We start from the raw sequence: 126323 nt of genomic DNA on the forward strand, positions 1-126323 counted from the left end.
TGTACAAGGCATGAACATGCCAGAATACACGGATATACATAAGCATTACATCAAACACCTTGTTTCGAAGTTTGTCCGTAACATTCTCCCCTACTTATCCCTTCGACGTCCTCGTCGAAGCCTTTGTCGACACTGCAACTCCTCACCTTTGCTAAGTCTTCAATCTTCTGCTCCAGCTGCAATGCGCCTCCTGGCTCCCAGCTGCTCTCCGCTGCTGTTTTTTTTGAGTAGTCGAACCTTTGATCCGCCATGCTGCTACAACTCACCAATGACTTTGACTCTGTTGTGGGGTTGGCTGAGTTGTGTTGATCCTTGTTGATTCCTGCGGATCCGCTAGATGAAGGAAAAGACCATCCTTACTGCGCCAGTCTCTCAGAAATTCCTCATGCTGCTTGAACTGGGTGGATGCTTGTTGGAGCTTTAACGAGCATCATCTCGCAAACTTCTAAAGTTTCGGGTCCTTCCTCCACAAAATCTGCTCATTGACTCTTCTTTCTGTTAGTTGTCACATCCAAGTAGGTTCGCATCACTTCCGCTTTCGATTGGCATTTCGTTGGGAAATGAGGCGGACAATCTACTCTCAGTAGCACTGATCACCGTTGGTGAGGATTTGACAACAGTTGTCTTTCATTATCTTCGAAGGGTCTTTGAACTTGTGCAGAGCTCCTCTGCTAGATAGATAAGAGAATTGGGGTACTCGGTTTCGCCCATTCTCTTAAGAGTTGAGAAGGCAAAGGTTACTTGACTTCGCCCGCCTCCTCGAGGTTGTACTTCATGTATCGAGCTGGTTACTAGCCTTCGCCTGCTCTTTGCTCACACTTCTGAAGCACTTGAAGTGTTTGCACTCCTTGCGTTGAGTTAGCTACTGTGATTCACCTTCTCAATGCCATCGAACTTCTGGAATGCGGGAAGTTTTCACCCCAACTTGGAGTAATTCTCTGATAGATGAGGTCGCCTCTGGGATTGTACCGTCTTCTCCATCAACCCTGCCGCCTACTCCACTGAGTAGCAAAGGTACAGCACCGCGTACTGCCTGCTTCGTTCCTTGGTCGTGCACTCTTGCATGACCTGAAGTCCTTCACTTACGGCTATCTTGATTTGAAACTTGTTGACACCGGTCTTACGAAGTTTCTTGGCCTCTGCCCTTCAGTCTTGTCTCAGTACTTGGAGATTGCCTCTGCATGCTCCACCTCCTCGGCCCCTTTCACGACCAAGCGCTCTCCCTCCGTGAGAGCAAGGGATCAATGCCTTTCGCGGAAGTCCCGCCTCTGCGGTACCATAGCGCTGCCATGCTCATGGCCCTACTATCCGTCGCCTCGCATCTGCATCCCTTTTCTTCACAATCAGTAGATATGCCTCTATGGCACTCCTCTGAGTCCACCTCCATTCTAACTGATGCTTGATTTTGGGTAGCTAAGTCCCTCTGGACTCGTCGTCGCTTCCTCGCCCCTTTCGACCCCCTGCTTCAACACCTCTGTGTTCTCCAAGCAGCTCCCTTTGGTCGATGGAAAAACAGACTGCAACTCCCATGCGCGGCCTCTACCATCACGTTGTAGGGTTTGCACCGATTCTGCTCTCCTTAGCTTCCTTGGTAGCAACGTTCGCTTACTCGACCTTGTCCTCTGACTAGCCGGGCTCCCTTAAGCGAATGTGAGCTCTGGAGCAATCCAACTCTCCAGCTGCTTCGATCATACCGCTGTATGATCAAGTCCCTCCCATGGGACTCACTAGTACTTGCACTCGAACTTTTCCCTTGGTGGAACACAGCCCCCATATGCTGATGACCAAGGCTTTCATCCGATGCAAAATTCGATGCACGCACGGAAGACCCGCCTCTGCGGTACCATGGCCTTCACTCCTTGAATCCATAGCCCTTCTTGCCGTCGTGTTGTTCACCGAAGTGGAGCTCCCAATAGCTCCCGATCATACCTCCATATGATCTAGTCCCTCCCGGGACTGAGTCGTGTGTATCGCATTGCCACGAACTGTTCCACCACGATCCGCTGCACCATGTCGCCTCCTGGTGACATCTCCATTGCATTCTGATCCTTGTGGAATAAACTCGAATTGTGAACCCTCCATGTGTGGCCTCTGCCAATACATCGCAGGGTCTCCTCCACCTTCGATTTTGTTCGCTCCTTTGGCAATCGACCTTCATCCACCCACTCTTGGGTCACACCTAGATGAAGCACTGCTCTAGGACAGTCCGTCGCCTAGTAGCTCCCGAAGTCCACCGACTTCACTGTAATTTGTGCACCATTGTCTGGATCCTGGGCCTCTGCCCCTACCAGCACAATCTCCGCTGCGCACTGCTTCCTTCATGGCAACTTGAATGGCAACACTGTGGCATATTCTTCAAGAGTACCCGCCTCTGCGTCCTCTTGCCCCGTGCTAAGGCCTTCTGAACCCAACTTCGCCTCTGCAAATTAAGTCACCTTAGTTCCTCCATCAAATGCTCCTCCAAGATAAGGTGCATGTGCCCCGAAGCTCCCTTCGTCTTTGGCACCATGCAAGATGAGTCTGCTCCGACAGAATGAATGACCCATGGAACAACATGATCTTGCTCTTGCCTCTGCAAGAGTTTATGTCCTTGACCTTTGTCCAAGGAAAGCACTGTGCCCCTGCTCCATGTTCCATCTTCTATGCTGGCTCCCTTCTTGCGGCTTGGGTACTTCGCCAAGTTACACCCAAGTTGCTCCGCTCCTCGTTTTTGCATTGAGTTGATGGTGGCACTCGCGCCCACCATTCCACGGGTCAGCCCTCCCTTGAGTCCGATCTCCATATCGACTCCAAGTGTGCCTTCATTTGTGTTGCTCTGGGTCGCTCCCCCACTTGATCTCGCAATGCATCCACCAATGCATTCTCTCAAGCGAGATCATGCGACGACTCCTCGCCGCTTGCTCAGTCCATCGAGCTTCGTGGGGTTGTTGGTTGTTGAGGTACTCCTCCTCAACTTGTGAGGTCCGTCTCACATGATTCTCCCTCTGGAGAGCCGGGACTTATCCCTCCTGGATAACTGTCCCGTTGGAGCAACATCTCTCTTCGTTTCGGAGACCATCATCCCCTTGGACTACTCTGATCTGCTGAACAAACTGCGCATAGTTCTGCCTCTTGCAAACACACTTGCTAGATTGCGACTCCCCGTCAATATAGCCCCCGCTGCACCCCTCAAGGCCTAGCAACATGCTGAACTAGTTGCACCCTTCAGCCTCCTACGGACGTATCCTTCACATGCTGAAGAGAGAGTTTCAATGCTCCATGGCGCCGAGTTTCGGTCGCCTTGGGATGGCCACGAACATTCCGTCGTCCGCATACAAGCCCATGCACGAGTACCAAATTCTTCGAGCTAGCAATTCCCCTCACCTCTGTGAGCTTTGCATAGCTCTCTTGGTCGTTGAGCAACTCATTCCACCTTGCATAGTCTCATTCTTGCCAAGCACCTCGCTTGCCTAGAGCACCATCAAGTATAGTTGTCAACATTGAGCCGTAGCTCAAACTCAGCCATCCCAACCTTTGTGCGCTCCAAATTCTTCCAAGCTTGCCTGTTCTCGTGGTGCCTCTTGCGCGAAGGGTTGGCCATTCCTCTGAATGCCAATCTCATATGCCCGCTCCTCTAAGCGACTCTTTTCCCTACATCTCCATGCCCGTTTTCCCTCAAACGGTCGCGCGTGTGCTGACTGCCCTCAACGCAGCCCCGCTAGGTCCCCCACGTTTGCATGTCAAGTGTTTCTATGAGTGCTTGTCCCGCTCTGATACCATAAGACACGGACTTAGCTGGTTTTGCCTAAGTCGTGCGGCACCCTTGCGTGTCCGTCCGCAAAGGTCAGCCTCCCCGAAGCCTCCCATTGTCCCTTAGGACCACCAGAAGAGAGAACGGGTTAGAGAGAACACCTTAATCGGGATCCACAAGCAAACATCTTCGAAAAACACTTCATAGACAATGCAAATTACAAACAGACTTTACAAGCTTTGAACAGTGGCACAACAAAGGGTAAAATGGTCCATTACAGACCGAAAAGCTCTCGCACGTGTCCACATGACACAACCTTTATTTACAAGCCTAAAGAGGCCACCAACCCAACTAAAGTGGGACTATTAAGCCTTCGGCCGCCCCTTTACATTCTGTACAAGGCATGAACATGCCAGAATACACGGACATACATAAGCATTACATCAAACACCTTGTTTCGAAGTTTGTCCGTGACAATTGGGCGGTACTGTTGGGAAATCATGGGGGGCGACATCATATGCGCAGCGGAAGAACAAGAAAACAAAAATCCCCGATTCCCAAAAAGATGTTCGTCGTCGTGCGAAGATTAGTGTGCAAAATCCGCAAAACACAAAACTGCGTATAGAGATTGTGTTACCTAGGGAGATCGTATATCCCTGTTTCCTTGCAGATCCTCAGGAGAGGGTGAAGGAGGTCAAGCGTCCTCCTCTCTAGCGGTGATCCACACAGCAGGGTTGCGACGACGCTCCTCAAAACTCCAGGCCTACTCTGAGGTGGAGAGGGAGAGGAGAATAGGAAGGGCAAGCAAAGACTCTAGCCTATGAGGCTGTGAATCCCTCCTATTTATAGAGATCCCGTGTCAAAACCCTAATGGGTCCTTTCCCTAGTGAGTATTGGATCTGCATCCAATAAGACAAGGGTTCCGTCAGATATCTCATATCCGAACCTCTACTCATCGCAATGCCTACCATATGTGTGTGACCCTCTAGGCCCAATATCGAGCTGGCCGTGAGTCATACCTGTCAGAACTCCTTCTAACTAAGTGAATTATTATCTCTGTAATAATTCACTCGACTCATCGACTACGGAAGTACTAGGCCACTACGCCGTAGTCCCCAGACGATACAGGGGAATCCAATCCATTGGACCTGTCTGTCCTCAGTTACCATGTACCTATAGTCCCTCATCCATCTAATATCCCAGAGACCATATATCGAGCATGGTGCTGTCAGACCCATACGGTTTCTACTCGAGTCTCGCTCTAATCGGATTCTCCCGGAGAACTCTTTCTCTCTCAACCCGAATGACCCTGGCCAGGGATTTGTCTGAGCAAGAACACATGGGATATTCCTCTCATGATACCGAGAGTGGATGATCCTCTATCGACACTCAATAGCCCTCGTAAGGTCGACTACCACTCCCAATGACCAGCTGTACTAGATCTGGGAACAGCCAAACCTATAAGTCTGGTATCAAAGAGTGGAGCACTCATACAGGACATCCTTGGTGTCTCAAGTCTAAGAACCAGATACACCACTAGGACTACGGAATCGTTGTCTGACAATAAGGCATCATCAACCATCCAGCATTCCGTAAGCGGATCAATCAGTGAACTCATTCTCCAATGAGCACCTGTACTGTATCCCTAGTGTCCCTACACGAGCAGCTATGAGACCAGCTGCATCCATCATATGGACGGGTATACAGCACACCAGTCTATCCGGTTATCACGATATCCCTCTCGAGTAACCTATGACCGGGATTATTTAGGATATGTGTTAAAGGTGAATCGATCTCATTATCGTGATCTCATCACGATCCGATTCCCATTGCACAAATCCAAGGACATCACAATACATATGCATTTATGCAATAGTTATAAAGTGATATATGCCAAAAATATAATAAGCAAAAAGATTCTGTATCAAGTCACACGTGCCATCACTCACGTGATTGGCTTGCTGGGCACTTATGACTAGCAATCTCCCACTTGACCTAAAGCCAATCACCTATGTGTTTGATCCCCATCAGACCCCTGTGACGCTCAAAGACAATCTGAGACAATGGCTTTGTTAGTGGATCTGCAATGTTATCTTCGGATGGAACTCTTTCCACTGCTACATCTCCTCGGGTCACGATCTCTCTGATAAGGTGGAACCTCCTCAGAACATGCTTAGATTTCTGATGAGACCTAGGTTCCTTCGCTTGAGCAATTGCCCCGTTGTTGTCGCAATATAGGGAAATCGGCTCCTCACTATCCGGCACGACTCCCAAATCTGTGATGAACTTCTTCAACCAGACTCCCTCCTTTGCTGCATCTGATGCAGCAATGTACTCCGCCTCTGTGGTCGAGTCAGCAGTGGTATCTTGCTTGGAACTCTTCCAGCACACTGCTCCTCCATTCAAGGTGTACACATACCCTGAATTCGACTTGCTATCATCGACATCAGACTGAAAACTTGAGTCAGTGTAGCCTTCAACCTTAAGGCTATTACCTCCATATACTAGTAAAAGATCCTTAGTCCTTCTCAAGTACTTAAGGATACACTTTACTGCTTTCCAGTGCTCCAAGCCTGGATCCGTCTGATACCTGCTCGTGACACTCAGAGCATGCGCTATATCAGGCCTAGTACATAGCATGGCATACATGATAGACCCTATTGCTGAGGCATAAGGTATCATATCCATGTTCGCCCTTTCTTATGGAGTCTTTGGGGACATACTCGTAGAAAGCGATATCCCATGTCTCATCGGTATGAGACCTCTTTTGGAATTTTCCATGCCAAACCTTTTGACAATAGTTTCTATGTACCTGGACTGGGACAAGCCAAGCATCCTTTTGGATCTATCTCTATAGATTCTAATCCCCAAGATATAAGATGCTTCTCCTAAGTCCTTCATGGAGAAGTGTCTAGATAACCAAGCCTTTATTGTGGATAGCATTCCTATGTCATTCCCAATGATGAGGATGTCATCCACATATAACACCAAAAAGCTAATAGCGCTCCCACTTACCTTTCTGTATACACAAGGCTCATCTTCGTTCTTAACGAAGTCATAAGATCTGATTGCCTCATCAAATCTTATGTTCCAACTTCGGGAAGCTTGCTTTAGTCCATAAATGGATCTAAGCAACCTACACACCTTATCTGGGCAGTTCTTGGACACGAATCCCTCAGATTGCATCATATACACTTCCTCCTCGAGGTTCCCATTGAGGAATGCGGTTTTCACATCCATCTGCCAGATCTCATAATCATAGTGCGCTACAATAGCCAATAGAATTCTGATGGATTTTAGCATTGCTACGGGTGAGAAAGTTTCGTCGTAGTCAACACCTTGCCTTTGACGATACCCCTTAGCCACTAGCCTTGCTTTATAGGTCTCTACCTTTCCATCTACTCCGATCTTTTTCTTAAAGATCCACTTGCAACCGATGGGTACAATACCTTCGGGTGCATCAACTAGGTTCCAAACCTTATTGGAGTACATAGAATCCATCTCAGAATTCATGGCTTCTTTCCACTTCCCGGAGTCTATACTCATAATAGCCTCCTCGTAGGTCTGAGGATCAATATCCTCTACATCCTCTGCTCTAATATGTCCCACATATCTCTCAGGAGGATGGGATACTCTATCAGACCTGCGTAAAGTTGAAACTTGTGTATTAGATACCTGAACAGACTCGGGCTGTAGAGTGGTGCTTGAGCTTGGTTCTCCAACCTCGCTCAATTCTATCATTCTCCCACTGTCTCCGTCAAGAATGTGTTCCTTCTCAAGGAACACTGCTCTCTTAGCTACAAAGACCTTTTGGTCCTCGAGATGATAGAAGTAATACCCACAAGTTTCCTTGGGGTATCCCACAAATTTACATCGCCCTGTCCTTGATTCTAACTTGTCGGGGTTGTGTCTTTTAACATGGGCAGAGCAGCCCCAAATATTAACTACTTTAAGATCAGGCTTCTTCCCTTTCCATATCTCATATGGTGTAGACACCACCGACTTAGTTGGAACTCTGTTCAGAAGGTAAGCTGCGGTTTCTAGGGCATATCCCCAGAATGAGATGGGTAGGTCAGCGAAACTCATCATGGACCGTACCATATCTAATAATGTACGATTTCTCCTTTCAGAGACACCATTGAGCTGAGGTGTATAAGGAGGTGTCCATTGGGATAATATCCCATGGTCCTTGAGGAAGTGAGTAAACTCTGTACTTAAGTACTCACCTCCTCGATCTGATCGAAGAGTTTTGATACTCTTTCCAGTCTGGTTTTCCACCTCATTCTTATACTCTCTGAATTTCTCAAAGGCCTTGGACTTGTACTTCATTAAGTACACATATCCATACCTTGAGAAATCATCAGTAAATGTAATGAAGTAGGAGTAACCTCCAATGGCATGAGTTGACATGGGTCCACATACATCACTATGTATGAGTTCCAACAACTCAGTGGCTCTCTCTCCAGTTCCACTAAATGGAGAGTTGGTCAGTTTTCCACGAATGCAAGGCTCACAAGTTGCATATGACACATAGTCGAATGGATCTAGATATCCATCATTTAGCAACTTTTGAATCCTTCTTTCATGGATGTGACCTAGCCTACAATGCCACAGGTATGCACTGTTCAACTCATCTCGTTTCCTTTTGGACATATTTATATTCATGATATGTGGAGTGGTGTCTAACATAAATAAACCATTATGCAATGTTCCTTTCGTGATGATCTTATCATCTAATAATATCGAACAACCATTGTTCTCAAAAACAAATTTATATCCACTAACTGTTAAACATGAAATGGAGATAATGTTTTTGATAATAGAAGGAACAAAATAACATGCATCTAATGCAATAAAAGCTCCACTAGGCAGATGTAGGGCGACCTCGCCAACAGCTAAAACAGCAACTTTTGCTCCATTACCCATCTTGAGGTCCATCTCGCCTCTCTCTAGTCTCCTAGGCCTTGCCAGAACCTGCAACAAATTACATATATGATAAGCACTACCGGTATCTAATACCCATGTGTTATCATAAGAGTCTGACAAATGGAGACCGATCATGAATGTACCTGAAGCTTCATCAAGCTTTTGTTTCGCCCTTTCTGCAAGGTACTCTTTGCAGTTTCTCTTCCAGTGCCCATCTTTACCACAGTGGAAGCACTGGCCTTTGTCCTTTGTTGGGTCTTTCTTAGCAACCTTTGCTTTACCTTGTTTGCCCTTGCCCTTTCCCTTCTTAAGGGACCTTTCTGCTTTCCTTTTCTTTCTGGTCTCACCAGTGTAGAGAACTGGCTTCTCTTTCTTAATAGTACTCTCTGCCTCCCTCAACATATTGAGGAGCTCTGGGAGAGTCACCTCAAGCTTGTGGGAGAGTCACCTCAAGCTTGTTCATATTAAAATTCATTATGAACTGTGAAAAGGAATCTGGTAGGGACTGGAGCACAATGTCCACACACAAGTTATCCTCTAGGACCATTCCTAGACCTGTGAGTTTCTCTATCCACTCAATCATCTTTAGGACATGGTTCTGAACCGGTGTCCCCTCAGTCATCCTAGCGCGGAAAAGGCTCTTGGATATCTCATATCGTTGAGTCCTTCCCTGTTCCTCAAACAATTTACGGACATGTAGGAGAATGGATCTGGCATCCATCTTTTCATGTTGTCTCTGTAACTCTGGAGTCATAGAGCCCAACATATAGCACTGAGCAAGAGTGGAGTCATCAATGTACTTCACGTAGCGAGCGATCTCATCCTCGCTTGCCCCTTCTTCGGGCGTAGGCATCACTGTATCAAGGACGTACACGATTTTCTCCGCTGTGAGAACAATTCTCAAGTTACGGAGCCAATCCGTATAATTTGGACCAGTGAGGCGGTTGACATCAAGTATGCCACGTAAGGGATTTGAAAGCGACATTTTCTAAAAATAAAGATGTAGCAGAAATGAATAACATGCAGATTTTGCAAGAAATAAACTATCAAGATATGGACTTCTATCTTAATATGCTCCCACTATTTTACTATCGAGTCACGCGACACTCTCAGCACGTGAAACGGAAGTCTCCGGCAGACTTCTAGTGGGGATCAGGATCCAATCAGCATCTTAGTGTAACTTCGAGGGACTCGACCAATCACACTAAGCCTAAAAGGTAGGCAACTCTTACCAATCACAACTCCTTGTAATTCCCGTCCTGTTCGACCTCCGAATCACCATGGCCTCGAGGGACTCGACCAACCATGATGCTCGGTTAAGTCAACACCTTCGTTACAAGATGAGTCTGATTTGATGATATACCCTCGAGGGACTCGACCAAGCATATCATGCCCTCAGGTCACCGGTGACATCTCTATGTCGTAAGCAAGATAGCGAATCGCGATATAGGTGAGTCTCGAGGGACTCGACCAACTCAACCTACACCGGGATTCGGTTCCTACTCATAACGATGGAAGGCCACGTGGGTCAATCTAATTGCCTCACGTTTACCGACTTAATATTATCGAGAGATGTTTCTATGATTTGGTCTCCTATTATGACATGTCACACATGTACATATTTAATATATATCTACATCGCATGCAAATATATATACATATCTAGTATGTGTATAAGCAATCACACCAGATGATCATGGACCACAACCTAATATGATTAGGCCCGAGCCAGTAGGCCTAATCACTCACATCAAGATCTATGTGTGCAACGGTGCATCTCCATGCCTTGTGATCGTCCATCTCGTCCTCGTTGGTTCCGTCGACATCTTGATGCATCTTCATGCATCACGATCGTCCGTCTCGTGGGTCCCGCTATGGCTTCCACGCTCCCGCTGCGCCTCCTCATGTGATTACAACTTAATCATAGGCACGCAGGCCCGACAATAAACGAGAAATATAATGGAGGTTCGCAGACCTCAATAATAATAATCACAAGTACACACATCACACGGTCCATGATCATCCGTCCACTCATCATACATCACATGTATAAATAATCGTCATTATGTAGGACTACTAGATAATAAAAATAATAATCAACTAAACCTTTTAATTAATTAATATTTTCTGAAATCAGGGATATATAGGGAATTTCTCAATTCCTAAGGGTATTTTCATAATTTGGACAAAAGACAGAAACTGGAATTTCTCAAATTCCGAGGGGCAAAACTATCTTTTGCGCAGAAAACCCTAATACCCTTTCCCCTTTTCGCTGCTGCGCCGCCGCCGCCGCCACCCTGCTGGCGGCGGCCTGTGCGGCGAGGGCGAGGGCACTGCCCTCGCCTGCAGGTGGCACGCCCGCTGGGGTCGCTGCCGCTGCAGGTGGGCGCCCCCGCGGGCGCCGCCGCCTTCGCGGGCGGTTCTGCCCGTGAGTCAGCGCCCGCAGGTGGTGCTGTCTCGCTGGCGGCCGCCCCTGCGGGGTTTTTGCCCGTGGGAGCAGCGGCCACAGGCGCCGCTGCCCTGCGGTGCCTCAGCCCGCGCTGCTGCCCCGCGGCGCCTCTGCCCGCGGGCTTAGTGGCCGCAGGCGCTTCTACCGAGCGGGCTCCCAGCCCCGCCGGCCGCAAGCCTGCTGCAAGCAGATCGCCGGCCGGCTACTGCAGGCACAGCGCTTGCGCATGCGCCGGCGCTGTGCTGCCTGGCTGCGGCTGCGGCTGGCTGCAGGCATGCAGATCGAGGGCAGCAACTGTTGCTGCCCTTCCTTGCTTTTGCGTCAACGATTTTGACGTCAATATTCTTCCTAAACACAACACACGCAGTTTAAAAACCAATCATTCGCACGAACAACCTGGCTCTGATACCACTGTTGGGAAATCATGGGGGGCGACATCATATGCGCAGCGGAAGAACAAGAAAACAAAAATCCCCGATTCCCAAAAAGATGTTCGTCGTCGTGCGAAGATTGGTGCGCAAAATCCGCAAAACACAAAACTGCGTATAGAGATTGTGTTACCTAGGGAGATCGTATATCCCTGTTTCCTTGCAGATCCTCGGGAGAGGGTGAAGGAGGTCAAGCGTCCTCCTCTCTAGCGGTGATCCACACAGCAGGGTTGCGACGACGCTCCTCAAAACTCCAGGCCTACTCTGAGGTGGAGAGGGAGAGGAGAATAGGAAGGGCAAGCAAAGACTCTAGCCTATGAGGCTGTGAATCCCTCCTATTTATAGAGATCCCGTGTCAAAACCCTAATGGGTCCTTTCCCTAGTGGGTATTGGATCTGCATCCAATAAGACAAGGGCTCCGTCGGATATCTCATATCCGAACCTCTACTCATCGCAATGCCTACCATATGTGTGTGACCCTCTAGGCCCAATATCGAGCTGGCCGTGAGTCATACCTGTCAGAACTCCTTCTAACTAAGTGAATTATTATCTCTGTAATAATTCACTCGACTCATCGACTACGGAAGTACTAGGCCACTACGCCGTAGTCCCCAGACGATACAGGGGAATCCAATCCATTGGACCTGTCTGTCCTCAGTTACCATGTACCTATAGTCCCTCATCCATCTAATATCCCAGAGACCGTATATCGAGCATGGTGCTGTCAGACCCATACGGTTTCTACTCGAGTCTCGCTCTAATCGGATTCTCCCGGAGAACTCTTTCTCTCTCAACCCGAATGACCCTGGCCAGGGATTTGTCTGAGCAAGAACACATGGGATATTCCTCTCATGATACCGAGAGTGGATGATCCTCTATCGACACTCAATAGCCCTCGTAAGGTCGACTACCACTCCCAATGACCAGCTGTACTAGATCTGGGAACAGCCAAACCTATAAGTCTGGTATCAAAGAGTGGAGCACTCATACAGGACATCCTTGGTGTCTCAAGTCTAAGAACCAGATACACCACTAGGACTACGGAATCGTTGTCTGACAATAAGGCATCATCAACCATCCAGCATTCCGTAAGCGGATCAATCAGTGAACTCATTCTCCAATGAGCACCTGTACTGTATCCCTAGTGTCCCTACACGAGCAGCTATGAGACCAGCTGCATCCATCATATGAACGGGTATACAGCACACCAGTCTATCCGGTTATCACGATGACCCTCTCGAGTAACCTATGACCGGGATTATTTAGGATATGTGTTAAAGGTGAATCGATCTCATTATCGTGATCTCATCACGATCCGATTCCCATTGCACAAATCCAAGGACATCACAATACATATGCATTTATGCAATAGTTATAAAGTGATATATGCCAAAAATATAATAAGCAAAAAGATTCTGTATCAAGTCACACGTGCCATCACTCACGTGATTGGCTTGCTGGGCACTTATGACTAGCAGGTACCACCACCCAATCTGGCAGTACCACCGTCTGACACAGTCTCGGAGACTATGCCACGACGGTGCCACCTGTTGGGTCACTGTGTGAGTCTTGCACTTAGCCCAACACAGCCCAAACTTGGGCCCAATTGACCCCTAATTGAGTTGGCCCAATTTCAACCCAATTATATGCTAACTACGAATTTTAAGATATTTACTAAGCTAAATAAGTCCGTAAGTCTAGGTTTCTTCTGACGAACTTCCGGTGATCTTCCGACAAACTTCCGACGATTTCTCGGCAATGTTCCAATGGGCTCCCAGCATGCTCCTGGACTTCACGATGATCTTCTTGGCAAGTTCCGACAAGCTTCTTTGGCAAGCTCTTGGACTTCTCGGTCAATTTCAGTAGAACTTCCGACAAACGTCCGGACTTCCGATGAACTCTCGCACTCCCAACGAAATCTCATTCTTGACTTTGGGACTTAATTTTGCTTTATGCATTGCTATCATAGTTAATCTTGCATAATTAAAACCCACTTCGATCTAGACAATTATTACAAAGCTTGAATCAAGTGTTGTCTAGCATGTCATTGGTTTATCGATGCTTCGTCTGATTATTTGGCGCATCGTCATCTTTTGGGGCCTATTGAACAATCGGTCAGTTGACCTCTGCAACTCAAATTTTCTTAGCGTAATTTTCGCTCTTCTTGGCTCGATGCCCGAACCCATGGCTCGAAGCCTTTTGTCGATACGTCAATCGATCTTTCGGCTCAACATCCAATCTTTTAATATATTTTTCTCTAGCCTAACATGATTCTTCATGCTTTAGTTGTCTCTCCCTGATTGAAGCTTCCTGCGTCACTCAAAACATAGATCAAATAAATACTATCAATTGATTTCATCATCAAAATCCGAGATTCAACAATCTCCCCCTTTTTGATGATGGCAACCAATTGATGACGGAGTTAACCTTAACTCTCCCTATCAATATGCCATATTGATAGAACCTTGAATTCAAATTAAATTCAAGTCAAAGCAATATTTCATCATGAATATTTATAATATGTGATCATAAAATCATGAATATTTACAACACATTATATGCATATCATCAACACAACTTCTCCCCCTTTGTCATCAACAAAAACGAGAAGTACAAAACTATACAAGCTTTTGATATATAATTTCAAATCATTACATTTAACACCATGCAAGCTAGCAAGTTTTAGAGATATGCAGAGTTTAGCATGTTTGCTTTTCTTTACAATGTTAAGCTAGCAAGTTTTAAAAAAAAAGAATACAAGATAGCATTTTTGCCTTTTGTTGAAATGTGCAAGCTAACAATTCTTGCTTTCTTTTGCAATATACAAGTTGTAAGTTTTGCTTCTGGAGATAGGTAAGCTAGTAATTTTTTATGATGTTCAAGATAGCAAATTCTTTTTCTCTTTTGAGAAGTGCAAGCTAGCAATTTTGCTTCTACTTGGGATGTGCAAGCTAGTAATTCTTGCTTCTCTTTTGAGTTGAGCAAGCTAGCAAGTTTTAGATATGCAAGCTAGTAAGATAGCAAGTTTTACATTAAACAATCTAACAAATTTTGCAACATGCAAGCTTGCAAATTTTATATCATTTTAGAACATGCAAGCTAGTTCTTTCTCCCCCTTTGTTATTGTCAAAATGAGGGAAGAAAATAATTTTATAATTTTTTTTTCCTTTACAATAATTTTTAAATCATGACAAAGGTAAAGTATCAATCTTATTTCAATATATTTGTGTATCATTATAGTTTCAAATTAAAATATGCATAATTTCATAACCTTAAATTTTATCCTTACTTCATTCATGATACCAAAAATAAATCATCACTATAGGCATATCATACATGATACTCAAGCATTCATGATACATCATTTTAGCAACAAATCATAGTATTTCATGCATAAATCCAAATCATAAATATTTTAAATTATGATGGTATCAAAATATCAAATTACATTATATCCTACCATGCATGATCATAACTTCTCATTTGTATGCATCAACATAAATTCATGAGTATTTCATATATAATTTCATATCATCACATGAAAAATATCAAGAGAATTTTGGTGATGAGATATACTTCATGAATACAAGGAATTATAAAAATCATATCATAAAAGATAAGATCATGTGAATACCAAAAAATATGAATCATATAGAAAATTTTCTCTTAAACAAAATGCAAGAATCATATGAAAATAAAGAGTAAGAAATCTTGATTCATAAAAGAAAATCTCAAGTTAAGAAATCGAGAAATCAATATCATGAATTGGATTATTTTCCACTTTAGTAAATAGCAAAAAGAAACATAAGAAATCAAATAAAAGATATTGATTCATAAAAGATTTCATATTATAAGTCTCGAGAAATTATGATTTCAATAAAACTAATTCAAATTCAAATCATTTTTAAAGTCCAAGAGATTCACAAAAGCATAATACATATGGATTCATAAATCTTTTATCGAAAAATCAAAGAGTTGTTTCATTTTAAGTTGTTTGTTTCATACAAGCATACCTTTATCTTTTTTATGCCAAATGCATCATCGTTTAAGACCGAAAAATAAATTTCATCATCATGACAAAAAATATGACACATTAAACATATGGCTTCTTTAAACAAGAGATTTGATTTATCATTTTAATTCCAATGATAATATATTTTTCTTTTTATGTATTTTATTTTATATTTCATATAAATATGCTCAAAGTTTTTCATATGTAAACCATCCATCTTATTTAAAACCAAAAAAGCAACTTTCATTACGACAAAAATTAATAAGCCATAAATCACAAAATTCATCATGCATAACTTCAAAATCTCATGCATAGTATAAAATCATCAAGCATGATATCAAAACTTTAATATTTTCATTACATCTTACAGCTTTATGTTATTAAAACATCAAGTATAATTTCATTGAGCATTTTCAATCAAAGTCGAAAATCATCAATTTAGATAAACATTATTTATTAAAAAAAACATACATAGGATCAATCATTAGATTTAAATCTAACATTTTATTGTATTTTCATAAAACATGCAATTGTCATTATCATTTTCAAAATTAGCTAGAAAAAGAAAAGCATAATCCCCATTTATTTATTTATTTATTTATTTATTTTATATATTTTATATACTAATTTAAAAACAACATATGAAATGCATCATATTTTTAAAAACTAATTTATATCCATAAACTATCAAATATGAAATATAAATAATATTTTTGATAATAGAAGGAACGAAATAGCATGCATCCAACGCAATAATAGCTCCACTAGGTAGATGTATGGTGACCTCGCCAATAGCTACTACATTAATGTTTGCTTTATTGCCCATTTTGAGGTTTATCTTGTCTCTCACCAATCTCCTAGATCTTGTCAAAATCTGCAACGAATTACAAATATGATAAGTACTATCGGTATTCAATACCCATGTGTTATCATAAGAGCCTGACAAATGGAGACTGATCATGAATGTACTTGAAGCTTCTCCAAGCTTCTGTTTTACCCTCTTTATAAGGTACTCTTTACAGTTCCTCTTCCAGTGCCCATCTTTGCCTCAATAGAAGCATTGACCTTTGTCCTTTGTCAGGTCTTTCTTAGCAATCTTTGCTTTACTTGGTCTACTCTTGCACTTGCCCTTTTTAAGGGACTTTTTCACCTTCCTTTTCTATATGGTCTCACCAGCGTAGAGAACTGGCTTCTCTTTCTTGATAGTGCTCTCTGCCTCCCTCAAAATATTAAGGAGCTCAGGGAGAGTTACCTCAAGCTTGTTCATATTAAAATTCATTATGAACTGTGAAAAGGAATCTGGTAAGGACTAAAGCACAAGATCCACACATTGGTTATCCTCTAGGATCATTCCTAGATCTATGAGTTTCTCTATCCACTCAATCATCTTTAAGACATGGTTCTGAACCGGTGTTCCTCAAACAGTTTGCAGACATATAGGAGAATGGATCTAGCATCAATCTTTTCATGTTGTCTTTGTAACTTAGGAATCATGGAGCCCAATATGTAACACTGAGCAAGAGTGGAGTCATCTATGTACTTCACGTAACGAGCGATCTCTTCCTCACTTGCCGCTTCCTCGGGCGTAAGCACCACTGTATCAAGGACATACGTAATTTTCTCCATCATGAGAACAATTCTCAAGTTTCGAAGCCAATCCATATAAATCGGACCAGTGAGACAGTTTGTCATTAAGTATGCCACGTAAGGGATTTGAAAGTGATATTTTTTTAAAATAAAGATATAGTAAAAATAAATAACACTCATATTTTAAAAAAATAAATAATCAAAATATGGACTTCTATCTTAATTTGCTCTCACTATTTTTCTAGCGAGTCACACGACACCCTCAGCATATAAAACGGAAGTCTTCGGTAGACTTCTAGTGGGGATTGAGATCCAATCAGCGTCTTAGTGTAACTTCGAGGGACTCAACCAATCACACAAAGCCCAAAAGGTAGGCAACTCTTATCAATCACAACTCCTTATGATTCCCATCTTATTTGGCCTCTAAACCACCATAGTCTCGAGCGACTTGATCAACCATGATGTTCGGTTAAGTCAATACTATCATTATAAGATGAGTCTGATTCGATGATATACCCTTGAGGGACTCGACCTAACATACCATGTCCTCATGTCACCGGTGACATCTCTATGTCGTAGGCAAGATAGCAAATCGCGATATAGGAGAGCTTCAATGGACTCGACCAACTCAACTTATGTCGGGAATCGGTCCCTACCTATAATGATGGAAGGTCGTGTGGGTCAATCTAATTGTCTCATGTTTACCGACTTAATATTATCGAGAGATGGGATTTTGATTTGGTTTCCTAATATGACGTGTCACAAACATACATATTTAATATACATCTACATCATATGTAAATTATATATACATATCTAGTAGGTGTATAAACAATCACACATCACATGAGCAATCACACCAGATGATCATGAACTATACCCTAATATGATCAGGCCTAAGCCAATAGGCCCAATCACTCACATCAAGATTTATGTATGCAGCGGCGAATCCTCATGCCCTGCGATTGTCTATCTCATCCTCATCGATTCCGTCAGCATCTCAGCATATCTCTATGCATCGCGATCGTCCGTCTCAACCTCGTGGGTTCCACTATCGCCTTCACACTCCCGCTGCGCCTCCTCTATGATTACAACTTAATCATAGGTACAAAGGCCTAACAATAAACGAGAATAAAATTATAGGCTCACAGGCCCCAATAATAATAATAATCACAATCACACGTACACACACATCACATAGTCTATGATCATCCATTCACATCATACATCACATGTATACATCACCATCTAGGACTACTAGATAATAATAATAGTTAATTAAACCTTTTAATTAACTAATATTTTTCTAAAATTCGAGACATGTAGGAATTTTTTTGAATTATGAGGGGTATTTTGGTAATTTAGATAAAAGGATACAACTTAAAATTTCTTAAATTCCTAGGGGTAAAAATATCTTTTGCCCAAAAACCCTACTTCCCCCACCTTGCCTTTCCTGCGCTACGATCGCCGCCACCTTGCCAGCGGCAGTCACTGCATTAGGGAGCACCGCCTCTTCCAGCGGGCGCCCCCGTGGGCAGTTTTGCCTGCGAGCGCAGTGCCCACATGCTCCACTACGGGTGCCACCTGGCTCTGATACCACTATAGGAAAATCTATGGGCGACATCACATGTAAATATCATTATATAACAAGCAATATAAAGTGATAAAATACTAAATAATATAATAAACAAAAAGAATATGTATTATATTGTACGTGTCATCACTCATATGATTGGCTTGCATGGCACCTATGACTAGCATGATTTTATTTATTATGTAAGAAATTATCATTATTTTCATAATGCATAAGTTTTATGATGAATCGATATATTATCATTTTTATTAAATTATTGACATTTGTATATGTTTTACAAATATTGAAGATTAGTTTTATGATTTTTCAAAGATTCCTACCGGCATGTGTAGGTGCTAATATATTTTTATCTTATATTTATTTTCAAAGTAATCTACTATTTTGTAATATATTTGAAGCTGGGTGGAAAAGACCTATGACTCTACCAAGAAGTTGTGGTTCTTTTTTTTATTAATAAAATATTTACTATTGTAAATAAATGGATTTGAATTCAAGGATGAAGAAAAAAAGAAAGAAAGGAGTGTAATTTGTAAATTATAAATAATAAAATACTAATTTATTATTTTTTTATAAATCTGGGATGTGACAATGATAGAATCTTAGAATAACTTATCATAAGTCTTCTATAAGTCAATTTTAATTAAAATAAAAAGTTTCTTACTCATAGAGTAATATGATGACTATCAAAAAGTCTAATAAATATATTACCATATTAAGTCTAACTGCTAATGTGTGTTATAGCAATTGTATGTCATCAATGTCATAACATTATTAGACCTTCCTAATGAAGTCTAAAATAATCTCTTGTAATTTGTTTTATCAATAAAATCTTATCATCACATTCAACCATAATATATACATATATAAATGTGAATAGGATAGTAGATACAAATAACTTTAAATACATAAGTAAGAATATCAATTATAATGTCCACTCAAACATATATCACCATATCTTGTATATATTGCTCACAAACTTATATCATAATAACATATTCTTTCAAACAATTTAGGTTATAAGCTCTAAGTAAATAAATCAACAATCAATATAGTGTAAATCAAGTTCTTAATTGACATTAATTATTTCTATATTTTTTTTCTCTAACCATCATCTACTTTATACTATAATGAGTATAGCTATAATAGTACTTGTCATTCTTAGAAAAAAAAACTACTATGATATGTTAGAAAGTAATTTCAGTGACTTGACAATTAAGTCTAACGACATCAAATTCAGATAAAATTTCATAGTCATAAATCTTATGCAATGGCCTCAAAGTATATTACAAAATTAACTTCTATTGTTAATAATGTAATAATATATTACTTTATATTTTTCCCTATAAATTGTCTCTCAAGTGATATAGATATAAATTGTAAGGTGAACTTCTTGTTATTAATATAATTTACAAAATCAACACTTGAAAAATATCATTATTTTTCAAGTTAATCTAATTTCATATTTACGAGCATATAATCTTTCATTCCTTTCAAATATTTTATTACTTTTTTTACGGTCTTTTAGTATTTTCATTCTTAAGTAAATCTACTATCTATCTAATATTTTAATTATAAAATTGATATCTTATCTAGTAAAAGCTTAAGAATAATAGACTTCCAACTGCACACATAAAGAATATTTTTTTATCTAATTCATTTCTAAGTCATTTTAAAATACTTATTTTGACTAAAACTTTTACTTTTATTATTTACTTAATAAAGTTATGTATTAAATCTTTCCAAGACTTGGTCAATATATTCTTTCTGAGATAGTCCTAGTAATCTTTGAGATCTCTCCCTGAATATCTCAATGCTAAAAAACATAAAATTTCTCATTCATAGCAATTATCTTAAAATTATTAGTGAAAAATTTTTTAGTTCAGTACAATAAACCAAGATCACTAGTAAGCAAAATATTATCTATATATATGACCAATATAATAAACCTGCTTTCACTGATCTTCATATATAAATATTAATCAAAAATATTTTTCTTAAATCTAAATAAAGTAATGATAAAAAAGAAACTTTATCTATAATTTATCTAGAGGCTTATTTAAGGTTATAAATGATTTTTTTAATTTTTTATTTTATTTATATTCTCTATGAATCATTTAGGTTAACCCATATAAATCTATATCCCTATTCATAAAAGTTATTTTTATATCCATATGATATCACTCAAAATCATAATGAGTCATTAATGGCATGACGATTCTTAATGAGTACATTTTAAAAACTAGAGAAAATATCTCATTATGATCAATGCATTCTTTATGACTAAAACATTTGACCACAAGTCTGGTCGTTATATCATTCTATATTACTCTTTGAATCATGTTTATACAATATAATTTTTTATAGTTATTGAATAATTTGATGAGTTCTTTTTTTTTATTACATCGTATTACTTTTTATAATCGTTACTTTCTATAACTTATGAAAACAATAAGGGATCATTTTGATTTCTATATCATAATATAATTCTTTTATATATACCACATAATAAAAATGGTAGATCTCTCTTCCCTCTGAAATATTCTCAAAGTTATCGATTATGATTATTCTACAAGTTCATCAACGATATCAATATTATGTGAGAGTTTACTAATATTATTTTATTATTCACCATTATCAAATTATTTAATCTCTTGAATATAAAAGATAAAAGAGTATTAACCTAAATCTTCTTTATATCAAAATTAATCTTTTAAGAATTTTCACTTCCATTAATTTGCTATTTATTAAGAATCTTATAGTATCATATTCAACTATCCTCGTACTATGATTAGAACAATAAAATATATAACCTTTTGAATTTTTTTAAATAATCAATAAAATATCTAGAATAGTCCTTGAACCTAATTTATTTTTATATGAATTAAATATTATTATTTTAGTAGGACAATCCCAAATGTTTATATATCTCAAATTAGATTTTTTACTAATTCATAACTTAAAAGAGTTGATGTAATTAACTTACTATGAACCCTATTTAAGATATATATAATCATCCTAAGAGCTTCTCCTCATATTGATTCAGGTACAAAAGAATGACTTATCAAGCTCCCATAATAGTATGATTTTATCTTTCAGCAATCTTATTCTATTGTGACACATCTGATAAAATATACTAAACACAAATACCTTGTTTTTCTAGGAATCTAGCAAAAGAACCAAAATTATGATCGGTTTCATCGTAACTATCATAAAATTTATTACCCTTGTCAAATTTGATAATTTTAAACGTTTATATCTAATTGTCTCTCGACTTCATTTATATATACCTAAAGGTGTCAACAAACTAAGACCTTAGATAGTTATATCTTAACAAGTAATCTATAAAGATAATAAAATATCTTTCTCCACTAAAATAAGGAACATAAAGTGACATGTAGTTATAATTATATATAATCTCAAGGAGTTCATTAAATTATATTTCATTCAAATATTTGATTATTGGATCGTTGTAAACTCAAGATTCATATTAATTCTATATAGACTATTATACATAATTTAAAAGTTAATTCTTATTGAATCATAAATATACTAAGTTTATAACCATCAAAAAAGAAACAATATCCTGATAATTTCATATAATGAACCTAAATTTCTAGAATTATTGGAACATAACATGTATTCTCGAGATTTATCAAATGATTCATCTATAGGCATAAGCAATAAGTACTATCACTTTTGTTTTAAAAAGATTTCTTGTAACGATAAATATTTTATTCTCTTTTTTGGTTTTCATGATAAATTGAATCTCTATTATTGGTAACATATGTTGAAGTGTCAGAATCAATCCATAAGTATTAGAAAAGAACTTTTGTAATGTTTGATTTAAAACATACAAAGATTATACTTATATATTTTCCTTTCAAACCAAATCTTATAGTTTTTCTTCACATGACCTTCCTTGTCACAGAAGTAGTATTTTACTATGAAAACTTTTCTTTTATATTTAAGTAAAATATTAACATATATAGTATTTATATAAAAATATTTAGGGATGATTGCTACCATTCTTATGGAATAATATTGATATATTTGAGTATACAACCCTAAACTATAAGAATATCCAAAACAGCATAATCCTAACCCATCATATAATTATTTGAAGTAGATTCGAATATCTTACTCTCATTTGAAATTATATGTGCTATTATGAATATTATTTTTTTAATATCATTTAGGATTAATTCCTTAATGTAATTTTATAAACTATTAGTCTAGACTACTTTAACAACTACAAGACCAATGTAATAATTTAAAATATCTTATAAAATGATAAGACTTTTATTATGATTTAGATCCCATAAGCCTACAATCCCAAGCCACTTTGGTAGCTACTATTCAAATAAAAATTAAAACTATGAGTTACAAATAATATTAATCAAATTTCTTCAATATAATTTATATCGAAATAGTTTAATAAAAATAATAGTTGTAATAATATTGAATATTAATCAGCATAAAAAAACATAAATCATGCCTTTACATAAAAAATTAATATTCTTTAATAATTTTAAACATATACATGTGAATAACCAAATAAATATCAAAGAAAAATAATTAATTTTTTATTTATCTCATATAAAATATTATCAATATATTATATGTGAAAACTATACAAGAAAATCATAATTTATATTTTTTTAAATTTCGTATGTAAATTTATACTAGTCAATCCTATTTAATTAAGTAAACTCAAAATTAGACTATCCAATTTAACTCATATATTTGGGTCAACCATTCATCGAATTAGACTATTAAAATTGATCAATATTTAATTTTCTTCAAATTTGATTAAAACTTAATTGATCGAATCTAAATCTAATCACGCAATCAAAATACAATCATGATTAAGTCCGATCAAAATATTTAATTAAAATAAATTTAATTAGTCAATTTTATAATTGAGGATATAAAATTTTAATTTTTGAAGGGTAAAACTATGATTCTCATAAGATATATAAAGAAATTTTTTTTATTTTTGAAGGGCATAAAAGGATAAATAAATTTTGGGGTGCAGATTGAATTTTTTTTATTTATTTTGAGGAGTAAAAATATTTTTTTGAAAATAAATCTATTTCTCATTCTTTTCCACGATTGGGGAATGTGCGGTCACCCTGATTGAGAGTAAAAACTATATGTGTGAGTGAGTAAAAACTACACACATATATGTGTGAGTAAAAACTACACACATACATGCTGCTCACCACCCACGATCGGATGGTTGTCCATACACAATTCGAACGACGACCTCGTCGATCGTCATATCATGTCGTAATGCCTACACAGTTGTTATCATCATGCGCAAGGGTAGAACATCTCGATAACGATACATGCACCACTGATTGAGAGTTGTGCACACATAGCGATCAACAATCTCATGATCATCGTAGCTTGCGACTGTGCTAGTACATTATTCAACAAACATTGCCACAATGGTACTGTTGTACTCGCCTCACGGACAAATGGCATTGTTATAATAATCGCACGCAGCGTCGTTGCACAATCGCCACAGAGTTGTGATACAAGGATGAAAGATCAACTGTGATCATACATGATTAGAAGGCATCTTCCCGACTAATGTACATTACCCAAATATCTTACCAACCATTATACCACCAAGACCCCACCTACAGGAATCATGATAACTGCAAATCAACTCAGATGTCGAGCACCTGCTCTTGCTGCCATTGCGCGTGCATCTATTACAAATGAGCCCACAGAGTCCTTTGCCATGTCGCCCTTTAAAGTGATGGTTGTCATCATTATAAACTGGCCCATGGTGGCGCTTCAAGATTCCCACACGGTGGCATCGACGGTAGCTGCTGCGTAGGGCGATCGGGAACCAATGAGGCTGAAGGAGTCGAACGCGCAAGTCTTCCACAGAGAGAACCGTCGAAGGTGTTCGGATTCCGAGAAAGAAAATTGATGCTGTCACCTGCAAGTGTGGTTACCGCATGCCAATCGGACGCTGGTAGCGCCAAAAAAAATATTTTTGGACATTGTGTCCAGTATGTTTTGTTTTCTTAACCTTCTGTATATATGTATGTATATATATGCATACATATACATATATATTCATCTTGGACCATTAGGTGGAAAAGAAAAAAAGGAACTTATAATGGATTCATCAGAAAGCATTAATCTTATTAAGACCATCGCTAAAAGAAAATTTAATTTCTATCACAGAAAAATTCTAACATTGCAGACGTCGTACTTACCCTATAATTCTATAATGAAATCATCAACGACGTTATTCTATCACTTATATCTTGGAATTATAATATTTGTCAATTAAAATATTCTGTAAAATACTGAGTGTGACGGAAGCACCTCTCTTCAAATCATCAGATCATGGCTGCGGATGTCCAACCTGACCTACGACGGAGACGACCGTTAGGCCAGCATGTTCAAAAGCAGATGACACATGGCATTTCCTGATTCGAGATCAATTCGCCGTCAGATCCACCGGTCGGCGTATTTGGGGCAGCACACGTGCCTAAATCCCGCCTCGCGGAACAAGCTATTACAAGGAATCCGCAGGACAAGACAAAACGGAATATCACTAAAATCAATAATTGGACGGTCCAGAACGAAAGAAAGACGTAGCACACAGGGGAATAACATAGGACCGCGAGGCAACGCAAACGCTCCTTCTTTATTGCAGGAGAAGACCGAGAGCGATCCCATGGTCTTTCTTCTCCTTTTTTTTCCTCTCTGCCGTGTCCGAATATTTCGATCCGTTGGCGTTGGAGAAACGACACGGCGCTTTCACTAGCCACCCCCATGTGAGCCGCTCTCGGGAACAGCGCGACCTCATCGACCAAACCAGCTCGCGGAGGAGCCACAGGGGGCGGGGAGTTTTGACTCACCGTGGAGCGTTCCTTGTTTTGGAGCACAAAGCAGAGAGATTTGGGCGCCAGCGGTGGATTGTGGAGCTCCTGCATGTAATAAGCTTTCGGGAAAGAAAAGCTGGTTAGTTTTCTTGGAGTCGTGGGTCTCCTCAAAATGTGATTTTTGTGACATACGAAACCTTGATCTTTGCTTACTTGATGGAAGCATTTGTGTTGGGTGAGGCTGGAGGCTGGTGTCCGGTGTCCGGAGCTTGTGATTTTGGTTTTGCTCCCAAAGTGCGATTTTTGATGGTAAAGGTGTGTTTTTTCCTGGAAAAGTCCTACTAGATTTGTGGTCCTTGGTTTGGTTATGGAAGGAAGCTGGAATTTGGTGCGGGTGATCAATTAGCGTTAAGTTCGTCTCAGCGATGGCCAGTGATTAATTAGCTGTCCTTTTCTTGCCATCTTTTTGTTCTTCGTCCTCTTGGTCATTTAGATTCTTCTCGGTGTCGTTTCTTCTCTTTGGTTTGTTTTGGCTACCAGAGAGAGGGTAGTGATCATTGAGAAGCTCTGCTATCGGTCGTAAGTGTTGGTGGGCATGTGATTTTGAGGGAAAAGATGGGACATTTAAGCAGTTTGGGCATCGGTTTAAGCCTTGTTTCAGGCTGCCTGTTCCTGGCTCTTGTTGCAGAGGTATACTACATGTTTTGGTGGAAGAAGAGAGCCCGCAGAGACATTGAGGACAACTACGGAAGCCCGGCCAAAGAGCTTCTTCATCTCTTCTGCTGGAACCAGCCATCTTCCCTGAGTTCCACAGCCCTCAACCCCCAGGAGATCTCCGCTTCGGTGGATGTCGCTACATGTTCTGATGGCAAAGATCTTCTGCTGAAGCCATTCGAAGGAGAGGACACCATAGAGGCAGAGCTCATGCGGCTGCACAGCCTTGCAGGCCCTCCGAGGTTCCTCTTCACCATCAAAGAGGAAACAATGGAGGATTTGGAGTCGGAGGATGGGTGGTGCGCAGAGGGAAGGAACAGGAGAGGTTCCAGAGGGAAGAGCTTGAGCGATTTGTTTCTCTCTTCGGATACCCCATTCTTGACACCTCTCTCTTCCCCTTCTTTATTCACCCCGCCTCTGACTCCTCTAGATTGCTACAGACAAAGTGGATTCAACCCCCTCTTTGAATCCTCCAAGGAAGAAGATTTCGTCAGGATGTGGTCGTCACCACCTCCGACATTCAAGTTTCTGAAGGATGCCGAGGAAAAGCTACACAGGAAGAAGCTGACGGAAGAAGCAAGGCAGGCTCACAGAAGTGCTTCTCATCCTTCTACCTCACATTCCAGAGGCCCAGAAGAGAAGGATGCAACTTTCATCACCATAGTCATAGAAAAGAATAGAGACAGAGGGCAGCAGCACCATTCAAGTGCCTCGCAGGTGATCCCATTACCTTCTTCTCCTTCAAGCGTCGGACCACTGCACAAGAAGTGAATGCGCAGTATCATCCATATCACTTCTTTCTGTAATCTAGATTCTCTACGCCGACTCCGCATCGTTGCCTTCGCTTTAAAAACCCTTGGGCTTGATGAGGGAGCTGTGGTATGTATGATTGCTGAAGTCATCAGACACATCTCTTTAGCTGTTCTCCATTTGCTGGTGATACGTAGGATTAGCCTGCTGCCATGGCAAGGCATCAGAAAGTTGCATCTTCTCCATGACTGCCTGAGCTTGTAATTATTACTCCCGTAGTAGGTGTGGTGTGGCCTTCCTGTTCCTTCCTTCACATCCGGGTAAAACCAATGCTACCAGTTGTCTCTTGGATTGTTGTACCTTTAAAAGATGGAAGAAGACTGTTGCTTTGGTCTTGGTACAGAGTGAAGGTGGGAATGGCTTGGATGGAGCAAGTGATAACAGGAGCTCAACATCCTTCCTCCTTGTGGTAGTAGGTGGAACACACTTTGTTCTCCTTTTTACTTCCTATGATGTGATGACAGGCTCTCGACCTTTGGCAGCAGCACAGCTGTGATGATTACGAAGAAGATGCCATGCCAACGCAAGATTTGCAAGCACACTTGTCTTCTTTGTACTCTCGAGTCAAAGATTTCAATGCTTGGTGTGATTCTGCTCGACAGATCACCAGTGAGTGAGTGAGTGGTACACTGCTGTGTGTGTTGCAGCTCTTCCTCACTGCCTGTTTAACCTAAAGCTTCATCAAGAGACATGCCTTCTTCTTGTTGCAAGTTAAACATTTGCAACACGCATGACAGGAATCAAGAAGCTGGAGACCACTTTGCAAACACCTTTCCTTGTTGGGTTCATCCTTCAAGCTTTGACAAAAGTTTAAGTTGAATGTTGCCTACTATAATTGTCTCCCATCAACTCAGCATGTGGTCCATTGTGCCAAAACTTATCACTTCAATCAAATCACTCCTCTTGTCCATAGGTTTTCCTTTCTTCAAAATTTCCTGTTTTTTTTCTTTTTCGTTTGCCATGTAATATTTAAAGACTCAAATCTTTCTGTTCCATTGTAAAGACGAAGGCTTCTATTTTTTCCTTGCCTAAAAGGAAAAAAAAAAAAGTAAAAATTGCCACTAAAATTTTATATCCGGCGAGTGTTGAGAAAAGCTCCATAGTGCTAACTTTTCTGAAATATAAATGTTGCCTCTTATTATCGTCTTTCCCTTAAAAATAAAAAAATGACAATCTTAGTTCGACGTATTATCGTGGTATAGCAAACTAGGTTACATGTGTCAAGTGTCGATCATATCACCTTCAAAACAATATCCATGTCAAGTTTTAATTAGTCGAGAGTGTCGATCATATCACCTTCAAAACAATATCCTTGATTATATTTATCTTTGCATTCACCTCATTAATTTGTACTTTGAGATAAAATTAAAATATAAAAAAGAAATTTTAGAAAACCCAAAGCCTCTGCAACCAAAGCTTAAATTTTCATAATTTTCTTTATAATTTGGGTCCATTTATTATTTTTAATTATTATTACTATTATTATTATTATTATTATTATTATTATTATTATTATTATTAAGTTCCAATATAAAAACATATAAATCTCATCACTCCACAAGATAAATTATTCAAGCACCTCAAAATTTGGGTCTTTCTTTTCACCTCAACATATTTGTTTGATCATCATGTAAGTCATTCATTAGCGAGGGTTAAATCCCGTGAAACCATTGATAGAAGTTCCATCCATATCACTTCATCAAGATAATTTACCAAAAGATTCTCTTTTTAGGTTGGAAAAAATTAATATTTTAACATATGAACAATTCCTCCCTATCTCGTTCATTTACAATAAGATAATTTCTTTATACATTTTGAAGAGACATGTAGTTCATCAATCAAAGTCTCATGTGGTTCATCGATGAATTGTATCTTTAGTCTCCAAGGCATAGTAATTATGCAAATATGTTGGTCCATATAGGAGGACTCATCTTTTTCTTTTCAAAAGCATACAATGAGGTGATAAAAAGGAAGCCATGTCTTATCTTTCCAAAGCGTGCTTCTCACTTGGTTTAAGTATTCGTTAGAATGCTTTAATAGAATAAAGATAATAATTTTTTGCACATATAATATTTATTTATCGTCTGTTCATTTCATTTTGGATGAGCTCACACGATCTTACCCTTTAGCGGTCAGCCCACATTGAACATTTATAAGAAATCAATGTAAGATTAAATATGCTTATTAAGTATTAAATATTTAAAAAGTTTATTTGATAAAATCTTTTTACACAAAAAAATATTGATCCGATAATAAAATTACTCGAGGGTTCAAAAATATTGATTATTGATCGCTGATAGTATTATCATGGATTAGGTCTCATCTGTCGTCACTATTTATCTTTCCAAAAAAGATTTAACAAGACTTTGATACTAAATTATCAAGTCAAACGATCGATATAAGTCGATCGGCACTGAAAATATTATATTCTTCTTCATGTGAAAATATTGTATCAAAATTTAGATACAAATTCACTTATATAAATTTTGAAGAAAAAAAAATTTTCACATTTTGTATTAATTCCCAACATATGAGATATTTATAAAAAAAAACAAATCCTATTTTTGTGTGGTAATTCGGCTAATGCTAAATACAAATCAAAGGGAAGCATCTCCAAACCCAACTGAACAAAACCCTCCTGTTGTTGAGATACCGCTACTAATGCTGCTGCAATGCGTACACAAATCCGGTCCTATCCGAACAATTACCACCACCTCTCCATCATAAATGTGGAAGATGATTGGAGTGCAGACCACTTCCATGCAAAGGAGAGTGCGATCTCGACATGTCAAGCCGCCATTGGTCCTACCGTGACGACGACGACGACGTAAACGAGTGGTATTGCCCATCCTTCTCCCCGGAGCTTGACGGCGACAACTGTGTGAGGCAAAGACAACGGGTCCTACTGCGCCTTCCTTTTACGTGGCTCACCATGACCTTGGTTGGAAGAAGCTTTTGGTCACACCACGCATCATGTTCTTGAAGCTCGTAATGCCCACCCACCTCTCCGACACTCGATCGATTTCTTCCTTAATTAGAGATCACAAGTAGGATGAGCTGTGGTTCTTTCAATCTCTCTGCTGCAGCAGCATCCAAAGCAGGCAGGCAGGCAAGCACGGTTGAAGCTGCCTGTCACTTGGTATGCATCCGAGCTAAGCATTCAAGCAAATTGCAGCATGTGCTTATCAAGAGGCTATGTGATTGATGTCTTATCAAAGGATTAAAGCCTACAAGCAGATTGATCGACCAGTAAACACTCAGAACACATAATAAGCCATGGAAAATGATCTACTTGCCTTGACCTCGATAGACAAGAACAAGTGAATCCATAGGTAGATTTGAGGAGATATGCTTGCTGAATATATGGATCATCTTTTCTATTATTGGTCACAGCATATATATATATGCATTGGATGCAGTTAGTTTTCTTGATGTTTCCTTTATTGCCAGTCTGTGTCTGATACAGTCACTAGGTTTCTTTTTCTCACATGGATGTGCATCGATCACATAGGTTTTTAAGCTTCTTCATGTACTATTTGATCCCCAAAGGAAACACAGATTTGGCCTATAGCAGCATGTATATAAAATTGATACTGTGCTCAGGTACCATACACAACACGGCATTTGGAAAGACACATCCATTTAGCTACATGCAAGATCACAACTGTAGAGAGAGAGAGAGAGAGAGAGAGAGAGAGGCCATCTCGTCATTTTACACCACTATGGCCTAACTTTTCCATTGGTTCATGTAGATGTAGATGGAGAATATTTTGGCTACCAAGAGTAGTTGGAATCTTAGCATGTCCCTTCCAAATTATCATGCCATTAGGGTTTCCACCCTCTTCTTCTTTCCTGTTTCTGAACTAAACCACTAGCTAGCCTTAAGAGTCCAGTGCTCCTCTCATCAACACTTAGATCCTTCAAGGCTAAGAAACTCCCTCTTCACCCACATCTGTTCAGCCAACCCTACCACATATAATATAAGAGCCCTCCCTTTCCTCTCTCTCTCTCTCTCTCTCTTTCTCTCTGCTGCTACTTATGGATATTTGATTATCCACCTTCTCTCAAACCGTATCATCATAGGGAAAGAAGAAGGAGGAGGAGGAGGAAGAGAAGAAGAAGAAGGAGAAGAAGAAGAAGAAGAAGAAGAAGAAGAAGAAGAAGAAGAAACAAAGAAAAAGAAGAAGAAACAAACATGGTTTTTTCGTCGGTTCCAGCCTATATGGATCCACCCAACTGGAATCAGGTGAGTGCTCACTACCTTCCTCTTCTTCCCTTCCTTCTAAGCTTTCTTTGGCTTCTTCATCAAAAACGAAATCTGAAAGCAGAAGATATTCGCATCCTTTTCCTTATCTCATCTTGAATATACCACATCTTGAATTTTTTGGTCTCTCGCTCTCTCCCTCTCTCTCTCTCTCTCACTCCATGCCATGTTCATAGCAACAGCCGCTTCAGCTTCCGGCCGCTGCAGGTGGAGGCAGTGAGGCTCCTCAGCTCCTTCCGGGATTGGCAGCTGCACAGCGACCAGAAGGCGGTACGGTAGCTGCAGGCTTGGCCAGACCGATCTCCATGGCAGAACGAGCCCGCCTCGCGAAGATCCCGCAGCCGGAACAACCGCTCAAGTGCCCGCGGTGCGACTCCACGAACACCAAGTTCTGCTACTTCAACAACTACTCTCTCTCGCAGCCTCGCCACTTCTGCAAGACCTGTCGACGCTACTGGACCCGAGGCGGCGCCCTCCGAAACGTTCCCGTGGGTGGAGGCTGCCGTCGCAACAAGCGGAGTAAATCCTCGGGAAGCTCCTCCAAGTCGACCACCGGTGACCGCCAGGCAGGCAACTCATCTTCGTCTTCAACTGCCACGGGACGCGGCGGCGCTCTCCCACCTAACATACCCCAGCCGGGCCAGTTGCCTTTCCTTGCCTCCATGCACACTTTCGCTGACTACGGTGCCTCAAATCCCAGCTTAAACTTCACGGGCATCCCAACCATCGATGCGGACGAGTACCAGATGGGAAGCATCTCGGGCGTCGGGATCGAGCAGTGGAAGCTGCCGCAGATCCAGCCATTCCCTTTCTTGGGGATTTTGGAGCCACCACAGCAGCCGCCTGCGGTGCAATCATTGTCCGAGCTATACCACTTCACCGGAGAAGGCGGAGGCGACAGCACTATGAACCGAGTCCTTCCGAAGCTTCCTGCCTCTTCCCTAATCACGCAGCTGGCTTCCGTGAAGATGGAAGACAACTCTCAGGGACTCAATCTACCAAGGCAGTATTCAGGTCTCACTGCAAACGACCAATATTGGAGCAGTGCCGGTGAAGCTGGCAGCACCAGCGGCGGAGGTTGGACGACAGATTTCTTCAACTCTTCCTCATCCGGCAACATCTTGTAACTCTCAGTTCATGGCCCGAGCTTTTGCTGTGACCGCATCGCTCGGAGGATGAACTACGTACTGAAGTAGTCAAGGAAGAAGAAGAAGATCTCGATTACCATCTTCCCCTCAGAAAAATGAGGTCAGTGTCTCATCTTGGATCTACTTTTGTGTTTGTTGCTTCCCATCTTAACTTCAGTGGATGTCTAAATCGAGCTGCCGCACAAACTCATGGAGGATCAGATCTCTGACATGAGGTTGGTTGTTAGTAATGAACTATAATGCTCTTCATTGGATTGAGTCGAATCTTATCTACACATCATTACTCTCAGTACTGCCATCTGATATGAACTTGTTCTTTTGTTTCCTTCCTGAAGAGTAGACAACATATAGAAATTGGAACCAAATTCTCAGTGTGCGTGCTGAAGTATTTGGTACCTCGGCTTATCATATTTGCTGCTCTCAATTCTTCCTACAGTAGCTGTAATCAGCGTCAGAAGCAACCTGACACTTGCATCAGATAATAGCGTGCCTTTAGATTTCCCCCTGATAGTTTTATGTCCTCTGGCTGTAGCTATAGGATCATTCAATGTGGCTTTAGGGATCAATATGAATATTGCTGTTGCAGCAGCTCTCTCTCTCTCTCTCTCTCTCTCTCTCTCTCTCTCTCTCGAGCTGCAACTAGGTATGGAAGCTATCATATTGCTAGTATAAAGCCTTCTGAATACCTGATAGACGAAGCATGTAGAGCATAATCCTTCTGGATCTTGCATCAACACCATGCTCCTACATCGAAGGATGCACTTCTGGGAAACGAAAGTGCAGTGTGCCAATATCTGCAGTGGCAGTCAAAGATTTGGCCATCATGCATGTCGAGGTGTCTTTTGGATTTCTAGAACTTTGGAGCCTATCCTTGACTGCTGCAGCATCTTTTTTGGTCTTTTGCCCCCCCTCCAAATTATATCAATCATGTAATCCATCTGTCAGATGATTGCATTGCATTGCATTGCATTGCATACATATCCTGTCACACATCAGCCTACGACATATTCTACTGGAATGGGGAATCCGGAGAGAGAGCAATCACCACATTGTATTTGCATGCATTGGGAATACAAACTCCCATCCGAGAATTGTATGTAGTCCACATATTATTTTCTCATTTTGCACACAGTGTTTGCAAAGCATGTGAGAGACAAGGAGACAAACACTTTATTTGGGCATATGCTGCCAGATTTGGTCATTAGTTATGCATCGAATCGAATGAACTGCATAATCATTCTGTCCTCAATGTGCACACAATCTAATACTGCACACATATTCATGTAACTTCCATGCAACTTCCGAAAGACTAGAGAGAGAGAGAGTGTTTGTGTGTCGCCAAAATCCATGCAGCCACCAAGAACTGGATGGTTAGAACAACCGAAGACCAAAGGGCAAGTCATGAAAGGACAAACATGCACTGAAACAGTGTAAAAGAGGAGGAGGAGGAGGAGGAGATGAAGGGGAAAAAGGAAAAGGTGAAGGCCACAGAAAACCCATCTCTTTCTTTACGTGTCTCTGTCGAAGGGAATCTGAGTTTTCGTCTGCTTTCAACAAGTCCAATGCAGTCTGTCTCGAGGGAATAAAGCAGCCAACCCAGTCCATGTAAATTCTGAGCAAAGTGGGAGAGATGGCCCTTCTTGGTTTATCCTGAGCAGGTGACTGCATAATGAACGAAATGGAAGCTGAAATGAATCAGTAGGGGTGATAGATAGATAGATGGATGGAGAGAGAGAGAGAGAGAGAGAGATGCAGCTTTATCTTTTGAGTAAAGGGTGGGGGTCTCCTAAGAATCTTTTATGTTGGGGCCTCCTTCAAATGACAAGTAAAGGAGGAAAGGGTAAATGCCGTGGGCGTAAGATTCCATGTCGGCTCACGTTGCCTCACATGAGCCCAATCATGGATATAGGTGTGTGCCAAACTGTTTGACACCTCATGGTATCAGATTCGAAGATGCTGCAGCATGTAAGTTATTGTATGATAATGCCTGTGGTAAGGAAGGCCTTCCTGTCCATTTCAGTGTCCAGAGAGAGAGAGAGAGAGAGAGAGAGGGAATGATACATGAGATCATCATCTTACAAAAAGTCATGCTTATCTTCTACCATGAGATTGCAGGTTGTTCTTCTTTGCTGCAAGAGTCTGATCTCATTGTTCTCCATTGCTTCAAGAGTCTGATCTCTTTGACGGCTGCATCCACTAAATACATGTACGGAATTAATAGTTCTTTAAATCAAAAAAATAATCGTGGACTGCATAAACTAATCGTCAGTGTTGAGGTTGATGAGCTTTTTTATTTCAATCAGATTGTTTGCAGAATCGGATTACTTCGAGTTCAATTAATAAATTCAATCTTGAAAAATAAACCCTTGGAGTTAAGAATTTGTCTATTTGATAAATATCCAATCTATCTCAATTTTTGCCAGGAGAGATAATAAAAGTCAAACTTATGATATCTATCATTTTATGTTTTAATTAGGAATGGAAAGTCGAACTTATGTAAATCTTAATTTAGCATTTAGTATCACTCGGCATAAAGGTGATACATAGAGTGTGGCAATTATTCTCGTATCATATCTATCATTTTATGTTTTTATTAGGAATGGAGAGTCGAACTATGTAAATCATAATTTAACATTTAGTATCACTTGGTATAAATGTGATACTTAAGAGTGTGACGATTATTCTTGTATGATATTTATCATTTTATGTTTTTATTAGGAATGGAGAGTCGAACTATGTAAATCATAATTTAGCATTTAGTATCACTTGGTATAAAGGTTATATGTGGCAATTATTCTCGCATGATATCTATCATTTTATGTTTTTATTAGAAATGGAGAGTCAAATTATGTAAATCTTAATTTAGCATTTAGTATCACTTGGTATAAAGGTGATACTTAGTATGGCAATTGATGAACAAGCTTTGATGTGCACAGGTTGTGGACTTTAACAGATAATATGATCATAAAAAGATGGTTTACTTGACATAACTAATACTGTAAAGTAGACAAAAATAACTTTTTTATGGGCACATTATTAATACTCTTTCTATGGATGCATAAGACGACCATCAAACAAAAATTTTGCTGGGCATGTTGTGAGTCCCAGTGATTGATGCATCAGATATCTGACACGAGATTCCCAGCGCACGGGGAAGATGGATTCTACGTCGACGGCCATGCACGTGTGTGCTCTGGGAACATCGGAGACGCTCGATAGATCGGAGGCGATAGGATGCGCAGGTGGGGTGTCAATCATTTGCAGCGTGGAAACGTCTTTCCTGAAGTGGACATGCGGTTTTGTGCTACTAATTGCAGAGTTGCTCACGGGTGTGCCACTCGCTGCTGTTCTCCACCATGGCTTCCTCGGTCGCATTACAATCGTCGACCAGTGTTCGCTAAAGAAGAAGAGTGGGTGCAGCAGTTTCTCGTAATGGGAATGGAATCGATCCGGGATGATTAGGTTTCGATTTTTTTTTTCTTTTATTTTAGAAAATCAAAATACATTTGTTTCGATTTCAAATCATTTAAATATATTTAAAAATAAATATAAAACACATATATAAAATAATAAATAATAATGAAATTTAAATTAATGAAAGTGGGTTTGAATCTTAAGAGAGGTTTTTTTTTTTGTTTGATTAAAGATTTTATTTTATTTCATTTTTTTCGAAAGTTGTATTTAGTGACATTTAATAATTTTATTTCTTTATTTCAACTTTGCCCGTCACAGAGTTATACATCTATTTTTAAAATTTTAAAAATAAAATTATAATTATTTTCATATTTTAAATTATTTTTTTAATTTAAAAAATAAATAATAATAATAATAATAATAACAATAATAATGATTCGAATCGCAATTCTGATTTGGAGAAACCGAAACCGCGATCACGTCTTTCGAGTTACTTCATATTTCCCTTAAGAGTGACTTGTTTCATTGTCCGTAAGCAGACAACCCCCTTTTTGATTTCCGCAGCGGACTCTTTAGGACGTAATATACTTCATATGATTTTATGCAGACATCCATTTGCTGTGAGACGAATAATTTCAACGGACAAACTATCCCATATAAACACGCTCTTAGATAATTAGCTGATCGGGGGGAGACCATAAAGATATCGATATTATTCGACTTAAATATTTATTGTAAGGTTGTTACTTTTGACAAATTCCTGAAAAATCAAACACCAAATAAACCCAATCACCTAAAAGATTCTGCGGGTCAAAATTACTTGCTGAATTATCAAAAGTCTAAAGCCTTCATTGAAATTAATCCTCCAACGATTGCAGGGGATAACATTATTTCTTCTTATCACTCACTCCAGCAGACCTGAAGAACATGTAAACACCACGTGAGAAATTAGAATATGACTAATAATTATTGCTTGTAAGCATACATATTCTATTACAACCATACTGTCAACTCATTGCGTATAAGATGAAAATTAAGGTATTTATCGAAGAACAATCTAACAACAGGACCCACAATCACATATAGGAACTGCTGCTCATATATATATATATATATATATATATATATATATATATATATATATATATATATATATATATATATATACTTTTTCCTTTCTTTTTGGAACACCTTATGCTCGTTGGTTTTTTTGAGAATAAGGGCACAAGTTACATATGAAATAAGCTCCTTTGCAAAAGTTGTCTATGAAAATACTAAAGTTTAAACCTAAACAACTGCAAACTAAAAACATATGCAATTATGAAAAGAATTACAATAGGAATGCAAGGATCATAAAGGACGGAAAAGAAAATCAACTATATGCCTACTGGAACAAAGTTATGAACCGAAACCATCTATGTATACATGTAATGATCCAAAGGAATTGAAGCCATCCAAGTCAGTCTGGTTAACAACTTATCTAGTGACATTCCGTACAAGCTTTTGACTTCTGAAACTGAACATTGCTGGAAACTTGCATATGCAAAACTCCCCCTTTATTATTTAACCAATCATTCTTCAGAAAAAAGAAATTTAACCAATCCCTCAGTCATAGACCTCGTTGATATGGACACAAGGAAGCTCAAGACAGTCATGTTCAGTCTAGTCCGAATTTAGTTTCAAGCCTCCATACATATGATCAATCTTCAATACTTGTATATGAGCAGTCATGAGACAGAGGACATGAGGCTGTTAAATAGCAAGGCAACAATGGCACCAAAGTTTCATGAGATGATGAGGCATAGAGGCAACAGATGCGGGGAAGAGGAATAAGCACATAAGGACAAGGTCATTGCACACCATCCGACATTTAAGCCGAGCCCGAGCCTGATCAAAGTTTGGACAATACAGCTTGTTATTGTTCTTGTTGTCATCATTGTTGTTTTAAGCTCATCGAGCACGAAATCAACCGAGCTTGAGGCATCCATGAACATCTTGATCCAACTATCAAGCTAGCAATTGAGCCCTGGAAAAACATATTTAATCCGTTTTTGCTCATCCACCCAGTTCCAAGATTACTGCAACTGCAAACCAGTTGAAAAGGATGCCAACCATGTCTTGCAGAACTGAACAATAATTAGGCAATCTTGCCCCAAGTCTAATCCTAGAAAGACATCATAATCTTTGAAAATTCAAGGGATCGCATAAAACCTGTAAATCTCAGCAGATCTGGGAAATTCTGGATTTTGAGCTGTTGAAATCAATTAATTACAACTGATCCAAAAATCCAATCCGAATGAATCAATCCAAAATTTAGTTCTCAATAGATAATTCCATTTTGCAAATCTTTGATCCAAACATCAAAGAGCAGCTAGTCTGACTGAATCCTCTGTATGTGCTAGAATATCTTAACCATCGTACATAGACAATCTTTCAACTTAAATCAGTGGCCAAATCTCTACCAGAGATGCACTCAGTATCCTTCATGCAATTAACGAACATATGAGCTGCCAGTCTAAGATCACTAAGTACCTTAAAGACAGTTGAAGTTTTCTTTAAAGAGTTGTAACATACTCAACAAGTGAATTATCATATGCCAACCACAAACATGTAGTGCTGCATGTTTGGACAGATAATTTGTTTACTTTTTACATATAAATTGACAACAATAGAGATCCAAACAAAATATTTACAATGATGCAGAACAAGTCATGCATCCATATCATTGTTTGCAACGCATTGCAGCATTGGGGGGTGAGCAACAGTTACATTTTAATCCAATTGCCTTTTCCATCTTTAGCAATTGCAGTGAAAATGCACTAATAAAATTTCAAACTGTCAAAGTGAGAGGACCTATCAAACAACCAATGGATGAATGTTCCATAATGTGAAATGGATTGAAAGGTGATGAACAGATAGATATTACATGAGGAACTATCAACAAAACTTCATCAATCACCAATGAACTTGGTAAAATCATCATCACAAAATTTCCTACAGTTTTATTTACTGCCCTATTATAATAACAAGTGACATTTTGAAAACGATTAATCAGTTTCAACTTTAGAACTAATAGCTTACGAATCAGTCAAACTAATTAGATTTAGACCTCGTGTTACACTTTGTAAATGTAAAATTAATTTGTGCCAGTATCAGATAGAAACCAGTAGCATATGGATTTAAATTACAAAAAGCCGCTTACCTCATCTTCCGAAGAACATTAGCCATCTCCTCTCTCTTCTTTTTGGCTCTCTTGTGGGTGCCCAGCTTTCTTTTCGCAACTTTCAGTGCACGCTTATCCTTTCCAACTTTCAGGAGCTCAGTAATCCTCTTCTCATAAGGAGCAAAACCAGCTACTTCCCTGATCAAGTTCCTTACGAAATGAACCCTCTTGCTAGTTTTCTGACATTTGATTGTCCAAAGATTATAAATTATACAGCATAAAACCTCCAACTAATAGAATTTTAAAGCTTATGGAAGAAAAATGAAATAAACATAAACATAAGCTTTCTCCCATTGAATATATTCAGAAAACACCATATCTGTCACAAGATCTGACTTCTGCAGAAAATCAACATACAGTCAAAAGAAAACAACTATATTTATGAATGAGAAGAAAAAGCATAGGCATTCCAGTTGATTGGGCATGCATGCATTGCAAAATGAAACTTATCTAAGTAAATAAAAAGATATTAATGTTTAAGCTAAACATGTTCCTCATGTATAACTACTTGAAACTATGAAATTAAGGAGATAAACATTCACCATTTTGAGGTATAACTACATGTTCCTCTCAAGTTGCTCTAGAAGCAGAAGGGATGTACGATGTCAGAGAAGACCAACCACCCATGACAATAAACTCAGATAGGGTTAACCCTAAGCAAAGTATATAGCAAATTATTCCTGCACAAATCATATAGAATCTTAATTGTTTCCATGATACCGACTCAGCAACAAGAACGAGAGATAACTCTCTCCAACTTGAGTAATTGAATGTTATGCTCATCAAATAAAACACAGAAATCAATCAGCATGCACTCCTTATTTCACTAAAAGCATACTTTGACCTGATCATAAATTAGCCACCTGACCGTAATACCCCGATAACCATTTAATAACAGTGAAAAAACAAATATCTGCATTTTTCAGCTAAAATAAGAAATTACTAGCCAAAATGGATCTAAACCATCAATTTTCAAAAACTTCGGATTCATACCCCTTTTCTGCTGCAAGGACGAGGAGGCAACTCCCTCTTGGTAACAATGTGCCCTTTGTTGAGCCCGACAAAGAGACCGGTGTTCGGCTGAGAAGGGGTCATCACTAGGCCCGGATGAAGCACACCGTCCGCTTCCTACTAAGAACAAAGGAAAAGAGACGAATCAGCCAAGCTCTCCAACGAATCAAGGAACCACAACATTGTCATCTAAAAAAACGCAAGAACAATCGATCGAAGCACTTGCAGATCAAAACCGCTAACGATGAAGAAGTATGAGTACATATTCATCGCATCTACGAGTGGAAGAAGAACGAAAATGAAGATCATAGATTCGATAAATGAATGAGATGACTTGCAACCATATGCACATCCAATTCAACGAGACAAGTGTGGCTGGAAGCCGATCTATACTTACCCCCTACTCCGACAGCAAGAAACCCTAGCGGCAGACGACGTCTGGAACCCCAACGGCGGAAACGAACCAACCTTTAAATAGCAAAACAGGGGTTCCAGTGCGTCTTATTTACTAAACTACCCTTCAACGACCATGGACGTCTGATCGACCATATCAGCCGATGCACGGCTGCGATTGCCTGTCGGGAGGGGGTTCCGGACGTAAGGTCGGCCCAATATTGTATTGTGGGCCAAAAGATCTCAAAATGGGCCAAAGAAAATGCTGCACTTGGGCCACATTGAAGAGACTCCGTTCAAGTGTTGGACAATCTTAAAGCATGCGTTGGAAATATGAGATTGTTAGAGTGATGATTTCAATTAATGTGTATAAATTGAATGTATACTTACATTCGTAGGGTCTGGAAAGCATGAATATAATAATATTATTTGTGTAAGATCTAATGAAACGTATACACATTAATTGAAATTACTATGTATCCGATCTATTGAAATGACATGGTGAGAATTCTGAATGCACACTGTAGAGATCCAAAGCTGGAAACAGCAGACCGTGCACACTTTACCTTCTGCATGAATGAGCTTATGTGCCTAATGAGCTGATGAGAAATCTTAGGGGGAAACATCTCTGCATCTGTTTGCAGGAAGTGGGAAACAGAGCCCAAATCTGTATCACTCAAGAGCACGATAATTATAGCTTGAAGGAGCTCCACGGAGTAGAAGAGAATTGAATGATCCTTGCTCATCATCCAGAAATCTAATCCAAGAAAGAAAAGAGAGGAAAAAAGATGCTTGTAGGGTTCATCTTGTATGTATATATATATATATATCTTGGATATGTAACATAGCATCATCATCGCTCTGCGGTGGCAGCGTCTCCTCTAGCCTTCTTAGCCACCGGAGCAATTTCCTCGAACACCTGCAGGCTCAAGTCGCCGAGGCCATCACCGGCTTGGCCCTGAGTTCGACTGCTCTTCACCTTCCGCTTCGAGCACAGCATGGAAGAAGGCTTCCTTGGGGCCGGCGGGCACTCGAGTGGCAACGGAATTCTATGTCTTGGAGATGTCGGCGTGTGGTAACCTTCGTCATCGTCATTTGAAGAAGCAGCAGCAGCAGCGCCATCATCACCTTTGCTTTGGTTTACTTCTTCTTCTTGCTCCAACTTTCCCGTCAACTTCACCTCCGCTTTGTTCCTACTCTCCTCAGATGAAACAGCAGAAGAAGAAGAAGAAGAAGAAAAAGAAGGTATCAGAGGCGTAGGACATGTTTCTCCTCCTTCGGATTCCATCTCTTCCTCTGCTTCTAAGGCTTAGACTGAAGTACATGCGATCCCAAACACAAAGAGCTGTACGTCGCAATAGAAGAGAGGGGAGAAAGAAAGTTCACAGGGAACGAAGCGACCAGAGAGAGAGAGAGAGAGTGGGAAACTTGGTACTTGGAAAGGAAAGCTTGCTGCAGAAACCAACCAAAGAGTTGAAAGTACGTTGTGGTCTCTGACGTTTGGTTGTTTGGAAAAGAGGTGTTTGTGGAAAGGTTTGCTGATCCACAAATGCCCTTGTTGATGGTGATAGGAAGAGGGGATAGAGATATCAAACAGAGGAAGAGTAGGACAAGCTTTCAATCTTCTATATTTCTTTCAAGAAAAACTCTTTTACAATTTCAGAAACTCTATTACACTAATGACCCAACATATGGGGTTTATATAGTCCCCAAAGATACATTATATTAATTATATTCAAGATGAATCATTCTCTTTCAAGAAACCCTTTCAAGAACCAATAACCAATTTGACTTATCCTTCTATAGACTTCTAATCCATTTTTTCTTCTTGATGTAATGATTCTCCCACTTGATGCAATGAACCTTGTTATGATACTTGAACAAGTTTAATTCCAACATTCTCCCCTCTTAAACTTGTTCCATCTAGCATGCCAAGTTTTTCTTCGAAGTTGTTGAATATATACCTCTTCTTCAAGAACTCCATTAAGAAATACTGATTTGACATCCATTTGTAAAATCTTCCATTTCATTTGAGCTGCTAGAGAGATAAGTAATCTTGCTGTCTCCAATCGAGCAACTGGCGTAAATACTTCTTCATAATCAATCCCATATTGTTGTTTATATCCCTTCGCAACCAATCTGGCCTTGTATTTCTCCACCTCTCCTTTTGCATTTCTTTTTGTTTTTGAAGATCCACCTAACACCGATAGCTTGGTGGTCTTCTGGAAGTGTAGTAAGCTCCCATGTATTATGGCATGAATTTCTTCATTCATAGCTTGTCGCCATTTTTCATCTCTATAAGCTTCTTCGAAGGTTAATGGATCATATCCTGCAAAAAGACAAAATAAAGAAAGTTCATCATTGTTAGTATCAATCCTTCGAGTCACATCATATAGGTCCTGAATAGGTCTTGTCCTTCTTATAATTGGACTTCTTGAATCATGTAACCTAGCTGATCTAGGTGATGATTCCGGTATAGCAACTTCGGTGCTTGCTTGTATTATATCATCTTCTTCTGAAACTACAGCTTTCTTATGCTGCTCATCACTTTTCCAGTTCCAAATCTGTTGTTCATCAAACTTAACATCTCTTGACATCACAACTTTATTTGTGATAGGATTGTAGAGTTTGTAACCACTAGAATTCTCTGGATAACCTAACAAAATACATTTCTGGCTTTTATCCTCCAATTTCGTTCTCTTTTCTTCTGGTATCTTGGCAAATGCAACACTTCCAAAAATCCTTAAGTGATCAACTCTTGGTTTTTGTAAGCTCCATGTTTCTTCTGGTGTAACATTACCAATTCGCTTTGTTGGAAACCTGTTAAGCAAATAAACTGCACAAGCAACAGCATCACCCCAAAATTCTTTCGGAATTTTTCTTTCCTTTAACATGCATCGGACCATATTAAGGATAGTCCTATTTTTTCTTTCCGAGACGCCATTTTGTTGATGTGTGTATGGCATGGTGAATTGATGTAGAATTCCATTATTTCTACAAAAACTTTCAAATTCATTTGATATATATTCACCACCTCTATCTGTTCTTAAACATTTAATCTTACAACAACTTTGTCTTTCAACCAAATCCTTAAATTCTTTGAATTTGCTTAAAACTTCTTTCTTTTCTTTTAACATGTAAACCCAAGTTTTTCCACTATGATCATCAGTGAAGGTAAGAAAATACTTGCTTCCTCCAAGTGATACTGGATTGATAGGGCCACAAACATCTGAGTGTACCAGATCAAGTCGATTCCATGCTCTTTTTGTCCTTCTCACTTTGAAAGGCTTTCTTTCTTGCTTACCCATAACACATACTTCACACAATTTTGCCGGGCGATCAATTTTTGGCATTCCTGTCACCATATTATACTTTTCTATAAGTTTCAAAGCCTCGAAATTTAAATGAGCATATCTAAGATGCCAAAGTGTAGAAATATCCTCAATATCAGCTTTAAAACAATTTGATTGATCAAAAATACTCAAATGTAGAGGAAACATTCTATTCCTTGCCATTTTCACATGTGATATCAGTGTTTTATTCTTGTCATGAATTGAGAGAGTCATATCTTTCATCTCAATTTCATAACCTTTTTCAAGTAATTGTCCCAAGCTTAGAATATTATTTTTCATATCAGGAACATAATAAACATCTGAAATGCATACTTCCTTGCCATTATTAAGTTCAAGGAGAATTTTACCTTTGCCTCTTACTGGTCTTTGAGACAAATCACCAAATGTAATGTTCCCGGAATAACTTGTATCTATTTCTGAAAATAGATCTTTGATACCACACATGTGATTTGAGGCTCCTGTATCTAGATACCATGTCATAGACTGATCATTTTTCAAATTTTCATAACTCATTAGCAAAACTTGATTTTCCTTCTTTTCTTCCTCAACAAAATTTGCCTTATCACCTTGATTATTAGGATTATAATAACATTCATAAGAGTAATGTCCATACCTTTTGCAAACATAGCATTGTATTTCAGACCTTTTAGAGTTTCTGCCACGTCCACGGCCTCGGTCACGTCCTCGACCATAACCTCGGCCTCTTTGGCTATAATTTTCTCCAACATCTTCACTGTTTGGAGATTCTTGATTGGTCTGATTTTTGTCTCCTCTTCCTCTTTGTCCTCGTCCTCTTCCTCTTTGAGAATTTGATTCTCTTTTATTTTCAAGAGTAAACTTAGCTTGTAGTGCTTGCTCCATAGTTTTCTCTTCTCCTCTTTTTGTAATCCTTTGTTCATGAACTTGAAGGGAACCCATAAGTTCTTCTAAAGACATTTTTTCCAAATCTTTAGATTCTTCAATCGCAACAGCAATAAAATCAAATTTCGGATCTAGAGATCTCAATATTTTTTCTATTACTCTCTGATCATTTACTTGTTCACCATTTCGTCTCATTTGATGAACAATAGAAATGATTTTTGAGAAGTAATCAAAAATGGTTTCAGAAGTACCTTGTTGTAATTTCTCAAACTCGGCTCGTAAAACTTGTAGACGAAGTTTCTTTACCTTATCAACACCACCGAATGCTTTTTGAAGCATTTCCCAAGCCTCCTTTGAAGTATTTGCTGGAGCGATGATCTCGAACATTGTATCATCAAGGCCTTGGTAGATTGTGAATAAAGCCTTTTTCTCCTTCTTCCTTCTTTCTTTGAGTTGTTTTCTTCCTTCTGCATTCATTGCTCCTTCTTCTGCTGGACTTGGTTCAGCAAATCCATCTTCTACAAACTCCCATACATCTTGGGAGCCTAGAAGAACCTTCATTTGGATGCACCATATGTCATAATTTTCTTTTGTCAATCTGGGGATCTGGAGTTGGATGGCACTTGAGGAAGAAGTCATAGTTTAACCTATGCTCTGATACCAAATGTTGATGGTGATAGGAAGAGGGGATAGAGATATCAAATAGAGGAAGAGTAGGACAAGCTTTCAATCTTCTATATTTCTTTCAAGAAAAACTCTTTTACAATTTCAGAAACTCTATTACACTAATGACCCAACATATGGGGTTTATATAGTCCCCAAAGATACATTATATTAATTATATTCAAGATGAATCATTCTCTTTCAAGAAACCCTTTCAAGAACCAATAACCAATTTGACTTATCCTTCTATAGACTTCTAATCCATTTTTTCTTCTTGATGTAATGATTCTCCCACTTGATGCAATGAACCTTGTTATGATACTTGAACAAGTTTAATTCCAACACTTTGCACCCACAAAAAATAGTGAGCTAATGACTCATGGCTGTTGGCTTTATCTCTTTGTTTGATTAAATGCAAGATGGATTCATACAAGTATGGCAAGTATTTTTGAACTTTTGAAATCAATGTCCACTAAAGAATAGGAAATTTTGGTATACAAAGATTTCTTTATAAAGAAACAAATCAAGTTTTGATTATGTTATAGTATATATCTTTTTATCTCGATGTGTTTGATTTAAAATTTATTAAAAATATTATAATATGATCAAATTTGATATTTTGATAAATAATATCGAATCATATTAATCTTACATCTGATTTTTATTTTTTATTTATTCATGTTTAATTACTGATAATAGGGATTATTATTAGCTGTTGTTTTTAGTTAGAGATGGGATGCTTTGTAATAATTGCATCTGTCTTGTTTCAACTCCCAAGTCAACATCTTCCCCATATGTATCTCCCATTAAGACCTATCAAAAACTACATCTACCTCAGAAATCAGCAGTTTCCATGTTCAAACATTCTTTGATCTTGGTCTGATGCCAAGGATTCAGAGGGGGAGAAGAAGATCTCTGCACATGCTTCTCGCCAGGATTGAGATGAGGAATTGCTGTTACTTTACAAGGCAAAGCACAGAGAACAAGTCCCCCACAGCATCACTACATGGAGACATCATTGCAGCTCATGCCTTCCCCATTCCCCTCATGATGATGCTCCCATCTTAAGCTATCATCATCTCTGGCAGTCATGGCTTTGCAGTTCAAATGCAAACAATGGTGGGACTTATCCTGGTTAATTTCTCTAGACACAATCATAGGTGTTCTTGGTGGGTTTTCAGCATGGATGATTCTCATCACAGGCTTCTTCTTTCCCCTCTCTTCATGAACTCTAATCCTTCGATTAGGATGCTTCTACTTTTGACAACATGGTTTTGTTGTTCATGAACTCAAACAAGGCTGCATGCAGACTGAAGAGCAAAGCAAACGAAAGGCATCTTTGTATTGTATTATTGTGAACAAAGAAGGGAACATATCCCACAGGCATCCAGTGGAAGCATCAACCAAAAAGGAGGTGATGAAAGCTGGGCAGGAGAATGATGACAACTGAAGGAGAATAACCTAGTTTTTGACAATTTGAAATCAATACTATAGCAATTATCATTGATTGAGGATCATATCACAGACCAGTAAGGTGTAAAGGGTTGGCAGTGAACAAGACACACTGTTCCCTGTTTAAGAAGGGAATGCTTTTTCTGTAATGGGGATAGGATGCTGCATCACAACAAACAAAAAGGACTGTTTCATGTTATGGCGTGCACCAGAGAATGATGAACTTGTTTACACTGTGTTTGATCCAATTAAGATAGAAGAAGTCACCTGGCAATGCTTGTGTTTGATGGCTATCACAAACTATTTCACCATCACCTATTTCTACTTCTGATATGACAACTGCAGATGATTGAAACACAAGATTAGATAGCAAAAAACATACAAATAAAATGTCAATCCATCCTAGTTTGTCTTCTGTTTCAATGTTTTATTATGACTATGACTGTTCATTATTTCTTTAGTATTTAATCGCATGCGAATGAGCTATTCATAATATATATTACATGGACAAGATTTTAAATAAATGATAACAATAATTTCATCAATGTAAGTGAGTAATATCGAAGCAAAAACATGAAAATTAGACAACATCTTAAAAGAATTACATGGACCAATTGGTCACACTAATTATTTGAAATAATTACTCTTGTTGACAACCATACAGATGAAGTGTTCTCACTATAGTTGTCTGGATCTGCTCAAAGCAGCTTTCGTAACTTCACAGCACCTAATACTTGACTATACATGGCATTGAGTCTCCTCAAAATCTCAACTGGAATGGCATGAGCACAACCTGAGAGCTGTTTTTGGTGGATCTCTAAGACTTGTTTATACTTTGTACTCATGTTTGCGTACAAGATCTCCATATTCGTCCTTCTAAAGATATGATGATGATGGAGATATCATCATGATATCGTCGTCTGTCACCTTGTGGGATCTCAAGCAGATCATGGAAATCCATACCTGGAACAACATATGTGGAGATGTTAATTGGCTTAAATTAAGCATCCAAACAATGTCAATTGTGTTGTTGAGAATTTGGAATTTACCGGCACGCTTAGCTGCACGGATGAGTACTTCTTCCGCAAGATGTTGAGCAGGATCACCTTCAGGTGTTGCTGCGATGAACATTTCAACTTGAGCAACTGCTTCTTCGTTAGTGAAGTATTGGTAGAGCCCATCAGATGATAGTATCAGAAATCTATCTTTTGGGCCGAGCTTGTGGTGATACAGAGATGGGTTGCATGTGATGTATGGTGAGGTCCCAACGTAATCGATTCTGAACATCTCTAGAAGAGCATTGTTCCATTTGGGCTGCAAAGCGAAATCAAGATATCATAATTGAATGAAAAGCAATCGCATTCTACTAGTCACAAATTTTCATCAAGATGCAAAAAATCCTTGCAACTCAGTGGATAGAATAACAACCGAAGTTATGTTAACGTGATTCTCCATACTCAGCACAATCTTAGAAAGTCAACATCTCCGTGACCACAAGGCTGTTCAATGATTTCGCAAAGCTTATATCAATATTTAAAAGGCAAATGGTTGTCAAAAAGTTGATTCAAACTTGTACTCCAAGATTTTAGAAGGCATGTGATTTTTTTACAAGGCAAGCAACCTGACATCGATATACTTTTTTGATCCAGAAAATGACCCAAACTTTTTGAAGTTGTAAGAAATTAATTTTCTTAAAAAGCCTATATAGTTAATGCATCAATTTATCAGAAAGTTTAAAAGAACATGAAGGAGAAGAAAAAAGAAAGAAAGTAAAAAAAGGAAACACCTAAAGAAAGAAATAAAAGTTATAAAGGCTTTGCAGATGGTGCCAGCATAATTGACTCAACTAGGGTTATCTGGAAACAATCACAGAAACTTAATCACGGTCGGGCAGCACTTGGTAAAACCTAAGAAATCATCAGTGTCAAAAATAATAATCTAATGTTATGGACTTACACCACATTGCAATACAGATTTTTGTATACGATATGAATCCCTTACAGTGTCAGGTTGCATAAGTCATCATAAAAGAACACCCACCATCCCAACTTATATTCATAATAAGCGACATTTAGATCAAACTCCACATGGCAGACGACACATTTTTGGCAGATAATCATATGTTCCACACAACTACACACCTTTTTCAGCGGATTATGGATCCACACCACATTGTGTTGAAGATCTTTGTACATAACATTAACCCCTTTCATTGCCATATAGACAGTTAGCACACGCCACCATTCCCCAAACTAATTTTGCATCCGATGATTTTGCTTATAATTAATTGCCAATTTGATTCTAATAACTTTAGTTTTCTTGAGTTGTGGTAACATTTAGACTATATCGAACAAGGTAGGGGCCCATCATCATCTTAAATTACAGCTCACAAATAAATGAATGGAATAAAGGTTACAAGCATTAAGATCAGATGTCAGAACGTTAGGCAGCAGTTAGGAATATTGAATACATACTTGTTTCAGGAAGCCAGCACCAAAAGCTCTTGTGACCTTCAGTGAGCCCTTAACGCGATCATTTGAAATGGCAGAAGCATCATCGGGGTGCTCATTCCTAATTCTTCGAACTTCCTGAATAGCAAAGCAAACCAAATCATACAATTCAGGTTAGTCTCAGGAAAGGAGAGACCACATAAAATTGCAGCACAAAGGATGCCAAATAAATGCCGGTATCAGCTGCTTACCTCTTCAATTGAAGTGCTATGATCAGAAGTCAGCTGCAAGGCTGATAAATTTGACAGTTCATTGGATGGATGGCCATCACTGAGACCTTCAAGATCAAAGAGTGTTTCTTCATTAATTCTTTCAAGATCCTGCCTAGCCTTACCTATCGAGGTCCACAAATCACGTTCTTCCTTCCGTGCCAGAATTGCACGGCTATCACCCACACTCATCAGATATACATCTTCCCCCTTCATTAGCATCACCAAGACGCACGAACCCATGAGCGCAAGCTCAGGATTCTCGGAACCAATCTTGTCTGCAATGTCCAAAAAGGAGTCTTCTGTGTTCCTGAGAGATCGAGAGAGAGCTTTCAACACTTGTGAGTGGTTCACAGCGTGATCGGGACTCGCCCTGCTTAGTTGCTCCTTCAACCTCCTGTCAAACTCCAACCTTTCCTTCTCAAACTCGCACCTCTGTCTCCGGTGTTTCTCCTCCCACTTCTTGGCAGCACCTCTTAGCTTCCTCCTGTGATGTCTGCCTTCTTTACAGCAGCGAGTGTTTGATGTCCAATTCGCTGCAACAGTGGGATTAAATTCGTCGGCGGCCGCAAGAGCGACCGAATCATCAAAAGCCTCATGGCAAAAGGTGTCATCTTTGTCGTCCCAAAGAAGTCCTTTGAGCTCTCGCTGTACAGCCGAGTAGAGATTGGAAAGGAGGTAATCTGTGGCGTCGGGGCCATTGAAGCCGTCGTAGATGCCGACGAAGACCCAACCATGGTCCTCCGAGACGACGACTTGGACGCGGTCCTCCCCGGCTTTCCCCTGCGCCCAATGGAGACTGCCGCTTAAGGAGTCGAGCGAATCCGACCACTGTGTCGCCTCCACAATGCTACGACCGCTGCACCCGCGCGGATTCGTTATTCCGCCGCCGGCCGAGTGGGAATATTTCGACCCCTTTACGGGCGCGACGATGGATCCGTGGCCGTAGGCGGTGGTGGACATGGTCCTCGCGATGGCCTTGGTAAGCCCACGAAAGATAGAGCGCGCGGCGGCCCGGCCGGATTTCGGGAGGCGGCGCGAGAGGCTGCGCCGGAGTTGGTCGGAGAAGAACGGGGCCTTCTCGAAGGGGGCAGAGAAGAGAGCGGATTGGTTCTCGATCGGCCCGGACATGAAACCCCTCTCGATGGGGCCCGACATGAACCCCCGGTCGGCGGCGGCAAGCGGGCCAGAGAGCGGCCCGGAGAAGCGCGGGACAGGCTGGAGTGCGACAGAGGAGAAAGAGGTGGAGCTCTCGAAGGCGGAAGCCGCGGTAGGGCCGGCGAAGTCGAGGAGGGACGTCGACAGCGGGGTGGAGGCGTTGGCGCTCACCGCGGCCCCGGAGATGGACCGAAAGGTGGTGGTCTCCTCCAAGTTGTGGACCTTGGCGACGGCGGTGGCGGAGGGGCGACCGGAGACGCCGCAGGCAGCGTCAGGCCTGAGGTAGCAGAAGGAGTGGCCTAGCCCCTCGTCGCACGGGTCCCAAGACACAGCGGCTGAGCCATGGCGGCGTCCGCCACCGGAGTAGCAGTGGGCGAGCCCCGCGAGCCCGTTGCCCATCGAAGGCGAAGCCGAAGCTGGAGATAGACAAAGGTGAGTCCTTTTCTACGTGAAGTAAAGGAGAGAGAATGGAAGCCCTAATGGCAAAGGGAAAGATAAGTGGAAGGAGTGGGGAAAGGAGAAAGGAAAGGAAACAGAGAGAAAATAGGTGGAAGGAGGGGGCGTTGACCTTCGAGAGTGAGACAGGTGGTTGAAAAAACTCTCGGGCCGGGTGGTGGTGGTGGTGGCGGGGGAGGGGGGGGGGTAGGGGGTGATCGTAATAATGGCGTTGACCACGGGCGTGTGTTTTGAGAACCAAAGTCCGCGGCTATTAGTCTTTGGATTAGAGTAATCTAAACAAGATCACGGAGATCCATCGAGGGTCCATTTCGGCTGCTTCCCGCGGGACTCAACTCGACAGCCGCCATCCGACGCGACGAGGCTTCGTATTCAGGCGAGCCGCGTGATCAAAAGTCAATGCAACACGTGTTCGGTGAACTATAGACCCTTCCTTCACTCCCGGAGCACCAAAAGCCTCTTTGTCAAACCAGACATCGACACGTCGCCTGGTTCCCAGTTTAGTGGACACGTAGAGTGTCGTCCATCGTCAGTATTGCTGCCTTGCGTTGAAGCTGAACCAGCTGATGTTCTATGCCTTCTCCGACTCATTATTTGAGCCTACCACGAGCGGCCATCCGAATATTATATATTATGAGTCTTATTTCTTTATATAACTAAAATTATATATATATATATATATATTCAAAAAATATTTCTTTGGGCTTCTTTCTTAAGTCAGTAGTATTATCATCAAAATGATGAAAAATTAAATCTAAAACATTAAGGAGATGATAGTCACGGATCTCAAATTAAGAATATTTGCACCTAAAACAATATACTGACTGTGGTATACGTATTCGTTTTATCTTTATCAATTGAAAAAAGGGAATTATATTTTTCTACATAAATTAATTAAATTATTAGAAAGAAATAAGTTTGATTGGGGTTTGCCAAGTTTAGTAGAGAGAGAGAGAGAGAGAGATGATACAGCGGCACCATGAAATGATGGTGGGATGCAATGAATCATTGCTGGCCTTTCATCCCGATGGAGAGATGAAGGTGTATCATCTCTTCGTGGGGAAAGGAGGAGGTGGGTGGGGGACTCACATCAGCGTCACTCTTCTTGGAAGTATTTGATCAGTGCCATTAATGCAGTCGAGTCGTCATGATCGCAGACTTTGGTATGTATTCATTAATTTCTTCTCCTGTGTGGGAATTCTGCATGAGGTCGAATGTCAAAGAGCCTACTGAATTCAGCAATGTGGTTCTTAATTTCATATTTGTTCTCACATAATTTCATTTCATGGTGATCTTCAAGCTGGTAAGACTTACGATAGCCTCCCTTTTTTTTTAATTTTTTTTTAATCATTTAATTTCAGAATTATATAATATGTGTATTAGATATTTATATTAGTAAGGATTAGTAATTATGTATATCGATATTATATGAGTGAGAGTTCATAATGTTATCACGTCGATACATCCATGCCAATATATCCATTCTCAATAGATCATCATGTATCTGAGTTTAAATAAATATTAAAAAATTTAAAAATACTTGATAAAGGTCAAACATATTTATATATTTATATATATATATATGTATGTATATATGTGTGTATGTATAAATATTTTAATATTGCATGATATTGACCTGAATGTATTCAACCTAGAATAGGTTCTTCAATTTTATAAAATTCACAAGATGGACAAAAGAAAATTTTAATACTAGCACGCGTTGACAACTTTGTAATTTTGAGTGAATAATATCTCAAGCAGATATTTATCGATTTCTCCGTAGGAATAATCTCCATGTACACAAATTCAAATGACTCGTCGGTGGCAGAATATCATATTATTTAATGTTCCACGGAGACTAAAATATGTCAGTTTACAACGTGAAACGTTTTGCCAAGTGAGATTAAGGACAGGACAGGGGACAGGGGACAGGGGACAGGGGTGGGTGAGACAAAGAATCCCGGCATGAGACACTTTTGACTTTTATGTGAATCTGAACAACGTCCAATAATCATATTGTTTGTCAACGGTAGCTGCTGAGGTTGAATTTTGTTCGAGTCAAAAGGCAACGAGAAAAACGGGGAAAAGTCTTTTCTCTTTTACTGCTTCCAATCTTTGAATGTTCAAACCACGTGGATTTCTTTCCTTGTTTCTTTGCTTTGTTTTGTAATATATATATATATATATAAAACATTTCATGTAATAAATAAAATAGTGTATTGCATCTTGTGGATCTTTCGTCGCACCCAGTCAGGCAGGTAGTAGTGGGTGGAAACATGATGATGACATCCAACACCCAGCTGAGTGAGAGAGAGTGGTGGTGACCCACCACCAACATCAACAAGAGTCGAAAGGAGCCAATGAATGGAAAACCTAAATCTGTTGTTGTAAGATCAAGAAAAAGGAGGGCAATTGTGAAACGCATTGTGAGAGGCTTTTCAACTCCACGTTATAAGCATTTAGGTCCAAGTGGAATAAGTCCATCGGCCCACCGCCACCTTTCCATTCCACTGCCCTGACTGACCTCTCCTTACTTTACACGCCCACCAACAGAAGGAGACAATCTTCACACGTGCCTGCCTGTGGATGGTCGTCCACTTGGAGATCAGCATCGCAAGACCACCAATAACAGTAGCCAAAGTCTGCTTTTGACAAGTAACAAGCTCTTCTACCCATCCATCCATCCATCCATCCATCCATCTCAATGGTCATCATCAAGAAGGAAGGGCTTGGGCTTCCTAAAACCAACCACTCCTTGAGAACATCCTCACTTCCAATCGCCCGACTCCTCTGCTCTAAGCATTCTCATCAGTTAGCAGCCAAATGTTTTGTCATTAATTACATAAACAAAAACTGAAAAAAATGGGGAAAACTTTGAATAACCTCACATGCCCATACAGTGATTTTGCTTCTTACCCTCCTCCTCCACGTGAGGTGAGTATCCTAAAGCTAGACAAAACAAGGATGACATCCAAGTGTTCAAAGAATAAGATCAAGCTACAACAGAGAAAGACAAAAGGTTTTGCTGTCCCACATGTTGGATGACTCCAGATTTGCACTCTATGCAAATATTTGCATATTAAGTGAATAAGAATTCGAGTAATGTACAAGCCTCTGCTGACGCTGAGCACCAATACGGCTTCCAGGCTTCGGTACCAGAGGTTGTGGATGCAAGTCCTAGTGTCAGTCAGCGCCCGGGAAACAATGACGAGGTTCCCTTCAATCAACAAATCAACTATACAAAATCTAGTAATCCCAGGCTGTAAAGATTAGCAACTACGCGCTCAAAATAATGGAGGCTGCCAACTTGGAATGTCGTTGTGCTTTCTTAAGAATCCAATGAAAGAATGGATGATGCACCAATTTCAATATCAGGTGAATCATTTCAAATGTTTAGCCAAAATTTCCTGAACCGATACTATCGAGCCGAGGAAGACTTTGAAACTTCTGTTTTGTTTAAGCGGCACATGCAGTCAGGGCACGGGAATGTGTATAATGAGTCACTTGGTCTTTTCATCTCCATTCCCTTCGCATCACTGTGAGCTCGCATATTTAGTAATTGCCGCTTCAAGGACTTCCATCTGTTCAGCAAGTAGGTAGAAGGTATTACATCATATAAGGTGCAAAAGTTTATGGAGGGAATGTTACGAATGATAAACAGATGTGCAAGGAACGAAACTAAGTCAAAAGATAACGAGGATTAAAAACGGTCATCATGGTTGCCTTTCTAAGTCATTATCGGAAGTCGAAGATGAATAAAAGCACCGTATGAATATTTTAAACAATTGAGTGCTACTTGAAACTTCTCCCAAAAAAAAGCCTGGCAAAGAACCTTTCTTTTTATAATCCCAAATACTATCATTAGGTAGAAAACTTTCACAAGCAAAACGAATCCCAAATGTGGGTGTGGCTACAGGCTACAGGATATTAGACTGCCGGATCTCAATGGAAAGGCATGAAACACCTGGTTTCCAGACTCTAGGTAGAAGCTGGCTACAGGCTACAAAATTTATGCTGCCATTTAACTTTTAAATGGAACAAAACACCTGATTGTCAGAATCTACGATACAAACTTGCTCTTGATACCCCTACACCATCTGGACACAAGAAAGGGTGTTGCAATGCACATGCATTTGTTGTATTGTCTCTTTGTGTGTCCATCAAGTTTCTACAGTCATATCATAACTACCTGAGTTGAAAATGACAAATACTAAGAGCGGACTTGATAAAATCTAATGAAACAATGTTAGGAAGATGAACAGACATACCCTATATTTGGATTGTCAAACAATAATGCTAGCTTCCTCTTGTCAGGTTTGATAGTCTTAGAGTGCCCACCATACAAGTATCTCCTGTGGCCAATCAGAAAATGAGGGAAGTTTCCACCTTGAGTAGTCACAAATACTTCACTGTGAAGGCACACGCTGTAGTCTATTGCAGCCATCCTGGAGGAATAGTTCTGCAAGCATTGTCAATTTAAAGCAAACTATGGTGAAAAGAATAGATAAAACTACATACGATCTTAGAGAACAAGGAACAGAATCTAAACACCTTGAATGGAGCAAGTTCCTCTGTTGATGCTAATGTTTCTTTAGTTTGCAGAAGGGGGAACATTTCAAGAAGCGGAACCATAGTCTTCTCGGCTTTGTAAATTTTTCCAGAAGCCAAATAAATTGCAGTATTGTTACCGAAGCCCATGCCGCGGAGCATCAAACCAACCTGATGACATATATGAAGTGATAATTGGAAGATAGTCAAGCATATTATAATGCTTAGGATGACCAAATAAAACTACATCTTTGAGCATCTTTGCTAATTCATGGAGAAAAGAAAATAACAAATTGAAGTTTGTGAAAGCAGTAAGTGATTTTAGCCGCTTAATGTTCATGAAGCAGACTAAAAACCAATCCATCTAATATTACTTTTAAAACTAGAATTACTTTAGGCTCACATATCCATGTCAACCTGAAGACTGAAGCTTTGCCCATGGCACAAGGCATGATAGCCAGCTGTCTATGCATAATGTTTAGCATGTCATGGAATGCCATTCCAACTCCATTATATTTGCTTGTATCTCCAACCTACTACCGTAATAGAATCCTGCAGGAACCTACGTTGTTTATGCAAATAATTATCTAGAAGTAAAATCATAAACTTCACTTGTTAGAATATTTATGCAGAAGATAAGGTTGACTAGTTAAATCCTCATTGATATATGTTTCAAGTTCTGCATGATAGACTATATAAAGTCTTGTTCTTCAACTACCAAACTAATGGATGAGTAGAATTTTGACTAGAAAGACGAGGAATTTAATCAATTGCTTCTAAAGATGGTAATTATTCAGAAAATGATGTCTTCCATCGAAGTTTGTGAAAAAACCAGAAAAGATCTTAAGTGGCAAGAGTAAAAGGTGTGCTGAAAAGACTTCATCATGCAATGAACACTCTTGCAGTCAATTCCAATGATCTAACCATGAGAGGCCATATAATCAAAAGATCTCGCCATATTATCAAATCAATAATGCAGCAAGAACCGGAGAATAGTTGTTGTCCATTTCAGGCTATGTCCCTGACAGTAGTATATTTTGACCAATATGACATCTCAAAAGAATGACATGAAAAAAGCAATGATTAACAAATAGCAACTAGGTATATCCCAATATTAGTATAGAAATATTGAAAGTTCTCCCATAAAGAAATTGGATCTCAAATACATGTGCCTTATGCGGTTCAACAATTCAGGTCATACACACCTGATCTGTAGCCAAGGGAGCTCTAGAGGCAATGACAAGAATCATAGTTACATAGCCAGAATGAGAGGAAATATAGAGAGGAAACCAACAAGATGAAAATCTACGATGAAATAAGTAAGCCATTACTGTTTCATGTTTGTATGAGCCATGTGATGTATCAATTTGATCACCTACAATAATCATCATAAAACTAGTCTTGTGCATATAAATTCTTTAATTTTAGTGAGTTTTTTCGTATTTCCTTCCTAAGTTAGGTTCATGCCATTCAGTGAACCTTAATGGCAGTAATGTTTTTATAGGATACTAAACGACCATCAACCAGATCATTCAAATGTCAAAAGTAACCAGCCCTTGACTTAATTAGAAAGAAAGCTATACCTCTAAAGGTGTTAACGGACATTTTCCATTTATCCTAATTGTCCCAGGTCGAATGACACGACCACGTTTAGTGAATTTTCCTCTCCAACCTCTCTCTCTTGCAGCATTCATCTCCTGTTTCTCTTCTTCACCACCATCAAATACACAACAAGAGAAGGCAACCATATCCTGGAAAAGAGGTAAAATACACCAATCATATCAACTGAATGACATAAGATTCAGCAAAAACAAAGCTATTTTGAATTCATGTTTACCTCTTCAAAACGAAGATGCACTGCAATATATTTCCCATCATTATCTTTACTGTGTTCTTTCATTCGAGAGACCAAGTTTTCAGCCAAAGTTGCTATAGGATTTGAAAACTGTAATGCTTCAAAATTTGCCAAGCATCTTAGGCGCTGTACCGTGGAAGGAGCATCAAATGACAACCGATTTGCAAAAGGAGATATCCTGATAAACCTGATCCATATTAAAGACAAAATTGTTAAGTGATAACAGAATTATCATGGTTGTATGTCATAACAGCAGAACTACATGTATCTTTATGCATTATAAGAATTCAAATTATAACAGTATTAGCTTTCATGCAGGCAATACATATTGCAACTTATGTCATCAATACTGCCATCTATGCAATCATCAGGGTTCTTTTAGATATTAGATATTTATTAAGTAAACTAGTAAATAGAAACCAAGGTTTTGCATACAGATCTGACCATCTGACCAGTGTGTACAACCACTATGTACCAATGCAACCAACGATAAATACTGAAATATATGGCTAAATACTGATCAACATTTATGTTTTTCAGTGATATCGGGAAGTACAAGTTGGTGTAACTTTCAAATATAACAATACCCATAGATCCAAATATCGATTAATACACATTGCACTGATCAGCATTTAATCTTCTTCAGGTGATCCCGAGTGGTATGGACTGGTATACCAGAAATGTAGCAGTCCAATACCAAACCAAATTTAGTCCTTGTGTTTGATTTCAGTCTAGAATCAAGATGTTTCAGTTTTGACCTCGAAGTGAACTACTTGTTGATCTCATAAAATCCTCCAAACTTCAAAAGGAATACGATTAAGACCTATACTCTTACCATTTTCATCCTCTTTATGGCTTTTTCTAATGCCTCATTTACCCTAATGTTTCGACAAATTTATGGTTTTAAATTTGAATATTATTTTATACTCCAAAATTGTGATGTCTAAAAATGTTTTCTATATAACTTATAGAATAACTCCTCTGTCTTTAATAATATTACAAGCCCCTGTATCTTGGTAACAAGCACAAGGATAGAAAAAACAATATTAAACAAATACAAATGTAAACATTAGATAGCATAACTTAAAATATCATACTTATAAAAAATAAAACGACCAACTTGCTACTATCACATAACTTTCCTAAAACTGAAAATGCAGCAAGACATTATACAACTGAGTTATAAAGAATATATGAACAAATCAAATATGATAAAGAACACTAACAAAGAAAATACAAAATAAAGGGGGAAAACCACAATAGAATGCAAATGTCTAGGTAATCCTTCGAACTGTAAATTACGAGAAAATGATAAAAATAATAAAGTACTAACTTTTCCTCTACCAACTTAGGAAGAACAGCATCCTTATAGTACTGAATAGAGGACCAAGCTTTTATCTTGAAGTTAAACACATTGCTCAAGTTGTGACCAAATCGCTCCATTATATATTCAGGAACCTGATGAACTACCTGCACCTCACTTTTCAAAGTATTGACGAAGTGATCCTCATCGTAGATGTCATTGAATTTGCTGAACCATTGTCAAATATGTCAGACAAAACATCTTAAATCTTTTGACAAATGAATGAGGCACAGACAAGCAGTTTCAATGATAGCCTGATTATTCATGTAACTAATACATGAATATACAAAACTTCTAGATCAAGCAATATTTAAAAGGACAAGAAACATGATTAGAATACAAAACAAAGGCAAGAAAGTACGTCATAATAGAACAGTTAAAAGAACTACATAGGTTTAGGCAAATATATGTGAGGATGCTGGAATATTTATAACAGGACTCTGTTTCTGGAACAAAATGTTAGAGGTTTAGAATGAAACAATGCACCAATCCTCAAATCTGACCCTGTTCCTCTTCCCTATGCAAATCACTTAGCATAAAAAATTGCACTTGAATGTTGACAACAACCAAAATCATCTGGATCATGTTTTTGCAATCTTGTAGTACAGTAGCCCATTAATACCTTTCTGGCTGTGTACGTGCCATGCCATGCTAGCTGGCACAAGCCAAAAATTGGTTTGGTCATGTGTCAATAGCATGGTACATGTCGAACCCCTGTCTATCAACATGACAGTCCATAATCTGGATAAGCAAAATTTAATTTTTTTTCATAATCAGTGATTTAAAAAGCGCTAGGCGCTAAAAGGCACTAAGGTCCAAAAACGCCCGAGGCGCTCACCCGAGCGAAACGAGACGCTAAAATATAAAAATATATAATATAATTAAAAAATATAATTATTTAAATAAAAAATATTATTAAATTAAGAAAATTGGGTACAAAATCACAATGTCATATTAATAAAAAGTCTCAAAAATCAAAACAATAAAATTTTACATCAAATCTATTTAGTTGCTCTGTACACTTGCCATTTATTCTAAAACCTAACAATAATTTTAAATAAATAAAAATTAATAGTATTAAAATCAAAATAACATATTATTAATCTAATAAATAAAATACTAATATTAGTATACAGTTAGCAGTATACTGTTAATATAATGTTAATTATATAGTGAGAAGAGTGTGAGAAGACCGAGGCTGCTGAGGCAACGATAGCGGTAGCAAGCGACAGCTGTAGCTGGAGCGAGAGCGGCAAGCGACAGCAGCAGCGGCGAGCGGTGGCGACAGCGGGAGCGGCAATAGCAGCGGCGAGCGAGATTGTGGCAGCAGCGAGTAGCGACAGTAGCGGCGAGCAGCGACAGTGGCGGCGGCAGCAGAGAGTAGCGACAACGGAGAAGAAATCTCGATGACAAAATCGCAAGTGTTAGGGTTAGGGAAGTCGGGGAAATCGCGAGAGGGAGCCTGATATCGGTGATTTAGTTGGTTCGATTGAACCAACTAAAGCATCGGAGACCAACCAGACCTAAAAATCTAGTTCGATTGCCTGGTTTAACCTAGGCGCTCGCTCGAAGTGCCCAACGCCTGGGCTCGGGCGAGCGCCCAGGCGACGCCTCTTTGAAGCGCACCGCCTGGAAATGAAGCGAGGTGCTCGGGCCTCACCTCGCCTCGCCTCGCCCGAGCGCCTAGGTGAGCACCCGAGCGCCGATTGTAATCACTGTTCATAATTTGGAATCAACCTTATAATTAGTTACCAATAAAGAACTAAGACGAGCCATTAACACAGTTGTACAATGCTGCTTAAGGTGCCCATGCATCTTTCCTAAAACTATACCAAACTGAAAAAGCTTGCCACCAATATATCTGCAATGAAGAATGAAAAATGTTGACCAAATGCCTAGAATCTAGAACCTATGTCCATAATTATGGATCCTTGGGCAATTTATGAAGTTGATATTTGTTCAATGTTCTAGTAGCCAATATAACTTGCAGCTTGATTGCGACAGGAATCATAGCCAAAACATTCTGCACCAACAAACTAAACTGAGGACCTATTGTCAAGAATGCCAAGAGAAAAAAATGAGATTGACTGAACCCTCCACAAAACCACTTCGTATGGGAAAATTTTGTAAGGACACATGTTAACATGTTAATAAAGATGGTTGAATTCTCAGCCCAAAGTCAAGCCCCTTCACTAGCTTTTGGTCTTAAATACCACATGAAGATCTTTTTATGACTGGTTTCTATATACTTAATTCAGTAGTTCTGAGCCATTTGTTTGATACCAAATTGTTAATGTCTACATCATTTATATACACAAATACAATGGACCTTTTGGGTTTTCCTCCTAGATTCTAGATATAGACATATTAACGCCTTACATCATTTATTTACAAAATACAAGATCTTTTAGTTTTTCCTCCTCGATCACAAATACATAGTGTCACTTTGAAATAAAAACATGTATGGGATTGACATTTCTCAAAGAAGATGATGTTATCAAAACCAGCAGGACAATAGGCATGTCCAAAAAGCTAAAGTGAAAGAAACATGTAGCCATATCAGGACAAGATAAACACTAGGTAGCAGTATTTAACTACCAGAAAGAGAATCCCAAATAGAAGCATCACAAGTATGCATGAATAACAGAAACTTATTATTTGTAACTTAGTTAACAAATCCAACAACGAATTAAATTTGGTAGCACACAGCGACAAACATCCATTATCAAACCAAGCAGTAAACCATTCAATAAATGCCAATCATACTTGTGATTCATTGTCATCCACCTACCTGTGTGTCAATATTGTTATATCTTTTTCGATCTAAGGTTAGATAAAGGAAGGTCGCATCTGATAACTTATAACTAGTATAAAATTGTCAGATCTCATATGAACATGGGTTCACTCGATGGTGGTAAAAGATGTACGGAGCCAACCTCAAATAGTTGGGTTCTTGTGTCTTGGTCAGAAAAAAAAAAAGCCAAGATTCAGGGTAAAGATGTATACAGTGGATCCATTTGTGGCAAAAATGCAACCTTTACATCCAGGATAGCCAAGTTGTTAAAACAAAATAGGATGGAGGGTGTTTATGAAAGAATGAAAACTCTTTTCTCAGAATAATGAATGGTCATAAATGTAATGACAAACGAAAACTATGAGACAGAGATATTGGTGATAACCTAGGATCTCTCCAAATGCTGTGATAGTGGAAATAAGGAATAACAAGTGTTGCATTCAGATATCCTGCTACCGCAACCGCATTGCATATCTGCAAAAGATTATAAAAAGGTATAAATAGGAGCCAAAAACTGCAAAATGACATAACCAGGAACGGAAGATAAGAAAAATAGAGTATTCATCATGGAGAAGAAGGGACCAACAGAAGTCCTCTGTTGATTCAAGCCACCATTTGCCTCAACATATATGTAGCCATTTGAATCAGGCAAAGCTGCATAAAATAAACAAAAGATGTCTTCAGTAAAGTAACCAATTATACATAAATCAGGAAAAATGTTGTTAAAGATTGTAAAAATCAACCAAGATCTTGAGGAAAGAAAAAACTGATTGCTATACAAGTCAAGACTTCCGATAATCAATCAGATGAATACCATGAAGGAAGAGATTAATTGAAGGTGACATATAAATTAAGCTGAAAGTTTATTCATAGCATTTATAAAGTTAACTCATAATGTTCACAATCTCTACGTATGGGTTTTAACTAAGTTTAGTTTCTTTTCCAGTTCTAAATCAAATAATTAATTTTTGAAGCAATAGTAAGATTTTATTTAAGTGCTTATTGAGTGACACATGTACAAGTTCATTGGGGACACACTTGTCAAGAATTGTATGCCCCTAATTAACACTTCTTAACATAGTTAACATAGCATGATAATGCTAAGCTGGGATTACAAGTATATTTTTCTGTTCTTAAATAAGTCATAAGTTTGTGGTTATAATCAGTTCAATTACTTTTATGGCTCATACAATAGGGCATTCCACAGTATAATCCTCTTTCTAGTGCATGTGTTCCAGAAAGAATACCTCAAGACGTCCAAGAAAATGATATACTTCCAAGTGGTTTTGTAGTTTCACCTTTTCTTTACCAATAGATCTTAAAAGAATATCATGATTATCTCTCAAATTAGATCTTGGCATTAAAGGATAAAGGAACTCCATTAAGTATTTTAATATTAATCTAAAAGTTAAGATCAAAGGATCATTTTAAAAAACAATTCTTAGTAATTACTACATAATATTTCAAGATAAAGTACTGAATCAGGAGCATCAATGAGTTATAAAATTTGTTATGCTATTCTTTGAAAGCACAAGTGAATTTTCTTTAACGAGTTAGATATTATTCTCCAGGAAAAAAAGAGCAATAGAAAGATTCAATGAGTAACTGTACCATCATTAGATGTGTGTATACAGGGTCGCCACCCGCCACCTTTGAAAGAGTGCTTCCACACAGTTGCTAACTACAAAAATATACAATATTTTTTAGTCACTAGCTGAAATTTTTTACCAAGAGTTACTTCATCAACAAGGGGATATAGTTTCAATAAAAATCATAATCCATACTAGTATTAATAAATGAAAATGAAAAAAATTAAATTGTCAGAATGAACATTATTTGGTGGGAGAGACATGAGAATAATTATCAACTTTGTATTAACAGGTGCAGCTAAATCCAACACAAGTACATCTGACTTCCAATTGCTTCCAATGCCTAAAAAGTATTTTGAAGTGCATCCGGGATATAACATTATCCTTATTCTCCTAGCGCATCACTTTCAATCGGTTCCAATTTAGAAATATACGTTTTGGAACATGCCCTTCATTTGCAAATGTCTTGGATTATTTTCATGTAGACCATTGGATGCCTAAACACATGTTGTTTTTCATTTTGCTGGCATCATGTGTTTTTCTGACAGAGTTAGCATTATTTATAATCTTTAGCTCAATTACTTCTCTCCAGTATATTAGTAACTAAAAAAAATTGACACCATTCAACAATTTTGGCATCGAACTATGATGAGCTAAAATGGTAGACAGGAGCCCAACCTTCAGTTAAAAGGACAGAGAAAGAAAGTCATGTTTAGTTTTGAAGATATGCAATGAGATAAACTAAACTTTTTCAATTCTGGTATGTGAACATGCATACAAAAGAAAGAAACTATCAACACTATTTTATTTCAGATGCAGAGAAGTCTAACTAGAGTTCTTTTGTTCTTGCATCTTACCTATTGTGTGTGTGTCCCTGTTGTGGTGAGATGACAGGTGTGGAGAAAGGAGATCACGGAATCCTAGATCAGCCTATGTTGTATACATCATCAACATTAACTGCTATTTCATGCCTACTGTCGTGATAACATCATCTTCAAGTGAAAACTTCTAGCTCCTAGTTTTACAGCTGCATAAGGACACCATATGATTCTTTTACTGGTGATCCCTAGTCGACTTTAATAGCCATAAGTACCACAACACATGGATCCTACCATAAGCATAATGAATGGCAGAACAAAAATCTAATAGAGCTGAACCTGGCACAGTAGAGATAGATAAAGAAGAGAGAGAGAGAGAGAAATCAATGCTTGATGAATTAGGTTTTATCAGGAAACATCTAGAGTAGCTGCATTGTCATTTTACAATCTGGACAAGAGTTCCAACTCAATTATGGGCATTGAAGATGCGATGAAGCAATTGTACCGGCGAGGTTATGATCGTTCCATATCAGTTCATGCTTAGGCATCTCTTAGGTTCGCAGGAAAGATGCAAAATCTGACAACACCACGAATCTAAATGATCCAAAATAGAAACCGCAGCGTTATAACTCCCGAGAAGAGACAAACCCAAAGAAAATACAAGAAGAAAAAGGGGCGCGGATCCAAATCAATTCAGAGCAGGAGAATCAGAAGAGCGTTAACTAGGCTTCAATGACTGACCCCGTCGGAGGAGTTATCGGCATCCATGGCGGGGCGGAGGCGCTCGTAAAGCTTGGGGCTCCGGTAGACAGAGCCGGGGGCGGAGCGGGAGATGATGCGGGGCACGCTGTCGATGGGCACGGTGCCCATGTAGAAGAGCATTGCGGCGACGTACAATAGCGGCGCAAAGAGGAAGATGGCCTGACGCCGGAGGAGGAAGGAGAGGAGCATCCACGCCATCCGCTGCGCAATGGTGCGCGGCGCCCCCTGCGCCGCCCTACCCCCGCCTCCGCCCTTCCCCGCCCTCCGGTGGATCCTCGGCGACCTCCGCGGTGACGCCGGCGGAGACGGCGTCCCCCCTCCGCCGCCGCCCCCGCCCCCGCCCCCGCCGCTCCCCAGGCGGTTGTAGGCGTGATACTGCATAGCATCGACGGACGAGGGTCGCTCCGCTCCGATTCGCTCGCCCTCTCTCGATCGATGGTTCGACTCGGGGGGATGGATTTGTGGGGCGGGGGAGCCTCGTGGCTCCCGCGGTTGTTGTATTCTTTTCTTGGGAGCAGAGAAAGCGAGGAGAGGGTGGTGAGACGGGGGACGGGGCGAGAGGGCGGCGGTGACTGCACCCGTGAAGGCGGTGTTGGGACCCCACGCAGGTGTCGAGGCGACACACGTGACTTCATTGGTGGAGAGGCGGTCAACCCACCCCTCCATATATTGAGAAACCCTCGTGTATCGGGTTACTTTCATATCAACGTTTTCAGGTTAACTATAAAAATATATTAAAATTATTATAGATAAATCATTATTCTTTTGATGCTTATTATGTAAACTATTTTTTTTTTGCATAAAAAAACTAGTTACTACAATCTTACAAGAATTTTGTACTCTTCGATTTAATTTTTAATACAATATTTTTTCCCCCTCTAAAAAATAAATAAATAAATTATTTGATATTAATTACAATGCTAACTAATTCTTTTCATTTTATATTATTTTCAGGATTCTGCCTATTTGGATATATATATATATATATATATATATATATATATATATATATATACATACATATATATATATATATACATATATATATATATATATATATATATATATATATATATATATATATATATATATATAACTATAAGTCTTTCCCTTCTTCGGGCCATCTTGAAAGCTGTCTCATATGAAAACATTAAATAATTAAGAATATATTCCTAGTGACGTGAATGTTATCATCAAGAAGCCGAGAACGAAATGTCATCATCACATTTTGTGCCCAATAAAAGGAGTCTTTGGCCTCGTGAAGTACACATGTTCGTGACATCTTCTTATTTAGTACCTATTTTTTAGATTAAACCATCAGCTCGTTACCCGACAACATTCAAAACATGTCGTAGCAATCACAAGCTTCCTTTTTTTTATTTTAACAAGAAGACAATCCCCAACTTCATTCTTACCGTTATGATAAAAAAAATTAATTATAAATTTTAAAAAAATTAATTATAAATTATATTCTCATTCTCTAAGATATAAAAAAATATTTTAAATCCAATGCAAAAGATTCTTTTTGAACTACTCGAACTCATATTTGGGGTTTTCGGATTAGTAACTTGAGTATATGAGGGATTGAATCGGGAAACCTCTCTTGATCTCGGTCTTCGAGTAAGTAATACCTCAGAAGCATAACATTTTCATATCATAGACACTTTGAACAATCCTGTGCACACGAGTCCGGACCACGTCGAGCTTACCAAGACATCAATAGTATTTTCTCCTAATATTTTGGCACTAGAAGGAGAGTCTAATATCGTAAAAATATTTGCCTACCAACCCTATCAGCAAACACTCGAGCGAAGAGACCCTGTCCCCGACCCACAATACTTTCACTCAAGGGGGGCAACAGACACCCTTTCCACGTGTGGATGCATTCATCTCGATTGGCTCAAACGTCAACACGATATGAGCACTTGTTCAATGATCCAAGCCTCTCAATGCCGGAGACAACCCCGAGCTACCTGCTCATTCTTACTGAAGTGTTCTTAAACTTCACTTAGCAAGTGCAGATGCTAATGGGCATGATGCAAATTATTATTTCGTGTGTGCCCTAGTTAGCCCAATAGGCAACACCACCATCTCAATCGCGATCATTAGCTCAATCATCGTGAGCATTGATAACCAATAAGAGATCCCCACAAGATAAAAAGGGATAGTGAAATGATACCATGCCCCTGCTCGTGAATAAGATATTCTTGTTCGATCGACAATCCTTCCCAATATCAAAAGCCAAGGATATCGATTGTGATAGCCTGCTTAACTACCATAAACCCCAAGCTAACGGCAACTAGAACTATGGAGGTGGCGGCAATGGAAAGTCTATCACCCTCGGCCAGCTCTTCAAGCACGTCGATGATGCTCACAGTGGCGATGTTGTTGAGAATGATGGCTACGCCTCCTTGGAGCACCACGTCCTCGAGGCCTTCTGCCTTCATCCCTTTCATCCTCATCTTCACCAATCTCTCATATAATATGAACAAGCATCGAAAACTATCACTCTTGTGCAAGAACGTTTTCACCATCGACCCTGCCATTGCCTCGAGTTGCTAGAGGTGATATCCAGGATCGAGATACTATTGAATTCCATCTTTGGAGAGGCAAGGGAAGGGAAGACCTTCATAGTGCTAGGGGTGAATGGCTCCGACGAGTCCACCCTGATCGATGCTCTCATGAACCACATCATGAGGGAGAGCTTGTAGGATCCCATCGCCCCTCAACAATGAGAAGCTCGAGGGGTGACATCTCGAGGTGATCTCCCCTTACATTATGCAGGACGACCTCCTGCACCCCATGCTCACTGTGGAAGAGACATTGATATTCTCCGTGGAGTTTCGGCTATTGCTATTAGGAAAACCCTACCCCATGTGAAAAAAAATCTATCACGATAGAGGGAGGACCCAAAACCCCCTATGATTGAGGGAGCTTTAAAGCCCACCTCAGTAAGAGGACCCGAAATATGCCATGACGGAAGGACTCGAAATCCACTATGATAGAGGGAGGACTTGAAGCCCACCATGATGAGAGGAACCAAAATTCATCATGGTAGAGGGAGGATTTGAAGCCCATCACAGCGAGAGAACCCAAAATCCGTCATAGTGGAGGGAGGACCCGAAATCCACCACGGCAAAGGGAGGACTTGAAGCTCGCTATAATGAGAGGACCAAAAATCTGCTACGACAAAGGGAGGACCTAAAATTTGCTACAGTAAAGGGAGGACTTGAAGTCCACCATGGCAGGAGGACTCGAAATCTATCACATCGGAGAGAGGACTTGAAGCCTGTCATGGTGGGAGGAACCAAAACTTGCCACGGTGAGAGGACCCAAAATCCACTTCGATGGACAAAAGATTTGAAGACCGTCATAACAGGAGGACCTGAAATTCACCATAGTGGAAGAACATGCAATCTGCCATGATGGAGGGAGGACTTGAAGCCCGCCACGATGGAGGGAGGACGTAAAGCCTGCCATAGCAGGAGGACTCGAAATTTGTCACAACAAAGGGAGGACTTGAAGCCCGCAACTTTGAGGGGACCCAAAATCCATCACGACAAAGGGAGGATATGAAATCTACCATGGTCGAAGGAGGACCCAAAATCTGCCACAACGAAGGGAGGACTTGAAGCCCACCATGGCGAGAGGACTCGAAATCCACCATAATAAAAGGAGGACCTAAAATCAGCCACGATGGAGAGAGGACTTGAAGCCTGCCATGACGGGAGGACCCAAAATCTACCATGACTTGAAGCCTACCACAACAGAAGGACCTAAAATTTGTCACGACGGAGGGAGGACCCAAATGCGCCCAAGACGCGTGAGTCGAGATTACTTGACTTACATGAAGGTAAATCCGCTATGACGAAGGCGTAAAGCTAAATGTTCCTAAGACACATGAGTTGGGAAAACCCAACCTATATGTAAAGGTAAATCGGCTGTGGCAGAGGCGCAAGACCAAATGTGCCCGAGACACATGTCGTGTGAAGGTAAATCATCTACAGGGGAGGTGCAAGGCCAAATGCGCCTGAGACGCGAGTTAGAAAAACCCAACTCGTGTGAATAGAAATCCGCTACAGCGGAAGTGTAAAGCCAAATGCGCCCAAGATGCATGAGTCGGAAAACCTGACCTACGTGAAGAAGAATCCACTACAGTGGAGGCGCAAAGCCAAATGCGCCTAAGACGTGTGAGTCAGGAAAACTCGAACCACATGAAGGTAAATCCATTACGACGAAGGCACAAGGTCAAAAGCGCCTAAGACGCGTGAGTTGAGAAAACCCAACTCGCGTGAAAAAAATCCACTACAGCGGAGGAGTAAGACCAAATGAGCCCGAGACAGACATGTGTGTTGGAAAAACTTGACTCGCATGAAGAGAAATATAATACGACGGAGGCGTAAGGCCAAATACGATTGAGACACGTGAGTCGGGAAACACAACCCACACTAATGTATATTTGCCACAACAGAGGTGCAAGGCCAAATGTGCCTCGAGACGTGCAAGTCGAGAAAACATAACTCACGTGAAGATAAATCCGCTACAGCGGAGGCGCAAGACCAAATGTGCCCAAGATGCGTAAGTTAGAAAAACTCGGCCCGCATGAAGAGAAATCCACTACGACGGATATGTAAGGCCAAATGTGCATGAGATTCGTGAATCAAGAAAACTTGACCCATATGAAGAGAAATTTGCCATGACAGAGGCATGACCAAATGCGCCCTGGATACATGAGTCGAGAAAACTGGACCTGCGTGAAGGTAAATCCACTATGACGAAGACGCAAGGCCAAATGTGCTCGAGACACATGAGTTGGGAAAACCCAACCCACGTGAAGAGAAATTTGCTACGATAGAGGCACAATGCCGAATGCGCCAGTGACGTATGAGTCGGGAAAACCCGACCCGCATGAAGAAAAATCCACTATGATGAAGGCGTAAGGACATATGCACGTGAGACATGAGTCGAAAAAACTTGACTTGCGTGAAGAAAAATATGTTACGATAAAGGCATAAGGCCAAATGCACCAGAGACGTGTGAGTCGAGAAACACAACCCACGCCAAGGTATTTCTGCCACGATGATGGTGCAAGGCCAAATGCATCCCGAGATGCATGAGTATGAAAAACTTGACTCATGTGAAGAGAAATCCACTACGACGGAGGCACAAGGCCAATGTGCTTGAGATATGCATGAGTCGAGAAATTCGACCCACGCCAAGAAAAACCCACTATGACAAACACGAGCCCAAATGTGCCCGAGACACTTGAATTGGGAAAATCCGACTTGTAAGACAAGATCCTGAATGCTCCCATGTCAAATGAACTAAATGATACGCTTCAAACTCCTCCCATAAGAGCCCTGAAACACAGCTTTGAAGGAGGCAAATGATAAAGAATACAATGTCGACTGACACGTGATTGCCATATGAGATCCAAATCACCCTCCACCCATCTACCAATTCAAAGTAGACAAACACAAGCTTCCTTCTCTTCCATTACGACAAGAAAGACAATCACAAACTTCCTTCTTATCCATTATGATAAGAAAGACAATAACAAGTTTTCTTTTCATCTTTAATGACAAAAAATACAATTATAAACTTCCTTCTCATCTATTATCACGAGAAAGACAATTATAAACTCCCTTCTCCTAAGATATAAAAAAAATCTTAAACCCAATGTAAAGAACTCCTTTTGAACTATTAGAACCTAAGAATCTCGGATTACTAACTTGAGTGTCGAAAGAATCAAGTCGAAAAACCTCTCCCGACCTTCATCTTCTTGCAGGTGACACATTAGGAGTATAATAATTTTATCTCGATGACACTTTAGACAATCCTGCGCACACGGGTCCGAATCACGTCGACCTGACCAAAATGTCAATGACATTTTCTCTTAACAGATGACCACCTTAAAACAAACAAAACTTTATTATCATAAAACATCAACTTAAATCAAGTGCATTATACTGAAATTATGCTGCTCTTTCGAGTTAAAATTTCTTGATGTAGAAAGTCATGATTCAGAAAGAATCCCTCAAAAGAACAGATGCTCATATGCGTAAAATAGCCGCAAAACGTTAGTCAGATTAATTTGGAGTGCCAGGTTGACAAAACGGCGCAGGCACCATGTCACAAGTTCTTCATTCCTGCTAACTCCATCTGTGTTTTCACCAAGAGAATTGGAAGATATCCTACCCTCCTTTCAAGAGATGAAACACATATCAGGTGTGTATTTTCCATATGCCTAACCCATAACCCAGTCGAATCAGAATAAGCTCAAAAAGCATGTGAATGATACTAGTCAAGCGCACTTTGGATCCTGGAATCTCAGACCAGTTAACAGAGACCTCGATCATTGGTATGCTGAGATGCTTGCATAAGTAGACCAGCTCAACATCAAAGCACCACCTGCATGAGATGAAAATGCATTTCATACAAATACCATATACTCTCTTTGTACACTGCTCAACTGAATGAAATTTATCAATTTCATGAAGTAAGAAGGGCAAACAAACTCAAACAGTATATAATATGATGAATCACCAAATAATAGAAAAATGAAAGTTTCATCATAACAACTGTGAGATAGTTAGATCAAAGGTTGACATTTCATGGCATAGGAGCATATGCCGATACCTATATGCCACCGTAGAATGTCATGCCATAGCTGTGTAAGGCACTTGCCCTGGACGACTGGCAAAACATTCCATGCTAATAAGCATCAAACATAACTCTAAAGAATTCAGTCAAGGCAGAAATAGATTTTCAGATTGACTCAGCCAACATATCCCTCTAATGGCTTCATTCATGCCATGCCTTGTAATCTAAAATAAAGAGCCATATAAATATAAACTCGATCTAAAACATTTGGGAAACCTGGAAACCAAAATAGATGCAAGTTGATAGAACTCAGCACGGTCAGAAGTTCTCTTGTTATTTGTCCAGGTTGCTCAATCACCAGAAACCCCTAGGTTATAGAGACCATGGTGATTAAGTCATCAATATCAAGTACATATTGAACAAGGTTATATCCCGAGTTATCTTATCAAGAAAAATGATTATACACAATTGAATGCTTAGCAATCACTTCCAAGATGAAACTGATCAAAATATTTGTGAACTCCCAAAGACATTTTAAGCAATGAGTTTCCTCTGTAATATGATTGTAAAGCCGGATTGGACAATCACGGACATAGTACTGCTGTAATCCAGTTTAAATGTTTAACCAACAAAAGCAGTCATGGACACCATGTCTGTTGGTGATCAGTATACTTCTCATAACTTCAGGGTTATACTGTTATCTAACTTCTGATTGATTTTCACCACTCTTCTAATCCTTTATGGGTTTTGAATTCTCGTCCAATTAGCAAAAATTTGGTATATGTTATCTGCAGCTCAATGCTACCAACTTTTCAAAAAAAAAGAACCGCATTAAAAAAAGTCTACTGAATATCAACAAAAGCAAGAACACTTCTAGGAATTAAGTACCTTTTTAGTCTCATATTTGTGAACAATCTCCTGGCAGCAGTTCGTGTGAACATCTTAAAGCCACACTGCAACAGACATAAGGATCTACGTAAAATAGGAAAGACCACTAACAAAATTTTCTCATGTTTATAGAAGGGTCCACGATGTCAGCAGTCATAGCATTAACATCATTTTAGGCAGAAAATCCTTGTGTGTGTTGAGGTTGATGTAAAGAAAAGTACCTGAGTATCACGGATTCCAGGACCGGCAGTCAACAGAACAACTAGATGGAAGCCCTTCATGAGAAGATTCCTGTACCACTTCCTCTAGAACAATATAGAACGGTCAGCTGAGGAAAAGAAAAGGAAAGGTTAACAAAAAATTAAGAGGAAAAGGAAATGAACCGTGGCAAGAGCCTGTTTCTCCAGATGAGCGCGAGAACCAAATGCAGCAACTTCAATATCAGATAACTTCAAACTCTGATCATTGGGATTCAATTCTTTAACCTTCTCGGCTAATTTGCAAATCTAACAATAAAAATAAAAGCTGTCGTCATTCCCATGGTAAGTGAAAATATCATCCAGTGATGATACTTCACCCTAGTGCTTAGACAACCTGACATTCGAGCTTTTCCAGGTCAGTTATTTTGGTTGCTCCATCAGCATCGAGCATAAGGAGTAATTCACCACGTGAATGCAGCATTCCCTGTTTAACAATGCTTTCACAGAGTTGTGAAGCAGCAACTGGTCAGTGTTGAAAAAGGTACAACAACTTAGCTACCTAGCATCACAAATGATTATCACAAAATGCTCAAACATCATGAATTATATATCCATGACTACAAGGACAATACTAGAAGTCAAAAACAAAATTGTTCACTACCACGAGCAAAAGAGACAAGCAGGACATATATGACTCACCTTTCTTATAGCTTCACCTTTTCCATGATTTCTCCCAAGAATTAAAACCCTTACATTTTCAATCTTGTATTTCCTAACAAAATCAAAAGCTACATTTGATGTCCGATCACTGCTCCCATCATCAACAATCAACACCTGTGAAGAAGCAGATTCAAGGAAACAGAATCGATGGACCCATCATCCTTTTTCAGAAAAGCCGTTCAAGTGACTTATGAGAAGTGAAGAGTGACTAAAAGCAATAGGGTGATGCATAAGACAGCCTAGGAACAGAAGATACACATATTATCACCGATATAGTACTCTGATCATGCGAAGTTGAGTAATTACTTTAGCATTGCACTTCATGCAACACATGCCATCACAAGGAACAAAAAAATAAAATATCACCTTGACACACTGATCAAACTATGTTATACAATTTAACTTAGCACAACCGATAAGAGCATATCTTCGGCATTGCATTTGTTTTTTCAAAACAAAAAGGCATAAGCACTTCACTATGGTGCATCTCTTGAACTTAATCTTTGCTAAAACTGATCCAAAACCAACTTAATCATTGCATTCTATCCTGTTATTCTTTTTCCAGTAACCTTATTCATTCTTTTTCTCCTTCCTTAATTAATTAAGTGTATATTGTCCACATCTGACAAATGGCTGCGTAAGCAACAGTTGAGATTACTTCTAAAAGTTCTATCCCTTCGGGATGCTTTCTATATAAAAATACGTTGCTTTTGAGGGGTTAACATGTCAGCTACATTGGTATTGTTTAATGTTCTAAGCTCAAGGTGCAACTTCAGTATCCAAATATCTGCTTTAAATTCTGCTTTACAGGAGCATCACAGCCTCTAATCGAAAATGTTTGTGGTTTCCATGCAGCTACCTCTAAATTAATGGTATCCCAAGATTATTACCTGATCTATCAACAAAGAAAAGTAAACATGAAGAACGTAACTATTCTGCCAAAATGTTTAGATATAATTATTAGCTTCTCAATCTTCCATGGTGCTGCTATTCTAGGTAGACAATTAGACATTTTTTAGTGATGAAGGTTACTTTATGTTATATGGTCAAGTGCTAGATAAATCTACCATGAAGTTGATTTGAGATTAAGAAGATTAACAGGGTCTAAAGTCTTACCATGAAAGATTAGAAAATCTACCAGCTTCTGTAAAATAGCAAACTACAGCATGCATTCCAAAAATAAAAGATTTGACTATAATGAAATCCCCTTCCCCCTTTCTATAACCAGTCAAACGTTAAAATTATTAAAATCATTGCTTGTTTCCCTGGATGAATGTTTGCTAAAATAAATGATATAAACAAGGCATAGTTCTTGGTACTGGAAAAGTTTTGGCTTAGCCAGCGATATGTAATTCTACAAAATGCAAATACCAGAAAGAAAGATTAATAAGGTGAAACTTATAAGAGTATATGTTCCCAACATATCAATTAATGGTATACAACAACAACAATAAGGCCGTAAGTCCCAACTATTTAAGGTTGGCATATCAATTAGTGGTATATTTAGGGAAAATGTTAGTGGCATATAGATATCAAGATCACTGACTGTGAAGCAAATGACATGACAGAACCATTATTGTCCTTTTGCATACCTCATACGAAAAGGACTTGTCTGAGGCTGAACGTTTTTGGAGATAGCTACAAAACAGTTATAGAAGTACATAAGCAGCAAAATTATCAGAGGTAGATGACATTATTTAACCAAAGAATCATTGAAAACCAAGCTTTAATGATGATCTCATAAGGTCCTTTGCTGGAAGTGTTGTTTCAATATATTACCATAACGATTAACGTGATATTTCCATTGAATTAATGAAAAAATTGTGTAACTGATGAAGATTTAGAAAATTTTCAGCAGCTTAGCCAATGTGCACCGAACAAGACATTCGTCCACTTACTTAATGGTCTCAGCGAAAGCTCCAGGAAGCCTATGCTCCTCGTTGAATGCAGGAATAATCAGAGATATGTACTTTTCAGCTTGATCAAATATAGAGGGACAAGGGACCTGCCATAGACAATTGAAGGTCAGGATTTCTGTATAACTATTTGAAGCAGCCATCATAAGATACCAATAGTAACAATGAGGTCCCCAACTGGAAGTTAGCAGATCATCTGGAGATTACTATTTTCTGTAGCAAAGTAATACTCCCTAGATAGGAAAAATTCATCATCAATAACTATACATCAAGACATATGAAACAATAGAAAAATTTGATGCTGTGTGGTTGGTAAAACTAAGGCCACAAGCCAACAACATCGTAAAATATCACAATTATCACAGATATATTTCTTATATCAACCTTGTGCTCATTTTATCATTCTCCTCATTTAACTCTCTGTGTTTCCAGTCAAAATTTACAAATCAATTTCATGCATATTCATGCATTTTTAACAAATTATCAAGGATTAATAACAGATATAAGCAAATAACCATATTTATGTGTTCAGTAACTCGCAACATCTTGTTTCCCTTGTTCTTTTCCTTTTTCTGCTTATTGTCTCTCTTCTTCAGCATACATGGCATCAAAGTGTAATGCTTCCATTTAATTATTACCCTTCCATGTTGCAAATTCAAATGTATAACAAGAACAATACGGTGACAAAGAAATAGTCAGTCAATGTAAAAATTGAAATGAAACTAGAAACCCATATTCAAAATATAGCAGGTAGTTCTGCAAGCAGTCCGCTAAAAAACTAGACAGTACAAAGCCAAGGTGACAAAGTTTGATGGTATAGCAAAGCTTCATTGTAACAACACAATAAAACAAGACACCATGTTCTCAGGAAAGGAAGCACTTTGAAAGATTATCAAATAATGAGAAACGCATGAAAAGCTACACAGTGCCAAATTAAAGCATTTAAGAAACTTATGAATAATCTCATGATGCAATTCCATGTGCACGGAACACATTTTTTTAATCAATCAATTGTTCTTGACATCATCTTTCTTACACTTCAAAGGAACTAATTGACTTATTGGTCACTAAAAACGCAAGAGGAAAGCACGTTCCAGCTAACTAACAAAAATAAAAGGATTGACAGACAAATCAGAGATTTTTCATTCAAGCTAGCAATAGGCCTGAAACATCATTCTCGAATTTCTATGACATAATACCATACTACAGTGTTGCGCCATAGACAATGCTGCATTTACCCACTCGATCAGATATATCGACACAAAACGCATTCGAACCAACAACCACAAAGTTCAACTAAGTGCAAATTCTATATGAATCTTCCTCGTCTAATTCTGTGTGACTAACTTCATTGTGTGATGATGATATCGTGACGAATAATCCAATATTTCTCAGTGTCAAGTAGTTAATGCATCTAGAATCCCTGATGTCTAAGTGGAAATTTCAGGTACAAATTCAAGAAAGATAACGGTCATTGACGCTAATACCTTCTTCAGGGAGTTCGGATCTTCGAAGAAATCATCCGAAGAAGCGGTTCTTTCAAGTCTGGAAAAAGGAAACCGAAATTAAACAGCCGCGCTAAGTAGAAAGAAACATCGAAAGAAAAGACGAGGACTGTCGAGATTGGGAAAGGGCGGATTACGAATGTTTGCAACCGATCCTTCTCATGTGCTCGAGGAAGAAAGCGGCGACGCCAAACACTGCGACCAGCACCTGCGATCGCACTAGGTCGTAAGGGGAGATCCATGTAAAGCAACAAATCCGGAGGAGATTAGGGTTTGGAAGTGGAAACGAGAGAAGGGAAGGAGAGGGAGAGGGAGAGGGAGAGGAGACGAACCAGAGAAAAGAGGAAGAGATACGGATCGAAGAGAGTCCACGGCGTTCCCATCGCCCGCCGTCGCCGCGAAGTCGTTGGAAATGGGGGCAGCGAATCGTAGAGCTGTAACAATAAAGACTGGTGCGGGTTTGACTTCAAATTGTAATTTTTTTGTTTCTATGACTCAAAATTGTTATTACACTCGAAATTTGATCCGCAACAAAAAATAAAAAAAAAACCCTCATTTTGAACTTTTTCGAAAAATATCTCCTATTTTTGTTTTTTTCCCGATATTTTATTTTCCTTAGTCTTAAAATTATTTTTGACAAAATATTTAAAAGTAGTACTCACCCTTATATTGGATCGATCAAGTGCTTTTATATAAATACTGTATGTAACTTGACAAGTCCTTTTATCATGTTTTTGTCGGTGTGAGAAAAATATTGTAGCCCTAACATGTTTTAAAAATATATATTTAAATTTTAAAATTTTTAATAAAATTTTAATAAACATGATAAGATTATTAAAATTTAATTTTTTTTAATTTTTTTAATTTTTTTATAAAAAAATTAATAAATATGATAAGGTTATTAAAATTATAATATTTTTGGTTAAGTAAAAAAATAATTAGATTGGTATAATCATATTCAAAAACAGATTTGGTTTAACACCAAAATTCAAAAAAATAAAACTGTCAGTAGTTAGTAAGGATATTTTTATCATTTTTAAAAATATATATTTTAGATATTTTAAAATAAATGATTCAAAGTTATTTTAGATATTTTTAGATATTTCAGAGGTAAATAAATCCCCATTGCTGAGGTTTTTTTTTTCTTAATTACCCAAAGTTTAAAGCGGGCGAAATAACAATGATTCAGTTACTAATTTAAAGCCGGTACGGGTGTACGAGCAATGTTCGATCCGTTTTTAGACCAAACGGTCGCTCGCTCGACTAGGGTTTTTCTCGCCAAGCTCCCGTCCGTCGGCCCCTAAACCTCTGGAGTGAGGGCTGGAAGAAGAGGCGACGCGCAGCGATGGACAAGAGCATGCTCGGAGATCTCGAGTCTCTCCCTGAGGAGGACAAGATCAGGATGTCCGCCATGATAGATCAGCTCCAGATTCGGGACAGGTCTTTCCAACTCCGCTTTCACCATCAGATATTTGCTTCTTCGTCCTTTGTTTATTTTCGGTCTTTTTTGGACGCGTTGAATGTTCTTAACGTCAGGCAATTTATCGGATGATCGATAATATCCAACGAATCATTAGTTCAGTTACTTGATTATTAGATCTGCTGCAAACCGAGTTAAAGAGGCAAATGAAGAGCAAAGTTAAAGACCCTTGTTTCTGTTAATTTGCTGCTGCTTCATGATTGTCTGCCTCACGATGTTGCTAGAATACGGTAAAAAGTGTATGGTGACATTACCAAGCAAAAGAAACAATTTTGTTACGTGGATATATTTGATGAAAAGAGGAACCAACAAAGTTTTATTTACTGGCTATTGTGATTTCCTATGCGAATGTGATATTGTCAGATGCAGCAAACATAGTAAGGCATTTATTTGGGTTGTTGTAGAACGAATCAAGGAAAAGAAACAAATTTGTCAGGTGGATATATTTGATGAAAAGAGGAACCAACAAAGTTTTATTTGCTGGCTATTGTGATTTCCTATGCGAATGTGATATTGTCAGATGCAGCAAACATAGTAAGGCATTTATTTGGGTTGTTGTAGTAGGAATCAAGAAGCCTTGGTTTTTGTTTTTCTTTGTACTGTGTCTTCCTAGAACATAAAAGAGCAAGTCTGATGGAGAAGGCTTGTGCTGATGCAAGGTCTAGTGCACACAGAGAGGCATAGGTTACATAGGTCATGTATGAGCAACCTTAACATGATGCAAATGCTCATCCTCTTCTAGAAACGAGTGGTGGAATTATGGGTTGCTGTGGTTCAACTACACTTTGTGTGGATGAATATTTTGGTTGTCTCTGTAATTCGTATGAATATTTTAGACAGTGTAGTGCACAAGGCTCCTGCTGATGCAAGGATTGTGGAGGGTCAATATGTGCATACTTACACCTATATAGGATGTTTTTTACTCTGGCCCTTGATTCACAGCTTTACATGTCATCACTATAGTAAAAGGGTGGTTTTTTCCTATAGTATGAATTTAGCGCATCTGTTTGTTAGCTTACATGAATGTATGATTAATGATTAGTTATGTTGTTGCTGTAGGGAATCCTGATCAACTTGAGTTAGGTCTTGGTTGTCTGAAAAAAAGGGGATTGAGATTTTATCATGTACTATGTTGTCCAGAAATCGGATCCAGGTCATGTCTGAGTCTAGCTGCTTCAAGTTTGTAACCCCTGATTGAAATGTTATGTGCTTAGGTTTGATTCTGTGGTTAACTTAAAACTACTTGAGCTTCCAATCAGAGACTAGATATGCAAGCAGCATATTGTTCTAGAAATCGTAAAACAAACATATCCTGAATTGTCTGCTTCAAGATAGTTTGGACAATTATTCTCATCAATGACCAACTACTTTTTTGTTTTTTTGCAGATGTGCTTAATATAATCTTTCTTGTTACATGAAGTTTAACATTTATTTCATATGGAATCATACTAGAGCTTAGTTAGACTAGAAGTACCTTTTTTGTCTCGACAGCCATTTGGAAAAAACTGTAGTTGCTTGCTTATGAAATTTACCCGATAGTAGTGAGATATTTGGAAACTCTGATGTGTTTACCTCATTTCTTCAGTAAGGATTCATTCTCTGTATCATGTTGTTGTTTCTGAACTACCTTTAAATCTAGACAACCATTTGAAAATACTGTAGTCGCTGTCTTACGACAATTAACTGATAATTGTAGGACTATTTGAAACTCTAATGCATATACCTCCTTTCTTCAGTAATGATTCGTTCTCTGTATTATATTTTCGTTTCTGTAGTTTGAAGGGAATTGATGATTGTTACAATTCTTTTTAGTATTTTTGGAGGAATTGCATGTACCTCTAGCATTATTCTAGTTGAGCTTCAGCAGTTACTGTCTTTGTAGTTGGGAGATATACATTTGTGTATAGGAGTCACACTCCATCTATGACTGGAACCTTACATTGGATAAGTTACTGGTTTATTCATTATTGTTAGTCCTTAGAGTTTGTATTGACTAAGCCATATAAGATGTCTGACTGGTTTATGCAATGGATATAGTATGAGGCATCTGTCTACATTTTTCAATATACTAAAAACTCAGGATGATGCATCAGTTTGTACTTTTCTCTTATGAATCAAATTTGTGTGGCATATGTGATTGTAATCTTAATTTCCTGCTGGTGTTCCATATAGTTCCCAGGATAATGATTGCCATTTTTGTGTTTTAGTTATATTCAAGTATAGGTTTTATTTATTTACTAGAAGCTGTTGATTTAGCATTGTGGTATCACTTTCTACTTAATCTGTGGATAGGCTCATCAATAAATTTTACTTCCAATTGTTTTAGCTATATTCATTCGATGGACCTTGTGTCTGATTCTTGTGTCTCCATCGGTCTTGCAGTTTAAGAATGTACAATACACTAGTGGAGAGGTGCTTTTCCGAATGCGTGGACACCTTCCGTCGCAAATCTCTTGATAAGCAAGAAGAAACATGCGTTCGCAGGTGTGCCGAGAAATTTCTGAAGCATTCGATGAGGGTTGGCATGAGATTTGCAGAGCTGAATCAGGGCGCTCCCACTCCAGATTAAGCGTTCTAGAACCCGTCACAACTCAGTTCAGCCACTGAATTCAAGATCAGTTAGCATCAATTCTATTATTTGCTGATGATTGAACCCTCTAAATGCGTGGTAAACAATTTCGACTTGCTTTGCTTCTAGCATTAGCTTTCCGCTTGCATCATGTCATTGCCAAATAAATTTGGTCATATGTAACAAATTATGATTACATTATGTGATATCTGAGTATTGTTGAGTTCACTTCAGTTAGTTCTCGAGGTTTCAGAGGCGTCTTCTCGTTCGCAGTTTGTGCCCATGGGTTAAGATATGTTCACGCGGTTGTCAAATCGCAGCGTATTGCACATCCGTCTCTTCCAATCCGTGTAATCATATAGTTCGATTCGGATTCGGATTCGGGTTCGGGTTCGGGTTCGGGTTCGGGTTCGGGTTCGGGTTCGGATTCAAGAGGTGCTCTGATAGAACCGGTTTGTTCGGTCTCTCTATGAATGGGTCGTCTTTCTTCCCCGATTTCATCTGTCTCAATCGTCGCACACCCCCTTCATCTTCTCTCCTTCAGAGGAAACCCTAGCTTCCATCTGCGAAGATGCCGGCGACCGCGGGGCGCGTCCGGATGCCGGCGAACAACCGGGTGCACAGCAGCGCCGCTCTGCAGACCCACGGCATATGGCAGAGTGCCATCGGGTACGACCCTTACGCCCCCGCCAACAAGGACTCGGCCAAGGAATCCGCACTCCCCGGCGAGGATGGCTCCGCCGCCGAGAACGCTTATGCCAGCTTCCAGGGACTCCTCGCCCTCGCCCGCGTCACCGGCTCCGGATCCAACGAGGCCCGGGGCTCCTGCAGGAAGTGCGGCCGCGTCGGCCACCTCACCTTCCAGTGCCGCAACTTTCTCAGCGCCAAGGATTCCGCTGTTTTCGACAAGGACAAGGACGCCGACGCCATTCAGGCCGCTGCCCACACCGCCTTCGAGCAGATCAAGAAGTCCAGCGGACTCGAGCCCGAAAGCAGCGAGGAAGAGGAAGAGGAGAGCGATAGCTCGGACTCCGACATTGATCCAGATATTGAGAAGATCATCGCTGCACGATTCAGTAAGAAGTCGAGGAAGAGGATGGAGGACAATTCTGAAGAGAAGAAGGGGAGTCAGTGGTGGCAACGGAGATCCAAGAAGAGGAGTGACAATAAGAACTCAGGTGGGGGCAACGACCCCGATAGCGAAGAAGAGGACGAGAAGAGGGAGAAGAGGAGGAGGCATAGGCGTTCTGATGATGACGGGGAGGAGAAACCACGGCATAAGCATAGTAGGAAGAGTAGGAAGGATAAGAAGACGAGGAGGCATAGGAAAGATGATTCTGATGATGAGTCAGAAGAGAAGTCTGATAGGCATCACCGCCACCACCATAAACGGAAGAATTCGCAGAGGAATGACTCTGAGAGCGACTCTGATGAGCATGAACAAACTAGGAAGAAGAGGGCATATTCCGAGAATGGTTCAGAGAGCAATGGATCAGATGACTTGCACTTGAGAAAGGGGAAGAAATCTTCCAAGCATAGATGCAGGAACCACCAGCGCAAGAAGAGAAATTGACAAAGTGTCTGGACTCACCTAATCTTTCAAAGGTCGCGACATCGAGTAAAGGAAAACAGTGCAACTCTGTTGATATTGATAACAATGACGAATCACTTGATGAGGATAAAAGGAGGACAACTTATTCGATTGTCTCTAAGGGTGACTGGTGTATAGGATTTGCTGCAAATATGCTATGTATTAGGTAAATGCAAAAACCTCTATGTTCTTAATAGTGTCTTAAACAGGGATTTTAAACATGGTTTTACAATACGATGCAAGTCTTCTTGATGCATACAATAACCTACTTATTGTTTAACTAGGGTCTGTCATTTGAAGTAGAATTGAAGAAGCTCCACTGTGCTTCAGATTTCTTGTATGGATTGCTGAAGCATGATGTAGAACTAATTTTGATGCACTTGGACATATTCGTATAAAATTGTCTCCTCTTGTACCTAGAAAGTATATTTTAGTTATAGTTTAAGCCATTGGTCTTCTGTCAATGTTTTTTCCTTGATCAATTAATTGTGACTCTATGACAATGTGTAAGGACTGAATTATGAACAAAAGAAGTAGCAATTATGAAGAATTATGAAGATAGTGTTGACTGGATATTAGTGTTGTCTACCTGTGATTAATTTTATCTGAAACTCCGGATGGATTCGATTTGGCTTCATTAGATTAGGTTGATCTGTGGTGGGTCTTCTCCAGGTAGAACTGACTAGGCATTTTTGGGGACATTTATCATCATTTACTGGATTCATTGATGTCTAAAGGAGCTTTCAAAAAGATGATGATGCTGCTCAGCTGGGTCAAGCATAGTGACTGAAACATGTGGTGATGTGCTCTGTTGCTTGTGCATCATGAACTATTTTTTAATGCAGGACTTGGAGATGACCCTTGTCAAACTTCTAATTCATGTGATTCTATGTCATCTTGCAAGACATATACATGGTCTTTGGAAACAAGAGATTAAAGAGAATTTGGGATGAAGGTGTGCTTTTTGACTTTAATGGATGTGAGATACCTGAGACTTTTAGGAGTTTCTATTTAAATTCTCATACATCATGCAGTCAACATGAAAACATGATGGAAGGTAAGAATCTTTAGAATGTGGTGGACAGAATACCATGTACTTACTTAGTTCATCCTTTTTCAAGGTGCCCCCTTAGTGCATCACCACAAACAAGTGGAGGAAAGTTAATTGGCAACCATTGGCTCAGTTTGATGCATTTATCCTGTTCAACTGGAGAAAAATCTATCAGATGTACAGAATGATGATAGTTTTGGGAAATCAATGGCTCAGTTTGTGATATATATTGCCGTTCTATAATTGTCTTGCTGCTCCTCAAAAGATAGGGGCAAATGGTTTGTGCAAATTATGATGGATCATTATGGTGCTGCCACATTACTCGTTAAAAAGTAAGCATGAAAGTTGTGTTGTATGAATTGGCTTAATGTGCATTATTCCACTGCATGTTTCCTTCATCTCTGCTCCATTTATGATGGCAGATAAAAGTCGTCTGTTCATGTGACGATCTCGGTTCGCCTGCTTTCGGCGAACTTGGTGTTTGATCACCACCTTGCCTCTCCCTAAGCTTCAAGCTGCGGCCAGTGACCCGTTGAAGCAGCCAACATGGCAGAGGAGGAGGAGCAGCAGAAGAGGAAGAAACACAAACACAAGGAGAAGGATCAGCAAAAGGGTCCCAAGAACAAGCCGGCAACGGATCAGCCCCACTTCAAGTCGAGCGCCGACGTCAAAGGCCTCCGCTTCGGCGGCCAGTTTGTGGTCAAGTCCTTCACCGTCCGGCAGGCGGCGCCGCTTGAGCTACTACAGCTTCTGGACCTCCCTCCTCCCTGCGTCGGCCAGTGCCGGGCCCTCTCTCTCCCTTCCACCCTTACCTACGTGCCCACTAACTTCACCATCCTCGCCCACCACGCCTGGCACACTCTCACCCTCGGCCTCGGCACCGCCAAGTCCAAGGCGATCATCTTCGTCTTCGACTCCGAGAGCACGAAGGCGGCGGTGGACCGGCTGTGGCCGCGCGTGATCCCCCTGGGCGACGTCAACCGGAAGCTCATCCGGGGGCTCGCCGGCTGCGAGATGTCGCGGTTCAAGTTCCGGAAGGGATGCCTCACGTTCTACGTCTACGCCGCGCGGCGGCATGGCGCGGCCGGCTTTTCCTGCGCCGACGATCTGCGGACAATTCTCGAGGCCGTCGTGGCCCTCAAAGATTTCCTGGACCACACCGCCGTGCTCGCCCTCCCCAGCCATCGAAGCATCACCCTCCCCGTCGACCAAGTCGCAGTGACACACTGAGTTCACTGTGTTCCATTCATTGTTCTCATTACAGAAACCAGAATCGTGGGTCTCTCTCAGAGGCAGAGAGATCAGTAAGTAGACTGCATCTACAAGCTTTCTTTTAAGCTTTCCAACTGTTGTAATGGCAGCTGAGTTCCAAGGGGAAGATGAGCAGTCATCCATGAAATGTAGGTAAGAGAAGATGGATGGTTCAGGAGGCAAAGGAAGGTGGCCTTTCACTTTGCAGAGGTAAAAGAAGGGACATGTCGTCCTGCAAGTCTCACCCTAACCAAAAGGGACGACGACACCACTTGTTGCTTTACTCATGCTCAATGGACCCAATCTACGCCTCCTTTTTGAAGTGACAACAGGCAGTGGATTCGTCATTCAAGTGTTCCCCAGCGCCATTCAATGCAGCATGAAGATCTTGTCGACCCCAACAGGCATCAAAAGCATAGCGTAGTTATAAATCACGGATCAGACCGGTTTAATTTACTAATTAGATCGTCGTACGAGCTTTTAAATGATTAAAATATTTTTTTCATCGGTATATCATTTTTTTAATTCTAAAATATCCCTAATAAGATAGACCAAACGAACAAACTCTCGTCCCCCCTTTTATTAGAAGACAGGTCCATAAGTGAATCAGTTTATTACTAAATAAAATATTTTTAATACCTTCATAAAATATTTTAAGCTTATATAAACACATTATAATTGATTCAGAATCTAATACAAACCAACTTACCAACTTTGATATATTTTTATTTAAAAATAAAACATAAAAAATGACTTATATATCGATTACAATGTTTTTGAATAAAATTATTATTTTGATATGTATAAAAATATTATAATCCTATTCAAAAATATTATAATCGATCGCGGTCCAATATAATGGATGTGTACTTTTTTTAATTGTCATATTAGAAGTATTTTTGGACACATGCAAAAAATGAGAGATACTAATGAGAATAAAAAAAAATAAAGGAGGAGTTATTTTTTTAAAATTCAACTTCTTAAAAAATTAATTACTATTTGATTTATATATTAACTAATGATGATGTAACGTAAGACATGTTGGATCTTTGTGATGATTCCAATCGAAATCGAATTAGGTCAAAATAAGAATCGAAATCATAATTTTAAATTATTATTATTATTATTATTAAAATAAATTTATAAGATTTTTTATATTTAAAAAATAAAAATAAAAAATAAAAATAAGAAAAACGTCCGAATCAGAAACTCGACTTTTTGTCAATTCGATTTTATTCGTAATTTAGAAAATAAAAAACATCGGTTCCGAAAATGATGTCAGATATGGTCACTACAGCTGTCAATGTCACATCGAGTCGCCAACGACGCCGCCACTCGATTCCAAAGACGCCTTCCCCACCACTCTACCGGTAAAAGAGCCAGCTTTGACACAGCGAGGCGCCCGTTCGATCGGATGGGGGAGATGCGTTTGGGTTCGCTGGTAACGAGTTCGAGCTGTACGACCGGACGGAGGAGAATCCCACGACGCCGTGGTATCCGGGTGCTGCATGAACCAAGATGCGAGCCTCGCCTTCGAGTCGTTCGACGAAATGACCAAGAAGGGAGTTCCGTCGATGACACGCCAATCCCGTCCCGATCGATTCCTTTCATCGAGGGAGAAAGTTGTTGGAACGCGACTCTCGGATTGCTCGTGTGAGTTCTCGACATGGCTCTCCGTCATTTGCTAAGAGGTTGGTGGAATCCCTGGTCAGTGGTTTGAGACAAAGTCAGTCTCCGCATCCGGTCCACCTACGTCAAGATCCACCGCATGTGAATCTCGAAGCACCAAGAGGGCGTGCATGATTGACCTGGAAAATGGAGGGGACGACTTGTTCAGACTTGGACTGGTCTTAAGATGCCATTCCTTCTCTTCCGATAGTTTCCGAGAGGGGAAAAAGATCTGAGGAGGAAGAAGGCAGAGATGGCGAAAGGCATATTGGAGGTGCAGCTGATCGATGCCAAGGGGCTGAAGGACACCGATCTAATAGGTAACTCTCAATCCAGTGCTACCGTTGGATCTCTATATCTCGTTGGTCTAATTGGCATGAGGTGGCCGCAGGCAAGATCGACCCGTACGTGGTGATTCAATACAGAGGCCAAGAGCGCAAGAGCAAAACTGCCCGAGGTCAGTCGACGCCTCCTGTGTGGCAGAAGTAGAGCTGCCAATTGGTGACATGAGTTGCTTGTTTCTTCTTCCTCCTCGACAAACAAAATAATCTCTTGATTCCATGAATTAAAGAGGGAGTGACGATTTCTTTTGACCAATTCTTATGTAAGACATCAGATTCTGGTGGTGCAGGCCAGGGAAGTAATCCATCTTGGAACGAGACGTTCAAGTTCTTGGTCAACTCGGCGGCCGCAGGCAATCATCAGCAGCACAAGATCACCATGAGGGTCATGGACCATGATACGTTCACAGCTGATGATTTCCTCGGTGAGAGCACGTAAGTAGGCCATCGATCATCTTGAATTATTGATCACTGTCATTTCGTTTAGAAGTTGAAGCTAGAAGATGAGACATGATCACATCTAAAACCCACCGAGTGAAACTTGAATTGATCAGAGATATATATATTATCTGATGTACGATTTTGCATAAGATTTGAACATAAAACCTTCTGTTTTGATACCATCTTAAATTTTTGTTTTTTTATCAATGTCATTCTATCTAAGAGCTTAAGTTAGTAGATGAAAGATGTTAGCTGATATATATTCTTAAATGACAATTCTCTAAGTGAATACATATATATTAATGTGTGGTCTAGATGAGATTTGAACATAAGACTTTCGACTCTTAATGTCATTCTATCTAAAAGATTTAAGTCAATAGACAAGACATTAACTAATTTGTATTCTTAAAAGAGGAAAATAACATGATTCTCTTTGAAGAACAAAACATGTACGATAGTGTCTTGGATTCAGCAAGTAAGTTTTGGTTCAAACTGGTTGTGTTTCGCATTGCAGGATCCATGTTGGAGACCTGATTACTCAGGGCATGGAGAATGGAACCGGAGAGCTGCGCCCCACCAAGTACAGTGTGGTTCTTTCTGACCGAAGCTATTGCGGAGAGATCCGTGTTGGTGTTACTTTTACCGCGAAGGTAAGGCGGCATTATGCCATCTCTGATGCTAATTTGATGCTAATTTCCATAGTACTTTCTTCAACATTATGACATTATGACATTTGTCGGATTGCTCAGATGGAAGAAGAGAACACAGAAGAGTTTGGTGGATGGAGCCACAGCTTTCATGCCTAGGTTGGCTCACTTCTCATCATTCAGTCATTGGATTGCCATATATCCATCAAATCCTCAAAAAGCAATGCTTTTGTTTGTGATTTTGTAAGGTGTGATGGTTTCGTGGTCTATGAGTTGATGTAATCGACATTAATGTGCTTCGCATTTCTCTAAACAAGTTTACTACTTTGCCAGTAGACCATCTTGACTGGTTTCTTAATCTGCAGCGTTAGGTCATGAAGTTCCAACTATCCGAGAACATCAATAATTACATGTATCTTTTTTTTTTTTGGTTGTTGAATGAACTTTTTCCATAAAGCTCTCTTATCATAACTTGATCGGAGCAATTCATAATTAGTTTCACTGAAATTTTCTTTATAATGTTCTAGAATGTCACACTTTGGATTATAAAGTGTAGCTACCAGCATCAAGGTAAAGTAAATTAGCAAAGAAAACCTGTTGATTCAACAATTAATGTTCTTGCTAGTGTTATTAGTAGGGTACCAACTCTTTACCAGAAGAGAACAAAAGATTGCATGAAAGAGTAGATAAGTTCAAAGCTTTATAGTTCCTTTCATTCGTTTAATTGTCGATCACGCAAAGAGCATTGTTTCCATCACAGCTATTCGATGTTTACAGGTATCTAATTGGATTGAAGCGACCCGTAAATTAATGGGGCCACACAAAGCAACACCCTATAATAGAAAGAAAGCATTGCTTCCCATGTGTACAAAGAATCTAAAATGGACTACAAATAATGGAGGAATAGAAACGAAAAATGCATCGTCAACTGCATAGCTGGGAGCACAGTTCCCGTAATCGAGCTTCCGTTGCGTCCGGCAAGAAGTAGCTGTGGGTTCTGCTGCTGCCTTCGCATGACAAGTTCACGTTGCTCCCTTCTTGAGATGACTGCAGAAACAGTCGAAAGGCTTGAGCAAATAGAAGCAACATCAATGAGCTGAGCTGATAATTTGAAGTAATCCTAAAGCTACTTATGAAGATAGCATTACTGGCACCAAAGAACCTCCCTGAAATATCCTGACTTGATTTTTCGGCAATAAAACCTCTGTATGATTCTCCCAAAAAGATAGGAATGCATTTAAAAGAATATCTGCAGCTCTTTCAAACTCAAAACTACAATGGTACTACATTCGACCAATCTGGTTTTCATGGTCCATGCAGGGACATGAGTGTCTGTTTTCAGGTAGTAAGAATAGCATTGAGCTACAAGTTATCACCAAGATCAAGAATTTTGGGCAGAATTAAATTCAAAGAGTAGCCACCGTTTGGAAAGAAGACGTAAATAAGCAACAAAAAAGGTTAGAACATCATACCGAGCAATAAATGGGCGACGATGAACAACTCTTTTTTGACGTAGGAATACAACTTAGATAACGGCACCAAGGACAATAATCATTTGCATTAACCCCTCGAAACAGCATGACGAGGCCGATGGTGAACCTGTATATTTATTAGTTTGGCCTCAGTTTTAAGCTTCAACATACTAAGTTTCAACATGTCTGTCATGTCAAAGTTAGATTATGAGCTCTCATTTTAATTTTGACAAATAAGACAACATGTAATTTTGGTACAGTTTTGCATCTGCCCTAGTACTTACTTATAAGGTGCATATATCGAAGACATACACTGATAGCCCACCGATAAACTAATGCAGACAATAAGTTTAGTCAAAAGGTTTACAGTAATGTACAAGAAAACACCCAGCATTAAGAAAAGCATAGCTCTATCACTTACCCAACAACCAGAAGGAGGGCTGCAGTGATCCATAGTATGTATTGGTATATCTTGTGCTTGTGTTTGACTGGGGTTGAATGATACATAGGTAGAGCATTCTCTCGGCTAACCCACCCGAACTGGGGTCGAATTAGAAGCATAAATCCAAGAAGAAACCCAGAAACAAATCCTCCAATATGCGCAAAGTTGTCCACATCCGGGAGGAGTCCAACAGCCAAATTAATTACAATAATAAATATAAGGGTCAACAATGCTGCAAACTGAAGATGAAATTCAAAGAGGATTAGAAATATGATCCAAATTGTATCAGCATCATTGCTTCTATTTATTTAAATGACAAATCTCCAAGATCACCTTATTAGCATAGATTGTCCAGTTAGTTAAAAGTTCAGAAAGCATGCCACCAAGCAATCCAAACAGGGCACCAGAGGCACCAACAGAGATCCTTGATGCAGTAAACAGAGAAGACAACAGACTCCCGCCAAATCCAGACATGATGTATAACAGGCCAATTCTTGCTGCAAAATGATAAAGAAAAATTAAGGTGTCCTCCATTCAAAGAGTTGAAAGCAGAATGCAAGAATAAAATGATCCTGAAAGCAAAACTCAAAGTGAAGATATAGATGCATAGTAACACAGGAAAACAATTCAAGCCACTAAAAAATTTTGCAACATTGGCAGTTACAATAAGAGGAGATCAGATATGATATTTGTGGTATAGTTTTCGGAGGCCTTTGTTCTTTCTCATCTATCAAGATGAAATGTTCAGCAATCTATAAGTGAACATGTAGATTACGTATAAAAATATTTCCGTATGTTGTAGAATGAATAAACTAAGCAGCAACAATATTTATTGCCCGCTCATCTCCAAAGTCTGATCAAAAGACAAATATTAGGTGTATGCTCGGTATCAGTTTCAATGTCTTCATTGTACCTTCAAGAGCATTGTTTATACCATATTTACCAAATTCCTGGTATAAGGAAAAGAAACTAAAGGTAGAAAGCTGACAATGCTAGAGGACAATTAGTATTGCTAATTTCAAATTTAACCAGCTTATCTTCTAAAAGCTCCTCCATATCTTGAAACTTAAGTGGCAGCAATTAGGAATAACCTGACACAGCAATTTCTACAAACAAAGATGGAATCTGGATGTTCTTTACTTCTTTACATCAAAAATCTATCATCTCCAATCATCATCTTTAAAATTACCTACCACCTGTTCAGTGGCCACTAGGAGTAAGGCCTGCAAATGCTAAATTACTTGGCATCTACAGGATGCAATTTCAAAAAGAAACATGTAGCTCTAGCGATTAGCAAAGACTTCTCTTTAGGACAAATTACATAACTGATAAATAAGTTCATGCATTTTCATATTGTTTTCATAAAAATTGGCATTGCATAACATTATATGAAAAGCAAAACTGCCATTCTTCTATTGTGAAAACCACGCTGTTGTTTTGATGATATAGGTAAAGAGATGTTGCTTACAGGTATCACAGATGCCATTTTGGGGACCTAGGTGGCTGTCAAATTTAATGAAATATCTTGATCATTATCTCAATAACAAGCTCCTAAATGCAACATGAAACCTGCACGCATGAATACTGCTAAATAGTGAAACAAGGCTAACAAAATCGAAGGTTGAAACTTCTTATGACTTGGCCATGCTAGAATGGCAGATGATGCAAATTAATGCATACAACGTACATAAGAAAGTAAAAACTGAATAATTCCTGTGTAGACCTATAAAACGCAACAGAATGACACAAGTAAGATCATGTATCTAGCATATATTGCATACTACGACAAAACTGAGAAAGTTCTAAACTACAGATTGTTGCGGCTGATTCTGCTCAAGTCAGAAGGGCATCAGAAAAATGCATAATTTTAGAATCACCAATATGTGATATAATTGATTTTAAATTCCACGCTGATAATGATTCTGATACCTTATCAAATAGTACTTAAGAGTATACTGGCCTATGTCTAGTATCACCATAAAGAATAATGGCTTAGATAGTGGTACATAACGATCCGTACAATTACTGGTACTTGATCGGACCGGTAAGTACTAGCCAGTACATACCCAATCTGATTGGTGTTTTAAGCCATATGTGATTTATTATTGTTTGCATGTCAGAATGAAAAACTGATATTATAGCTAAATTGCAACATACCAAATCCAAATTCTCGCTCAAGTTGAATTCCAACAAAGAGAAGACTCAACATATTGGTAATTACATGGATCAATCCAGCATGTAGCCAAATGCAAGAAAGAAGGCGCCACCCTTGGTGCTTATTAACCAATTTATGGACTTCTAAAGCCCCCATCTTCTCCAACCTGACAATTGAGCATATTATTGTTAATTACATATCCTTGTTTTGCCATAAAATGTCATAAGAGAAGCTATGGATGTCTAACCACTTAATTCACTTAACATATAGAATGATGATCCTTCACGGTGAAATATGAATGAGTTGAAAAGATAACAATATGACAGAGTCAGCTTCATCAGTGTTCATGATTTATCAGATAGGAATGATCTACAAAAGCATCTATTTTAGGAAGAAACAAGATTGATCATACAAACTAAAAGCAAAGGTAGCACCTAGTAGCATATCAAGCATGTTCTAGTTTGGCATATTTACATATTATAAATCATGGAGCCAGCAACCAAACAATCCACATAAACAATGACTTGTTAGGATGACAGAAAACAATATGAAGGAAAAGAAGCAATTTAGATTCTCTCATGCTATCCAATTATGGGTTTGTGCTACCAGTATACACTATGAAAAGAATTATAGGCAGAAAGGATCACAAATTGTTATTCTTTACAATAGAGTACAAGGAATTATATTGTGTTATTCTTAACACAATATGCATCGACCAAAATATCAATACCATGCCCAGTAATTAGCAATGAGATATATCAAAATCAATGTAATAATGGGGGTTGGAAGATATAGTCTTAAATACAGGATATTTGTGAGAGAGTTCTGAATTCCTGAAACTAGGTGCATTATTGTTTGTAGCAGTTAATGTATTGATGTTGAAAATGAAACTGAAATTCAACATTCTTATCAATGTCTCTAATTCCACAAAGTTACAGGTGTCTCCAAGACATCTATACAATGGTGACAGCTTGAAAAAGTCAAAATGAAACTAGACAAGAATGGCAGAGCTAAAATGAAACTGATACATTATGGTCAATCCCAGATTCTATTCTCCAGCTAAATTGTAAACATTCTTCTCGACAAAGAAGAAACATCTTCAGATAGATCATGAGCTAAAGAAAACCCAGGTGGTTTGAAACTGGAAGAATGCAGTAGTTTAGAGTAGGGCAGAAGTAACAAACCATAAGTTGGCTTTATTAGCAACATATCAAAATGGAATCCTACTTTCCTACCACGATCTCACTGAATCACAAGAAGTATCTTTTTCTTGTGCAATAACTTTCCTATTTTTTGGTAGTTTTCCACATGCAGCAGTAACCATCTTGCCACCAAATAGGGATAATATTGGCACCCTCCAGCTCCCTCCACCACATGGACTGACAAATAATAAAGGCATGGAAACCAGCGATCATTAATGATAGCACGCCTCAACTTTCCTAGACACCTCTTGGCTGACATCTCGAGCCATGCATCTGCATTAATGACTGACAGCACGCTGCCCTCATTAATGCTTCCGCCATTCAAAGTAAGGGGGACTTTGGCTAAAGCATGACTAGACCGCTTGATGCCTAGGTATAAAAGCCACGCCCCAAGCCAAGCCAGGGCAGGCAGGTAATAATAGCCTCTCTATTTCTACTTTTTTATTTATATAGCTCATACTGCTGTCTTTCTCTCCCTTTGCTTTACGCTGACTTAAGCATCAGAGGGGTCAAGCCGGGAAAACCCCAAGCGCAGGCCTGTTGTGCAAGACTACCAGTGGTCAGGAGATGACCCCTCTGCTAGGAGATGACCCCGTAGTAAGGGAGATCCCCACTCCTTAACTTGACCTCTTCGTTCCAAGGCCAGATCACCCCCGGCGCAAGGTATGCAATACCGTATCGTACCGGTGTACCGAACAATTTTATATATTTTCTTCATACTGTAGCGCTGTAGCACTGCTACAGTGTAATACTGTAGCACTGTAGCGGTACCGGGCGGTCCGCGTACCGGTATACCGTCGGACCAGTACGTACCTCCCGTATTGAGCGGTACCATTCGGTACTGCATACCATGCCCCGGCGAACCACCCCCCTAACGAACCTCCCTTGTCGATTCGCCACGTCAACACCCCACATCAGCGAGGAGGAGACACCAGGATGAGCATGCACCTTCAGTAGTGAACCAACTGGACCGACTCATCAGTCGACAGTATTCGTGGCACTATCATTTTAGTGTTAGAAGAATGGCCGAATGCCGTAGGAACATCCTTCTACTACTCCTCTCAACGAACGCTTCAACAAGGAGGCATTACTTGTGGTCTAAAACCTCCAATGGAGGGGCACCAACCCCCCGAACGATGTTGGCGTATGTTTGATGACTCAAGACCACCCCTCTTAGACATATACTCGTCTCATCTAAGGCCCTCCTAGGCCTCACCTGCCAGCAACCCCTCGAGGCCCTCATGGAGGCCCTAACAAGTTCTCTCCTAGTGTCATCGGAGCATCAACAATAGCCAGCGATGGCTCCTCAGCCCCCTTACTATGGCGTGTCACCTCGTCCTCGGCAGTGCCCACCGAGCCTCCTCAAGCCTCTGCTCAGCTTCCTTTGCTCACAGGTGAGCTAGCTCTAGTGCTAGGGACAACCCTAGGACCCAGGCCTCAGTGACCCTATGTACCCACCTCAACCTCGGCAGCACCCTCCAGGCCTCCGCGAGCCTCTTCTCGACTTCCTTTGCTCACAAGTGAGCTAGCTTCAACACTAGGGATACCCTAGGGACCCAGGCCTCAACAGCGTTGCACCCCTGCCTCGACCTCGATAGTGCCCTCCGAGCCTCTGGTTGGCTTTCTTTGCTTATAGGTGAGCTAGCTCCAGCACTAGGGATAGCTTAGGGACCCAAGCCTCAGCAGCCCTACGCCATCGCCCCATCCTTGGCAGTGCCCTCTGAGCCTCCGTAAGCCTCCACCTGGCCTCCTCGACAACGCCCTCTAGGCCTCCGCGACCCTCCACCCGACCTCCTTTGCTTCGCCTCAGTGACCCTGTGCCACCACCTCATCCTTGGTAACGCCCTTCGGGCCTCCGCGAGCCTCCACTCAGCCTTCTTTGCTTGGCCTCAGTGGCCTTGCACCACCGCCTCATCCTCAGCAGTGCCCTCCGGGCCTCCACAAGCCTCTACTAGACTTTCTTTACTCACAAGTGAGCCAGACCCAGGCCTCAGCAGTTGTGTGCCATCGCCTCATCCTCAGCAACACCCTCATGGTCTCCGCAAGCCATTGCTTGACATCCTTTGCTTATAGGTGAAGCCAGACCCAAGCCTCAATAGCCATGCGCCCCCGCCTCGTCCTCAGTAGTGCCCCCTTGAGCATCTGCTCGACCTCCTTTGCTTACAGATGAGCCAGCACCAACTCCAGGAGTAGCTCAGCGGCCCGAACCTCAGCAGCCCTGCACCCCGGTGTCCATTGTTAACAAAACGTAGTGGTAGAAGCCACTAAGGTTGATCCATTCCCCAGCCCACGGTGGCCGAATACAGACCCGCCATGGAAGCCGTGCCTCCAATCGCCATACTATCACGGACAAACTTCTAAACAGGATGTTTGATGTAATGCTTATGTATGTCCGTGTCTTTTGGTATGTTCATGCTTTGTACAGCATATAGAGGGACGACCGAAGGCTTAATAGTCCCATTTTAGTTGGGTTGGTGGCCTTTTTAGGCTTGTAAATAAATGTTGTGTCATGTGGACACGTGCGAGAGATCTTCGGTCTGTAATGGACTATTTTACCCTTTGTTGTGCAACTGTTTAGAGCTTGTAAAGTCTGTTTGTAATTTGCATTGTCTATGAAGTGTTTTTCGGAGATGTTTGCTTGTGGATCCCGATTGAGGCATTTTCTCTAACTCGTTCTCTCTTTTGTGGGTCCTAAGGGACATGGGAGGCTTCGGGGAGGCTGACCTTTGCGGACGGACACGCAAGGGTGCCGCACGACTTAGGCAAAACCAGCTAAGTCCGTGACAGATGGTATCAGAGCGGGACAAGTACTCATAGAAACACTTAGCATGCAAACGTGGGGGACCTAGCGGGGCTGCGTTGAGGGCAGTCAGCACACGTGCGACCGTTTGGGGGAAAACGAGCATGGAGATGTAGGGAAAAGGAGTCATTCAGAGGAGCAGGCATCTGACATTGGCATTCAGAGGAATGGCCAACCCTTCGCGCAAGAGGCACCACGAGAACAGGCAAGCTTGGAAGAATGTGGAGTGCACAAAGGTTGGGATGGCTGAGTTTGAGCTATGGCTCAACGTTGACAACTATACTTGATGGTGCTCAAGGCAAGCGAGGCGCTTGGTAAAGAATGAGACCATGCAAGGTGGAATGAGTTGCTCAGCGATCAAAAGAGTTGTGCAAAGCTCACAGAGGTGAGGGGAATTGCTAACTCAAAGAATTCGGTACTCATGCATGGGCTTGTATGTGGACGATGGAATGTTCGCGGCCATCCCAAGGCGATCGAAACTCGACGCCATGGAGCATTGAAACTTTCTCTTCGGCATGTGAAGGATACGTCTGTAGGAGGCTGAAGTGTGCAACGAGTTCAGCATGTTGCTAGGCCTTGAGTGGTGCAGCGGGGGCTGTATTGACGTGGAGTCGCAATCTAGCAAGTGCGTTTGCAAGTGGCAGAACAATGCACAGTTTGGTCAGCAGATCGGAGTAGTCCAAGGGGATGGTGGTCTCCGAAACGAAGAGAGATATTGCTCCAATGGGACAGTTATCCAGGAGGGATAAGTCCCGGCTCTCCAAAGGGAGAATCATTTGGGACGGACCGCACATGTTGAGGAGGAGTACCTCAACAAACAACAACTCCACGAAGCTCAATGGACCGAGCAAGCAGCGAGGAGTCATCGCATGATCTCGCTTGAGAGAATGCATTGGTGGATGCATTGCGAGATCAAGTGGGGAAGTGTCCCAAAGCAACACAAATGTAGGCACACTTGGAGTCGATTTGGAGATTGGACTCAAGGGAGGGCTGACCCGTGGAATGGTGGGCGTGAGGGCCACCATCGATTCAATGCAAAAACGAGGAGCGGAACAACTTGGGTGTAACTTGGCGAAGTACCCAAGCCGCATGAAGAGAGCTAACATAGAAGTTGGAACATGGAGCAGAGGCACAGTGCTTTCCTTAAACAGAGGTCAAGGACATGAACTCTTGCAGAGGCAAGAGTAGGATCATGTTGTTCCATGGGTCCTTCATTTTGACGGAGCGGACTCATCTTGCATGGTGCCAAAGACGAAGGGAGCTTCTGGGCACATGCACCTTATCTCGGAGAAGCATTTGATGGAGGAACTAAGGCGACTCAATTTGCGGAGGCGAAATTGGGTTCAGAAGGCCTTAGCACGGGGCAAGAGGACTCAGAGGTGGGTACTCTTGAAGAATATGCCATAGTGTTGCCATTCAAGTTGTCATGAAGGAAGCGGTGCGCAGCGCAGATTGTGCTGGTAGGGGTAGAGGCCCAGGATCCAGACAATGGTGCACTAATTGCAGCGAAGTCGGGGGACTTCGGGAGCTACTAGGCGACGGACTGTCCTAGAGCGGTGCTTCATCTAGGTGTGACCCAAGAGTGGGTGGATGAAGGTTGATTGCCAAAGGAGCGAACAAAATCGAAGGTGGAGACCCTGCGATGTAATGGCAGAGGCCACACATGGAGGGTTCACAATTCGAGTTTATTCCACAAGGATCAGAATGCAATGGAGATGTCACCAGGAGGCGACATGGTGCAGCGGATCGTGGTGGAACAGTTCGTGGCAATGCGATACACACGACATAGTCCCGTGAGGGACTAGATCATACGGAGGTATGATCGGGAGCTACTGGAAGCTCCACTTCGGTGAACAACATGACGGTAAGAAGGGCTATGGATTCAAGGAGTGAAGGCCATGGTACCGCAGAGGCGGGTCTTCCGTACGTGCATCGAATTTTGCATCGGATGAAAGCCTTGGTCATCAGCATATGGGGGCTGTGTTCCACCAAGGGAAAAGTTCGAATGCAAGTACCAGTGAGTCCCATGGGAGGGAGTTGATCATACAGAGGTATGATTGAAGCGGCTAGAGAGTTGGACTGCTCCAGAGCTCATATTCGCTTAAGGGAGCCCGGCAGGTCAGAGGACAAGGCCGAGTAAGCGAACGTTGCTACCAAGGAAGCTAAGGAGAACAGAATCGGTGCAAACCCTACAACGTGATGGCAGAGGCCATGCATGGGAGTTCCAGTCTGTCTTTCCATCGACCAAACGGACTGCTTGGAGAACACAGAGGTGTTGAAGCAGGGGGTCGAAAGGGGCGAGGAAGCGACGACGAGTCCAGAGGGACTTAGCTACCCAAAATCAATCATCAGTTAGAATGGAGGTAGACTCGGAAGAGTGCCACAGAGGCATATCTACTGATTGTGAAGAAAAGGGATACAGATGCGAGGCGACGGATAGTAGTGCCATGGGCATGGCAGCGCCATGGGTATGGCAGCGCCATGGTACCGCAGAGGCGGGACTTCCGTGAAAGTCATTGATCCCTTGCTCTCATGGAGGGAGAGCGCTTGGTCGTGAAAGGGGCTGAGGAGGTGGAGCATGCAGAGGCAATCTCCAAGTACCGAGACAAGGCTGACGGGCAGAGGCCAAGGAACTTTGTAAGACCGGTGTCAATGAGTTTCTCATCAAGATAGCCGAAAGTGAAGGACTTCGGGTCATGCAAGAGTGCATAACCAAGGAACGGAGCAGGCAGTACGCGATGCTGCACCTTCACTACTCAGGGGAGTAGGCGACAGGGTTGATGGAGAAGACGGTACAATCCCAGAAGCGACCAAACCTATGAGAGAACTACTCCAAGTTGGGGTGAAAACTTCCTGCATTCCAGAAGTTCGATGGCATTGAGAAGGTGAATCACAGTAGCTAACTCAACGCAAGGAGTGCAAACACTTCAAGTGCTTCAGAAGTGTGAGCAAAGAGCAGGTGAAGGCCAGTAACCAGCTCGATGCATGGAGTACAACCTCGAGGAGGTGGGCGAAGTCAAGTAACCTTTGCCTTCTCAACTCTTAAGAGAATGGGCGAAACCGAGTATCCCAATTCTCTTATCTATCCAGCAGAGGAGCTCTGCATATGTTCAAAGACCCTTCGAAAATAATGGAAGACAATAGTTGTCAAATCCTCACCAACGGTGATCAGTATTACTGAGAGTAGATTGTCCGCTTCATTTCCCAACGAAATGCCAATCGAAAGCGGAAGTGATGCGAACCTACTTGGATGTGATAACTAAGTGAAAGAAGAGTCAATGAGCAAATTTTGTGGAGGAAGGACCCAAAACTTCAGAAGTTTACGAGACGATGCTCGTTAAAGCTCCAACAAGCATCCACCCAGTTCAAGCAGCATGAGGAATTTGAGAGATTGGCGCAGTAAGGATAGTATTTTCCTTCATTTGGAGGATCCGCAGGAATCAACAATGATCAACACAACTCAGCCAACCCCACACCAGAGTCAGAGTCATTGGTGAGTTGAAGCAGCATGGCGGATCAAAGGTTCGACTACTCAAAAACAGCAGCGGAGAGCAGCTAGGAGCCAAGAGGCGCATTGTAGCTGGAGCAAAAGATTGAAGACTCAGCAAAGGCGAGGAGTTGCAGTGTCGACAAAGGCTTCAACGAGGACGTCGAAGGAATAAGTGGGGGAGAATGTCACGGACAAACTTCTAAATAGGATGTTTGATGTAATGCTTATGTATGTCCGTGTCTTTTGGTATGTTCATGCTTTATACAGCATATAAAGGGACGACCGAAGGCTTAATAGTCCCATTTTAGTTGGGTTGGTGGCCTCTTTAGGCTTGTAAATAAATATTGTGTCATGTGGACATGTGCGAGAGATCTTCGGTCTGTAATGGACTATTTTACCCTTTGTTGTGCAACTGTTTAGAGCTTGTAAAGTTTGTTTGTAATTTGCATTATCTATGAAGTGTTTTTCGGAGATGTTTGCTTGTAGATCCCGATTGAGGCGTTTTCTCTAACCCGTTCTCTCTTTTGTGGGTCCTAAGGGACATGGGCGGCTGACCTTTGCGGACGGACACGCAAGGGTGCCGCACGACTTAGGCAAAACCAGCTAAGTCCGTGACAATACGCGAGCGGAACCTAAAGAGGAGCATGATCCCCTAAGCACATCAAGCCTCAAGGCAGTAGAAAGATCCCTCCGTGAATGAGTACCGTAGGCAATACAAACCCTAAAGGCAAGACAATGCATCATGTCCTAGGCTAAGTGCCTTAGCAGCAACAAATGACACATGCCGTAGCATCATCCACCACTGATCAGGTATCATGGTGGATCTAACCTCCCGTTACGATGGTTGAATCAAGTGCCTACCTCTGAAAGTAGTAGGAGGGGCAGGCCCAAAAGAAGATACTCTCGCTACGACAAACGTGTAACTGAGTCATGCACCTCGATTGAGCAGACTTGCTCCCGAGTCGTGCACCTCGACCAGAAGACCTGAGGTTTGCACCTCGGTTGAGCAAACTAGCTCCTGAGCCATGCACCTCGGCAAGAAGATCTAAGGCCTGCACGTCAGCTAAGAAAACCCAATCCCGAGCCATGCACTTCGGCAAGAAGATCTTAGGCCTGAACCTTGGCCGAGTAAACTCGCTCTCGAGTCGTGCACCTTGGCCAAAAGACCCGAGGCCTACACCTCAACCAAGCAAACCCGCTCTTGATTCGTGCACCTCAACAATAAGACCCGAGGCCTTAACCTCGGCCGAGCAAACTCGTTTCCGAGCCATGCACCTTGACAAGAAGACTCGAGGCCTGCACCTTAGTCGAGCAAACCCTCTCCTGAGTTGTGAACCTTAGTAAGAAGTCACGAGGCCCACACCTTGGCTAAGCAAACTAGCTCCTGAGCCTTGCACCTTAGCCAGAAAACCCACTATGGCGGACGAGCTCCCGAGTCATGCACCTCGATAGAGCAAAACCGCTCTCGAACTGTGCACCTTGGTAAGAAGAATCGAGGCCTGCAACTTGGCTGAGCAAACTCGCTCCCGAGCTGTGCACCTCGGCAAGAAGACCCAAGGCCTGCACCTCGGCTAAGCAAACCCACTCCCGAGCCATACACTTCAGCAAGAAGACTCAAGGCCTGCATCTCGACTAAGCAAACCTGCTCCCGAGCTGTATACCTCGGTAAGAAGACCCGAGGCCTGCACCTCAATTGACAAACCCGCTCTTGAGCTATGCACCTTGGTCGAGGAAACTCGCTACCGAATCGTGCACCTCGGCAAGAAGACCTGAGGCCTGCACCTCGGTCGAGCAAACCCACTCCCGAGACATGCACCTCAACCAGAAAACCCACTATGGCAGATGACCACCCGAGTCATGCACCTCAGTCAAGCAAACCCGCTCATGAGCCATGCACCTCGGTAAGAAGACCCAAGGTCTGCTCCTCGATCAAACAAACCCGCTCTCGACTCGTTCACCTCGACTAGAAAACCCGCTAAGGCGAATGAACACCCGAGTCATGCACCTCAGTTGAGCAAACCCGCTCTCAAGCCATGCACCTTGGAAAGAAGTCCTGAGGCCTGCACCTCGACCGAGCAAACCTGCTCCCAAGCCATACACCTCGGCAAGAAGAACCGAGGCCTACACCTCAACCGAGCAAACCTGCTCCCGAGTCATGCATCTCGGCTAGAAAACTTGCTACAGCAGACCCGCTATCGAGTCGTGCACCTCGGCCAAAAGACCCACTATAGCAGACCCGCTCTTGAGTCATAAAACTTGGCCAGAAGACCCGCTATGACGATTAAGCTAAACCCTATAGCGGGTCCATCCTCCCGCTTAAAAGTGGTCGAGCTAAACCTTATGATAGGTCCAACCTCCAGCTTAAACGCGGATGAGCCAAGCCCCATAGTAGATCCATCCTCCCGCTCAAAAGCGATCGAGCTAAACCCCATGACGGATCCATCCTCCTGCTTAAAAGTGGTCGAGCCGAACCCCATGACAAGTCCAACCTCCCACTTAAAAGTGATCGAGCCAAACCTCCTCTGCTTAAACGCGATCAAGTCAAGCCCTATAGCGGATCCATCCTCTCGCTCAAAAGTGATCAAGTCGAACCCCATAACGGATCCATCCTCCAACTTAAAAGTGATCGAGCTGAACCCCATGACGGATCCATCCTCCCGCTTAAAAGCGGTTGAGCCAAACCTCATGACAGATCTAACCTCCCACTTAAATGCGGTCGAGCCAAGCCCCATAGCGGATCCATCCTCCCGCTCAAAAGCGACCGAGCCAAACCCCTTAGGTCAACATTCGTCACTCCTACAAATGCCCCCAGAGTGTCATCCGCCTCAACGTACCTCACACCAACCACCATAGGCTCACCAAAGAACTCATAGCAAAAACAATGCTCATGTAAGCAGGCAATAATACAAGCAAAATGACATACTTCGAGACCCCTTGTGGAGCCCCGAAACACACCTTCCAAGGAGGACAAATGATAAGGATAATATTGGCACCCTCTAGCTCCCTTGACCATGTGGACTAACAAATAATAAAGGCATGGGAACCAGCGATCATTAATGACAACACGCCTCAACTTCCCTAGACACCTCTTGGTTGATATCTCGAGCCATGCATCTGCATTAATGACTGATAGCAAGCTGCCCTCATTAATGCTTCCACATTCATAGTAAGGGGGGTCTTGGCTAACGCATGACCAGACCGCTCCGTGCTTAAGTATAAAAGCCACACCCCAGGCCAAGTCAAGGTAGGAGGCAATAGCCTTTCTGCTCTCTACTTCTTCAATTATACAACTTACACTACTGTCTTTCTCCCCCTCCGCCTTGCGTTGACTTAAGTATCGAAGGGGTAGAGTCGGGAAGCCCTTGGCATAGACCTGTTGTGTAGGACTATTGGCAGCCAGGAGATGACCTCGTAGCAAGGGAGATCCTCGCTCATCATCCCGGCCTCTACGTTCCAAGGCCAGATCACCCCTGGCGAACCATCCCCCTAGCAAACCTCCCTTGTTGATCTACCATGTCAGCACTCCACATCAGCGAGGAGGAGACACCAGGATTAGCCAGCACCTTCTGTAGTGAACCAACCTAGCCAATTCATCAATCGACGGTATTCGTGGCACTATCACAAGCAAACAAGTGTAAGATTCTTGTTTACAAGCAAAGGTCTCAATTCCAGTGTAGATTGCACAATTTCCAAAAGGATGTTAGAGATTTTTGCACCTTCAATCAACTACTGCAGAATCCAAAGTGAGCGATTTTGCCATTTCCAACTTCCAAATCAGTGTAATCATCACATTTCCTCGTAGTTGAGTATGATTAATGTCTCGTCGCCAGAGAGCTATAGCTCCAGCTTATGTATTCCTTCCACCCCTATCGGAAAATTACATCAAAAACATTCTTTTCTCTTCTAGGTATCTGATACGGTATATTTTGGCGGCTTGAACACGTCACAGCCGACACAGCACGCCAAGTCAGAGCCCTACACCACACATCCCGTCTCGGGAGCTCGTACCAAGAAGATATGCCACACGTCCCATCCCGGGAGCTCGGAGTGGTGCCGTCTGATGTCGCTCTGCACGTCCCGGAACGGCGGCCGGTCAGAAGGGCTGTCCCATCCCTCGGGGGTCGACAGCGACGCCGAATCGACGCACCATCAACCCTTGTGCCATAGCATAAAACCCCTGGTCGACCGTCGGCCATGGGAGAGGTAGAAAATAAAAAGGGAAAAAGCAAAAGCAATCCCTCTCGTTACTAACTTGCTCGTCGGAGGGGCCACAGCCGGGGACCACTCGGCGGAGGCCATTTTTGTAGGACGACGACCACTCATTGACGGCGAGGGACTCGGCACGAGAGCGCCCTGATCTCAACCAACGCCAACAGCGCTCCTTCCCGAGGGCCCGGCCACCTCATCATCCAGATCACCCCGCAGTAGGCTCCCGACATCGACCCACGGACCTAGCCTGCTGACTCACCGGCCATGACATATTTGTTCGCTAACATTTTGGCGCTAGAAGGAGGGCCATGTCGCAGGAGCACCTGGCTGGAGCTCTCCCCAAGGGAGAACCACATGCCGACCTCCCTTCCGTCGAACTCGAAAGTCAGGTCCTCCCCACTCCCGGAGATGGCGGGATTCCGACCTCAACGCCAGATTGCTACTGGTGCCTGTTCAACGACCCAGGGTTGTCGCACCCCGGATTCGTCACAGGACCCTCGGCTGTCACACCCGAGGCGTTCCTCGGCCTATCCAAGCAAGTGCAGGCTATGGCGGGCATGATGTAGATGCTCGCTCTGCTCATTCCTCAGATCATGCAGCTAGCGACTCCCCCGACTGACCCGGCCCGGTAGAGGCCGAGCGGGGAGCAAGTCGGGACTAGAGAAACCTGAGAGCAAGCGACGGACCCGAGAGGTCCGCCCGGACAGAACATACCCGCAACCTGCCGAGTCACCCTACCCTACTTCGAGCCTAATACCATATCATCCGATTCGGCGGACGACTCACTTAGGGCCCAGTTGTCCCGGGTCAATCAATGCCTAGATCAGTTCCAGCGCGAGTTCCGAAAGTCGCGGAGCGAGTCCAACGAAGACGGCTCGAGCGGGTCCCCTTTCACTCAAGAAGTACAAGACAAGCCAATACCCCTCAACTTCAAGCTGCCGACGTTAGAGACATACGACGGCGGCTCCGATCCCGCAAAGCATGTCTCTGCATTCTGGGCTCAGATGGCCCTCTATGGCACCTCCGATGCATTAATGTGCTAGGCATTCCCGACCACCCTGAGGGGACCGGCGCGAGCGTGGTTTAGCCGGCTACGTCAATCCTCGGTCTCATCCTTCGACCAGCTTGCCAGGGAGTTCGAGCAGAACTTCCTCTCCAGCGTGCGACCTAGGTCTTCCATGGCCACCCTGCTCACGTTATCCCAGCGTGAAGACGAGTCGCTTTCTTAGTTCGTGGCACGTTTTGCCACTGAGATCCGGGGATTCTCGGACACTCACCCCTCTCTAATCATGCAGGCGTTCCTGATAGGTTTGAAGCCTTCGAGGTTCTTCTGGTCACTGATCGAGAAGCTGCCGGTGACCGTCTCTGAAATGCTCCAACGCGCCAACCAATACGTCGCCACCGAAGCGTTGGTGGCGGGGAAGCGTATGGAAGGAAAGATGCCAAGGGTGGAACAATCCCGGGGAACAATCTTAGTAACCCTGGCGCAGCCCCCTCGGTGTCCTGATCGACAAGAGCTACTCCCGAGGCCCCCACCTCTTCCCCTGAAAACCTCCTGCACCGAGATCTACCTCCAACTTAGGGAAAAAGGTCTCTTGCGACATCCACGTCCCATGAGGGCCACTCACAAGGATCGGTCTAAATATTACAGGTTCCACCGAGACTACGGCCATGATACGGAGGACTGCCACGACCTCCAGAATCAAATAGAGGGACTGATGCGTAGAGACCACCTCGGATGCTATCTTAGGGAATTTACGTTATCTCCAGGGGACCTACGGCCGGCGGCAATAGCTCTACGGCGAGAAAAGCCTACACTCGCAACACAGTCGAGAAACGTCCCCGGCCCGAGCTCGAGCTTGAAATCACCTTTGGGGCCGGAGAAGTCGAGCGCTCCCACCACGATGACGCGTTGGTGATCTCCATCTAGGTCGCCAACGCTCGAGTAAAAAGGGTGATGGTCAACACCGAGAGCTCCGCTGACGTTCTTTACTTCGACGCCTTCAGAAGGCTCGGCTTAACCGAGGGAGACCTCACCCCCATAGCGTCAGCACTCACATGATTCATGGGGGATTCTATATCCTTGCTCGAGACCACGACCCTCCCTGTCACCATTGGGGAGGAGCCAAGAGTGAAGACAATGATAACCACCTTTATGGTCGTCGATCTGCCCTCAGCTTACAACATCATCCTCGGTCGATCAACGCTGAACAAGTTAAAAGCGGTGGTTTCCACTTACCACCGGGCCATCAAGTTTCCAACCTCGACAGGGATCAGGGAGGCCCGAAGCGACCCGGGGGAGTCAAGGTGGTGCTATCTCGCGACGATTAATCTCCCGGGAAAATTGCATCCCGCTCAAGTCCCTGACCCCATGAAGGACCCACAGCACTAGTGTCGTTGGAGCCTCCCGAGCGGCTCGTCGAGGTACCCCTAAAAAAGAGCCGACCTGACCAGACTGTCAAGGTCAGAACTGCATTGCCTGAAGCAGACCAGCTCCGCCTCATTGACTTTGTAAGGAGGAACGCCGATATGTTCGCATGGTCCCCCGAGGAGATGCCCGGGATCAACCCGGAAGTGGCCCAGCAGTGGCTCAACATCGACCCTGGGGCCAGGCTGGTGAGACAAAGGCCGAGAAAGTTTGCTCCCGACCGATTGAAGGCGATCGGTGATGAGGTCGACTGCCTTAAAAAGGTCGGATTTATTATCGAGGTCGAATACCCTCGGTGGCTGTCGAATGTAGTCCTCGTTAAGAAATCTAATGGAAGCTGGAGGATGTGTGTTGATTACACCGATCTCAACCGGGCATGCCCCAAGGACTATTATCCACTCCCCAGGGTGGATCAATTGGTCGACGCCATCGTGGGCCACGAGCTCCTTACATTCATGGACGCATTCTCCGGCTACAACCAAATCCGAATGGCGACTCAGGATCAAGAGGACACAGCCATCGTCACCCACAGAGGAGCGTACTGTTACAAAGTAATGCCCTTCAGCCTGAAAAACGCTGGCGCGACCTACCAAAGGATGGTCGACAAACTTTTTAAATACCAGCTCAGGAGGAATATGGAAGTATACGTAGACGACATGATCGTAAAGAGCAAGGCCGCAAGTTCACACCTAACCGACCTGGCGGAGACATTCCAGACACTCCGATGATTCAACATGTGTCTAAATCCTGCGAAGTGCGTCTTCGGAGTCAGCTTGGGGAGGTTTCTCGGCTTTATCATTCACCAAAGGGGGATAGACGCCAACCCGAAAAAGGTGTCGGCCATAGCCGAGATGCACTCCCCCCGCTCGGTCAAGGTGGTACAGCGACTTGCCGGGAGGATGGTAGTGCTCAGCAGGTTTGTGTCGCGATCGGACGATAAGTGCCTCCCCTTTTTTCGGGCTCTACGACGGGCCGACAACTTTACGTGGACTTCAGTGTTAGTCCACTTGCCTCGACTCGCCTCACCCGAACCGGGTGACTTTCCAAAAGCTAAAGGTGTGCCTCGCCCACTTGCCCCGACTCGCCTCACTCGAACCGAGCGAAACCCTTAGTCTCTACTTGAGGCCCGCCTACTCAGTCGGCTCTCGCCCTCATGAAGACGGCCTGAAAGTTGCAGCCCTACTTCGAAGCCCACACAATCAAAGTGATCATTGACTAACCGCTATGACAGATCCTTTCTAACTTCGACGCGGCAGGTCGCATGCTGCGATGGTCGATCGAGCTCAGTGAATTCGACATTCAGTACACCCCTAGGACTGCCATCAAAGCTCAGGTACTAGCTCATTTCGTTTCTGAGCTAACCCCTGAAGGCCTTGATGTGGGGCAGGACAATAATTAGAACATATGGACCCTGCATGTAGATGGCTCATCCACTATCGGAGCGGCCGGTATCGGGCTTTTCCTCAAGGGCCCGTCGGGAGAAACCTACGAGAGGTCGCTCCAATTACAATTCCGAGCTATCAACAACAAGGCCGAGTACGAGGCGTTACTCCACGGCCTGCGCCTCGCTCTGGAGATGCATGTTAACGACCTTAAGGTTTTCAGCAACTCCCAGTTGGTGATAGGACACGTCAATAGGAGCTACGAAGCCCGCGACCCAACGATGGCACTAAATCTCATGGAGGCGAAGCGACTCGCCCATCACTTCAATAGTTTCTCAATCGCTAGAATACCTTGGGTGCAGAACGTGCGGGCCGACACACTTGCCAGGTCAGCCTCTGCCCGCGACCCGATGTCGGTCCCAACCATTGAGTCCATAACGGCACCGACGGTGACGACTCACGAGGTCACTGAAATAGGTCTACTACCCAACTGGATGGAGGAAATCCTCCGCTTCAAGATGGACGAAAGGGAGCCCGATGACCCGACGGCCACGAGACGGTTGAGGCGAACCCAAGCCTAGTACTGCATCATCGGTGGGAGGCTGTACCATAGGGCCTTCTCTCAACCTCTCTTACGCTGCCTCGCACCATCAGAAGCTGAGACGGTCCTCGCCGAGCTCCATGAGGGGATCTATGGGGAGCACATTGAGGGACGAACCTTGGCCTTCAAGATACTTCGGCAGGGATACTATTGGCCAACCATGCGCCGGGACACCCTGTCATATGTACAGCAATGCACGCAATGCCAGAGGCATGCCCGACTGCCACACCAGCCGGTGGTTCCCCTTACCCCGATGGATGCGATCTGGCCCTTCGCCCAATGGGGGCTTGATCTTCTCGGACCTTTCCCTCCAGCATCGGGACAACGGCGCTTTCTTATAGTCGACGTCGACTACTTCACAAAGTGGGTCGAAGCCGAACCCTTGGCCGCTATTACCGAGAAGCAAGTCAAAAGCTTCACATGGAAGATCATAATCACCTGGTTCGGGATCCCGAAGGCTATCATCATCGACAACAAGGTGCATCTGCGTACCTTGGCATACAAGGCAACAGCCCAGGTATACAACCACAAAGTCCACACACGATCGATTAAAGTCAGGGACCTTGTCCTCCGAAGGGCAGAGGTGAGCGACCCGACCCGAGCAAGGGGAAAGCTTGCACCTAACTGGGAAGGCCCATATCGGGTCTACGACGTGGTCCGAGAGGGGACCTACTGACTTGAAACCATAGAGGGAAGCCCCCTACCAAGAACTTGGAACGCAGCAAACCTAAAGAAATTATACCCGTGAGAAAAGCGGGTCGGAGTTCTGAGAAGACATGTGAAGCACACGCACATGTGGCTGGGAAAAAACCAAGGCAGAATTTCAAAATGAAAACACTTCTTGGCAAAAAAGGCATTACATGAGGAGGTCGGGTAGGACAGCCCCAAACCCGACCAGCGAAAAAAGGGGGGATCCATTGACGAAGGAGGGGAAGCACAGCCCCTAGCTCGGGGGGGGGAGTCTCGGGCCCATCATCGAAGGGGACGCTCGCCGACATGTCAATGGTCTGGTCCGTCGGATTGTCGGCAAAGGGATCCGACTCAAGCTCCAGCTCTAGGTACTTTGCCCGGAAGCGAGCGCAGGCCACCCGGTACCCGTCCCGACCGCACCAAGCCACGTTCGAACCCGTCGGATGCCTTATACCTGGCGATCGCCTCCTCAATCCTTTTGGACAACCCCAACCGCTCCTCCTTCAGGACCTCCTCGGTGCCCCAAGCGGCGGACCTGACAGTCTCGATGTCATTGGAAAGGGTCAGTAGCTCGTCATTCAATGATTGGACATGTGATCGGCTTTCTTCCAGCTCGATCTTCAAATGAGCCACCTCCTCACCCAGTGCCGAGGCACACTCCTCGGCCGCGGCAATGGCCTCTAGCCCCCCCCCCCCCCCCCCCCGGGCCCTCAATTCCAGGTTCTCCTTCCGGAGGGTGGCGTCGACCTCCAACCGGCGCCCAATCACGTGCCCAACGTCATGCCATAGTGTTGACTCTGCGTGAAGGTCGGTGTCAGCACCTAGGCAGAAAGGGGTCAAGTAGGAAAAGGAAGCCACTACTTACTCAGACGAGCGACTTGGTCACCCACTTTGCCAGCTCTTCGGAACGGGAGCTGTACAGATCCTTGGCTATGGATGGGTGGAGCGCCCCCCGGAGGAACTCTTGGGCAATAGGCCCGTCGCCCTGTTGAATCTCGGATTTTGATGATAAACTAATTGATTGTGTTTAGATATTTAACTGCATTTTGAGTGATGTAGGTCTAATCGATCAGGATTAGACAGTTGACGCAGGAAGAATTGACGTTGCGCCGGAGGAGATCACGTCAGGATATTGGACGGCAGAAGGCTTCGGACGTTGGGCATCGGGCCAAGGAGAGCGGAATTGCGCCAAGGATATCGGGGTTGCGGAGGTCAACCGTCGATTGGGCAACAAGACACAAGAGAGGACGATGCGCTGAAGAATCGGACGAAGCGCCAACCAATGACGTGCCGAGCAACAGAATGTCAATTCGCGTTATAATAATTGTCTAGATCGGAGTAGAGTTTTAGCTTGTATGTGCAGGATTAACTACGATAACGACGAAGATATAAAGCGAAACAAAGTATCGGAGTCAAGCGCGAAGGATTCGTTGCGAGTTCGAGAGTTCGACGAAAGTCCGAAGGTTCGTCGGGAATGCTGTCGGAACTAGTCGAGAATGAGTAGGGAGCTTGCCGAAGGGTTTTTCGGAAGCTCGCCGGAAGGTTCGTTGGAAGTTCGCGGAGCTCGCCGAGAAAGATCGGAGCTTACCGAAGAAGCTCGTTGGAACTCGTCAAGATCAAATCGTGAAGTCTAGGAGCTTGCCGGGAGTCCGCAGAATGGTTTCCGAGAGTTTATCGGAAGACCGCCGGAAGTTCGTCGGAAGCTCACCGGAAGAAGTCTTGACTTACGGACTTTGTAATAGCTTAGAAAATGTCTTTAAATTCATAGTTAGCACGTTAATTAGGGTTAGGATTAGATGTTAATCCTATAACCCAAGTAGGGGCCAATTGGGCTCGAGTTCGGACTGGTTTGGGCCAAGTTTAGAGCCCAACCAGTGAGCTAAAATAGTGTAGGCGGTGGCACCGCTAGATTTGGCGGTGGCACCGCCCAGAACCCGAGAGGTCTGGCAGTGGCACCGCCGGACTGGGCGGTGGCACCGCCAGTACACTGTCAGTGTCAGACACTAACAGGCAGTGGCACCGCCGGCCTCGGAAACCCAAGAAAATTCAAAATTTGGAGCCCAAATTTGAATCCTCTTGGGGCCTATAAATACCCCTCATTTCTCAGAAGAGAACACAACCTTTGAGAAGCATTAGATTGAGACAAAAGCCTTTGTAAAGTCTTTAGCAAGTCTTGTTTTCAATTACTTGAGTGTTCACCTCCTTCTTTCTCTTTGAAAATTTGTAAGAGAGCGAACCACTTGTAAAGGGTTGTAAGAGGGGCATTTATCCTTCCCCTTCAAAGTGATTTGCTAGTGGAAGTTGGGAGCCTCATCGAAGAAGGCTTCGCAAGTGGATGTAGGTCGCATGATCGAACCACTATAAATCGATTTGCATTTATCTTATTGTCATTTATATTACTGCAAACCATCTTCACTTTGATGCTCTACTTCTTTGTCTCCTTCTTACATATACCTTCAAGTTAAAATGCAATCGAAACGGTTTCAAACGAAACGTTGCTTTTATCGTACGAAGTTTTCGTAAGTGTTTAAATCGTCGAAAGTTTCTCGTACTTTACTTTGCTGCACTAATTCACCCCCCCCTCTTAGTGCCGCTCTGATCCTAACAGCCCCATTTGCGACTGTCGACCCTAAGGGTCGACCAACGGGCGGCATAGGGGCCCCCGACTCCCCGGCAAGAAGATTAGCCATACTCGGAGTCTAGTACTGCTCACCGCCGACCCAAGAGTGGACGCAACACAGCTCCCGTATCGACAATGGATACAGCGGAACCCTCTTGGAAGGGTCGCCACCGGACGACCCGGCCGATCCCTTCCCCTTCACGCCGCCCGAGCCCTCACCCTGGAGGGTGGCCCCGGGCAATCCCAGGATGGAACTCGAGCGAGTGACGAGGCCCGCGGGTGTTTTCTGAGCCAAAGCCTTCATCCTCTTCGGAGGGCGCCCCTCTGTCGGAGACGCCGGTGCCCTCTTCGGAGTGCCCTCCTACAGGGGCTCCCTACCTACGGAGCCCTCCTCGTCTCGAGATAGGGGCACGATAGCCTTGGCACTGGCCGTCTTCTTCACCGAATGAAGATCCACCATCACTGCAAAAGATGACTGATCGGTCAGATAAGTCAGGACAAGCGAACAAGCCATCATAAGCGAATGGCCATACCCCCGGTGGCGGGGCTCATCTCTGCTTCAACCATTTCCCCCCTCGGTCATCTCCTTAATTGCCCGAGAGGAGGACAGGATACCCCTCAGTTGATTGTAGTTTCCCCATCGGAGAACGTCGAGGGGGCGTTATCGATGGTTCGAAAGGCCCACCCAGTGCTGAAGCCCCACTCTTCGCTGCAGCTAATGAAGAAGAAACCCCTATTCCAACCCTTGTTGTTGGAAGGCGCACCACTGATCTTAAAACCGCTACGGGCGGTCAGGTAGTACCCGCTTGGCCCCCTGTCCAAGCGGAAGCAAGTCAAAAAGAGGGCCCGGGACGGCTCGATCCCAGCCCCCCGACACTCCCAGATGAAGGCCACCAGGTACCGCCATGAGTTCAGTGACACTTGGGAGGGTGAGATCCCCCAAAGGCAAAGACAGTCCCTAATGACAGGGTGCACCGGGAACCGCAACCCTGCCTCAAGCGCCCCCACGGTCAACCCGAACCCATCGGGAAACCGATCATACGACCGCTGCCCGAGCTGAGGGACATGCAGACCGTAACGCTCCGGGATGTGGTAGCGATCCCTGAGCACTCTTAAAAGGTCCTTGGTCACCACCGAGTTCACGTCATGCCACGACTTGAGAGCCTCAAGCGCGGTCGAACTCCCTGAGGCCTCCGAGGAGGCGCTACCTGAAGACACACAGACCACCTCATCCCGAGAAACCCTAGAAGAAGAAGAAGGAGAAGGTGGAGGAGAAGGGGAAGGAGATGAAGACAACGACGAGGATGATGACAGAGACATCACGACCTCAAAATCGCAAGCAAAAGCCTGGGCACGGGACGAAGGATGGAAGCAGGAAGGACGGCCGAGTTGTAAGAAGTGAGCCGAGGCGCGGGACGGGGGGTTAAAGGTGAATGTGATGATAACCACCTTGGGTAGGGTTTATAAAAGGCAGGCTATCCACAGTGGGGCGGCGGTTGGGGTTTCCCAAGGAGAGAAACAGTTGTCGCATTTAAGACCCGTCACAACCCCTCGGATCCGCTAGATTCGCCCGCTTTGGAGCCCACGCCAAAAGCATCCCATCGCCCGAGGACCACCACTGAAGGCCATTTAAATAAAAAGTTACATGCTAGGCTAAAGTGACGCTTCGCCCGGCTCGCCACATAGCACGACGGCATGAAGCGGCATCCAGGTAATAGTCACTCGGCTCGCGATTCCAGCTACTACCCGGGTCACTCCAGATCGCTCTCGACAGGCGACCCGCCGTCACCGAAACCTGAGCACGAGCATAGTCGCTCGGCCTGCATATTAGGCTCTTGCCCGAGTCGCTCCAGATTTCTCTCGACAGGCGACCCGCTGGCACCAAGGTCCGAGTTCGAGTATAATCACTCGGCTCGCGATTCCAGCTACTGCCCGGGTCGCTCCAGATTACTCTCGACAGGCGACCCATCGGCACCGAAACCTGAGCACGAGTATAGTCGCTCGGCCTGCAGGTTAGGCCCTTGCTTGGGTCGCTCCAGATCGCTCTCGACAGGCGACCCACCAGCACCAAGGCCCGAGTTTGAGTATAATCACTCAGCTCGCGATTCCAGCTACTGCCCGGGTCGCTCCAGATCGCTCTCGATAAGCGACCCGCTGGCACCGAAACCTGAGTACGAGCATAGTCGCTCGGCCTACAGGTTAGGCTCTTACCCGGGTCACTCCAAATCGCTCTCGACAGGCGACCCACCGACACCAAGGCCCGAGCCCGAGTATAATCACTCGGCTCGCGATTCCAGCTCCTGCCCGGGTTGCTCCAGATCGCTCTCGATAGGCAACCCACCAGCACCGAAACCTGAGCACGAGCATAGTCACTCGGCCCATAGTTTAGGCTCTTGCCCGGGTCGCTCTAGATAGCTCTCAATAAGCGACTCGCCGGCACCAAAACCTGAGTGCGAGCATAGACACTCGGCCTGCAGGTTAGGCTCTTACCCGGGTCGCTCCAAATCGCTCTCGACAAGCGACCCATCGGCACCAAGGCACGAGCTCAAGTATAATCACTCGGCTCACGATTCCAACTCTTGCCCGGGTCGCTCCAGATCGCTCTCGACAAGCGACCTGGCGGCACTAAAACCTGAGCGCGAGCATAGTCCCTCGGCTCGTAGGTTAGGCTCTTGCCCAGGTCGCTCTAGATCGCTCTCGACAGGCGACTCGCCGGCACCAAGGCCCGAGCCTGAGTATAATCACTCGGCTTGCGATTCCAGCTCCTGCCTGGGTCGCTCCAGATTGCTCTTAACAAGCGACCCGCCGGCACCAAAACTTGAGCATGAGCATAACCGCTCGGCCCACAGGTCTGGATTCGATGCCTTGCAGCTGATCCGATGCCCGAGTCGCATCTCGAAGAACCTAACGCCCGAGTCATACCTCGCGGCCGATCCGATGCTTGAGTCACATCTCGAACAACCTAGCGCCCGAGTCACACCTCGTGGTCGGCCCGTCGCCCCTCCCCGTCCGACGCATGAGTCGCTCCATGTTGATCCACAATTCGCAGCTCTAACCGGGTCACCTCAGTTCGCTCGCAGACTCGCAAAATCGAGGTCCGTAGCTCCGAACCACGCCAAACCGGTTATCCGACCGATCAGGACGACAGGTCCCAACTGCCCGACCAGCAGAGTCAATCTTGCCCGAGGCATAGGGCGTTGCCCCTCCGATCGCCCCATAACGAGTTAATTCCATTTTTCTCCTCCTAAGCGACCAGCACCCCTCCAACTCAGGCATGCCTCCTGGCCCGTTAAGGACCCCACAACACGCCTTGGCAGGGGGGGGGAGGGGGAGAAGTGATACGGTATATTTTGGCGGCCTGAACATGTCACAACCGACACAGCACGCCAAGTCAGAGCCCTATGCCACACGTCTGTTAGAACCCTTGCAGATTCTAAACTTGGGGTTGATCTCTTTAGGGGATCGGCCACCTTGGAACTCTATAGGGGTTCCTCCCTCCAAGTTGCTGCTCAAAGGCTGCAAAAAAGATTCATCTATTCCTTGTGAAAAGAGGAGGAATACATAACTATTTATAGGGCTTCTAAACTCTAACTCCTAATAGGACTCCTACTCAAGACTCCTACTTCTAACCAACTCCTAATAGGACTCCTACTCAAGACTCCTATTTCTTTACAACTCCTTATTCTTCTCTAAGAAACAACCTCCTAACCCTAGCCGACCTCTCTTTAATAGGGGTCGGCTTAGGTAGGTTTTACATGAATGTCCCTCTCAATTAGGACTCTCCAAGCTAGAGTCCTAATACCGACCTCTTCACCTCTTTAATAGGGGTCGGCTTAGGTAGGTTTACATGAATGTTCCTCTCAATTAGGACTCTCCTAGCTAGAGTCCTAACAGACCCGCCCTCTTCAAATCAACCTTGTCCTCGAGGCTGACGATTCATGAATTTTGGGAATTTGATTTTCAAGACATCATAGTTCTCCCAAGTGGCATCTTCTGTTGGTAGGTTCACCCACTATATTAGCACTTTAGTAGTGGGTCGTCGTCGTCGAGTAACGATCCGTCGATCAATAATGGTACTTGGCTAGGTCTGGAGTTCTCCTTGGATAGTCATATTTGTCGGGTGACTTTGGGCTGTCTCCAAGCACCTATTTATAACTTCTGTCTGGCCATTGATTTGTGGGTGATATGCTGTACTCCTTTTCAATTTAGTACCCTTATAGTGTAATTTTTTTGAGTCCCAATTGTAATGAGCCACGGCTTGGTGCTTCCTCCAAATTTTTTATAATCTTACTAGTCTCTGAATCTTCTTGCCATTCCATCTTAATATCCTCAAGAAAGTCGCTGGTCGAAAGTGAAATGGCAGAAATTTCAGCTTGCTCGGGTAGCTGCAAAAGCGCATCTGCAAGAATATTCTCTTTCCCCTTTTTGTAAGTTATTTCATAATCAAATCCAAGAAGTTTTGTTATCCATTTTTGCTGCTCAGGGGATGATATCTTTCGCTCTAAAAAGTACTTGAGGCTTTTATGGTTGGTTTTAATTTGAAATCGTCGACCAATCAAGTAGGGTCTCCATCTTGTTACTGTGCGCACAATGGCGAGCATCTTCTTATCATATATTGACTTATTTTGATGGGAGGGAGATAATATCTTGCTAGTGTATGCGAATGGTCGACCATCTTGCATGAGAATGGCTCCAATTCCGACTCTAGATGCGTCGGCCTCAATAATGAAGGGTCGGTTGAAATCTGGTAATGTTAGCACCGGCGTCATCGTCATGGCTGCCTTAAGTTTGTTGAAGGAAGTGGAGGCTCTATCCAACCATTGGAAGACATCTATTTCCAGTAAAGAAGTAAGTGGTGTATTGATCTTTCCATAGTTTTTCATGAACTTGCGGTAGTAGCCTATTAAACCCAGAAAGCCATGTAGCAATTTTATGTTTCTCGGGGTCGACCAGTTTTGCATTACTCCAATTTTGAATGGGTCCACTGCCACACCTTCCTCTGATATGATATGCCCAAGATATTCCATCTTCTGTTGAAGAAAACAAAAATTCGTAGTGGTTGTTGTGTGTTCAAAAGGTGGTTTTCGGTATGTCTTCTTCGCACGCTCGTATTTGACGATACCCGAATCAAAGGTCCAGCTTTGTGAAGATTTGTGCATCCTTTCATCTAGAAATTCATCTACTATTAGAATAAGGTATTTGTCCTTGATGGTTTTGCCATTGAGAGCTCGGTAATCAACGCATATTCGCCATGTTTCGTTCTTCTTGCATACAAGTAGCACCGGTGAAGAGTAGAGGTTGCAACTTGGCCGAATAACTCCTGTTTCGAGCATCTCTTTTATAATCCTTTCTATTTCATCCTTCTGGAGATGTAGATACTGATATAGCCAAGTATTTGCTGGAGGTTTGTCTGAAAGAATCATTATATAATGATCATGCCGACGGGTAAAAGGTAGGTTGTGCGGTTCGTCAAATATATCTAAAAATTCAGCAAGTTGTGCCAAGTTGTGCCAAAAAGGAGGTAGGTTTGGATCTTCAAATTCTATTGGCTCTCCCTTAGTTTGCTGCTCAAGTTGTGCCAAAAAGCCGTTGCATGCTTTATGCAAAACCTTCTCCATTTGTTGTGTGCAAATCGTCGTTACGTCGCCCCCACGTTTCCCGTTCAGTATCACCTGTTTCTCCTTACTATAAAATTTCATAATTAGTTGCATAAAATTCCAAGAAATATCACATAATATCGTCAACCATTTAATTCTGAGCATAGCCTCATTATCATCAAGAGGGAGAAGGAAGAGATATGTAATTATCTCTTGGTAAGGCCTCATGATCAACAACAGTTTCACTTGCAGGCACCTACGATCATACTTCAAAATCCATCCATCGACGACCTTAATGTCAAACCTGCTGCAATTCTCGATAGGTAAAGCCATTTGGACAGCAACCTTACTGTTTAAAAAGTTATTAGTACTGCCCGTGTCGATGAAAACATTGATCGGTTGTTATTTGAGAAGGCCTCCAACTTTCATCGTTTGCGGGTTTAAGTAGCCGGCTAGTGCGTGTACTGTAACGTCAGTCGGTTGTGGCTCTTCTTTCGCATCTTCTTTATGTTCAAGGTTCTTTTCTGAACGTTCAATGACCTCTTCTTCTATTGGTTCAATCATAAGTCTCCCTTTCATCATTTGCGGGTTTGAGTAGCCAGCTAGTGTGTGCCCTGTAACGTCGGTCGGTTGTGGCTCTTCTTCCGTATCTTCTTCGTTATGTTTAAGGCTCTCTTCTGGATGTTCAATGACCTCTTCTTCTATTGGTTCAATCATAAGAAGTCTCCCTTTACTACAGCGATGCTCATGGCTCCACGGTTCGTCACAATGCCAACATAACCCCTTCGCATATCGCTCCCAAAGCTCTTCTCCTGTTAACCTCTTTAGTGTAGGGACTTGGTCGACAGTAGGAGGGGCTGAGGGCTTCAATATTACTGGTTGAGGAGTGACCCTAGTCCTCCGAGCTTCATGGTTCAATTGCTCCTCTTGATGTCGTGCGAAAGAGATGGCTGCCATAAGCGTATATGGTTGTCGCGCTTTAACTTCTCCTCGGATCTCCGGCTTCAAGCCCTCAATGAAGGTCCTCAATAACTGTTTTTTAGACCAATCATGAGTTTGATTAGATAACCTTTCAAACCTGGTTTGGTACTCTTGAATGGTGGAGGTTTGTCGGATCTTTGCTAGTTGTCCATCAATATTCTCATAATCGGTTGGTCTGAAGCGAATCAGTAGTCCTTCTTTGAATTGTCGCCATGAAAGGACTCTATATGTATGTTCAAACCAGTCAAACTACTGTATAGCATCCCCTTCAATATGTATAGCTGCAATTTTCACCATAGATACATCCGCGATTTTGTGGTACCGAAAATATCGCTCCGCGCACGAGATCCAACCAATCGGGTCTCCTTCTTCCCATCTAGGGAAGTCCACTCTCATGCATGGATAGTTGAGGTTGATCATAGAGCCTCCCCTCCCTTGTAAGTCATCTCTTCGGGCTTGGTGCGATTGGGCAAATCTCTCTCCTTGATATGATTTCTTCGGGCTTAGTGGTCGGCCCAATCTAAGTTCGGTAAAGAGCGTCCGAATCTTATCCTCCGTTCGCGCCTCCAAGGCTTCAAATTTAGCATTGATTGCCTCCTTAGATGCCATAGTATATGCCCCTAAATCTATGATGCTAAGATATCTCTTTTGTTGTTGGGTTAAAGGCATGTATAGGTTGAGAGAAGTGATGGTTGAAAGGGTTGGTGGATTGGTGGATATAGGCTGCGGTTTAGGCTTGTTTTGTGGCTGTTTTGGGTGCAGTTTGAGGGTGTGGTTTGGCTGAGTTTTAGGACTGTGGATGAATATTTTGGATCTGTGGTAGATGGTAGCAAAGGTTTGACAGAAATTCGTGGAAGTTGCAACAAGTATGTGCTGTCTTGTAAGAGTAGAATTATCGTCGAAGAAACAACGATTTCTCGACGTAATTTTCACCAAACACTTGAGAGAATTAAGGAGGGAATTGATAGCAAAATCACAGTTTATATGACAGCAAGGATGTCTAATTTAATCAAGAAAATTTCGGCAGTATAACAGCAAGGAAATTGGTGCAAGTTGCGATTGCAGAATTCTCGTCGAAAAATTTCAGCGGTCTATGACGAAAATTTGTAGCAACACAAAATCGTTTTTAGAGATGAATTTCTCAATAGATCAATCTTAGATGGAAGCCAAGATGATCTATGAAGTGTATAAGAAATTTCATTCAAAAAAGATTACAAATAGATGGGTTAAGGCAACAATATGCGGCTGAAATTTTTTGCAGCATAGATTTTCAAGTGTAGCAAATTGGACATAAAAGATCAGTAGTTTATATATTGAGAATTTTTCGATGAAACCAAAGGGAAATCCACTGTTACTTATCAAAAAAAAAGAAATCCACTGTTAGGAAGTGTCAAAGATGTCATAAAAATTTCGTAGAAATTTGGATAGAAAAAGCACAGTAGCAAGATCAAATAGATGGTGCTATGCGATTGGAATTCTACAATGTATCTTTCATTGTAGAGATGAAAACTTTGTGATGAAAAGTTTATGCAGCAATATAGGAATAAATTTTTTTTTTTTTTCGAATAAGGATAACTAAATTGCAGCAGTAGTAAGGTAGGAAACCAGAACCTATTGCAATTCACGGGGAGATCAAAGGATGATCCGCGGTGGTGGAGATGATGGCGGAATTCGGCGACGATGTTTTAAGCAATTATGGGAATTGCTTTGGATGGTTGTGGAGGGTTGATAGATGGCTATGAAAGGGCAGCGAGACGCCAAGAACGCTGCTCTGATACCAAGTGTTAGAACCCTTGCAGATTCTAAACTTGGGGTTGATCTCTTTAGGGGATCGGCCTCCTTGGAACTCTATAGGGGTTCCTCCCTCCAAGTTATTGCTCAAAGGCTGTAGAAAAGATTCATCTATTCCTTGTGAAAAGAGGAGGAATACATAACTATTTATAGGGCTTCTAAATTCTAACTCCTAATATGACTCCTACTCAAGACTTCTACTTCTAACCAACTCTTAATAAGACTCATACTCAAGACTCCTATTCCTTTACAACTCCTTATTCTTCTCTAAGAAACAACCTCCTAACCCTAGCCGACCTCTCTTTAATAGGGGTCGGCTTAGGTAGGTTTTACATGAATGTCCCTCTCAATTAGGACTCTCCAAGCTAGAGTCCTAACACCGGCCTCTTCACATCTTTAATAGGGGTCATCGGCTTAGGTAGGTTTTACATGAATGTTCCTCTAAATTAGGACTCTCCTAGCTAGAGTCCTAACAACGTCCCATCCCGGGAGCTTGTACCAAGAAGATATGCCACATGTCCTATCCCGGGAGCTCGTACCAATAAGATATATCACACGTCCCGTCCCGGGAGATCGGGGCGGTGCCGTCTGACGTCGCTCTGCACGTCTCGGAACGATAGCCAGTTAGAAGGGCCGTCCCATCCCTCGGGGGTCGACGGCGACGCCGAATCGATGCACCATCAACCCTCGCGCCATAGTATAAAACCCCTAGCCGAGAGGTAGAAAACATAAAGGGATAAAGCAAAAGCAATCTCTCTCATTACTAATTTGCTCGTCGGAGGGGCCACAGCCGGGGACCACCTGACGAAGACCATTTTTGTAGGAGGGCGACCACTCATTGACGACGAGGGACTCGGCACGGGAGCGTCGGTCGCCCGACAGTGTGGAGTTGTTAATCGGCCCCGATCTCGACCAACGCCAATACCACTCCTTCCCGAGGGCCCGGCCACCTCATCATCCAGATCACCCCACAATAGACCCTTGACATCGACCCGTAGACCTAGCCGTGCTGACTCACCACAGCTTTAATTAAATCTAAAAATGAACCACAGCTTTAATTAAATCTAAACAAATGGAAATCATAACATGCGCAATCAACGACTTTATGAAATTAAAATAATAGACATGAAATGGAGAGAGATTTCCATCCATCACGAACATACAATACCATAGCGCTCAAAAACCCAAATTTACCTGCGTTCGAGCATGGCAAACCACAATTGCAACGCAATTAATGATGTCAAACGCAACACAAGAAGAATAGAACAAAAGCACTCACGTTGAGGACGACGGCCCGAAGAGGGGATTCTCCTTCAAAGGCTGGAAGGCGAACCTCCCGAGGAAGAGACCGACGCAGTTCCCCAAGTAGTTGTTCTTCTTGGGGCAATCGTTCACGTACATGGTGACGGCGAACAGGGCCAGGTTCGCCACGACGATCGCCGGCACCAGCCAGGGGGTCCACCTCCGGTACGGCGGCCGCGTTAGCGGCGTCGGAGGAGGGTCCGGCGTCACATCCGGGTTCGGCTCCAGGTGGCCTACGGTGTTGTCGATCTCCGACGAGGCGGCCTCCCTCCCCATGTCTCTCAGAATTATCGAATCTGCTAAATTCGAGGGAAGGAAGATAGTCGGAAAGGACTGATCAACCGTTCATCCAATCGTTCGCTGCGACGGTGGGGAGAAGAAAGGGGTAGAGAGATAGACGGCCGGGAGGGAGGGAAGCGAAGGGGTACTTGAAGAAAGAAGAAGACATGTCTCCACCGAGACAGCGAACACAGACTCCCTGTTCTATTGATTCAGATGGGGCCCAAACTTGTGCAGTCCGTACCACACTAGGGCCTTTTTGCTGGAAGTAGCTCATGTTTTCTGCGGAGGGTTATACAGGTGATCTCCATCCTGCCATCAACATGGGACGGGTACAAAAGACCGCGTCCTTGAACGGCTGCAATGAAGGCAGTACCGATTAATTAGTTAATTACTTGAATATTAAGTGGTTAATTCTAAGTACACATTAATTGACGGGCTTCAAATAACAATAAGCAACTGAAAGGTTATATATGCTATTGCTTTAATTAGTGAGCCCACATCAGCTATAACCTATTTTGTAATTATTGGATTATGTTGTAAATGAAGAGATTGCAACAGTATAAATATAGGAGAAATCCTGTGACATTAATAGTTATTTTAGACATAATTCAAGTATTACTATTTCCGAAACTGAGAAAACAAAGCCTTAGTGAAGGATTTTAACAATAACAATAGCGGTGCTTAATTATCGATTATTCTGGAACTGTTAAAAAAGGGTTAATCCCCATTTAAATGATGATAATAATAATGCACAGATAAATAATAGTAAATATATTTTGGATAAAAAATACTTAAAATTGGAGCAAATGAGAACGTTTTCTTGGCATATTTTGGGCAAAATTAATTAAGATTGGAGTAGTTACAATGTTTGTAATTAATCTTATTAAAACTTCATTCAATTTTATTCATTATAACTTATTAAAACTAACATGGTTTTTTAATCAAAAATTCATTATTAATTAGGGCGATTTTTCTGAATTTTTAAATTTGTTCAAAAGGTGCATTTGTTTCAAATAATACCGAAATTACCTTTTGTGGATGAGTAAAAAAAAAAGATATATTTTGATCACCATAATAAAAATATTTAGAAACATATTTGAAAACATTATAAATGATATAAATGAACTCATAACCTCATTCAAGGTAACTTTAAGCCTAAAAATTTGGAATGGTCTATGAGTAATGTTACTTATAATATTTTTTAATAATTTTATAATCTTTTCAATATCTCATTAAAAATACAATATAAAAATATAATGTTACTTATAATTTTTTTAATAATTTTATAATCTTTTCAATATCTCATTAAAAATACTTTAACACTATTAAAAAATACTGTAAGTCAACAAAATAAAAACACTATGACAGTCTAACAATTTAGATCAATGCACCATATAGATCAGGCCATAAGGTGTCTCCAAAATTGACGGAAAAATTATGAGCTAATGAGGGTATTTTTAATATTATTAAAAATAGAGGTACAATTTGAGATAAAAAAAAATTATGGGCATGGGCATCTTTGGTACAAAAAATAAAAAATAAATTTTCATAAAAATCATCCTATATATATATATATATATATATATATATATATATATATATATATATATATATATATATATATATATATATATATATATTTCGGATCATTTGCTGTTATATGGTCTGATCTGATAAATCTGATTCGGTTTGGACCAAACGTTGGGATCGGATGTTCTCATGGCAGAATGTAATGAACAAAAGGGTTTTCTGTAATATTAGCGTATGAGGCAGGGAGTTGCAGTGAGAATGCAGATGAAACGGAAACCCCAGGAGGGTGGTAGAGGTCGGCAATGGTGGCGAAGGTCTCCCTCTTCTCTTTCTCCCTGCTTAGGCCGTTCTTGTTGAACTCCCATTTATTCCTCCGAATTGAACGGGTTTCTTTTGGGCACGTTCTCACCCGGTGAAGTGTTCTTGGTCGATCGATGGACCGACAGGGTGCTTTGAGTATTGTTCTTGTATAAAGTGTAGAGAGTTGGGTCGTTTGAGTGTTTTTCGACAACCGATGATCTTACATGATAGGCTAATGTCAGGCCCTCCGATGGTTAAGTCAACAAATGGAAGAAATAACAATATAAGCTATATGATTGAGTTGAAAGTCTCCTTCAGCGTGATTTGATAGGTTCCTTTTTATACATGATGATCCTTGGGCTTTCTTACTGGTTGGCTTGGGATATGATCAGGTTAATCGCTTAATCATTTTGGTTTTTAATCTTGATAAGGTAGAGCAGTTATTGCCAATCATTGATGTGGGACATATTGGGATGCACTATAGTGCCATTTTGGGGCTAGTGACTTGGAGCCCTGCTTAAGTGTTGGCCTTTGTGGTAGATGAGTTGGCATAGGGTAAAATCATCCCTATCATTTGCACCCCCTCAAAAAGGCGTCCTTCGAGGCCTTTCTTTGGAGGGTGTACTTGCATGCTCTTTTGTTGGGTATATGCTCTGATGGAAATCTATTGGTTGGGGTGTTGGGAGCACGTTGGTCTAGTCGAGTTACGGTCCTGGGTCTTCATGCCAAGTGAATGGCTTGGAAGCGTGTAAACTCATCCTAAGTGCATCCCTTGGGTCTTTATGCCAATGTGCACGGCTAGGAAGTGCATAGGCTCAATCTAGGTGCAGCCCTCGAGGCTTCAAGTCGAGGTGCTTAGCTCAGGAGCGAGTCATTTTTAACTGCACTCATCTTGGGTGCTACTCTTGGGTCTTCATGCTGAGGTGGATGGCTAGGGAGTACATAGGCTCAGCCTACATGTAGCCCTCAGGTCTTCATGTCGAGGTGTGTGGCTAGAGAGTACATGGGCTCTACTTAGGTGCAATACTTAGGGCTTCACGTCGAGGTGCTTGGCTCAAGAGCGAGTTTTTTTTAACTCCACTCATTCGATGTGTTACCCTTGAGTCTTCATGCTAGCCATAGGTGTCCTGCAAGCCAATCATGTGAGTGATGACATGTGTGATATAATATACAATCTTTTTGCTTATTATTATTACGATATTTTTTCACTTTATATTTCTTATTGCATATATATATATATATATATATATATATATATATATATATATATATATATATATATATATATATATATATATATATATATATATATATATATATATATATATATATATATATATATATATATAATGTTTATGGATTTTTGCAATGAGAATCGGATCGTGATGAGATCATGATAATGAGACCGATTCACCTTTAAACACAAACCCTAAATAATTTTAGTCATAGGTTACTTGAGAGGGACATCGAGATAACCAGATAGACTGGTGTGATGTATACCTCTCCATATAATGGAGGTGATTGGTCTCATAGTTGCTTGTGTGAGGAAACTAGGGCTATAGTGTAGGTGATCATTGGAGAATGAGTTCATTAATTGATATATTCATGGAATATTGGATGGTTGATGATACCTCATTGTTAGACATTAATCCCATCATCCCAATGATGTGCTTAGTTCTTAGACTTGAAACACCAAGGATGTCCTGTATGAATACTCCACTCTTTAATACAATACTTGTATATTTGAAAGTTCTAGATCTAGTATAGTCGATCATCGGGAGTGTCAGCTAACCTTACGAGGACTATTGAGTGTCGATAGAGGATCAACCACTCTTGGCATTTTGAGAGAAATATCCCATGTGTTCTTGCTCAAACAAATACTTGGCTAAGGTTATTCGAATTGAGAGAGAAATAGTTCTCCAGGAGAATCCGATTAAAGCGAGACTCGAGGAGAAACCATATGGCCCTGACAGCAACATGTCCCGCTTACGGTCTTTGGGATATTAGATGGATGAGGGATTATAGATATGTGGTAACTGAGGACAAATATATGCAAAGGATTGGATTCATTAAGCTAGGAGTTCTAACAGGCATGATTCACGACCAGCTCGATATTGGGCCTAGAGGGTCATATATATGGTAGGTGTTATGACAAGTAAAGTTTCGAATATGAGATATTCGTCGGAGTCCCTATCTTAATGGATATCCAATAAGCCCCTAAATTATTGAGATGATGGAATCACTGTCTAACAATAAGGTATCATCAACCATCCAGCATTCCGTGAGCATATCAATCAGTGAACTCGTTCTCCAATGAGCACTTGTACTATAACTCTAGTGTCCCCACACGAGCAGCTATGAGACCAACCGCCTCCATCATATGGATAGGTATACAGCACACCAATCTATCTGATTATCTTGATGTCCCTCTTGAGTAACCTATGACCAGGATTATTTAGGGTCTATGTTTAAAGATGAATCGATCTTATTATCATGATCTCATCACGATTCGATTCTCATTGCATAGATCCATGAACATCACAATATATTTATGCAATATAAAGTGAAAATATATAATAATAATAATAATAATAATAATAATAATAAGCAAAAAGATTGTGTGTCATGTCACGCATGCTATCACTCATGTGATTGGCTTGCAGGGCACCTATGACTAGCAATCTCTTACTTGACCTAATGACAATCACTTATGTGTTTGATCCCTATCAGACCCCTGTGATGCTTAAAGACAATATAAGAAAACGGTTTTGTTAGTGGATCTGCGATGTTATCTTCAGATGGAACTCTTTCCACTGCTAGATCTCCTCGGGCGATTATCTCTTTAATAAGCTAGAACCTCCTTGAACATTTCTGATGAGACCCGGGTTCCCTCATTTTAGTAATCGCCCCGTAATTGTTGCAGTACAAGGGAATCGACTCCTCGCTGCCTAGCACAACTCATAGATCTATGATGAATTTCTTCATAAAAACTTCCTCCTTTACTGTCTCTACCACAATTATATACTTTGCCTTTGTGGTTGAGTCAGTAGTAGTGTCTTGCTTGGAACTCTTCTAGCATACTGCTCATCCATTTAAGGTGAACACATACCCTGAATTAGACTTGCTATCATTGACATAGGACTGGAAGCTCGAGTCTATGTAGCCCTCAACCCTAAGACTACTTCCATCATATACCAATAAAAGATTTTTAGTCATTCTCAAGTACTTAAGGA

The 126323-nt window shown here is 41.9% G+C and overlaps 11 protein-coding genes across 20 annotated transcripts; 6 read left to right on the forward strand and 5 right to left on the reverse strand.

Moving 5' to 3' along the window:
* The first annotated feature begins 25427 nt into the window (after positions 1–25427).
* LOC135650656 (uncharacterized) lies at positions 25428–27832 on the forward strand. Of its 2 annotated transcripts, XM_065170154.1 has the most exons (2): positions 25428–27008; positions 27103–27832. In XM_065170154.1, exons 1-2 carry the CDS (start codon positions 26193–26195, stop codon positions 27139–27141), a joined length of 855 nt encoding a protein of 284 aa, XP_065026226.1. In that variant the 5' UTR covers positions 25428–26192; the 3' UTR covers positions 27142–27832. The 2 variants fall into 2 exon arrangements, with proteins under 2 accessions (XP_065026226.1, XP_065026225.1); XM_065170153.1 differs by having other exon boundaries at positions 25430–27832.
* A 3075-nt stretch (positions 27833–30907) lies between these two features.
* Positions 30908–32802, forward strand: LOC103999914 (dof zinc finger protein DOF5.1). Of its 3 annotated transcripts, none has more exons than XM_009421815.3 (2): positions 30908–31347; positions 31542–32802. In XM_009421815.3, exons 1-2 carry the CDS (start codon positions 31297–31299, stop codon positions 32490–32492), a joined length of 1002 nt encoding a protein of 333 aa, XP_009420090.2. In that variant the 5' UTR covers positions 30908–31296; the 3' UTR covers positions 32493–32802. The 3 variants fall into 3 exon arrangements, with proteins under 3 accessions (XP_009420090.2, XP_065026945.1, XP_009420091.2); XM_065170873.1 differs by having other exon boundaries at positions 30909–31347; positions 31573–32802; XM_009421816.3 differs by having other exon boundaries at positions 30910–31347; positions 31548–32802.
* A 3818-nt stretch (positions 32803–36620) lies between these two features.
* Positions 36621–40637, reverse strand: LOC135651107 (large ribosomal subunit protein eL36x-like). 2 transcript variants are annotated; one of them, XM_065170901.1, is made up of 4 exons: positions 40559–40637; positions 40144–40281; positions 39130–39329; positions 36621–36845 (listed from the first exon to the last, which is right to left on the reverse strand). In XM_065170901.1, the coding sequence occupies exons 2-4, from the start codon at positions 40243–40245 to the stop codon at positions 36815–36817; spliced, it is 333 nt and encodes a 110-aa protein (XP_065026973.1). In that variant the 5' UTR covers positions 40246–40281; positions 40559–40637; the 3' UTR covers positions 36621–36814. The 2 variants fall into 2 exon arrangements, with proteins under 2 accessions (XP_065026973.1, XP_065026972.1); XM_065170900.1 differs by having other exon boundaries at positions 40144–40278; positions 40559–40626.
* Positions 40638–47380: 6743 nt separating this feature from the next.
* Positions 47381–51335, reverse strand: LOC103999917 (probable protein phosphatase 2C 23). Its single transcript, XM_009421820.3, has 4 exons — positions 49585–51335; positions 49358–49471; positions 47933–48197; positions 47381–47846 (listed from the first exon to the last, which is right to left on the reverse strand). The coding sequence occupies exons 1-4, from the start codon at positions 51157–51159 to the stop codon at positions 47725–47727; spliced, it is 2076 nt and encodes a 691-aa protein (XP_009420095.2). The 5' UTR covers positions 51160–51335; the 3' UTR covers positions 47381–47724.
* Positions 51336–54070: 2735 nt separating this feature from the next.
* On the reverse strand, positions 54071–65639 carry LOC135651111 (protein ESMERALDA 1-like). Of its 3 annotated transcripts, none has more exons than XM_065170906.1 (10): positions 64925–65639; positions 63388–63457; positions 62363–62430; positions 62162–62250; positions 58953–59150; positions 57602–57806; positions 57348–57515; positions 55768–55935; positions 55485–55675; positions 54071–54797 (listed from the first exon to the last, which is right to left on the reverse strand). In XM_065170906.1, the coding sequence occupies exons 1-10, from the start codon at positions 65609–65611 to the stop codon at positions 54635–54637; spliced, it is 2007 nt and encodes a 668-aa protein (XP_065026978.1). In that variant the 5' UTR covers positions 65612–65639; the 3' UTR covers positions 54071–54634. The 3 variants fall into 3 exon arrangements, with proteins under 3 accessions (XP_065026978.1, XP_065026979.1, XP_065026980.1); XM_065170907.1 differs by lacking the exon at positions 54071–54797 and adding an exon at positions 54814–55405; XM_065170908.1 differs by lacking the exon at positions 54071–54797 and having other exon boundaries at positions 55491–55661.
* A 5218-nt stretch (positions 65640–70857) lies between these two features.
* On the reverse strand, positions 70858–77242 carry LOC135581481 (uncharacterized). Of its 2 annotated transcripts, XM_065170296.1 has the most exons (12): positions 77110–77242; positions 76915–76985; positions 76760–76817; positions 75255–75361; positions 74949–74994; positions 73336–73470; positions 73031–73120; positions 72820–72942; positions 72658–72741; positions 72437–72501; positions 71260–71356; positions 70858–71147 (listed from the first exon to the last, which is right to left on the reverse strand). In XM_065170296.1, the coding sequence occupies exons 1-12, from the start codon at positions 77158–77160 to the stop codon at positions 70983–70985; spliced, it is 1092 nt and encodes a 363-aa protein (XP_065026368.1). In that variant the 5' UTR covers positions 77161–77242; the 3' UTR covers positions 70858–70982. The 2 variants fall into 2 exon arrangements, with proteins under 2 accessions (XP_065026368.1, XP_065026369.1); XM_065170297.1 differs by having other exon boundaries at positions 70896–71356.
* A 757-nt stretch (positions 77243–77999) lies between these two features.
* On the forward strand, positions 78000–81054 carry LOC103999919 (mitochondrial import inner membrane translocase subunit Tim9). The gene is made up of 2 exons (XM_009421822.3): positions 78000–78217; positions 80640–81054. Exons 1-2 carry the CDS (start codon positions 78123–78125, stop codon positions 80824–80826), a joined length of 282 nt encoding a protein of 93 aa, XP_009420097.1. The 5' UTR covers positions 78000–78122; the 3' UTR covers positions 80827–81054.
* A 162-nt stretch (positions 81055–81216) lies between these two features.
* Positions 81217–82651, forward strand: LOC135651929 (CAX-interacting protein 4-like). The gene has a single exon (XM_065172573.1). The coding sequence runs from the start codon at positions 81398–81400 to the stop codon at positions 82397–82399; it is 1002 nt and encodes a 333-aa protein (XP_065028645.1). The 5' UTR covers positions 81217–81397; the 3' UTR covers positions 82400–82651.
* A 145-nt stretch (positions 82652–82796) lies between these two features.
* LOC135651930 (uncharacterized) lies at positions 82797–85192 on the forward strand. The gene is made up of 2 exons (XM_065172574.1): positions 82797–83800; positions 83891–85192. The coding sequence occupies exon 2, from the start codon at positions 84015–84017 to the stop codon at positions 84696–84698; it is 684 nt and encodes a 227-aa protein (XP_065028646.1). The 5' UTR covers positions 82797–83800; positions 83891–84014; the 3' UTR covers positions 84699–85192.
* A 982-nt stretch (positions 85193–86174) lies between these two features.
* On the forward strand, positions 86175–88151 carry LOC103999922 (elicitor-responsive protein 1). Of its 2 annotated transcripts, none has more exons than XM_009421824.3 (5): positions 86175–86707; positions 86779–86844; positions 87004–87163; positions 87684–87819; positions 87919–88151. In XM_009421824.3, the coding sequence occupies exons 1-5, from the start codon at positions 86641–86643 to the stop codon at positions 87973–87975; spliced, it is 486 nt and encodes a 161-aa protein (XP_009420099.2). In that variant the 5' UTR covers positions 86175–86640; the 3' UTR covers positions 87976–88151. The 2 variants fall into 2 exon arrangements, with proteins under 2 accessions (XP_009420099.2, XP_009420100.2); XM_009421825.3 differs by having other exon boundaries at positions 86185–86707; positions 87019–87163.
* Positions 88152–88503: 352 nt separating this feature from the next.
* On the reverse strand, positions 88504–121380 carry LOC103999923 (RHOMBOID-like protein 2). Of its 2 annotated transcripts, XM_065170485.1 has the most exons (7): positions 120956–121380; positions 91888–92051; positions 90064–90227; positions 89710–89969; positions 89573–89620; positions 89289–89415; positions 88504–88863 (listed from the first exon to the last, which is right to left on the reverse strand). In XM_065170485.1, the coding sequence occupies exons 1-7, from the start codon at positions 121252–121254 to the stop codon at positions 88741–88743; spliced, it is 1185 nt and encodes a 394-aa protein (XP_065026557.1). In that variant the 5' UTR covers positions 121255–121380; the 3' UTR covers positions 88504–88740. The 2 variants fall into 2 exon arrangements, with proteins under 2 accessions (XP_065026557.1, XP_065026558.1); XM_065170486.1 differs by lacking the exon at positions 89573–89620.
* Positions 121381–126323: the final 4943 nt, after the last annotated feature.

This window comes from Musa acuminata, chromosome BXJ3-10 (assembly GCF_036884655.1).
Source record: "Musa acuminata AAA Group cultivar baxijiao chromosome BXJ3-10, Cavendish_Baxijiao_AAA, whole genome shotgun sequence".
Taxonomy (NCBI): Eukaryota; Viridiplantae; Streptophyta; class Magnoliopsida; order Zingiberales; family Musaceae; genus Musa; species Musa acuminata.

Bases quoted from the DNA above. Each gene is read 5' to 3' on its own strand.
- LOC135651930 (XM_065172574.1), top strand. From the start codon at position 84,015: ATGGCAGAGGAGGAGGAGCAGCAGAAGAGGAAGAAACACAAACACAAG.
- LOC103999923 (XM_065170485.1), bottom strand. From the start codon at position 121,254: ATGGGGAGGGAGGCCGCCTCGTCGGAGATCGACAACACCGTAGGCCAC. The intron at 92,052-120,955 runs GTGAGTGCTTTT...CTCAATTGTCAG, and splicing joins TTCGGGCCGTCGTCCTCAAC to GTTGGAGAAGATGGGGGCTT. The intron at 89,621-89,709 runs GTAAGTGATAGA...TGTCTGCATTAG, and splicing joins GCCCTCCTTCTGGTTGTTGG to TTTATCGGTGGGCTATCAGT.
- LOC103999914 (XM_009421815.3), top strand. From the start codon at position 31,297: ATGGTTTTTTCGTCGGTTCCAGCCTATATGGATCCACCCAACTGGAAT. The intron at 31,348-31,541 runs GTGAGTGCTCAC...CCATGTTCATAG, and splicing joins ATCCACCCAACTGGAATCAG to CAACAGCCGCTTCAGCTTCC.
- LOC103999919 (XM_009421822.3), top strand. From the start codon at position 78,123: ATGGACAAGAGCATGCTCGGAGATCTCGAGTCTCTCCCTGAGGAGGAC. The intron at 78,218-80,639 runs GTCTTTCCAACT...TCGGTCTTGCAG, and splicing joins CAGCTCCAGATTCGGGACAG to TTTAAGAATGTACAATACAC.
- LOC135650656 (XM_065170153.1), top strand. From the start codon at position 26,193: ATGGGACATTTAAGCAGTTTGGGCATCGGTTTAAGCCTTGTTTCAGGC.
- LOC103999922 (XM_009421824.3), top strand. From the start codon at position 86,641: ATGGCGAAAGGCATATTGGAGGTGCAGCTGATCGATGCCAAGGGGCTG. The intron at 86,845-87,003 runs GTCAGTCGACGC...GTAAGACATCAG, and splicing joins CAAGAGCAAAACTGCCCGAG to ATTCTGGTGGTGCAGGCCAG. The intron at 87,820-87,918 runs GTAAGGCGGCAT...CGGATTGCTCAG, and splicing joins GTGTTACTTTTACCGCGAAG to ATGGAAGAAGAGAACACAGA.
- LOC135581481 (XM_065170296.1), bottom strand. From the start codon at position 77,160: ATGGGAACGCCGTGGACTCTCTTCGATCCGTATCTCTTCCTCTTTTCT. The intron at 73,121-73,335 runs GTGAGTCATATA...ATTGTTAAACAG, and splicing joins AAGGTGAAGCTATAAGAAAG to GGAATGCTGCATTCACGTGG. The intron at 72,742-72,819 runs GTTCATTTCCTT...ATATTGTTCTAG, and splicing joins AGAAACAGGCTCTTGCCACG to AGGAAGTGGTACAGGAATCT.
- LOC135651107 (XM_065170901.1), bottom strand. From the start codon at position 40,245: ATGACCCCTTCTCAGCCGAACACCGGTCTCTTTGTCGGGCTCAACAAA. The intron at 39,330-40,143 runs GTATGAATCCGA...ATCAAATGTCAG, and splicing joins GTCCTTGCAGCAGAAAAGGG to AAAACTAGCAAGAGGGTTCA. The intron at 36,846-39,129 runs GTAAGCGGCTTT...CATGTTCTTCAG, and splicing joins AATGTTCTTCGGAAGATGAG to GTCTGCTGGAGTGAGTGATA.
- LOC135651929 (XM_065172573.1), top strand. From the start codon at position 81,398: ATGCCGGCGACCGCGGGGCGCGTCCGGATGCCGGCGAACAACCGGGTG.
- LOC103999917 (XM_009421820.3), bottom strand. From the start codon at position 51,159: ATGGGCAACGGGCTCGCGGGGCTCGCCCACTGCTACTCCGGTGGCGGA. The intron at 48,198-49,357 runs GTATGTATTCAA...TTCGCTTTGCAG, and splicing joins GTGCTGGCTTCCTGAAACAA to CCCAAATGGAACAATGCTCT. The intron at 47,847-47,932 runs GTAAATTCCAAA...ATGTTGTTCCAG, and splicing joins CCGTGCAGCTAAGCGTGCCG to GTATGGATTTCCATGATCTG.
- LOC135651111 (XM_065170906.1), bottom strand. From the start codon at position 65,611: ATGGAGGGGTGGGTTGACCGCCTCTCCACCAATGAAGTCACGTGTGTC. The intron at 63,458-64,924 runs GTCAGTCATTGA...ATATTTTTGTAG, and splicing joins CCGATAACTCCTCCGACGGG to TTAGCAACTGTGTGGAAGCA. The intron at 62,251-62,362 runs GTTGGTCCCTTC...AATCTTTTGCAG, and splicing joins TGAATCAACAGAGGACTTCT to ATATGCAATGCGGTTGCGGT.